The 140,321-nt window shown below is 39.7% G+C and overlaps 2 protein-coding genes and 3 long non-coding RNA genes across 12 annotated transcripts; 3 read left to right on the top strand and 2 right to left on the bottom strand.

Moving 5' to 3' along the window:
- Positions 1-52,806: 52,806 nt before the first annotated feature.
- On the bottom strand, positions 52,807-86,562 carry LOC106009668 (liver carboxylesterase 1-like). Of its 3 annotated transcripts, none has more exons than XM_087206349.1 (14): positions 86,358-86,562; positions 83,349-83,556; positions 78,079-78,202; positions 75,513-75,646; positions 72,150-72,303; positions 70,800-70,904; positions 70,351-70,455; positions 68,775-68,813; positions 64,813-64,953; positions 63,517-63,597; positions 63,112-63,259; positions 54,510-54,641; positions 53,480-53,552; positions 52,807-53,184 (listed from the first exon to the last, which is right to left on the bottom strand). In XM_087206349.1, exons 1-14 carry the CDS (start codon positions 86,410-86,412, stop codon positions 53,001-53,003), a joined length of 1,683 nt encoding a protein of 560 aa, XP_087062475.1. In that variant the 5' UTR covers positions 86,413-86,562; the 3' UTR covers positions 52,807-53,000. The 3 variants fall into 3 exon arrangements, with proteins under 3 accessions (XP_087062475.1, XP_087062477.1, XP_087062481.1); XM_087206351.1 differs by having other exon boundaries at positions 83,349-83,553; positions 86,358-86,560; XM_087206355.1 differs by lacking the exon at positions 86,358-86,562 and adding an exon at positions 84,180-84,236.
- LOC147830677 (uncharacterized) lies at positions 80,397-82,294 on the top strand. The gene is made up of 3 exons (XR_015449241.1): positions 80,397-80,801; positions 81,371-81,422; positions 81,851-82,294. It is a non-coding gene; the product is annotated as an uncharacterized LOC147830677 (long non-coding RNA).
- Positions 86,563-93,466: 6,904 nt separating the features above from the next.
- LOC110349926 (uncharacterized) lies at positions 93,467-135,132 on the top strand. 4 transcript variants are annotated; one of them, XR_015449238.1, is made up of 4 exons: positions 93,467-94,120; positions 123,987-124,038; positions 128,275-128,399; positions 134,165-135,132. It is a non-coding gene; the product is annotated as an uncharacterized LOC110349926 (long non-coding RNA). The 4 variants fall into 4 exon arrangements; XR_015449235.1 differs by lacking the exon at positions 93,467-94,120 and adding an exon at positions 122,640-123,414 and having other exon boundaries at positions 134,165-135,131; XR_015449236.1 differs by lacking the exons at positions 93,467-94,120; positions 123,987-124,038 and adding an exon at positions 126,186-127,531 and having other exon boundaries at positions 134,165-135,131.
- Positions 97,076-129,230, bottom strand: LOC101715800 (liver carboxylesterase 1). 3 transcript variants are annotated; one of them, XM_087206340.1, is made up of 14 exons: positions 128,988-129,230; positions 125,982-126,189; positions 120,676-120,814; positions 118,114-118,247; positions 114,753-114,906; positions 113,368-113,472; positions 112,919-113,023; positions 111,343-111,381; positions 107,381-107,521; positions 106,057-106,137; positions 105,653-105,800; positions 98,779-98,910; positions 97,749-97,821; positions 97,076-97,453 (listed from the first exon to the last, which is right to left on the bottom strand). In XM_087206340.1, exons 1-14 carry the CDS (start codon positions 129,040-129,042, stop codon positions 97,270-97,272), a joined length of 1,698 nt encoding a protein of 565 aa, XP_087062466.1. In that variant the 5' UTR covers positions 129,043-129,230; the 3' UTR covers positions 97,076-97,269. The 3 variants fall into 3 exon arrangements, with proteins under 3 accessions (XP_087062466.1, XP_087062462.1, XP_087062472.1); XM_087206336.1 differs by having other exon boundaries at positions 125,982-126,186; positions 128,988-129,191; XM_087206346.1 differs by lacking the exon at positions 125,982-126,189 and having other exon boundaries at positions 128,988-129,182.
- A 1,515-nt stretch (positions 135,133-136,647) lies between the features above and the next one.
- Positions 136,648-139,994, top strand: LOC147830676 (uncharacterized). The gene is made up of 2 exons (XR_015449249.1): positions 136,648-136,841; positions 139,805-139,994. It is a non-coding gene; the product is annotated as an uncharacterized LOC147830676 (long non-coding RNA).
- Positions 139,995-140,321: the final 327 nt, after the last annotated feature.

Here is a 140,321-nt window from a genome sequence, read left to right as displayed (position 1 = left end):
CCAACAGTTTTTGCTAAAACTGTTGCTGAAAATGATGGGGTAAATGTTTCCAAGCAGATAGGATATTAGTCTAGAGTGTTGTTGTCTGACCCCTGTAGAGGACTAATTTGCTTCAGGGAGAAGCCAACAAATAAGAGAGGAAATAAAGACAGGTCAATTCTCAATAAAATCTTCATGGCATCTGAATTCAGCCAAATGGATCTGAGCCATCTTCTCTTGAACTATTTAGTTATCTGAAGATTTTGTTACAACAATATTCCTTTTCCTATTCAGTTCAACTTGAAATGAGTTTTCTCAAACTGCATAAGGAAATCTGGACTCATACAAGCTTAGTAAAACTCAGTGCAACTCATACTTGTCTTTCTTATTTTTGCTTACTGAGATCACAGGAATTGGAATGTTCCACTTTAGCTAAGAAGACTGACCTGTAAGTGGGCAACAACCACTAGAAATGACTCCATTATGAGTTACAGCCCAACCAAAGCATACGTGTGTGTGTGTGTGTGTGTGTGTTGTGTGTGTGTGTGTGTGTACTAGGGGTATTGTTAACTATAGACGAATTTACACAAAAAATTAAAAATCTCAGAAGGAGGTCCTTTGGTACTCCCAAGGACCTTGGCTGTATAATCTGGTTCTTCTGCCAAATGGAGAAGAGTTAAGATAGTTGCCTCTCCAGGCTACAGGTGGTAACAGCCCTTCCCTTCCTAGGCTGATACACCATGATGGCCTGTCTCTTGCCTCCTCTTTGACTTCTCAGGCAGCCTCCTGAGTGTACTCTGAGTTGCAGCTTGGAGGGTTGGGGCAGCAGTGTTCCTTAACTGTAGTGTGTGTTCCTGTTTGACCCCACAACCCTGTCCTCCCTTGGGGCAGCTATCTGTGTACTGAGCATATGGGAAAAACAGTCTCCAAATTTGGTGCCCCCAACACTCTAGAATCCCTGGTGAGGGCTCAGGGCTAACAAGTCACCTGCTTTTTGCCTCTCAATTTCTACTGCTCTGCAAAGTCTCTGAGCTCTGTCTGAATAAGATCTTGAGACTGTAATGCTTCCTTTGGTGTGTCCTGCAGGTCTTGGTGGGCAGCCTGGTAAGTGGAGTCTCTTCCCTGCACTCTTACCCCCTGGCACACCCAGCCTGGTCCTACTGAGTAGCAGGACCTCTTGCCTAGCTCAAACGAGGGCAGCTCTTTAGCCCCGAGTGCCTGTCCCTCTTCTCTCCTGATCTCTCTACTCTGTCCATTGCAGGCACCCAACCAGCCAGGTGGAACCTGGCTCTGCACACAGGCCGGCTCTACCATGGTCAGAGGGTCATCCTTGAGTCAGCCACTCTCCTCCCTCCCCTGATGGGATCAGCTTCCCTTTCTGTTGCTTCCACTTTCTGCCTCTGCCTACCTGAGTCTGCCTGCCTGCTGCTCTATGGGGCATCATCTCAGCACCACTAAGTTTGTTAGACTTAGTTCTAAACAAGTTCTAGGAGTTAGCAAACCTTGTGACAGCAGTAGGTCATTTTCTTCTCCTTGTGTCTATGAAAAGGATGTCCTGCTGGAGGGCCTGCCTTGTCCTCAGGCTTCATGGGTCTGGACTCGGGTCCCCCATCAGAGAGAGGAATCAGTGGAACAGATCATAGTGCCTTATTCCATTGTCATCCCCCCAACCACCCCCACCACATCTGGCTCAGCTGGAAGTGGGGCTTCCTTCTCCCGGTCTATCCATCTGTCACTTGCACTCTCCCTCTCCATCCACAGATAGCCACAGGGGAAGGATGACCCTCAGCCCCCCCCCCACTATGCCCCACCTCCTTCCTGAGGGCTGTATCCAGGCATACATCCCCCACCCACTCCAGGGCACTCTAGTTAGCAGCTTTAGCCTAGGACAGAAAAGCTGCTGCAGATAGGTGCAGTCTGCCTCTTCCTCCCCAGCACCCCTCCTCCCTGTCTCTTACCTCTAGTCAGGAGGTTGCCACTGTCTGCTTCTTCTAGACTGGCTCCATCTGACCCCCTTCAGGGCACTGGGGACTAAGGATACAGGCCTTGGCCTGGTCTTTTTCCCTGGGCCTTGGGACAGGTCACGGAACTCTTTCCTCCCACCCTGAAGGGGCTTGCCCTCCATGACTGCCTTTCTGAGGGAGTGTACTAAATGTTTACTTAAGAAATACCCTGTTTACAGCTGGAGAAGTGGCCCACACTGGGTGGAGAGGTGACCCTGGACAGGGCCTAGCCTCCTTTAGGGCACTGCCAGTGGTTCCCCTAAAGGGAATAAAAACAGAAGCCTGGGGTGGGGGCAAAGGCCTTATTTCACTTCCTCTGTTCCCTGACCCCGTGGTGCTAAGACCACTGCCCACCTTCCTTCTGGCCTTGCCCCAGACATTCCCTACCTCTCATTCCCTTCCAAGATTCTCAGCTCCTTAACATATCACTTGTCTCCTATCCTAAAAACCAATGTTTGGAGCACTAAGATTATTATTTTTGTTTGGATCTTTTTCTAAGAAAAAGAAAAGAGCTGGCGCTATGGGAAATTTTTAAGCTATTGGCTGTTTACCTTTATAGAAGACAGAACTTTAAAGGATGGCCATCTGGGTTTTAGCCTCAGGGCACCTTTTGGAAACAGGTTGCTGCCCCCTAATTGCCCTTGCCTTGCTCCTTGCTGCCCCTTTCAGCCCTGCCCACCAAGCTTGATCGGCCATCCATTCTACAGACACCCCTCCTCTTAAAACCTAGAGGCACTGGTGGCTCTTGCTCCAGATGGGTCTATTTGTTATCCTCCTGAGGGTACCTGGCAGTCCCCAAACAAACAGCTACTGTGCCTCTGAGGCCTGGCAACCTCAGAACAGCTATGCCTCACTACTTGGCTCTCCAGGACCCCAGAAGCCCAGGGCTATGGCTTCTGTCCCCTCCCATGCTGAGCTATGGTGGCCTGTGGGTCAGCGCAGGTCCATCTCATATCCTGCCTCGCCTTGGCTTGAGGGCAGGGGGCTGTTGCCTAGAAATATGGTCCCAAAGAGTAACCAGTAGGAGCAACACTGGCATCCACAGCCATCACCACAATGAGTCCACTGCCATGGATTGCCTGAGGGCTGCTAAGATTACAGAGGGTATCAAAAGGAGATCCCCACACATGTTTTCCAGAGGCCAGAGGAGAAAGGTAGCTTATTTAGGGACATCTTGTGGCCCAGAGGCTTCATTCCATCAGAGCAGAGGATATTTTACTGACTTCTTAACATTCATTGGGACAGTCTTGGTTGTGAGAGAGTTTTAAGCCAGGCACAAAGTTAGTTTCAAATACTAATTAATCTATTTTTCTTTTTCTTTTTTTTTTTTTGAACAGAAGCTGGTAATCTAGGACCTATGTGTGAACAAATTTATATGAATATTTTTTGTACTTGGTTTACTTGGGTTGGTATGATACATTATATTTAAGTTCCTTGAACACTGTGGATCCTCCTAATGTGTATGAATGATGGAGGCTTTGTAAATTAAGGGATGTTTGTGTTAATAAAATTATTTAATGGGGTTGAAGAAGCCAAAAAAAAAAAAAAAACGATCGTCGCCTCTTTCCAGGAAATAATAGTAAATAACCATATCTTAATTTTTTGAACACTTCTCACCTTGTCTGAGCCTGATGAACCAAGATCATACTGTTCCAGAATTGTGGAAAGAAATGCACAGAGACACACAATTCAGGTAAAATAACAAAAGCATTTACTTGCTAGCAAGGCAGGACACCAGAAACTGATCTGGTCAGAGTCCCCCCCTGAATTCTTTGTCCATCACCTTTTATACTTTTGTCAGTCATTATCTCATCCCTAGTGGTCTTTGTTAAGTAAATAAAGTTCCAACTCCTGTTTAATGGTTAGACACAGGTGGTTTCTGTCACTGATTACAGTCCTAAACACATGGCAGTTAAGGCATATATATCACAAGCTTGTTCAAGGATTCCCACTTTGTTCTTCAGAGCTAGGACGTTATCTACAGTGGAGCTCAGATCAAAGGAGCTATATAACCTTCACTTTAAACAACAAAAGCAATGGGCTAAGGCAAGTTTTTAAAGGGATACACTACCTATTTTGTTTTCACAAATACTTTAATAGCTAATCTACTAAACTTACTTAAAAACTTTTCCCTGTCATTCTTCCCTTTGTCTACTTCAGGATAAATCTTCTATCCATAATATATTCTATATAACTTATCTGTATTTCTTAATACTAGCATTTGATAATGTTGAGCAGCACCAATATGCTGCTGTATAAATCTTGAGATCCATTGAATAACACAAGAACCAAGCATTAATACTAATATTATAACAAGAAGGGGAAACAGAAGAGGTCCTATCCAAGTTTTCGATTTTGTCCAAGTAAAATTAATCCCATAAGATGGCTCTCTTATACCAAATTCCTCATCAAGAACCTTGATCTGATCTTTCAGTTTGTCTAGTGATTCTTGTACTCACCAGATTCATTAGCATAATAACAACATTTTTGACCAAGGAATAACCAAGTCCCTCCTTTCTGGGCTGTTAGCAAATTGAGAGCATGGCTATTCTGTAGCACAACATTGGCTAAAGAATCTAACTGGGTTTCTAAAGCCTGAAGAGTATCTCAAATTTCCTCAAGATCTTTTAAAATTTCTTGTCCTAATGAAATATATTACTCCTTGTAGCCAAATGGAATCCCACAAGGCTGGCATATACATAGATACATGATTACACTGACCTTGTTTACAATTGTTACAATTACCAATGGCTCATTCAACAAGGGAGCCATTGATCCAAACTTGTGTTTTTTCTTTGTAATATAATTTCTCATTAGAATAGCCCTCACAGTCAGAAGTTACCCCAGGTCCCCCATAATGTTTCTTTGGGCAGGCATCAAAGAGCATTGTAAAAGAATAGCCCTCCAGTTTTCATTTTTCTGTTTTAAAAGTTACATATTGTTTATCAAACTTTTTATCACTAGGCTTAAACATCCACAGTTTGAAAACAAAGAAACTCAGAGCAGTAGCGATCTGGCATAGCACAATAGTTCATGCTGCCTTTCCTGGTGCTCCCATTCTTCAGCTGTGCATTAACTCACCAGCCTCTGGAGTGGTGAGAGCAGGGCTTTGAGTACATTGTCTTTCTTGGCTTTCAGCATCAGCTTTATTGTTACCAAGTGTAATGAAGTTTTTGTCTTTCTGATGTCTGGAACAATGTATTACTGTGACTTTGCTAGGTTCCCACATTGCCTCTAGCAACTGTACAATTTCCTATTTTTGATATGTTTCCCTTCTGCTGTGAGAAGACCTCACTCTTGATAAATCATGCCACGGAGCAAATGCATAATGAGAATCTGTATATATATTTATCTTTTACCCTTTGCCCATTGGAGTGCCTGTACGAGTGCCCAGAACTTAGCCCATTGTGCCAACCAGCCAAAAGGAAGGGGCCTTGGCTAGGATCACCTCATCCTTTGTGGTTACTGTATATCCAGCATGACGAACCCCATCTTCCACGAAGCTGCTCCCATCCATGAAGAGAATGTCAGCATCAGACCAGGGTGCCATTTGCAAGTCAGGGCAGCTGGAAAAGAGCTCATTGGTGACACTCAAGCAGTCATGATCAAGAGGGCCTGTCTCCATGGGCAAAAAGGTAGCAGGATTTAAAGTTTTTACAGGAATAAACCACAAGTGTGGATTCTCTCAGAGAAGGGCTTGATATTGAGTAACCCAATTATTTGAGAGCCAGTGATGCTCCCTTGTGTTCAGCAGTTCTAGGACTGCGTGTGGAACATGCACAGTCAGTTCCTGACCTAAAGTCAGCTTGTCTGTTTCTTGAATCAACAGAACTGAAGTTGCTAAGGCCCAAAGACACTGAGGCCATCCTTTTGCTACTGGATCTAAATTCTTAGACAAATATGCCACTGGTTGATTCCATGGGCCTATTTATTGGGTCAACACTCCAAGGGCCACATGGTTTTTTTCAGTCACATATAGAGTAAAAGGCCACTTTACATCTGGTATGCCTAGGGCCAGGGCAGCTGCCTAAGTCAATTTTAATTTTTTTAAAAGCTTCCTACTGTTCTACAGTCCAATGCAGATGATTCTCCTCTTGTCCCTTTAGGGCTTTGTAAAGGAGCTTAGAGATTTCTGTAAAACCCAGAATCCAAATTCTACAGAAGTCTGCTGCCCCAAAAAACCTTCTCAGCTATTTCTTTGTTTGGAGTTCAGGGATGGCACTAATAACCTTTCATTTCCTAGGCAACAGATGCCCTGTGTTATTTGAAATCCTCAATATTTAACATTCTTTACACAAATCTGGAGTTTTCTACATGATACCTTATATCCAGTTTTCTTGTAAGTGTGGCAACAACTTTTTGGTGCCTGCCCAGCACCATTCTTGAATTGAGCTGCATAACAGTAAGTCAGCCACATACTGCAATAGGACACAGCTATATTGTTCCACTGGGAAGGCAAGCAAGTCCTTGCCTAGGGCTTCCCCAAAAAGCGTGGGTGAGTTTTAAATCCCTGTGGCAATCTAGTCTAAGTAAACTGAGTATTTTTCCTATCACTAGGGTCTTCCCATTCAAATCCAAAGATGGGTTGACTGAGAGGAGTGATAAGAAGGCAAAAGAAGACATCTTTTAAATCCAAACAAGTAAACCATGATGTTTCTGGAGGTATGAGACCCAACAAAGCATAGGGGTTAGGGATCACTGGGTGCAGCGTTACTGTTCAGTCATTTACAGCCTGTAGATCTTGCACTGGCTTGTAGTCCCCATCAGGTTTTTGAACCAACAGTAAAGGGGTGTTCCAAGGTGACTTACATTCTCTTATAAGTCCAAATTTCTTTAATCTCATGATATGGGGCCTGATTCCAATTTGGGCTTGCCTGGACATAGGATATTGTTTTACAGCAATGGGGACTGAATTGTCTTTTAATTCTATAACTATGGGTGATGATTTTTAGCTAAGCCTGGGGTTGATTCCTCTGCCCATACTCCAGAAAACATAGTTTTTAACTCTTGTGGAGCCTGCCAAACATCATTCACATTGTAACATTGCCATTCATGCTCCCTCTTAGTAGTTACCATCATGATGAGATCTCTTCCTGGGTCTAAATGCAAAGATGCATTTCCTCATTGGGTGAAAGTTATTGTAGCTCCCAACTTGGGTAATAAATCTCTTCCTAGTAAGGGGATAGGACATTCTGGTATATACAAGAATTCATGTTTCACTTTATGTCCTCCAATTTCATATGTCCTTTCATAGCAGAACTGGTGCTTTTCTGAAATTCCAGTTGCACCAATCACTTAGATGTGCTTTCCACTCAGAGAGGTTACTGGAGTTGTTACTACTGAATGTTCTGTGCCACTGTCCACCATAAAGGACATATTTGGGGCCCTATCTTTACATCGACCTTGGGCTCGTGGGGGCCTAGCTGCATTGAGCCTGGTCTGTGTCAGTCACTGTCTTCCATCACAGGCAACAATGTGCCAATATCCTTTCTTTCCTTCAAAACCTGCTTTTTTTTTTCTTAAGCCTTGGGCACTTATTCTTATAATGTCCTTTCTATTTACAATACACACACTGGTCAAACTCTAAGTCTTCATGCCTAAAGTCTTTCTTCTGCTTTCCCTCTGGTTTTATTCCCTGTCTTTCTTTCTCTTTGTCTTCCTTGGGTCCCATAGCCACTGCTATGTATCTGGGCCTCCTCTTATCTTGCTCATCTTCCCTCCTTGCTCTCTCTCTCTTTCTCTGTCTCACTGACTCTGTACACATACACTTTTCTAGCTAATTGCAACAATTGCATTATATTCATGTTTTCCAAGTCTCTTGCTTCTGTATTTTCCTTCTAATTTCCAGAGCTGGCTGAGTTACAAAGGTTGGATTGATTAACTGATGGTTATCTGGAATAGCAGAGTCAAATGTTGTGTATATTCTGTAGACCTCACAAAGCCACTCGTAAAATTTCTCAGGGCTCTCATCAGGCTCCTGCTGAGTCTCTGACATTTTAATTATACTTGTAGGTCTCTTTCTCACAGCTGGTATCCCTGACAGAAGGGTCTTATGATAATTTCTTAAGCTCTCCTGGCTTACTGGGGTATTTGGATTCCAATTGGGCCACATATTTACTGGAAACTGCTGTTCATATCAAGTGTCTGGATTCTGCATATCATCCGGCATTCTAGTGGCATTAATCTTTTAAATTTTTCCTAAAACTCTGTATTTCTTTTGAGGTTAACAAAGATCTACAAAGTTTTTTTTTTACAGTAGTTCCAATTAGGACAGTGGGTAGCAAAGATGGAATCAAATAATGGAAGCATTTTGGAGGGGTCTTGGCAGAGAATAAATGAATTTTTTTCTCTGGACCTAGCCTCTTTTTGTCCTTTTTAGAGTGAAATCTCAAATATCACACCTTGGCCTGACATATTTGTGCCTTTTTCTAACAGTTTTTTCTAACTCACTATAAAGGAGGAGATCATATTGTAAACTATTGGCTCTTAAAGTCTTTGAGGTTGACCAATTTACACATATTAGTAACATACTTGGAATTTAGCCCTTTGATGACAACCAATGTAAACATATTTAAACTTTTCATAACAAGCTTGAAACCAACAAACAGGCACACATAATTTTTGATAAATCACTTTCACACATCTTTTGACATACCTTCTGGTCTTGTATATCTCTTTTATTTTTCTAACAAGACAAAAATGCAAAATTTTTTACATCAAAATTTCATCTCTTTTACTTATAGCTTTTTAATATATTTTTATCTCACTCACTATAGACCTTTTTTCACAAACTTGTCTTTAGCTGTTAAAATTTTAAAGTGTTCCTTTTTTGTTCTCAGATTGTTACACTTTAAATTTGGTTGGCTGCCAATAGAACAGTAGTGACCTTCAGTTGTCTATCAACAAAGTACAGAAAAGAGCAAGTTAACCCTGTAATTATAATTGAAAAAATTGTAAGGTACAAGAAATATTTTAAGCACACCAATTAAACATCAATTCAAACTGAAACACAGATACATTTATCAATTAGCTAAAATTTGTAACTTGGTTTCTCTTGTAAAATTTCTTATTTTCCCTGGCTTTGTTTTATGCACTTCAGAGCTTTTTTAGCTGTTTTAATCCATTACTTATTTTCTCTTTTCAATTTTTCCAACTTGAGTTTAAGCCCTATTCGATCTTCTCTGAGTTTGACCACAGCATGCACCCTCTGGTGCACTGAAGTCAAGCAGTTCTCATGCTTTTGTCCCTACCTCCACTGCACTTGTGAATTTAGCAACATAAAAGGAGGGGGAAAGTCTAAATTCTCTTGGTCCAGATTTGAAAGGACCAGTTTCTTTCCAGCATCATCCTCTTTTTGATGGAGGACCAGGATATTTTTTTTTTGCTTCCAGGGTGCACACATGAAGCCAAGGAGGCATTCTGTGGCACAATTTGAGCCATAAATCAATATAGGGAAATTGGTCTAGATATTTCCATCCAGGGGTGGTGACTGTTAGCCAGATGGACCAGACGAGACCCTCATCTAGGAATCTCTCAGTTGGCTAAGCTGGGCAAAGCGTGGGCCATTCTAACTCACAAAAGGTTCTAAGTTTTGGGGGTTTTATCTCAATACCATAATTTCCTAGTAAAACCTTTCTTAAAGTTCTTAAGTGTGCATTTCAAAACAGTAGGATGAGATATTTCTGTCCCCACAATTGGCCAATCAGAGTGTTGGTGTGTGTATGTGTACCCTTGTACAGAGACACAAAACAAACAAAGGTGGGGGATCACTCACTTGCCTGCCTGGCTGTGGGCCTCTTGACCACTTTAAGGTCCACTTAGGCTAAAGTGGGCTGTCACATAAGCTCACCATTGTGCCTTTTTAAAATGTGACCACAGAATCTTGGGACAGACCTCACACAAATTCTGTGACTCAGGGAGGACTCTTTAAGTGCAAGTGCTTCCTCCCTCTGTCTTGTTCCACAGCTTGTTCCACACACTCTCCTATCTAGAACTCTTTCTGTCACAAATTTATTCAGAAGTTATCACATTCTCTCCCAGTGACCTCCTAACTGTAACCAAAACAAATGAAAGAAGTTACCTCTCCAAATGGCAAAGCACGAGGGGTGATCAGGCCCTTGCACTATGTTTGCCCAAAGTTCACAAAGTGAACCAAAACAAATGGGAGGTGCTACCTCCAAAAATGGTAAAGTACAAGGGGTGATCAGGCCCCCACACCATATTTGCCCAAAGTTACAAAATACAAATTCACAAAGTGAACCAAAACAAATCCAAAAGTTAAAAACTAGGGGCTTTCCTGGGGTTTCTCACCAAGCAAAGGAAAGAGACAGATGAGGCGCCAACAGCAGCAGCCCTCCTTCTGTTATCTTCTGTCTCGGGTTTGGGCAATCTGCCACTGGTGAGCAGGTCTCTGTGTCCTGTTGGGGAGCCTAGGAAATTAGTCCCAGGGGCACACCATTCCCCTTGAGGAGGCAAAGAGCCACTCCCTCTGGTGGAGTTCAGGCCAATGCCCAAAAGGGCCACTTTCCTGATTCCCAGTCAAGGAACCAAATGTTCCAGAATTTCAGAAAGAAATCCACAGAGACACAGAATTCAGGTAAAATAACAAAGGCATTTACTTGCTAGCAAGGCAGGACACCAGAAACTGGTCTGGTCAGAGTCCCCCCCTGCATTCTTTGTCCCTCACCTTTTATACTTTTGTCAGTCATTATCTTATCCCTAGTGGTCTTTGTTAAGTAAATAAATTTCCAATTCCTGTTTAATGATTAGACACAGATGGTTTCTGTCACTGATTACAGTCCTAAACACATGACAGTTAAGGCGTATATATCACAAGTTTGTTCAAGGATTCCCACTTTGTTCTTCAGAGCTAAGATGTTATCTATAGTGGAGCTCAGATCAAAGGTGTTATATAACCTTCACTTTAAACAACAAAAGCAATGGGTTAAGGCAAGCTTTTAAAGAGATACACCACCTATTTTGTTTTCACAACTACTTTAATAGCTAATCTACTAAATTTACTTTAAAACTTTTCCCTATCAATACTGGACTCAATCCACAGACTTACAGGCAGAAGAAAATGATTACAGTCATCCCTAGGTGTCTAGAAGTATCCTGCTGGGTCTAAGATCCACATATGCAGACCAAGGCCTCAAGTGACTCCTTTGCTCACATTCACACCTTCCCCCACAAAGGGGATAGCTCCAATGGGTCCCAGATGCTCTTTTCTTTGTCATTTATCCTACTGAGTTTTCCTGTGATGGCAGATTACCACAACCATCCATCAATCCTCAAGGATCACTTTCTTCCAGAAGCACTCTTGCTAGCTATAACAAATATTTACCACTTCTGTGGTCCCATCATATCTAACTCGTTAACTATATGGTTGTGTTTCTCTTTTGATAGTCCCCTTATGAGCATAGACAATTTTCAATGGATGAATCTTGCTTATTAGGGGATGGATGGATAGATGGATGGAGCAAATGAGGGAGTTGATCTATACTTACACTATATGTGAGTTGGTGGATACATGGTTAAAAGAAAAATTAGCAGCTATGTTATGGATAGATTGTTACTTTTAGAAAACTGGGTGATGAAGTGTAGGTGTATGTTAGCAGGAGGATGATTCATGGATGATGGACAGATTGAAGTTAGATGAATGAGAGGTGACAGAAGGGTTGACACTGGATTGTTCAAAGGATATTAATGAATTGGATGAAAGGATATTTAAATGAATGGATGATAGATGAATGAATGTATAGATATATGACTATCCTTTAAACCTAATTGAAGCTGAGTTTTGAAAACTTAAAATACTAGGCCACTATTGTGTTGCAGTTTAGTTTCTAAATCAACCAAGATAAATTGGGTCACTTTTCTGAAAAGCTGTGTTTAATATCCCCATCTTTAAAAATAAGGAATACTAGTTATTTGTGGGAATGTGTAATATTTCATTTATTAAAATATATGTGAAAACATGAATGGCAAAATATTAAGTTAAAAGAGTTGGGAGACTATTACACCATTTTCATCACATTGCTGTTGGAACTGCCATTCTCATGGGTTGAAGACTTGTTTCCCAATGCAGCACTGCTCAGAAGTGTTCTGTTGTGGGAATGATTAGATCATGAGAGCATTGACTTCATTCAAATGGTCATAATTTGATAATATTATTGAGAGTTTTGGAAAACTGTATGATGGCCTACTTTGTGAGAGTAGGTCCTTTGGAGGCGTGCTCTTGGAGATTATAGCTTGTCCCTCCTCCCCAGGGAGCAGCTTTCCTCTGCCATGCAGTACTCCTTCTCCATAGATCCAGAAATAATGGTACCAAATGACCATGGACTTAGACCTCTGAAGCTGTCAGCCAAAATAAATCTTTCTTCCTTTAAATTCTTTTTCTAATGTATTTTATTATATGACAAAAAGATGACTACTATAGGACCTTATTTGATATTTGAAGTACTTCACAATAAAAAGGGAGACAGGGGCCCTACTGAGGTCCCAAGTCATGCGGAACATGCAGAATCAGCATGCTGCAGACAAGCAGGTCTGCAGATGCCCTAAGGAGGTCTTGAGTCACTTGGAACACACCGAATCAGTCCGTTGCAGACAGGCAGGTCTTCAGACACCCTACTGAGGTTGAGAGCTGTGCAGAACATGCCCAATCAGCCCACTGTAGACAGGCAGGTCTGGGGGTACCCTACTGAGGTCACGAGTTGCTTGGAACAGGCCAAATCAGCCCACTGCAGACAGGCAGGTCTGTGGATGTGCTACTGAGCTTGTGAGTGGTGCAGAACAAGCCAAATCACCCTGAGTCCTGGCAGCAATCCACTGGACCCCCCCCCCCGCTCCTCTGTACAGCAAACTAGTTCCACACTACAAAGATGCAGAGGACACTGGACCACCAGACCATGGTACTGGGTCCCAAAACTCCCGGCACCAGAGGTAGGGGCTTCTGAGCCATTGTCCAACACAACTGGTCCAGAGGAAGGGGCTTCCCAGCCACCATCACTCCCAATGCTCCCAGGCCAGAAGAAAGGGCTTTTGGGCCACCTTCTGTCCCTCTGCTCCCAGCCCAGAGGAAGGGGTTCCTGGCCCACCACCCCTCCTGCCACTCCCAGCCCAGAGGTAAGGGCTTCTGAACTGCCATCCCACTGCTCCTGGTCCAGAGGAAGGGGATTCCTGGCCACCATTCCCCTGCTGCTCCCAGCAGAGAGGAAAGAGCTTTTGGGCCACCATCCATACTGCTGCTCCTGGCATCTGTCCCACCTCTCCCAGCTCATAGGAGGTAATTAGTGCAGGCGCCAACAGCACCCCCTTTCCCCTGACTGGTTGAAATGAGAAAACATGTAAAGAAGTCTCAAAACCAGACTTCCAGATCACCTACAACAACCCCAGAGGGAAAGGAAATGGAACACTCTGATACTCAACCACCTGGACCCACTGAACTGGCAACAAAAGGGGATCTGGAAAAAAGGAAATCAGAAATAATTTCTCAGATAACAGGAGAAATTGTGCTCCTACTGCAAGACATGATTAATAAATCTAGAGAGGAGGTGAGGAACATAATGGAATCTCAACATGGGAAACAAATGGAATCCATAAAACAGATGCAAATAGATTTCCAGGACATGAAAAACTCCATTGAAAGTCTACACAGCAGAATGAGCCAATGTGAGGACAGAATTTCAGATATACAAGACAAGACTGGAATTAATGACCAGGAAAAGAAAAAATGCTGCAAAATTACAAGGGAACATAAGAAATCAACCCAGCAGCTGCTAGATGATGCAAAGAAGAATAACATAGGACTGATTGGAGTCAATGAAGAAACAGGAGAGAGTGCAGATGACATAAATAAACCTCTTCACAGAAATAATGGCGGAAAAATTCACAAGCAGGTGAACAGAACTTGACATATAGATAAGTGAGGCATATAGGACTCCAAATAGCCTTGATCAAAAAAAATCTACACATATGCATATAATTGTTAAGATTCCAGAAACCTAACAGAAGAACAAAGTTCTACAAGCAGTTAGAGAAAAGAAACAAATCACATACAAAGGAAAGCCCATCAGAATCACAGCAGACTTCTCAACACAAACCATCAAGGCAAGAAGAGCTTGGAGTGACATATTCCAAGCCCTAAAAGAAAACAGCCTCCAACCCAGATTGATGTACCCTGCAAAACTATCTTTCAAACTTGATGGAGAAATAAGATACTTTCATGACAAAGAGCACCTTAGGAACTTCGTGAATACCAAACCAGCACTCCAAAGAATTTTACACAATATCCTAGGAACAGACATTGAGGATCACAACCCCAGGAAGCAAGGCAGAATGAACCCATCTGGCATGGCAAGAAATTAAATGTAAAGGGGGAGAACCCAACAAAAAGAAAAAGTCATGGCAATGACAAGTCAATACGTTTCAGTTATAACCATCAATGTTAATGGTCTCAATTCACCAATCAAAAGAAATAGCCTGGCAGAATGGGTCAAGAAGCAAAATCCAACAATATGCTGCATACAAGAAACACACTTAATTCAAAAGGAAACTCATAGACTGAAAGTTAAAGGGTGGAAAACAATACTCCATGGGAGAGGAACCCGAAAAAAGGCAGGAGTAGCTATCCTCTTTGCAGATCAAGGAGATTTCAAACCAACACTGATTAAGAGAGATGAAGAAGGACACTACATCCTTGTAAAGGGGAGAATCCAAGAGGAAGAGATGACAATCATAAATACCTATGCACCAAACACTAGTGTGTCCAACTATATAAAACAAATACTAATGGATAGGAAATGTCATATATGCACTAAAACAATTGTAGTGGGGGACCTCAACACCCCACTGTCACAAATAGATAGATCAACTAGACTAAAAATGAGTAATGAAATACTAGAACTCAATCGAATTCTTGAACAAATGAACTTAACAGATGTTTACAGAGTCTTCCACCCCACAGAATCAGCATACACATTCTTCTCATCTACACATGGGTCATTCTCAAAAATAGACCACATACTCACACATAGAACATGTTTAAGTAAGTGCAAAGGAATTGAAGTTATCCCCTGTATATTGTCATACTGTGATGAAATTGGAGATCGATAGCAAAAGAAAATCAAAACCTTTCATAAACACGTGGAAATGGAATGACACACTTCTGAATAACCAATGGGTCACAGACGAAATTAAAGAAGAAATCAGACAGTTCCTTCAATTAAGTGACAATGACAGTACAACATATTGGAATCTATGGGACACAATGAAAGCAGCCTTTTGAGGGAAATTCATAGCAGTGAATATGCATATTAGGAAAACAAAATGAGCCCAATGAAACAACCTGATGCTGAACCTCAAGCTTCTAGAAGAAGAAGAGCAGGACAACCCCAGAGCACATACAAGGGAGGAAATTATAAAGATCAGATGAGAAATCAATGCAATGGAGACTAAGAGAATGATACAAAAAAATCAATGAAGCCAAGAGTTGGTTCTTCGAAAGAATCAACAAAATTGACAAACCCTTAGTCAATCTTATCAGAAAAAGGAAAGAAAAGGCTCAAATCCATGGAATGAGGAATGAAAAGGGTGAAATTACAACAGACCCAGCAGAAATCCAGAGGATCATCAATATATACTTCCAGAACATTTACGCCAATAAGATGGAAAACACAGAAGAAATGGACAGATTCCTAGATACATATGAATTACCAAAGTTGAGCAAAGAAGACCTAAAAATTCTAAATAACCCAATATCAACCAATGAAATTGAAAATGTAATTAAAAACTTATCAACTAAGAAAAGCCCGGGCCCTGATGGCTTCACTCCTGAATACTACAAGACATTCAGAAAGGAACTGCTGCCACTACTGTTTAAACTCTTCAATGAAATTGAAGGGAAGCGATACTCCCAGATTTATTCCTGGAAGCAAGCATCACCTTATCCCCAAAGCAGAGAAAGACCCAACCAAAAAGGAGAAGTATAGGCCAATCTCACTAATGAACATAGATGCAAAAATCCTTGATAAGATACTGGCAAACAGAATGCAGAAGATCATCAAGAAGATTATACACCCTGATCAAGTGGGGTTCAACCCAGGGATGCAGGGATGTTTCAACATATGCAAATCAATCAATGTAATACACTATATCAATAGAGCGAAGGACAAAAACCATATGATTATCTCCATAGATGCAGAAAAAGCATTTGACAAAATCCAACATGCATGTATGAGAAAAACCCTCCGAAAAATTGGAATAGATGGTCTCTACCTCAAACTGATAGAAGCCATCTATGAAAAACCAACAGCCAATATCATACTAAATGGTCACAAACTGAAATCCTTCACACTAAAATCAGGAACAAGACAAGGATGTCCACTATCACCACTCTTGTTCAAAATAGTTCTGGAAACATTAGCTATGGCAATTAGACAAGAGAAAGAAATAAAAGGAATAAAGATGGGAAATGAAGTCAAATTGTCATTATTTGCAGATGACATGGTTCTCTATAAATAAGAAGCCAAGAACTCCACCAAAAGTCTTCTAGACTTAATAACCAAATTCAGTCAAGTAGCTGGTTACAGGTCAACACACAAAAATCAATAGCTTTCTTCTGCACGAATGACAGAACCACTGAGAGAGAAATAGGGCAAACAATTCCTTTCACAGTAGCATCCAAAAACCTGAAATACTTAGGAATCAACCTAACAAAAGAAATCAAAAACCTCTTCTCTGAAAACTATGGCACTCTGAAAATAGAGATTGAGTATGATATCCGAAAATGGGCAGACATCCCCTGCTCCTGGGTAGGAAGGATTAATATAGTGAAAATGGCCATACTTCCAAAACTGCAATATAGATTTAATGCAATTCCAATTGAGAGCCCAGCAGCATACTTCATGGACTTTGAGAAAACAATCCAAAAATTCATTTGGAACAAGAAGAGACCCAGAATAGCAAAAGCAATTCTAGGTAACAGAGACATGGCAGGGTGTATCACAATTCCTAACATGCAACTATACTACAAAGCTACTTTGATAAAAACAGCATGGTACTGGCAAAGGTACAGTCCTTAGGACCAGTGGAACAGATTAGAAGATGTAGAGAAAAAGCCAGACACACTTGGCCATCTCATCTTTGATAAAGGAGCCAAACACCCTCACTGGAGGAAAGTTGATGGAGGTTAATGCCCCACCCAATAACAGACCACTTCCATGAATCCACACCAGCACCTGGACAAAGAGGACACAGCCACACTGGTTACAGTTAGCGGAATTGGGAAGGACCTCATAGGTTGTCTGGTTTGGTTGCCTGGACCCATCCCTGACTCAAGGAGCCCACTGCCCAAAGTTCACAGTGCCAGCAAGTTTGCAAGAACACAGCCTTTCTCCTCTCCAACTCTCCCACCTGGGTCCCCAGACATCATGCAACTCATGTCCCCTAGTACCCCCTACTTTTTCCCCAGACCCTAGTGCTACATCTTCCCAAGGCTCTTCAAACTGAGTTTGTCACCATAGGAGCAGCAAAGGTCAAGGATGTCAGTTTTTCCCCAACACTGTGTCATCCTTATGCCTGGATCATTCAGCCAGATGACATGATCATGGGCAGACCTTGTATTTCAGCTGCACTTTAATTAAATCTTTATTGGTGAATTAAACTTGTATGCAGGAATTATTCTCTCTAGACCCACACAGGCCATAGATCATGCCTTTCCCTAAAACTCAAATCTCCCCTCCCTCCTGAGCCCAGCTCATATCTGTCTTCTTCAGGAAGTCTTCAATGATTTGACTAACATTATCTGAGAGCCTCTTATGTACCAGGGACTGTGATCAGAGTTGAGGATGAGAGGGGATGCAACAGTTCATAATCATGGTTGCTTAATTTAAAGAGTCCACATTGCAAATAAGACCTGAGAGAGGATAAAATAATAAATAATGATAATAATGTAATATTGTTTGCTAATACAATAAAATAATTCATAACAATAATTATATACCGGGTACTGTTTTAAGCACTTTAAAATAACATATCTATGGGGTAAATACTAATATTTCCCACATGACATATACAAAAACTGAAGTACATCATCTGCACAAGATCCCCCAGCTAATAAGTGGTAGCAGCAGAACTTGATCACATAGCACAACCCTAGCACTCAGGTTTTGGGCTCCCACTGATTGTAGCACATGACTATAGCACAGGAAGTGGGCTGCTAGGGAAGAAGAAAGATCCTCCTGCACCTCCTACTGGTGAGTGCTGGTTTGTGCTCATATCAGGGTTTGAGATACATTTTGACAGTCATCATTGAGTACTCCGGGGTATTATTTCATTTGAGGAAAAAAAGGCTGAGATAGTTAAGAAGTTGCTTAAGGCTATATTCCAGTCAAAGGCAGATCCTTTAGTTCTAGAACTTACGTCCATAGCTGGGTCCCCTATTTCCTGGCTGCCAGAGACCCTGGATTTCTATTATTATTATTATTATTATTATTATTATTATTATTATTATTATTATTATTTTATTGGTATATTTTAGGTATACAATATAATGACATTCATCATTGGAAATTTGCACCTTTACATAATCTCTCTTGGTTCTTTTTTCCCCATTCCCTTCCCCTTCCTTCAACCCCTCCATTCCTCCCTATTTACAAAGACTTTGTTTCTATTTTTTCATTTTCTCATATTAATTCCATTCCCATCTGTCCTTTCCCATCCCCCTTCCAATTTCTTTTCCCGTTTTCCCCTTTTCTTCCTATTTCACACTATCTATTATAACTTTTAGTCCTTATTTACACTTTCAGTTTCTCACACTAGAGAAACTATTCAGTATTTACACGTGTGTCTTGTTTATTTCACTTAAGAGTATTGCCTCAGTGTCCATCCATTTAGCTATAAATGTCTCTAATTTCTCATTTTTATGGATGAGTAGTACTCCATTTTATTAAAAAAACACATTTTCTTTATCCAGTCTCCAGTTGATGGGGATTTGGGCTGCTTCCAAGTTTTAGCTATCACAACCTGTGCTGCAATGAACTTGGGTGCACATATATTATTATATTTTATTAAAATAAACCACATTTTTTTTAATCCAATCTCCAGTGGATAGGCAATTGGGCTGTTTCCAAGTTTTAGCTATTACAAATTTTGCTGCTATGAACATGGGTATACATATATCACTGTGGTATGACTCTTTTAATTCTTTGGGGAAGATACCAAGTAGGGAAATAGCTGGGCTAAAGGGAATTCCAGGCCTAGTTTTTTTAGATTTCTCCATACTGATTTCCACAGTGGTTTCACCAGTTTACACTCCCACCAGCAATGGAGCAGGGTTCCTCTTTCCCCACAGCCCCACCAACATTTCTTATTGGTTGACTTCATGATAGTAGCCATTCTTTGTGGGGTGAGGTAGAATTGCAGTGTTGTTTTAATTTGCATCTCTCGAATGACCAGTGATGTTGAATGCTTTTTCATACGTTTATTTGCTATTTCTACTTTGAGAAATGTCACTTCATTTCAGATGCCCCTTTTTGGACTGGGTTTTTAAATTTGGAAGGTCTAATTTTTTAAAGTTATTTATAGATTCAAGATAGTAGACCTTTGAGGAACAGCAGGTGAAGATTTTTCCCCACAATGTGGGTTGTCTTTTCACACTGCTGGTGGTTTCTCTTGCTGTGCAGAAGCTTTTTCATAAGAAGGGGTCCCACTTGTTGATTGTTTGTGCTAGTTCATGGACAACTGAGGTTTTGTTCATAAAATCTTTTCCTACACCAATGTCTTCAAGAGTTCTATGTAACCTCTGTTCCAACTGGTTCAGAGTTTCTGTTTTAATATTTAGATCTTTAATTCATTTTGATTTTAGTTGAGTGCATGGTGAGAGATATAGGTTTAATTCTAATCTTTGGCAAGTTGAAACCTAATTTTTCCAGCACCACTTATTAAAGAGATTATCTTTCCTCCAGTGAGGGTGTTTGGGTCCTCTATTGAAGATGAGATGGCTTAGTGTGTCTGGCATTGTTTCTGCATCTTCTAATCTGTTCCACTGGTCCTCAAGTCTGTTTCTTTGCCAGTACCATGCTGTTTTTATCACAGTAGCTTTGTAGTATAGTTGCAGGTTGGAGATTGTGATACTCCCTGCCATGTCTCTGTTACCTAGAATTGCTTTTGCTATTCTGGGTCTCTTCTTGTTCCAAATGAATTTTTGGATTGTTTTCTCAAGGTCCATGAAGTATGCTCCTGGGATTTCAATTGGGATTCCATTGAATCTATATAGCAGTTTTGGAAGTATGGCCATTTTCACTATATTGACCTTTCCTACCCAGGAGCAGGGGATGTCTTTCCATTTTTTGATGTCATAATCAATCTCTCTTTTCAGAGTGCTATAGTTTTCAGAGAGGAGGCCTTTGACTTTTTTCATTAGATTGATTCCTAGGCATTTCAGTTTTTGCATGCTGTTGTGAAAAGAATTGTTTGCCCTATTTCTGTCTCAGTGGTTCTGTCATTCGTGCAGAGGAAAGCTATTGATTTTTGTGTGTTGACTTTGCATCCAGCTACTTGACTGAATTTGGTTATTAAGTCTAGAAGACTTTTGGTGGAGTTCTTGGCTTCTTATTTATAGAGAACCATGTCATCTGCAAATAATAACAATTTGACTTCTTCATTTCCTATCTTTATTCTTTTTATTTCTTTCTCTTGTCTAATTGCCATGGCTAATGTTTCCAAAACTATATTGAACAAGAGTGGTGATAGAGGACATCCTTGTCTTGTCTTGATTTTAGCATGAAGGATTTCAGTTTTTCATGATTTAGTATGACATTGACTGTTGGTTTTTCCTAGATGGCTTTTATCAGATTGATGTAGAGACAATCTATTCCAATTTTTGTAGGGTTTTTATCATAAATGAGTGCTGGAATTTGCCAAATGCTTTTTCTGCATCTATGGAAATGATCATATTATTTTGTCCTTGGCTTTATTGATATAGTGCATTACATTGATTGATTTGCATATATTGAACCATCCCTGTATCCCTGGGATGAATCCCACTTGGTCAGGTTGGATGATCTTCTTGACGATCTTCTGCATTCTATTTGCCAGTATTTTATTAAGGATTTTTGCGTCTATGTTCATTAGTGAAATTGGCCTATAGTTATCTTTTCTGGTTGGGTCTTTCTCTGCTTTGGGAATCAAGGCAATGCTTGCTACCAGGAATGAATTTAGGAGTATTGCTTCTTTTTCAATTTCATTTAAGAGTTTAAACAGTAGTGGCAGCAGTTCCTCTCTAAATGTTTTGTAGAATTCAGCAGTGAATCCATCAGGATCTGGGATTTTCTTGGTAAGTTTTTAATTATGGTTTCAATTTCATTGATTGATATTAGATTGGTTAGAATTTTTAGGTCTTTGTTCAACTTTGGTAATTCATAATTATCTAGGAATCTGTCTATTTCTTCTGTATTTTCCATCTTATTGGTGTATAGGTCCTCCAAGTAGGTATTGGTGATCCTCTGGATTTCTCTCAGGTCTGTTTTAATTTTACCGCTTTCATTCCTAATTGCATGGATTTGGGCCTTTTGTTTCTTTTTTTTTTTTCTTTGATAAGGTTGGCTAAGGGTTTGTCAATTTTGTTTATTCTTTCAAAGAACCAAATCTTGGTTTCATTGGTTTTTTGCATCTTTCTGTTAGTCTCCATTGCATTGATTTCTCCTCTGATCTTTATAATTTCCTCCCTTGTATGAGCTTTGGGCTTGTCCTGCTTTTCTTTTTCTAGAAGCTTGAGCTTCAGCGTCAGGTTGTTTAATTGGGCTCGTTCTGTTTTCCTAATATGCCTATTCACTGGTATGAATTTCCCTTGTAAGACTGCTTTCATTGTGTCCCATAGATTGTGATATGTTGTATTGTCATTGTCATTTAATTGCAGGTACTGTCTGATTTCTTCTTTAATTTCCTCTGTGACCCATTGTTTGTTCAGAAGTTTGTTGTTGAACTGCCATGTGTTTATGAAATTTTTTGAGTTTCTTTTGCTATTGATCTCCAATTTCATTGCACTATGGTCTGATAATATACAGGTGATAACTTCAATTCCTTTGCACTTACTTAACCATGTTCCATGAGCGAAGATGTGGTCGACTTTGGAGAATAGCCCATGTGCAGCTGAAAAGAATGTGTATCCTGATTTTGTTGGGTGGTACACTCTGTAAACATCTACTAAGTTCATTTATTGATTGAGTTCTATTATTGAGTTCTATTATTTCATTGCTTATTTTTTGTCTAGTTGATCTATCTATTTGTTTCAGTGTAGTATTGAGGTCCCCCACTACTATTGTATTAGTTGATATATGACTATTCATGTACATTAGTATTTCTTTTTGTATATTTGGGCACACTAGTGTTTGGTGCATAGATATTTATGATTGTCATATCTTCCTGTTGGATTGGTCCCTTTACAAGGATGTAGTGTCCTTTGTCTCTCTTAATTAGTGTTGGTTTGAAATCCATTTGATCTGCAAAGAGGATAGCTACTCCTACTATTTTTCGGGTTCCCATCACATGGAGTTTTGTTTTCCACCCTTTAACTTTCAGTCTATGAATTTCTTTTTGAATTGTGTGTTTCTTCTATGTAGCTTATTGTTGGATTTTGCTTGTTGACCCATTCTGCCAGTCTATTTCTTTTGATTGTTAAATTGAGGCCATTAACATTGATCATTATAACTGACACGTATTAACTTATCATTGTCATGACTTTTCTGTTTGTTGGATTTTCTCCCTTTACGTTTAATTTCTTGTCATGCCTAATGAATTAATTCTGGTGTGCTTGCTGGTTTGGTATTCACGAATTTCCTAAGGTGCTCTTTGTCATGAAAGTATCTTATTTCTCCATCAATTTTTAAAGATAGTTTTACAGGGTACATCAATCCGGGTTTGAGACTTTTTCTCTTGGGCTTGGAATACATCACTCCAAGCTCTTCTTGCCTTGAGGGTTTGCATTGAAAAGTCTCCTGTGATTCTGATAGGCTTTCCTTTGTATGGGATTTGTTTCTTTTCTCTAACTGCTTGGAGAACTTGGTTCTTCTGTTGTGTTTCTGGAATCTTAACAATTATATGCCTATGTGTACTTTTTTTTTGATCAAGGCTATTTGGAGTCCTATATACCTCACTTATCTGTATGTCAAGTTCTTTTCCCCGGCTTGGGAAGTTTTCTGCCATTATTTCTGTGAACAGATTTTTTATGTCATCTGCACTCTCTCCTGTTTCTTCATTGATTTCAATCAGCCTTAAATTATTCTTCTTTGCATCATCTATCAGCCTCTGGATTAATTTCTCATGGTCCCTTACAATTTTGAAGTGATTTTTCTTTTTCTGGTCACTAATTACAATCTTATCTTCTATATTTGAAATTCTGTGGTCATATTGGCTCATTCTGCTGTGTAGACTTTCAATGGAGTTTTTCATCTCTAGGAAATCTGTTTGTATCTGTTTTATGGATTCCATTTGTTTCCTATGTTGAGATTCCATTGTGTTCCTCTGTTCCTCTATTTTTTATCTGTGTCCTCTCTAGATTTATTAATCTTGTCTTGCCCTATGGGCACAATCTCTGCTATTATCTGAGAAATTATTTCTGATTTCATTTTTACCAGATCCTCTTTCATTGCCAGTTCAGGGAGTCCAGGTGGTTGAGTATCACAGTATTCCATCTCATTTCCCTTTGGAATTGCTGTAGGTGATCTAGAAGTCTGGTTTTGATACTTGTTTACATGTCTTCATATGTTGACAGTGGTTGAGGGTGCTTTTAGTGCTTGTAAGGCTCACCTCCTCTGGGCTGGGAGTGGTTGAAAGGCAGCCTAGTAGCCCCTTCCTCTGGTCGCTGACCTCGGATTTCTGCATATCTCCAGGGCAAGGATTGAGTCAAGATAATCACTGAGTGGAGAATGAGCCCTAGAGCTGATCAGCTGATATGCCGAGAGGTTACCATGTGGCTAAGGAGCCTAACTAGCCAGATCCTTGAATGTAAGGGCTTACTGGTTATTGTTTCATATTCCACTTTTCCTAAATACTGAAGTAGTGCTGAATACAAAGTAAAAGATTGTATGAATAAGTGAAGGAAGGAAATTTTTCCCCACTTTCTTGTGCCTCATGAAGTACACCCAGAGATAACTTTCAGTCCCAAGGCCACAACCTCCTACACAATTCCTAGGACCCATCCCAGGGTGCTTTTGTGAGACTGGTTAGGGCCTGACACCTAGTCCTCTCATCCTATCTTTTCCAACATACCCTCCCCCACCCTGTGGCATGCATGTGCAGCCTGCCCTACCTCTGGTCCTTCATTTGTGCATCAGCGACTACCAAAGGCAATGGGCTACATAAGATACAATAAAAACACAGATTGCTCAGCCAAAGACAAGAAAGTGCTTCTGAAATTGTTGCAGTGTCACTCACCAAACTTTACCACAAGATAGTGAAAGTTCTCACTGCACAATGAAAGTTGTCGCAGGTAGTGTGTGTAGAAACACAATCTATCTGCTTCATTTCTTTTTTTTTTCTTAAATTCTTTTATTTGTACATTTTAGGTATACAGTACATTTACATTTATCATTGGGTGCTTGCACCTGTACATGATGTATCTTGGTTTTCATTTATTTCCCCATTACCTGTGTGCCCCTCACCCCCTCCACCCTTTCCTATTTACATGGAAGGGAAAGGGAAAATTCTGCTTCATTTCTTAGTCCATATCAAAGAGCACTGGTTTGAAGATCAGAAGACCCAAGGTCTTGTATTTCCTTCCCTGCCATGTGGCTGCCTTTCTCCCATTTGAGCCTCAGTTTTCCTGTATGTAAAGAAAGTTAAGCTGTTTAATTTTCTCAAAGATTCCTCCCAACTAAAACATTTTTTGAAAATTATATTACATCTGGACAGAGTGTCAGGTTCTTAATTTAGTAACTAAGAATGATCGTTCTTGTCCTTCTATTAGTACACAAAACTTGGAAAAATTAAAATAAACCTTCCAGATGAACAGGATTTAAAGTAATTTGGAGAACCAAGTCAGGAAAACTTGCTTTTCCTGTGATGAAAGGAAGTGCCAGGCAGCTGAATCAATCCTGCACCATGGTGTCCCTGCTCCAAGCTGCCTTCATCACCAGCCTAAATGTAACAAAAAATCCAGATGCTAGAACTCACAAGTCTTGACTAGTGGTCCCCATGCTAACTGGAAGACTGTTTTTCTTCATCAAGTCAGCAGGAGTATAAATATTCATGTACAGATAGTCTTCAGAAAATATGAGAGCAATGTTCTCCTTTCTGGTGTTCAAAAAGTCTGAAGTTATCTGCCCTACTACTAGATATTGGGAGCACCTGACAAGGAAGGAAGAACACAAATTTCAACCAGATGGGAGCTGGAAATTTCACTTAGGACCTGACTTTGCACTGGGAGGTTTAAGCCTGACAGTGGAATTGCTATCAGTGGAATGGAGTAATTATACTACATAGCAGGATGTCTCGGGGCCCTGGTAGGAACCCTGGGGTGTCTAGAGTTTTCCCAGAGTAGGCAAAGTGAGAAGGACATGATACTCCACCCTTTCAGAGCATTTATGAGTCTCTGATCCAGAGTAAGGAGGCTTCCAGTGCACTGATTGTCCCTGGGCAGTGACATATTCTGCACTCCCAGAACAGGCCCTTTTTCTTTGAATAGCTGCTGGATTACTACAGTTCCTCACCAGGTAATCTTGTTCTAATCATTGGTAGACTTTCACTACCCAGCAGAAATTTCCTAGATTTCTGACATTCAGTCTCAGCGAGCATTTTTTAAGGCAATCTTAGCAGAATTGTATTCCAGTCCTGCCTCAGACACTGATGTGCTGGGATAAATTCCTTGGATGAATTCCTTTCTGCTCTGGGCTCCAGTCTTCCAGGGCCAAGTGAGGTGAGTGCTTTCTCTATCTGTCTGGCATACCCAAAATACTAAGATTCATCAACCTGTCTCAGGGAATCACTGTCTGCTGCCCTGTCTCTAAGCTTCAGCACAGATTCAGATTAGTAACATGCACTAAGATATTCCTGTGTGCCACACTCTGATTTAAATTCTTCTTATGAACTAACTCATTTAAGCTGCAGTTAACCCCCAGGAATAAATACTATTTTTTTTAACTCTTTTACTGGCACATTTTAGGTATACAATACGTTTATGTTTATCATTGGGTGCTTGTGCCTGTACATGATGTATCTTGGTTCTTATTTTTTCCCCATTACCTGTCTGCCCTGCAGCCCCTCCACCCTTCTCTAATTACATAGAATTCATTTCCATTTTTTTCTCTCATAATATTACCTTTCCCTTCTTTCCTTTCCCTTTCCCCTCCCACCAATCCTCCATCTTTGGAACTTTTCCTATTTCAAATTAGCAATTATTCATTTTAATCATTTTCATCCTTATTTACACTTTCAGATTCTCACACTAGAGAAACAATTCAGTATTTACACATTTGTGTCCTATTTATTTCACTTAAGAGTATGGCCTCAATATGCATCCACTAAGCTATAAATGTCTCTAGTTTCTCATTCTTTATGACTGAGTAGTACTCCATTTTATAAAAAAAAAAAACCACATCTTCTTTATCGAGTTTCTAGTTAATGGGCATTTGGGCTGTTTCCAAGTTTTAGCTATTACAAACTGTGCTGCTATAAACATGGGTGCACATATATTGCTGTGGTATGATACTTTCAGTTCTTTGGGGAAGATACCCAACAGGGGAATAGCTGGGTCAAATGGGACCTCTTGTCCTAGTTCTTTGAGGTATCTCCCTACTGATTTCCACAGTGGTTTCACCAGTTGGCACTCCCACCAACAATGGAGAAGTGTTCCTTTCTCTCCACACCCTCTCCAGCATTTGTTATTGGTTGATTTCTTGATAGCAGCCATTCTTTGTGGGGTGAGGTGGAATCTCAGTGTTGTATTCATCGGGATCTCTCAAATGACCAGTGATGTTGAACAATTTTGATATATTTAATTGCTGCTTTTATTTCATGGTCTGAGAAATGCCTGTTCATTTTGGATGTCCATTTTTGAATTGTGTCTTTGAATTTGGGGAATCTGATTATTTTCAATTCTTTATTCACGACAGTAAATCTTTGTCTGAGGTAAAGGTGCTAAAATCTTTTTCCCACATTGTATGTTGTCTGTTAGCTCTGTTGGTGGTTTCTCTCACACTGCAGAAGCTTTTTAATAAGATGAGATCCCAGTTGTTGATTCTTTGTGCTAGCTCCCATGCTACTGAGGATTTGTTCATAAAGCCTTTTCCTATGCCAATGTCTTCAGGAGTTCTACCTAACTTATCTTCCAGGAAGTTTAGTGTTTCTGTCTTAATATTTAGATCTTTAATCCACATCACTCATAGTGTAGTGCATGATGATAGGTATGGATCTAGTTTTAATTTTTGGCAAGTTGAAATCCAAGTTTTCCAACACCATTTATTAAATAGGCTATTAAATATTCCTCAAATGAGAGTGGTTGGCTCCTTTTTCAAAGATGAGGTGGCTGAGTATGTCAACTTGTTTTTGCATCTTCTAATCTATTCCACTGATCCTCGGGTCTGTTTCTTTGCCAGTTGCTGTTTTTATGACAATAGCTTTGTAGCATAGTTTCAAGTTGGGGGTTGTGATAACCTCGCGCATATCTCTGTTGCCTAGAATTGCTTTTATATTCTAGGGTTCTTCTGTTTCCAAATGAATTTTTGGATTGTTTTCTCTAGTTCTGTGAAGTACATTCTTGGAATTTCAATGGCCATTGCATGAAATCTATATAACAGTTTGGAAGTATGGCCATTTTCACTATATTGGTTCTTCCCACCAAGGAGCAAGGGATATCTTTCCATTTTCTTATATCCTCCTCAAGGTTCTTTTTCAGAGAGATACAGTTTTTTTTGTTGTTGTTAAATTCTTTTATTGGAACATAGTAGGTATACAACAAAATTACATTTCTCAATGGGAATTGTACCTTTACATAATGCATCTTGGTTCTTATTTTTTCCCCATTCCTAGCCCTCACTCCACCCCCTCCACCCTTCCCTATTTACAAAGACTTGATTTCCATTTTTTCCATTTCTCAGCATTTTTCCTTTCCCTTCTTTCCTTTCCCTTGGCCCTCCCACTACCCCTACCACTTTGGACCTTTTCTTCCTATTTTGCATTATCGATTACTCATTCTAATCATTGGTACATTTTAGGTATACAATATAATGACAGACATCATTGGAAATTTGCATCTTTACATAGTCTCTCTTGCTTCTTATTTTTCACCATTGCCCAGCCCTCCCTTCAACCCCTTCAGTCCTCCCTATTTACAAAGATTTTGTTCCTATTTTTCCATTTTCTCATATTAATCCCATTCCTTTCTATCCTTTGCCCTAACCTCCCACTTCCTTCCCCTTTGCCCTTTTTCTTCTTATTTTACATTACCTATTATACATTTAGTCCTTATTTACACTTTCAATTTCTCACACCAGAGAAACTATTCAGTATTTATACATGTGTGTCCTATTTATTTCACTTAAGAGTATCACCTCAATGTGCATCCACTTAGCTATAAATGTCTCTAATTTCTCATTTTTTATGGCTGAGTAGTACTCCATTTTATAAAAAAACTACATTTTCTTTATCCAGTCTTCAGTTGATGGGCATTTGGGCTGTTTCCAAGTTTTAGCTATTACAAACTGTGCTGCTATGAACATGGGCACATGTATATCACTGTGGTATGATTCTTTTAATTCTTTGGGGAAGATCCCCAGCAGTGGAATAGTGGGGTCAAATGGGACTTCCAGTCCTAGTTCTTTGAGGTATCTCCTTACTGATTTCCACAGTGGTTGCATCAGTCTACACTCCCACCATCAGTGGAGCAGGGTTCCTCTTTCCTCACAGCCATGCCAGCATTTGTTATTGGTTGATTTCATGATAGCAGCCATTCTTTCTGGAGTGAAGTGGAATCTCAGCATTGTTTTCACTTGCATCTCTCGAATGACCAGTGATGTTGAACATTTTTTCATGTATTTATTTGCTATTTCTACTTCTTTGTTTGAGAAATGTCTGTTCATTTCAGATGCCCATTTTTGGATTGGGTCTTTAAATTTGAGAGGTCTGATCTTTTTAAGTTCTTTATAGATTTGAGATAGTAGACCTTTGTCTGAGGAAGAGCAGGTGAAGATATTTTCCCACATTGTGGGTTGTCTTTTCACACTGCTGTTTGTTTCTCTTGCTGTTCAGAAGCCTTTTAATAAGAAGAGATCCCACTTGTTGATTGTTTGTGCTAGTTCACGGCCAACTGAGGTTTTGTTCGTAAAATCTTTTCCTACATCAATGTCTTCAAGGGTTCTACCTAACCTCTGTTCCAACTGGTTCAGAGTTTCTATTTTAATATTTAGATCTTTAATCCATTTTCATTTTAGTTTAGTGCATGGTGAGAGATACAGGTCTAGTTTTAATCTTTGGCAAGTTGAAGCCCAATTTTTCCAGTACCATTTATTAAAGAGGTTATCTTTCCTCCAGTGAGGGTGTTTGGGTCCTCTATTGAAGATGAGATGGCTTCGTGTGTCTGGCATTGTTTCTTCATCTTCTAATCTGTTCCACTGGTCCTCAAGTCTGTTTCGTTGCCAGCACTATGCTTTTTTTTTTTTTTTTTATCACAGTAGCTTTGTAGTATAGTTGCAGGTTGGGGATTGTGATACTCCCTGCCATGTCTCTGTTACCTAAAATTGCTTTTGCTATTCTGGGTCTCTTCTTGTTCCAAATGAATTTTTGGATTGTTTTCTCAAGGTCCATGAAGTATGCTGCTGGGATCTCAATTGGAATTGCATTAAATCTATATAGCAGTTTTGGAAGTATGGCCATTTTCACTATATTAATCCTTCCTACCCAGGAGCAGGGGATATCTGTCCATTTTCTGATATCATCTTCAAGCTCTCTTTTCAGAGTGCCATAGTTTTCAGAGAAGAGGTCTTTGACTTCGTTCATTAGGATGATTCCTATGTATTTCAGTTTTTTGGATGCTATTGTGAAAGGAATTATTTGCCCTATTTCTCTCTCAGTGAGTCTCTCCTTGGTGTAGAGGAAAGCTATTGATTTTTGTGTGTTAACCTTGTAACCAGCTACTTGACTGAATTTGGTTATGAAGTCTAGAAGACTTTTGGTGGAGTTCTTGGGGTCTTCTATATAGAGTATCATGTCATCTGCAAATAATGACAATTTGACTTCTTCATTTCCTATCTTTATTCCTTTTATTTCTTTCTCTTGTCTAATTGCCATGGCTAATGTTTCCAGAACTATATTGAAAAAGAGTGGTGACAGTGGACATCTTTGTCTTGTTTCTAAGTTTAGTGTGAAGCATTTCAGTTTTTGACCATTTAGTATGATATTGGCTGTTGGTTTTTCATAGATGGCTACTATCAGTTTGAGGTAGAGACCATCTATTCCAATTTTTTGGAGGGTTTTTCTCATAAATGCATGTTGGATTTTGTCAAATGCTTTTTCTGCATCTATGGAGATAATCATATGGATTTTGTCCTTGGCTCTATTGATATAGTGTATTACATTGATTGATTTGTGTATATTGAGCCATGCCTGCATCCCTGCGATGAATCCCACTTGATCAGGGTGTATAATCTTCTTGATGATCTTCTGCATTCTGTTTGTCAGTATCTTATTAAGGATTTTTGCATCTATGTTCATTAGTGAGATTGGCCTATACTTCTCCTTTTCAGTTGGTTCTTTCTCTGCTTTGGGGATGAAGGTAATGCTTGCTTCCAGGAATGAATTTGGGAGTATTGCTTCCCTTCAATTTCATTGAAGAGGTTAAACAGTAGTGGCAGCAGTTCCTTTCTAAATGTCTTGTAGTATTCAGGAGTGAAGCCATCAGGGCCCGGGCTTTTCTTAGTTGATAAGTTTTTAATTACATTTTCAATTTCATTGGTTGATATTGATATTCAGAATTTTTAGGTCCTCTTCGTTCAACTTTGGTAATTCATATGTATCTAGGAATCTGTCCATTTCTTCTGTGTTGTCCATCTTATTGGTATAGGTTCTGGAAGTAGGTATTGATGATCCTCTGGATTTCTGCTGGGTCTGTTGTAATTTCACCCTTTTCATTCCTCATTCCATGGATTTGAGCCTTTCCTTTCCTTTCTCTGAAAAGGATGGCTAAAGGTTTGTCAATTTTGTTGATTCTTTCGAAGAACCAACTCTTGGCTTCATTGATTTTTTTGTATCATTCTCTTAGTCTCCATTGCATTTATTTCTCCTTTGATCTTTATAATTTCCTCCCTTTATGAGCTTTGGGATTGTCCTGCTCTTCTTTTTCTAGAAGCTTGAGGTTCAGCATCAGGTTGTTTCATTGGGCTCATTTTGTTTTCCTAATATGCGTATTCACTGCTATGAATTTCCCTCAAAAGGCTGCTTTCATTGTGTCCCATAGATTCCAATATGTTGTACTGTCATTGTCACTTAATTGAAGGAACTGTCTGATTTCTTCTTTAATTTCGTCTGTGACCCATTGGTTATTCAGAAGTGTGTCATTCCATTTCCACGTGTTTATGAAAGGTTTTGATTTTCTTTTGCTATCGATCTCCAATTTCATCACAGTATGACAATATACAGGGGATAACTTCAATTCCTTTGCACTTACTTAAACATGTTCTATGTGTGAGTATGTGGTCTATTTTTGAGAATGACCCATGTGTAGATGAGAAGAATGTGTATGCTGATTTTGTGGGGTGGAAGACTCTGTAAACGTCTGTTAAGTTCATTTGTTCAAGAATTCGATTGAGTTCTAGTATTTCATTACTTATTTTTAGTCTAGTTGATCTATCTATTTGTGACAGTGGGGTGTTGAGGTCCCCCACTACAATTGCTTTAGTGCATATATGACATTTCCTGTCCATTAGTATTTGTTTTATATAGTTGGACACACTAGTGTTTGGTGCATAGGTATTTATGATTGTCATCTCTTCCTCTTGGATTCTCCCCTTTACAAGGATGTAGTGTCCTTCTTCATCTCTCTTAATCAGTGTTGGTTTGAAATCTCCTTGATCTGCAAAGAGGATAGCTACTCCTGCCTTTTTTCGGGTTCCTCTCCCATGGAGTATTGTTTTCCACCCTTTAACTTTCAGTCTATGAGTTTCCTTTTGAATTAAGTGTGTTTCTTGTATGCAGCATATTGTTGGATTTTGCTTCTTGACCCATTCTGCCAGGCTATTTCTTTTGATTGGTGAATTGAGACCATTAACATTGATGGTTATAACTGAAACGTATTGACTTGTCATTGCCATGACTTTTTCTTTTTGTTGGGTTCTCCCCCTTTACATTTAATTTCTTGCCATGCCAGATGGGTTCATTCTGCCTTGCTTCCTGGGGTTGTGATCCTCAATGTCTGTTCCTAGGATATTGTGTAAAATTCTTTGGAGTGCTGGTTTGGTATTCACGAAGTTCCTAAGGTGCTCTTTGTCATGAAAGTATCTTATTTCTCCATCAAGTTTGAAAGATAGTTTTGCAGGGTACATCAATCTGGGTTGGAGGCTGTTTTCTTTTAGGGCTTGGAATATGTCACTCCAAGCTCTTCTTGCCTTGATGGTTTGTGTTGAGAAGTCTGCTGTGATTCTGATGGGCTTTCCTTTGTATGTGATTTGTTTCTTTTCTCTAACTGCTTGTAGAACTTTTTTCTTCTGTTGTGTCTCTGGAATCTTAACAATTATATGCCTATGTGTAGATTTTTTTTGATCAAGGCTATTTAAAGTCCTATATGCCTCACTTTCTGTATGTCAAGCTCTTTTCCCCTGCTTGGGAAGTTTTCTGCCATTATTTCTGTGAAGAGATTTTTTATGTCATCTGCACTCTCTTCTGTTTCTTCATTGAGCCCCATCAGTCTTATGTTATTCTTCTTTGCATCACCTAGCAGCTGCTGGATTGATTTCTTATGTTCCCTTAGAATTTTGAAGCAGTTTTTCTTTTCCTGGTCACTAATTGCAATCTTATCTTCTGTATCTGAAATTCTGTCCTCACATTGGCTCATTCTGCTGTGTAAACTTTCAATGGAGTTTTTCATGTCCTGGAAATCTTTTTGCATCTGTTTTATGGATTCCATTTGTTTCTTATGTTGGTATTCCATTATTTTCCTGAGCACCTCTCTAGATTTATTAATCATGTCTTTCACTAGGGACACAATTTCTCCTATTATTTGAGAAATTATTTCTGATTTCCTTTTTTCCAGATCCCCTTTTGTTTCCAGTTCAGTGGGTCCAGGTTGTTGAGTTTCAGAGTGTTCCATCTCATTTCCCTTTGGAGTTGCTGTAGGTGATCTGGAAATCTGGTTTTGAGACTTATTTACATGTTTTCTCATTTTGACTGGGCCACAGGGCTGTTATCACCTGCACGGATTGCTTCCTCTGAGCTGGGAGAGGTGGGACAGGGGCCAGGAACAGTGGTAGGGATGGTGACCCAAAAGCTCTCTCCTGTGGTCTGCGAGTAGTGGGAGGGATGCTGGCCGGGAAGCCCCTTCCTCTGCTCCAGAAGCAGTGGGATGGTGGCTCAGAAGCCCATACCTCTGGGCCAGGAGCAGCAGGACTCAGTACCTTGGTCTGGTGGTCTGGTGTCCTCTGCATCTTTGTAGTGTGGAACCAGGTGACTTCCTGTCTGCAGCAGGGTGATTCAGCGTCTGCTGCATAACTCAGGACCTCAGTAGGGCATGCACAGACCTGCCTGTCTGCAGCGGGCTGATTTGGCATGTTCTGTGTGACTCAGGACCTCAGTAGGGCATGAGCAGACCTGCCAGTCTGCAGCAGGGTGATTCAACGTGTTCTGTGTGACTCAGGACCTTGGTAGGGCATGTACAGACCTGCCTGTCTGCAGCGGGCTGATTTGGCATGTTCTGTGCAACTCAGGACCTTGGTAGGGGGTGGGCAGACCTGCCTGTCTGCAGCAGGGTGATTCGGGCATCTTCTACATGACTCAGGACCTCAGTAAGGCGTACACAGACCTGCCTCCAGTGATGTAAGTTTCAATGTAGAGTTCTTTTGCTTTCTTTGTTAGATCAATTCCTAGATATTTCATTTTTTTAGATGCCTTTGTAAAAGGAATTATTTCTCGGATTTTTCTCTCAATGAGTCTGCTATGTGCATATAAGAAGGCTATTGTTTTAGGAGTGTTGACTACACTATTTAATCTGTCAGTTAGGTCTAGAAGACTTTTGACTGAGTTTTTTGGGTGCTCTATGTAAAGTATCATATCATCATATCATCAGCAAATAATGACAGTTTCACTTCTTCCTTTCCTATCTTTATTCCTTTTATTTCTTTCTCTTTTCTAATTGCTGTGGCTAATGTTTCCAGAACTATATTGAACAGAAGTGGTAATAGTGGGCATCCTTGTCTTGTTTCTGATTTTAGTGTGATAGTTTTTAATTTCTGACCATTTAGTATGATGTTGGCTGTTGGATTTTCATAGATAGCCTTCATCAGGTTGAGATAAAGACCGTCTATTCCAATTTTTTCTGTCTGGTTTTTATCATGAATGGGGGTTGGATTTTGTCAAATGCCTTTTCTGCATCTGTTGAGATGATCATATGGTTTTTGTCCTTGACTCTGCTAATATTGTGTGTTACATTTATTGATTTATGAATGTTGAACCATCCTTACATCCCTGGGATAAATAGAACTTGGTCGATTTCATGATCTTCTTGATGACTCTCTGTACTCTGTTTGCCAGTATCTTGTTGAATATTTTTGCATCTATGTCCATTAGGGAGATTGGACTGTAGTTATCTTTTTGGGTTGGTTCATTCCCTGGTTTTGGAATCAAAGTAACACTTGCTTCCAGGAATGAATTTGGAAGACTTGCTTAATTATTAATTTCCTTGATGAGTTTAAAGAGTAATGGTGATGGTTCTTCTTTAAATGTCTTGTAGAATTCAGCAGTGAAGCCATCAGGATCTGGGCTTTGCTTTGTTGGTAAATTTTTTATTACAGTTTCAATTTCACTCATTGCTATTGGTGTGTTTAGAATTTCTACATTTTCTTTATTTAAGTTTTACAATTCGTATGTATCTAGGAATCTATCCATTTCTTCTGTGTTTTCCATCTTATTTGAGTACTGGTTCTCAAAGTAGGTGTTGATGATACTCTGGATATCTGCTGGGTCTGTTGTGACTTCACCTTTTTCATTCTTATTTGCATGGATTTGACCGTTTTCTTTCTTTTTTTTGTCATAAGTTTGGCTAAATTGTTATTGATTTTATTTATTCTTTCAAAAAACCAACTCTTTGATTCATTAATTTTCTGTATTTTTCTCTTAGTCTCCATTGCATTGATTTCTACTCAGATCTTTATAATTTCCTTTCTTGTATGAGATTTGGGTTTGTGATGCTCTTCTTTTTCTAGGAGCTTGAGGATCTGCATTAAGGTATTTAACTGAGTTCTCTCTGTTGTCCTAATATGGGCATTCATTGCCATGAATTTTCTGCTTAGAACTGCTTTCATTGTGTCTCATAGATTCCTGGATGTTGTATTGGCATTATCATTTACTTGTAGAAACTGTCTAATTTCTTCTTTAACTTTCTCTGTCACCCATTGGTTGTTCAGGAGGATGTTATTCAATTTCCTTGTGTTTGTGGGAGTTTCGCATTTTCTTATGTTGTTGACCTCCAATTTTATTGCATTATGGTCTGATAATATACAGGGGATAACTTCAATGCTTTTACATTTACTTAGACATGTCCTATGGACTAGCATGTGATCTATTTTGGAGAATGACCCCTGTGTAGCTGAAAAGAATGTGTATTCTGATTTTGTGGGTTGCAACACTGTAAAAATTTATTAAGTCCCTTTGTTCAATAGCTTCGTTCAGTTCTAGAATTTCACTGTTAATTTTTTTCCTAGATGATCTGCCTATTTGTGATAGAGGTGTGTTGAGGTCCCCCAGGACAATTGTATTAGAACTTATTTGGTTTTCCAGGTCCATTAATATTTGTTTCGTATAGCTGTGGGCATTTGTATTTGGTGTATATATGTTTAGGATTGTCATCTCTTCCTCTTTGATTGTTCCCTTCACAAGGATGTACTGGCCATCATTGTCTCTCTTAATTAGTTATGGTTTGAAATCTACTTTGTCTGCAAATAATATTGCTACCTCTGTTTTTTTTCTGGGTTCCTGTGGCATGGAGAGGTGTTTTCCATCCTTTTACTTTCAGTCTAGGAATTTCTTTTTGAGTTAGGTGTGTTTCTTGTATACATCATATTGTTGGCTTTTGCTTCTTAATCCATTCTGCCAGTCTATTTCTTTTGATTGGTGAATTGAGGCCATTTACATTGACAGTTATAATTTATATATATTGACTCATCCTTGTCATGATGTGTTGCTTTTGTTGGCTCTTTTATTTATTTTTCCCCCTTTTCCTTTAGTTTGTTTCCTTGCCTGGTAGCTTTCCTCTGTTGGGCCTCATGGAGTTGTGAGCTTCATTGTTTTTTTCTAGGATATTTTTAAGAATTGCTTGTAGTGCTCATTTGGTGTTCATGAAATTTCTCAGGTGTTCTTTGTCATAGAAGTATCTAATTTCTCCATCGATTTTGAAAGATAATTTTGCAGGATACAACAGTCTAGGTTGGAAGTTATTTTCTTTTAGGGCTTGAAATCTTTCACTCCAGGCTCTCTTTGATTTGAGGGTTTGTGTTGAGAAATCTACCGTGATTCTGATGGTCTTTCCTTTGTAGGTATTTGTTTCTTTTCTCTAACTGCCTGTCGAATTTTGTTCTCCTGTTAGGTTTCTGGGATCTTGACTATTATATGTCTAGGTTTAGTTTTTTTTTTTGAACATGGCTACTTGCAGTTCTATATACCTCACTTATCTGTATGTCCAATTCTCCACCTCTGTCTGGGAAATTTTCTATTATTACTTCTGTGAACAATTTTTTATGTCAATTGTACTTTCTCCTGTTTTTTCATGGACTCCTATCAGTCTTAAATTCTTCTTCTTCTTTGCATCATCTAGCAGCTGTTGGATTGATATGTCATGGTCCCTTACTATTTCAAGAAATCTCTGTTTTCATGTTCCTTAACCACAATCCTGTCTTCTGTATCTGATATTCCTTCTTCAGATTCTCTTAATCTGCTCTGCATGCTTTCAGTGGAGTTTTTAATCTTCTGAATATCCGTTTGAATTTGCTTCATGGATTTCATTTCTTTCTTATGTTGGGCGGTCATGGTTTCCATTTCTTTCTTATCCTGGGCATTCATGGCTTCCAGCATGTTTCTGATCTCATCTATTTTCTTATCTGTTTCTATTCTAGAGCCTCTAATCATGTCTTTCACTCTGCTCACCATTTCTGTAGTTATCTGAGAGATTATTTCTACTTTGAATTTTTCTAATGCCTCATGTATCTGTTGTGTTACTTCCTGTCCTATCAGTTCAGGGTTTCCAGGTGGTTGATTGTCAGACTTTTCCACCTCATTTCCCTCAGATTTTGCCTTTTGTGGGGTAGAAGCCTGCATTTGTGCCTTGCTTAAATGTCTTCTCATTTTTGTTTTTGGTAATGTCCTTAGTTTACTTGCTGGGTTGATACTTCAAAATCGCTTATTGTAAGTATCTTTGTTGCTTATAATTAGAATCCTTATGGAATCGCTGCTTCTCAGAGGTGTCTCCCAGATATAGCTGGTGTTTAGGTTTTGAGACTCTAATAACTCTGAGGATATTTCATTTTCATTATACCAGGAAGGAAAACTGATTAGATCAATCACAACATCTTTTCCCAAATGATACAATCAGCAAAACCATAGCATCAAACGCAGCTTAGAAAATGACAATTTGTGGTTGTTATTAATCTATCACTTTTAACTGTGTAAATTTACTCAAAACCGAGGACCAACCCAACACAGGTTTATAGTGAATAAACTCTTCAATATATCAACTTTACCCTTTGGGATGGGGACTTAGAAGGATTTGGGGAGGGAGGGACCGGTAGAAAGATCAGGAAATATTATTGATGAGGCCAGAAGACACGGGAAGATCACACAAACTCTGACAAATTTTTAAAGGCAAGAGGAAAAGGCAGAAAGAAAGAAAAAAGACATGAACAGAACCACCTAACAGGAATAGGGAGGCTAGATACTGTATTTACTTTCCTTTAAAACTAATGATAATCAAGAGAAGGAAAAAGATAAGAAAAGAAAAATAAAGGAGAAGTATGAAGTCAGTCCAGAAAGAAACAAATAGGGAGATGAAGAGCAATGTGGGACAGCAAGAGAATGATCAAGAGAAAGAGAGAGAGAGAGAGAGAGAGAGAGAGAGAGAGAGAGAGAGAGAAGATAAAAGAAATTAAAAAAGAAGAGAAAAGTAAAAATTTGAAAAGAGTAGAAAAAAGTAAAAGTTAAGAATTAAAAATAACAGAAAAATTTTTTTCTTTTCTACAAATAAAAAAAAATGAAAGGTCTCCTTCAGGGTATGTCTCTGCTGTCATAGTAGGCAATGTAGGTAGCTTTGTGCATGTACAAATCAATGAGTCTCAGCAATCCAGTAGCACACCTGTGAGATGCAGGCAGATTTCTGGCTGCTAGTCCCAAGTTGAGCTCCCTGTCCACCTGCAGGGTTGAACTCTGGAAAGTTCTATTTCATGTTCCAGTTGCCCTTACCCTGAAGATAGTGCAGGTTCTGATGGGAGGTGGTGACTCCAGGTGATGACCCCTCCAACTTACAAAGTGCAGTGGTCTGGTGTGCCTTTATTGTAGAGATTCTCTTTACTTTTCCACTGAGCTTCAGTTTTCATTGAGGAGCCTGAGAGGCCCTCTTTCTGTTGCTAACTTCTGCTTTATCTTGAGATGCTCAAGACAAGGGCCTTTATAATCCCCTGTGCCTCTGTAGTGTGGAACCATGTAGCAGAACACTCAGAAGGCCAGAGGCGGTGGGGCATGGATGACAGTGGGGGTGGGGAGTGGGACTGGGCCCTGCAGGCCCCTGCATGGCTAAGCAGAGGGCAGAATGGAGCAGGGGCTGCAAGCTGCACCTGGGTCCTCACCGTTCCTTGGGAGGAGTCCAGAACAGAGCAGGGGCTTCATGCTGCCTGGATCCTCACCTTGTGCTGGTTGGTCATGCTAAGTTGAGTGCGGGATGGAGCTGGGGCTCCAAGTAGCACCTGGATCCTCACTATGCCATCAAAAATACGTTGTTGTTTTTTAAAAAATGGAGTACTTACTACTTAGCCATAAAGAATGAGGAATTAGAGACATTTATAGCTAAATGGATGCACATTGAAATGATACTCTTCAGTGTAGTAAATAGGACACACATGTATAAATACCAAATAGTTTCACTAGTATGAGAAATTGAAAGTGTAAATAAGTATTAAAAGGTATAATACATAATGTGAAATAGGAAGAAAAGGGGCAAAGAGCAAGGGGAAGTGGAAGAGGTAGGGGAAAGAAAAGAAAGGAATGGAATTAATATGAGAAAATGAAAATATGGAAACAAAGTCTTTGTAAATAGGGAGGGAGGGAGAGAGGGCTTGAAGGGAGAGCAGGGGAAGGGGGAAAAATAAGAACCAAGAGAGATTATGTAATGGTGCAAATTTCCAATGATGAATGTCATTATATTGTTTACCTAATGTACCAATAAAATAAAATTTTTAAAAAAGTGAACTGTTGGTTGATAGATATTTAGTGATATGAAGATAGTAACAACTTTGATCACCATTACAATAATGGTTTAGGTCATAGGCATTAGCTTTGTCTCATTCACAGTCCAGCTATACTGGGGCAGTGGAACAGGATGCCAAGAGATTGAAAAATATCCTTACAAATTTATGCCTATAGAATTAGCAAGGATTTTTATCACTACACATTTTATATGAGTTCCAAGCATTGACAAGATTTTGGAAAAGCAAAGTTTTTCTTGGGTAAAGTGGGTAAATTCTATCCTAACACTAAAAAGAGAGATGTACTTTGCCTTAACTACTCAGCTTTTCTATGGTCTTCATTTTCTCTATTCTGATGCTTTGATATCCCAACCCTTACTGACCCTGGAAGACGGCTTCTCACAGAGTGAGCCAATTCCTAGACATAGAAACCATTTGCTGGTGAGAAATCCTTTCAAAGAAGAAATAACAATACTACCCTAACCACTGCCTTTACCAGGCTCTCACACTCTATACCACTAACCACCTGCCCTAATCAATCAGGGTCAGGAACCACAGGGAACAGCACTTATGGCCTAGAGCCCATGAATCATTCAAACTGACCAATCTTATTCCTGCTTACACTGCCTCTTTCTTCCCAAGGTAAACACAGTAATATGCCTCTGCTCACATTGCCCACCCCTACTATCTCATCAGGGTGCAGGAAGATCTCAGAGCAAGGGACAAAACAATAATTACATGGCATCTGCTCATCATGACAAACAGAACTATTAGAAAGTGATTTTAGGTATCCCTATGATAAATTATGTTTCAGATTTTAATTATTCTTAATGGATCTTAATAAAATTGATCACACATCTGAAAAGAATTTGGGTGTAGCTCCATCTCTCAGGCTAGTATGCTGGCTTAGTATACCCAAAGATCTGGGATTGATCTTCAAAACCACAAAAGAAATATCAAGTATAAGAAAAAAAATAAATCCTTATGGAGGCACATTCAAAAGGTATTTAATTGTTGTCATGATCTTATCTTGTTTATAATACCAAAAGTTGGAAAAAAATGAAGATTTTAATATAAGAAGAACTCAATCAAGATACCTTCCTAAACACTCATTAGGAGGGTAGAACATGAGCTCCCTTTGCAAACACAGTTAAGTCCTCTGTGTAGGAAGGCTTGACCTGAGTTTGCACAAGACTCAGCAAGAAGGAATAACATATATGTGATTCTTCATAAAGCAGGACTGCACAAAGATTTGTGCTACCCAGGATCTACTGCAGCTGCCCCACTGTGTTTTCACATTGGAAGGTGGAATGTGAGAGGAAATCTTTAGAAGGCTTTTTGGACTGATTCAGAGCTGAAACAGAGTAGTGGCCCTTCTGAGATTTCTAAATTCATTGTCTATTCTGCTCTTATTTTTCCTTCTGTGGAGGCAGACCAGAAGCATAATGAGTTTGCACTGGGTGGTTGGGTGGAAGAATTACTTAAAACAGTCTCCTTCCATCCTATCAGCCATGGGATCTTCAAACTGCTCACATCCAAAATGTATTTTTTAAGAGTGGTTCTTACTGTGTTGTCCAGGTTGGCCTTGACTTTCTGGGCTAAAGGGATTCTCCTGAATAGGCCTCATATAACTGAGAATGCAGGCATATAACAGTGGACCCAGATAAAAAATCATTTTAACAGACCTAAGCATCCACTTGAAGCCATGCAAATTCAAACCAAAAAATCAAGATTACACCTATGAAATAAGCACAGATTTTTACCATAACTATTTTAATAGCAGTGCCAAATCTGGGCAAGAATATGAGTAGTCACCTGTATTAACTATTTTCTTTATTTTGTCCACTAATGTGTTGATATCTGAATCCTTACTGATGTAAGCTTATTTTTAGAGTCTTTAAGCTACTTACCTGTGACCAGACTTTTTATATGCAAACTAACCATCCAGAGCCTACACCCACAACCACTGCCTTTGTGACTCTCTCACATGCAAGACCACTTCCTCCCTGCTGTAGTCACTGCTGGGACTGGCACCTGAGGGAACAGCATCCATGCCCTAAAATCCACTGAAATTCTTCAAACCAAGCAATTCTTTGCATGCTTACCATGACTCTTCCTTTCCACAGGAAGCACAATAAAAGTTCTTACCCATCACCTCATCACCATTTCCTTCTAAACTCAGTTGCCCCACGTGGTACCAGCCCCTAAAGTCCTGAAGTGTCCCTTCCCTTCTGAACAATAAGTAACAAACTCTTTCCAAGGACAGTCATCTCCTGGTATTGACCTGGCCACACCCAAGTAACAATAAAACCAAAATTTGTAAAACAATGATCTCTATAAATAATTCTGGGGAAGCCCAAAGACGAATACCTCAGACATTCACCTGTGTGAGGTAGGTAATAGTAAATTCTGAAATAATCAAAATGACCACAATAGTAAATTCTTAAATTACTGATTATTCCTATGATGGGATGCAACATAATTATCAAAAATGCAGAATAATGTTACTTTTAAATGTTTGTGTTTGCGAAAAACAATTTACCACCTCCTGTGAGAGAAAAGAGATCATATATTTTCTATTCTGTCCTCAAATCCTTCTAAAAAGAAAAAATACAAAGTTTGTAAATATACAACTGGCATGCATAAACAGACATAGAAGAGACAACAGCTTTTGGGAAACTGGAAGGAGGACAGAGCAATGAGAACTGTGTTTAGAGAAGAAGTGGAAGTCACTGATAAAGAAGCAGGAAGACCTCAACCAAATATGAGGGCAAAATGGAGGCAGAATATACTTCCTGTGTTGAACTGTGATATAAACCGAACAGATGGGGGTAGATATACACTTCACTTATATACATGAGGATTGTAGCGCTCCTCTTTGAGATCTACCCCAGGCTAAAGTTTCCCATAGGCACTCCACCTTTCAATTTTACACAACTAACTGGAATGACCCCTGATACTCTGGTCACCTATTTACATCTGAGCAGCATGAGGTCCTTCACAGGGATCAACATAATGTCCTTTCTGTCCAGAGATCAAGGGGTCAAAGGGAGCAGTCTCTGAGTTCAAGGATGTGGCTGAAGTAAAGAGAACCTTGATAAAGTCCATGCCTGGTCCTCTAACTAGTGGTCAGAGATGGACCAGATTATTCTGGTACTTATATTACCAACAAACCATCAATGGTCCTCTTTTCCTCGTTGAGCGACTTATTTCGGAAATGCCAAACTATAAATCATTATATAAGGCAAACTAATTGAGGAATTGTAAAGTCATGCATCAGCACCAAAGTGAAGCAATCCTTCTAAAGACACCAAGAACTAAGAACAATGCAAAGTTGATCTTACATTGCTGATGGGAGTGCAAATTGGTACAGCCATGTTGGAAATTTGGGATGTCTGCTAATGTTGACTTACAGAACTTTTATCATTAGCAAAGCCACACTTCAGTATAAATACAGGAGAAACACATGAATGTCATTATTAAAAGACAGATTCAAGCTGAGCATGGTGGTGTGCACCTATAATCCAGGAGGCTGAGGCAGGAGAATCAAAATGAGTTCTAGGCTAGCCTGCAATACATAGTGAGTTCAAGGCCAGCCTGAAATATAGTGAGACCCTGTCTCAAAACAAGACAGATTCTAGTGTATTCATGACAAAATTTTTTATAATAACCTCAAACAAGAGACTATTTGTCATAGATTGAATTATGCCATTCTCAAATTCTTATGCTGAAGAATCATCATCCAATGTGAATATTTGGGAGATAGAGCACTTACAGAGGCTAATAAGGTTGAATTGGACCTAAAGATGAGGCCCTAGTCAAGTAGAATTGATTTGACAACCTTAAAATAAGAAGAATGGGTATCAGAAAGCTCCTCCCCTATCTACACACACACACACACACACACACACACACACACACACACACAGTCATGTGAGGTGGTCAAAAAATGGCAAAGTCTGCAAACCACAGAGTCCTCACCAGGAATCAAATCTGCTGGCACTTTGGTGTGGAATCTCTAGTTGCCAACACTATGCTAAAATAAATTTATATTGCTTCAGCCATGCTGCCTGTGATAATTTGTTAGGGTCCCCTGAGCAGATTCATATGGTATCCAAAAGCTCACTTCTTCAGAATGGACAAATGATGGCTCATTTCTACCATGAATGACTTCCACACTGATCAGGAGAAAACTAAAACCCTGTACAACATAGAGGAGAATCTCACAAACATAATGTTGAAAGAAAGAAGTCAGGGGCAAGAGCTTGTGCTTCCATTAATATAAAACACAAAAGTGGAAAAACTAAAACAGCCTGACAGGAGCTGGGTTAATAGTTACCATAGTAGGTAGATGGGCAGGAGGAGGAAGTGGGCAGAGCATGCATGCTACTGATTTCAGGACCATTTCTGGGATGCTAATAATAATCTGTTCCTTGACTTGGGTGCAAAGTACATAAGCGAAGTCAGTTTGTATAAATTAATCAAGGCACAATGTTTATATTTCATATATGTCTGTGTATATACATAAACACTTTTATATGTTTGTTATATGCAATTTAAAAACTTAAATATTTGTACTAGTCATTAAAACCTTAAAATCAAATAGAGAAGACAAGATTGATACAAATAAACTTAGTATGGATCATATAAATTAGGAAAGAATATAAATTGTCAGATGTGCCAATTATTTTAATGACTCTATTATGTGTACTAATAGAAATCCAAATTAAACTTATCTGAAACATTCATCAAATAAATTGTAAGTCATACATACAATAAAATTTCGTGGGGTAAATAGAGCTTCAAGTACCTTTTTATGAAAGGACAGAGAGAGGTAAGTGATTCTCAGATAGTCAATGGTAGACAGATGTTTAGATAGTGGAATGGAAGGATAACCTAAACTTTGATCACACCATCCGTACTAAGAATATAATTGGAGTGCTTTCCGCAGAGGTCTGTGTGCCAGGAGCCTGTCCAGGGTGGTTTCATTGTGAGGTGTTGGAAAAGGATGACATGGGCCTATTGTGATGCAATTAGGTCATTGGGAGTATCATCCTTAGGAGAGAGTGGTGTAGTGCTCACAAGACCAATTTAGTTCTAGCAAAAGTGTCTATGCTAAAATGGATGAAGCCTGGCCCTTGCCAGTTCTCTGGCTGCCTGTCTCACCATCTGATCTTTTCTAAATGTGCTCTCACCACCAAAATGCCATAAAGTCCTGAGACAGGTAAGCAGAAAACACCACCATGCTCTTGAGCCTATAGAGCTGTGAGTTATGCAATTCCCCTTTCTTTATTAATTTCCCAACCTCAGACATTTTGTTATATCTCCTGGAGGAGCAATGCCCATTTTCCCTGTTACACGGCTTCTTTATGCTGGCTATTAGGCAATATACAGGGGAAAACTAATGTGGTTTGTTTCTACAGAAAATGGGCTACTATGATTCCATTCGGTTTTTTATTTCCTAAAGTTTTCACGCAGGTTGAGGTATAAAGGCCAGCACCCCAGGTCCCCAAGATATCCTACAGCAACATCATCAACATGACCCATGTGGGCATCTGGGCTGGCCCCATATCACCCTGCACATTCATGACCATGGTTCCACCACACCAATGCTGTTTCCCCACCTACCCAAACCTTCAGCCCAGTGTTGAGCTCTAACCCATAAAAGGAACACAGCAAACACTAACACTTCACCGGTGAATCCACTTATATTTCTTTTCTGACACAGTTGAATGGCAAATTCATTGTGTAGGTTTTCCTCTTCTTGTCTTTCCCTTCCCAGCAAACACATGAGGTACAATCTCAACACATGTTAGCAGAGCAAAAGAGTAGGGCCCATCCCAGCTGTGGGAAGGGAGGTTCATCTAAAGCTGAGTCATGTCAGGAGGCACCAGGCAGGTCAGCATCTGAGGTGCAAGGCCTGAGCCTGAACCCCCTCTCTCCCTATCTCTGCTGGGGGAAATGGGGTGGGAGAGAGGAGCACTGGGCTTCAGAATAGAGAAAAGGTCCAGAGTGCAAAGGGCCCTCAACAGAAGAGAAAAATCAAGGAGCCCTTGGAGGAGGGACTCTGTTATGCCTTTATCTGAAGCTATTTAGGAACTTTCCCAGCAAGTATAAAGATTGGAAAAGAAGAAAGTGCAGTGAGTGTAGCCTTTTTGAGTCATGGATAATATACTTTTTCCTTTCCAAGTGCTATAGAGAAATAAGACACTATGTATGGTATTGATTTCTTTCTCTTTTTTTTGTATTAAATTCTTTTATTGGTACATTGTAGGTATACAACACAATTACATTTCTCACTGGGAATTGTACCTTTACATAATGCATCTTGGTTCTTATTTTTTCCCCATTCCTAGCCCTCACTTCACCCCCTCCACCCTTCCCTAATTACAAAGACTTTATTTCCATTTTTTCCATTTCTCAGCATTTTTCCTTTCACTTCTTTCCTTTCCTCTGTCCCTCCCACTACGCCTACCCCTTTGGACCTTTTCTTCCTATTTTACATTATTGATTATTCATTCTAATCTTTGGTACACTTTAGGTATACAATATAATGACATTCATCATTGGAAATTTGCACCTTTACATAGTCTCTCTTGGTTCTTATTTTTTCACCCTTGCCCTGCCCTCCCTTTAACCCCTCCAGTCCTCCCTATTTACAAAAATTTTGTTCCTATTTTTCCATTTTCTCATATTAATCCCATTCCCTTCTATCCTTTCCCCTAGCCCTCACTCTTCCTTCCCCTTTGCCCCTTTTCTTCCTATTTCACATTACCTATTATACATTTACTCCTTATTTACACTTTCAGTTTCTCACAGCAGAGAAACTATTTCGTATTTATACATGTGTGTCCTATTTATTTCACTTCAGTATCGCCTCAATGTGCATCCATTTAACTATAAATGTCTCTAATTTCTCATTTTTTATGGCTAAGTAGTACTCCATTTTATTAAAAAGAAAACACACATTTTCTTCATCCAGTCTCCAGTTGATGGGCATTTGGGCTGTTTCCAACTTTTAGCTATTACAAACTGCACTGCTATGAACATGGGTGCACATATATCACTGTGGTATGGTATGATTCTTTTAATTCTTTGGGGAAGATCCCCAGCAGTGGAATAGTGGGGTCAAATGGGACTTCCAGTCCTAGTTCTTTGAGGTATCTCCATACTGATTTCCACAGTGGTTGCATCAGTCTATACTCGCACCAGCAGTGGAGCAGGGTTCCTCTTTCCCCACAGCCCCGCCAGCACTGGTTATTGGTTGATTTCATGATAGCAGCCATTCTTTCTGGAGTGAAGTGGAATCTCAGCATTGTTTTCATTTGCATCTCTCGAATGACCAGTGACGTTGCACATTTTTTCATGTATTTATTTGTTATTTCTACTTCTTTGTGTGAGAAATGTCTGTTCATTTCAGATGCCCATTTTTGGATTAGGTTTTTAAATTTGTGAGGTCTGATCTTTTTAAGTTCTTTATAGATTCGAGATAGTAGACCTTTGTCTGAGGAAGAGCAGGTGAAGATTTTTTTCCCACATTGTGGGTTGTCTCTTCACACTGCTGGTGGTTTCTCTTGCTGTGCAGAAGCTTTTTAATAAGAAGAGATCCCATTTGTTGATTGTTTGTGCTAGTTCACGGGCAACTGAGGTTTTGTTCATAAAATCTTTTCCTACACCAATGTCTTCAAGGGTTCTACCTAACCTCTGTTCCAACTGTTTCAGAGTTTCTATTTTAAGCATCACCTTGATCCCCAAAGCAGAGAAAGACCCAACTGAAAAATAGAACTATAGTCCAATCTTACTAATGAACATAGATGCAAAAATCCTTAATAAGATACTGGCAAACAGAATGCAGAAGATCATCAAGAAGATTATACACCCTGATCAAGTGGGATTCATTACAGGGATGCAGGGATGGTTCAATATATGAAAATCAATTAATGTAATACACTATATCAATAGAGACAAGGACAAAAACCATATGATTATCTCCATAGATGCAGAAAAAGCATTTGACAAAATCCAACATGCATTTATGATAAAAACCCTCCAAAAAATTGGAATAGATGGTCTCTACCTCAAACTGATAGAAGCCATCTATGAAAAGCCAACAGCCAATATCATACTAAATGGTCAAAAACTGAAATGCTTCACACTAAACTTAGAAACAAGACAAAGATGTCCACTGTTACCACTCTTTTTCAATATAGTTCTGGAAACATTAGCCATGGCAATTAGACAAGAGAAAGAAATAAAAGGAATAAAGATAGGAAACGAAGAAGTCAAATTGTCATTATTTGCAGATGACATGATACTCTATATAGAAGACCCCAAGAACTCCACCAAAAGTCTTCTAGACTTAATAGCCAAATTCAGTCAAGTAGCTGGTTACAAGGTTAACACACAAAAATCAATAGCATTCCTCTACACCAAGGAGAGACTCACTGAGAGAGAAATAGGGCAAATAATTCCTTTCACAATAGCATCCAAAAAAACTGAAATACCTAGGAATCATCCTAATGAAAGAAATCAAAGACCTCTTCTGTGAAAACTATGGCATTCTAAAAAAAGAGATTGAAGGTGGTATCAGAAAATGGACAGACATCCCCTGCTCCTGGGTAGGAAGGATTAATATAGTGAAAAAGGCCATACTTCCAAAACTGCTATATAGATTTAATGCAATTCCAATTGAGATCCCAGCAGCATACTTCATAGACCTCAAGAAAACAATCCAAAAATTCATTTGGAGCAAGAAGAGACCCAGATTAGCAAAAGCAATTCTAGGTAACGGAGACATGGCAGGGGGTATCACAATCCCAAACCTGCAACTATACTACAAAGCTACTGTGATAAAAACAACATGGTACTGGCAAAGAAACAGACTTGAGGACCAGTGGAACAGATTAGAAGATGTAGAAACAACCCCAGACACACTCAGTCATCTCATCTTCGGCAAAGGACCCAAACACCCTCACTGGAGGAAAGATAGCCTCTTTAATAAATGGTGCTAGAAAAATTGGGCTTCAACTTGCCAAAGATTAAAACTAGACCTATATCTCTCACCATGCACTAAACTAAAATGAAAATGGATTAAAGATCTAAATATTATGATATTGATTTCAAATTGAGCAATTTAGTATGCTTAATATTCTGCCACAGTTCTACAATATCTCAGCACCAACAGCCCAGGAACCTCCTGCTGGAGAGCAGCTCATGTTCCCTGTTACTGCAGCCTTCTCCTGGACATCAGGTGACACCCAGATGATTGTGTATTTGATGTATTTTGTCCCTAAAGTTCTATATTGCTGTGACTTAATGGATTGGATCCAGATTTAATGGAAGGGAATGGAGAGTAATTTTCTTTTTTAAAACAAATTAGTAGATATTAGATATTTTACAACTATACAGTGATGGAAATACTAACATGGCTGAGACATGTAATATGCATTGATTGCTGAAGAAGATGAAGTGATGTGGCTTTTAAAGAAAGTGGGTTTGAAGAACTGGACATGGTGGTCCATGCCTGTAATGTAATCTCAGCATTCTAGGAGGCTGAGGGAGGAAGATTGCAAGTGTGAATCCTTCCTGGGCTACTTAGTGAGAACCTGTCTTAGAATAAAAATAAAAAGGGCTGACAACACAGCTCAGTTGAAAGGCATGAGTTCAGTTCCCAGTATGGGAAAAGGAAGGGAAAGGGAAGGGGAAGGGGAAGGGGAGAAAGGGAAGGGAATGGAAAAAGAAGAGGGAAAAAAAGGAAAGGAGAAAGAGAAAGAGAAAGGGAGAGGAAAAAAAGAGAGAAGGAAAGAAAAATGAGAGAGAGAGAGAGAAGAGAGCCAGAGAGGGAGAGAAAGAAGAAAGGAGGGAAAAAAGAAAGGAAACAAAGAAAGAAGAAAAGGAAAGAAAGAGAGGAAGGGAGACAGAGAGAGAAATTTTCACAACATGAGAAAAATAATTCAAATGTGGCTGTCATTTGACTCATTTTTTCTTTTGTAAATTGGGTGCCATAAATAATATTGAAAAGTGAAAGTAGTAATATCCAAAGTTGCCCATCAAATTATGTTCATAAGTGTACAGCCCATTAAAGCAGAGTTTTTCTCCCGATTCCAGCAACATGGGACATATCATGCTGCTCAGACACAGTGTTTCCCAATCAAAGTTGTGCTTGAGAGGTTTGAAAACTGAAAAAAATTAGTTGTGTCGGTTTCATTCAAGATCTAAGAAAATTTTGCTTCAGTTGTACTGGAGAGTGACCTGACCATTGGGATTTTGAATAATCTCTCCAAAGAATTTTTCAATATTCATTCGTCTAATATTAATTTCCCTACCCAAAGTTTATTTTTTTAGTATCTGTGTGGTGTATCTTTTTCCATATATATTTCGCCTATTTTCTTACGTTTATAGTATCTTTTTGTTCAAAATTTGTTTTGGAAGTCAAGACTGATGATACTACCTCCTCACCAGAAAATAGAATAAGGTTTTATCCTATACATTCTTACACTCTTTGGTGTGGGGGTGAAGGGCTCTCAGCCAGGTTCCACAAGGCTTATGAGAGCAAGGAAAGACAGAAGCTAGGGTACTGATATGGTTGGAGGTGGGCCCATGATGAGATCTGTGAGGTTTGCATCTTCCCCTGGCATCAAAGGAAGAAGAAGCACTCAGGGTTTCTTCTCAGGTTCTCCAGATAAGACTCAAGAGAGGTTGGGGGCGGGAGGTGGGCTGGGCATTTAGCTCAGTGGTTTCCCCACGTGCTGCACAAGCGCAAGGACCCAAGTTCGATCCCTGGTACCAAAAAAAAAAAAAAAACAAAACAAAACCAGAGAGATCAGGGGACTACTGAGGTTAAAGGGACTGGAAGTCCCATTTGACTCCACTATTCCACTGCAGGGGATCTTCCCCAAAGAATTAAAAGAATCATACCTCAGTGATATATGTCCACCCATGTTCATAGCAGAACAGTTTGAGATAGCTAAACCTTGGAAACAGCCCAAATGTCCATGAACTGGAAACTGGATAAAGAAAATGTGGGGTTTTTTTTTATAAAATGGAGTACTACTTAGCCATAAAAAATGAGAAATTAGAGACATTTATAGTTAAATGGATACACATTGAGGCAATACTCTTAAGTGAAATAAATAGGACACGCATGTATAAATACTAGTTTCTCTGGTGTGAGAAACTGAAAGTGTAAATAAGGACTAAAATGTATAATAGGTAATGGGAAATAGGAAGAAAAGGGGCAAAGGGGAAGGAAGTGGGAGGGGGAGGTGAAAGGAAAGAAGGGAATGGAATTAATATGAGAAAATGGAAAAATAGGAACAAAATCTTTGTAAATAGGGAGGAATGGAAGGGTGGAATGGAGGGTAGGGCAAGGGTGAAAAATAAGAACCAAGAGAGATTATATAAAGGTGCAAATTTCCAATGATGAATGTCATTATATTGTATACCTAAAATGTACCAATGATTAGAATGAATAATTGATACTGCAAAATTGGAAGAAAAGGTCCAAAGGTTTAGGAGTAGTGGGAGGGGCAGGGGAAAAGAAAGAAGGGAAGGGAAAAATGATGAGAAATGGAAAAAATGAAAACAAAGTCTTTGTAAATAGGGAAGGGTGGATGGGGTGAAGGTAGGGCCAGGAATGGGGAAAAAATAAGAACCAAGATGCATTATGTAAAGGTACAAGTTCCCAATGAGAAATGTAAATGGGTTGTATACCTAAAATGTACCAATAAAAGAATTTAAGAAAAAAAATTCTTGAGTCAGTATCTCCATAATACAGTATGTTTTTGAGGCTTGTCTTTTTTTTTTTTTTTTTTTTTTTTTTGGTACCAGGGATCAAAGTTGAGACCTTGTGCTTGCAAGGCAAGCAGCAGAACCACTGAGCTAAATCCCTGGCCCCGAGGCTGGCCCTTGAAACCCAAGCTGACAGTCTCTTTTTATTGATAGGTTTAATTATTTGTATTTCATGGCAGCCCTTTTCCTTTATGTGTCACTTGTTTGTTTTTTCTTATTTACTTGCTTTGACATTGATGTTTTAAAATGATTCCATTTATCTTCCCTATTTGGTTACTGTGCAAATCTCTTAACAAATCTTTAAGGATTATCCTCAGTCTACAATACCTAACTTTGAAAGATGATGTTATACATTCAAATAATACAGTATCAATTAAGTGAGTTTTTAAAATTGTTCTGGTTTTTTTCCCCCATTTGCTTGCTTTGACATTTTATCTTCCCTGTTTGGTTACTATGCAGATGTCATTTAAAAAATCTTTAGTGATTATCCTCTGTATACAATACTTAGTTTTGAATGATCACACAATATATTCAAACATTATGATATCCTTTAAATAAAATTTTTAAATCTTGCAACACTAAACTCTAAATTATTATCTTCCACTTTTTGTGGTATTTTTTATAGTTTCTCTAAGGCTTTAACATTGCCCAAGCAGATTTCTTTTACTTGGCACCTGGTATCTCCTGCCTCTGTGCTACTACTGAGGAATACTTTTTGTAATGTTAGTCTAGTCTCAAAGAGGGAGCCCTTTCCCACAGCCTGTGAAGTGGCCTTTCTCCATGAACATGCCCTTCCCCAGGAGTTAAAGATCTTCAAGGATCCTGATCCCGAAATCTATACCAAACCGAATGGACAGAGTTTTAAATTTCTCTTTTCCTCTTCCTCAATAATTCTCCACCAGGGACCCTAGGAAGACAATTTTTACTGCTCTTTCTGTGATGATTTTAGAATTTTGTTCCTTAGTAGAAAATGGTCTGTGGCTGCACACTACAGACAAGTTTTCTCCAATCTCAACTCCTGCCTCCAATCTTCTTCCTATTCACGTGACAGATGTTCATGGAGAAGAGTCTGTGATGGGTATGAACTTCTACTTCACTCTGTGGTGCTCAAGGATTTTATGTTTTCATACTGGCCTACACTCGCCATTTATCACTTTCACTAACTTTTTAAGGAATTCGCACAAGAATGGTTACATCAAGCACCTGTAAGAGGAAGCTGAGCCAGTGTTCACATCTTGTCTCTCCTCTAATGGCTTGTCTTTCTTTAGATTTCAGAGTGGTCATTCACCAAGCCAGTGGAACAAAGGCATCTACCTCGCATGGTGCCTTTTGTCATTCTTGTCTATCTGAGGGCAATTGATTCATTTAAAGCTCAAGATACAGACACTGAGTTTTGTGTCAAAAACAACATTTATCTCCAAATTCAGGCCACAGTACAAACATTCCCTATTCCTGGACTCTGCCCACCCCCAACAAACAATTCTTCATCCTCAACAAACATATGCAGGCTTGGCCTACAAGCATCTGCTGTAAAATACACCTGTGTTAACTGTTTCAGGCTCTCAAGACTGCCTGGGACTCTCACTCAAAGCTCTATGTGCTCTTTCTGGGGTGGATGTGCCACTGCCTCCTTGGCTAGAATCTCGGCCCACATAGCCACTTCTTTGTCTTTCAGTTTCTGGGCATGTTGAGTTTTGGCACCAATCTGCAGGTATCCTTCCTTCTGGTCGTACTCTGGCCAGTAGGGCAGTCCCTCCCCATTGGGATTCCTGGAAACAGAATCAAAGAGAAATTCTTGGAAGAGCTCCATTAGCCTCCCATTTGTTTCTGCCACTTTCAACTTTCCAGTGGCTTATCTCTCCAGAGACCTATGCACCTCCAGAGACAGGGACAGGCCCATCTCCTCGAGCACCTTGAGCTTTTACAGAGAGCTCCCACTGTTACAGTGCTATGATCTCAGGGTCCGGCATTTGATTACTCCAGTTGTAAAAGATGCCCCATTCCAGCAGGTATCACAACCACAAACCACCACCAATTCCTTTGCATTTCTACCATCAGCCTCACCCAGTCCGAGCAAAGTTGGCCCAGAATTTCATCATCATCCTGCTGATGTTTTTCTCCTCTTCTGAGGCACCCTCTGTTCAGAAGAAGTAAAACACAAAGAAACCCTTTAGTACTCAAAGTGTGGTTGGTTGGGACACCAGCAGTAGCAGCACATAGGATTCTTAGAAATGCAGACTCTTGGCCTTTATTCCACACCTACAGAGTCAAAACTCTGCAGTTTAATAGGATTCTGAGCACCTTTTGCTGAGCACCTTAAGCTTGAGAATCATGTATATAGGACTCACCCATGGACCTGAAGTCCATCCATAGGCTGGCTATCTTTGTCTTTTGTGTCTACCTCTTGCCCTAATGATTACAATGGCACACACTAGGTTTTCTTCTAGTTTATAAAACTGCTGGATGTTTTATACATTTTTAATTTCCTATATATGTCTACCTTTTCATAGAGTCTGAAAAATATCAGACCTGAAATATCACTGAAGTGGGAGATGCCCAGAGGAACGTGTGGGTAAAGAATAGCCCTGAGGTGGATCACAAGTCAAATTGAAGGATTTAATAAATTTGCAAAAAAATTTCACTAAATATTCTATCATTAAATATATAAAAGTTAAATATATGCATTTTGGTTAAATGAAATGACAGACAGATGGGCACATATGACATCTGACTCAAGGTTAGTCCTATTTTTAACCATCTCCTCAGTAACAGTATGATAGACTCTAGTGAGTAGGAAATTAAGCAATAGCATTTTTGCCCTTGAGCAAAGCCCTGCAGAAGATCCAATTCATCTCTCATTATGTCACAGGGCAGGACTGTGAAGGTGACTATAGCTGGGGCATGTAAGGACATAATTTCTTTCATGCATGTTAGAGCAGGAGAAAGGCTGTTCTCTCTGCCCAACATAGTTTGGCCCTGTGATATGTAATTGGGAATCGAAGAGCAGGAAAGAAGCAGAAACTTGCTCAAGGTCATCAACTCAAGACTACTTGGTCTCCTAAATCTAAGCTCATAGCCAGCAAAGAGTCATTACCTATTAAAAATGGAAACCCAAATACTGAGTAGATCTCATCTCCATGGTCTCCTACCACCGTCTTGGGTTTCAAGGGTGATGAGAAGCTTGGGCGATACTGGAACTCATACATGTAGGTGGGGGCTCCAGCATCTAAGAAGACATGGATCGTGCATAATTTATGGTACTGTATACACATTTGACTAGACTCAAGTCTCTGGTTGGGCAGGAAATCCATGGTTATCATCATAGGACAGAAAGAGAATTCCAGGAAAGATTCTTGCTAGGCCAGGCTCACACAGATGGTTGAGCTAGAACTTGGATTTGAATCACATGTTTATTGAATGAAAGAATGAATGAATGCAATGCACCAATCAACCCACTAGATCTATTTCAGTGAGAGCCCATAGTGCTCTTTCATGTCAAAAATATCTACAATCTGGTACAGGCTTTCTTCATCCTACTTTTGAACATTTCCCAGTTTTTTTCTCATGCATTCTGAGGAAAGTGAGCCAAATCAAACAGCTTTTCAAAAAATGAGGATACTTAAATACAAATATAGGTACATAGGGAACAATCTGTCTGTTGTGTTGCAATCTGTCTGCTGCAAACTGCAAAAATTAGTATGTCATCAGACACCTGACATATCCTGCTTTTTTTTTTTGGTACCTGGGATCAAACTCAGGTCCTTGCGCTTTCGGGGCAGATGGTGGAAGCACTGAGCTAAATCCTGGGCCCCATAACCTGCTTGATTTCTTGGGCCAGTGAACATTAAGGGACTGAGTTAATAATGTGCTGGTAAAAAAAAGGAAACGCATAAGAGAAGGATGACTTTGGCTTCTATTTTTCCCCTATTTTTTGCCATGCTTTCTTACCAAAGCAAATATCTCCAAGCCCTAAAATGCTACATTTTCTGCTGACTGGATGATTAGAACCACCAATTCCTACACCTATAGGACTCTCATGGACCCTACATTTGTGGAATTCAGCATGTAGCATCAACCATATTGCCCACAGAAAAGGAAGACCAAGAGAAGAAAGGTCAAGTTCCAGTCAGACTGGTGGAGTTTTCTATTCTTCTCATGAATACAGTATGGAAATGTAAACATGGGCAGGGGATTTAGCTCAATGGTGCTCCTGTTTGCCTTGCAAGCAGAAGGTCCTGAGTTCTAGCCTCAGTACAAAAAAAAAAGTAAAAATGCAAAAAAAAAAAAAAAAATGAGCAAAAACATTTTGCTGAAACTGGTACATTTCCCAAACATTTTTGAAAGAAACTCAGAATCCAATACTAAAGAAAACAATTCTGTAAATGGGAGAAATTATTTTAGGCAGCATGCAGCCTAACATTCTTTAAAAAAAACCTTTTGCTTAAAACCAGTTAGATTTATAAATTTCCTATAGTCACAAGTCTTCAAAGGAAAGAAGGCCATAGGTTTAGGAAGTGGCAATTACAACCATAAGAAAAGCAGAAACAATGGGAAACCATGAGGTTACCAAATATTTGCATAATAGGAGATGCAGAAGAGGAAATGAGGAAAGGCCCAGAAGGCATATTTCAAGAAACTATGGCTGAAAACTTCCCTAGATGGGAATAGATGCCAAAATGTAGATCCAGAAAGCAGAGTGGGCTCCAGTAAATTTCACCAAAAAAAGAACACCAAAATTAGAGAATAATGACATTTTCAAAAATCAAAGACAAGGGAAAATTATGAGGAGAGTATCAAGAAATAAGAATCATATCACATCATATCACATGCCACATCATATCACATACAAAGGCATGCCTATAAGACTAGCAGCAGATTTCATAGCAGGAATTCTGATGCCAGAAGAGAGTTGGATAATATACTTAATGCACTAAAGGAAAAAATATCTGCCAACATAGAATACTGTAGGTGGGAAAGCTGTCTTTCAGAAACGAGGAAGAAATGACAACTTTCCCAAACAAGCAAGGGTATAGGAATTCATCCCTTCTAGACCTACCTTATAGGAATTACTAAACAGAATTCTCTAAACTGTAACAGAAAGATAGTAATTAATAATATGGAACATAGGAAAAAACTTAATTCATAAATAAATCAGAACCACATTTTGGATACTGTAAGAATAGAATGACAATATGTACAGGAATTCTATCATCAGTATAAGTTAAAAGAAAAGATCTTACAGAAATAGTTAAAATAAACCATTAACTATAGCCTAAACAAAATGTGATCATAAAATGATATACATTTTCATATCAAATATAGTTATTATATGCAATCAAATTTAAGATGTTATCAGTATAAAACAGACTGTTGTAAGTGTAAGGTGCTATATAGAAACCTTATCATAATCAAGTAAAAACATTTAGTGAAATCACACAAACAACACACACAAATGAATCGGATTTAGAAGTATAGCACTACAGAAAATCATCAAATGACAAGGGAGGACAGTAATGAGGAAGAAATAAAAAAAGTATTTACAAAACAACCAGAAAACAATTCATGAGATTAGAACATTTGTAAGTTCTTGTCTCTCAATAATTACCTTGAATATAAATCAATTAAATTCTCCAATAAAATGACACAAATTGACTGAATGAACTTTTAAGTACCAATAAAGTTAGTTTTTTAAAACATGAAATGACCTAAGTATTTATGATGCCATTCAGTATATAAGAGACACACCCCACCTTTTAAGACATACATAGACTCAAAGTGAAGGACTGAATACATTATTATACCCAAGTGGAGACCAAAGTTGAATGGAGGGAGCTACTTATAGCAGATAATGGAGGGTAACAAAAAACTGTAGGAAGAAAAACATAGACATTATATTTTGACAAGGGGGTCAAGTCAATAAGAGGCTATAACAAATTTAAATGTATTCACACTCAACATCTGAGCACCTAAAGAGATAAATTAAATGTCAAAGGATCTGAGACTAAGAGATATATTATCATACAATAATAGTAGGGACTTCAATACCCCATTTTTAACAATAGATCATCCAGATAGAATATTCATAACGAAGCAACAGACTTAAACCACAATATGGATCAAATGAACTTAACAGAAATACGTAGAATATTCAAGCCAACACAAACACAGCACAATCTTCTTGAGCACAGACAAAATATTCTCCAGAATAAGTTACATATGAGGGCACAAAACAATCCCCACCTAATTTAAGAAATTGGAAATTATACCTAGTATCTTTTGAAACTACAAAGGCATGATACTAGAAATTACAATGGGAAATTTGGGAAAATTCAGAAATTCATGAAAGTAAAGCATCATGGTCCTGAGCAACTAATGAGTCAATGAAAAAATTAATAAAGAATATTTTGAGATGAATAAAAAGGGAAGCATAGAATACCAAAATTCATGGGATACAGCAAAGCAGTTCTAAGAGGAAGGTATATGTCAATAACACATATCAATAACACCTGCATCTACAAAGAAGAAAGATGTCATACAAACAACCTAATGTTTGCTTTCAACAAGCAAAAGAACAAATCAAGTTCAAAATTACTAGCAGAAATGAAACAATAAAGATCAGAGCACAAATGATAAAGAGGTTATAAATATATACAAAAGATTAAGGCTTAAATTCTTCAAAACATACACAAAACTCACAAACCTTTAAGTACACTAACCAAGAAAAAGAAAGCAGACTCTGCCGGGGATTTAGGTCAGTGGTTTCGCCCCCTGCTGCGCAAGCACAAGGACCCAAGTTCGACCCTCAGTACCAAAAAAAAAAAAAAAAGTTGACTCAGATAATACAAAAAGTAAAAATGGACGTTACCACTGACACTAAAATACAAAAGATCATGAAATCACTAACATCACATGCACCCAAATTTGAAAACCTGGAAAAAAATGAATAAATTTCCAGTCCAATATCACCTACCAAAACTGACCTAAGAAAAATTAGTCTGAACTGATCAACACCAGGTATGGAAAAGTAATCAGTGATGAAAAGTCTCCACCAAAGAAAAGCCTAAGACCGGATGGTAGCACTGATGAATTATTGACAAAATTTTAAAAACTAATGCCAGTCCTTCTCAGTTTCTTCCAAAAAAGCAACTAATAAAGGTATCTTCCCAAAAGAATTAAAAGAATCATACCACAGCCATATATGTACACCCATGTTTATAGCGGCACAGTTTCTAATAGCTAAAGCTTGGAACCAGCCCAAGTGCCCATCAACTGGAAAATGGATAAAGAAGATGTGGGTTTTTAAATTTTATAAAATGGAGTACTACTCAGCCATAAAGAACGACAAACTAGAAGGATTTATAGCTAAATGAATGCATATTGAGGTGATATTCTTAAGTGAAAAGAATAAGACATACATGTGCAAATACCAAAAAGTGTCTCTGGTGTGAGAAACTGAAAGTGTAAATAAGGATTAAAATGAATAATTGATAATGTGAAATAGGAAGAAAAATTCCAATGGATAGAGGAAGTGGGAGGGGAAGGGGAAAGGAAAGAAGGGAAAGGAAAAATTATGAGAAAAGGAAAAAATAGAAACAAAGTCTTTGTAAATAGGGAAGGGTGGAGGGTGTGAAGGGAGGACAGGGAATGGGGAAAAAATAAGAACCAAGATACATCATGTACAGGTATAAGTACCCAATGATAAATGTAAATGTATTTTATACCTAAAATGTACCAATAAAAGAATTTTTTAAAAAAGAATACTTGAAAAGTATTTGATGAGGTTTTTCTACACTGACATTAACATAAGACAAGTATATTACAAAAAGAAAGTAACAGTTTAATATTCTTAATAAACACAGATGTAAAAATCTTCTAAAAATGCTAGCAAATTGAGTTCAAAGTGCATTAAGAGAATAATCCACTACAACCAAGTAGGGTTTATCCCTGACATGCAAAAATTGTGCTATATCATGTTATAAAATTAATGACTGAAACACGATCATCTCATTAGATGCAGAAAAAAATACCCAATATCTTTCATCAGAGAAATCTACCAAGTTCAGGATAAAAAATTTATCCCAATACAAGAAAGCCCAGATATGAGAAGTCCACTGCTCATAGTATTCTCAAATGTGAAAAAATTGAAAGCCTTTTCTGTAAAATCTGGAATACAAGGGTTCTTGCTCATACCACCTCTGGATTGAAAGTCCACACCAAAGCAATTAGGCAAGAAAAAGAAATTAAAAGTGTCCAAACAGGATATGTAGATCTGAAGCAGTCACTTTTTGCTGATGACAATATTTTTGAAGTACAAAATCCTATATACTTCACTAACATTTGTTAGAACAAATAAAACAATGAATACAAAAAAGTAAGAAGATACAAAATGAACATGCAAAAATCCATAGCATTTTTATATTTTTAACAATAAACTCTCTAAAAAGGAAATCAGCTAAACAGCCCCATTTACACTAGCTATAAAATAAAAATATCTAGGAATAAATGTAACCCAGATGGTGTAAAACCTGTACACAGAAAATTATGAAATGTTAATGAAAGAAACTAAAGAACATAATTACATGGAAAAATGTTTTATGTGCATGAACTAGAAGAATTACTATTGCTAAAATATCCATAATATCCAGAACAATCTGCCAGTTAGATGAAATCCTTCTCTGAATTTCAATGTTATCCTTCAAGAAAATATAAAACAATCCTCAAAATCATATGAAATGAAAAATCTCAAGTCACCAAGGCAATCATGAATACAAAGTATGCAACTGGAGATAGCATACTGCCTGATTTCCAAAAAATATTACACATTAGAAATTCATGGTATTGGTATAGACACACACACACACACACACACACACATACACACACTCACACAGCCCAAAGAATAGGATACAGATCCCAGAAATCAATCCAAGCATATACAACCAATTTTCCCCAAATGTGCTAAGAATTTGCACTGAAAAAGACAGTGTCTTCAAAAAGTGGTTCAGGAAAAACTGGGTTCCTATATGCATAAAGATTAAACCAACCTATTATCTGATACCATATAAAATCAAATAAAAATAAATTAAAGGTTAAAACATACCATCAGAAACGCAAAAACAACTAGAAAAAAACATAGGGGAAGACTACATGACAATGCTATGGGAAATTCATTTTTTGACTTTAACTCCAAAAGTGTAAGCAACAGAAGTAGAAAACAGACAAATGAAATTTTCTCAAATTGAAAAGTTTTGCCACAGGAAGGAAAACAACAGTATAGGAGAAAACCTTAAGATTGAGAAAAAATTTATGCAAGCCATACATGTGTATATTAAGCAAAATATATTACAAGTTCAAACATCTCAAGTGCAAGAAAACAAAACAAAATAACTCAATTAAAAAATAACCAAAGGGCCTCAATTGACATTTCTTAAAAGAATACATGCAAATGAACAACAATTGCATCATAAAATGTTCATTATTAATAGGTATTGAGAAAATGCAATAAAAATCACAATGACATATCATCTTACCCTGGTCAGAATGGCTCTTATCAAAATATTAAAAAATAAAATGTTTTGGCAAGGTTGTGGAAAAAGGGAACACTTTTGCAGTATTTGTGAATGTAAAATAATCTGGAGATTCTTAAAAAAAACTAACAAAAGAATTAGCATATGATCCAGTAATCCCACTGCTGGGTATCTCCTCAAAGTATTTGAAAGGAGTTTGTTGAAGAGCTGTCTGTACCATGTTCACTGCAGCACTATTCACAGAAGTTAAGTTATGAAATCAACCTGTGTCTGTCAACAGAAGAGTGGGTAACAACAATGCAGTATTATATACAAATAGCCATATGAAGAGAAGTTCTTTCATTTGTGACAACATGGATGAAATAGGAGAACACTATACATAAAATAAGATAGGCAGAGAAAGACAAATATCACATGTTATCACTGATGTGTGAATCCAAAGCAAAACTCATAAAACCAGAGGGAAATGTGGTGGTGATTTAGGTTGGTGTGAGGGATAGAAGGAGATGATTTTGAAAGGGCACTAAATCACTGAGAAATGTAGGTTTTTTTCTTCTTTAGTTCCATTGCACAGTGTGGTGAATATATTTAAAAACAAAGTATTTTTCAATTACATTTCTTTTTTGTTTCTTTGTTTTTGTTTTGTTTTGGGGGGTTTATTGGTACTGGTGATAGAACTCGGGTCCTCCCACTGGCAGGACAGGCGGCTGAACCACTGAGCTAAATCCCCAGCCCCTCAATTACATTTCTAAGAGAATAAATGTCAGGGATTCTCACTACTATAAATATTCAGCAATTGAGAAGATTGGTGTGTTCATCAGCCTGATATAATCATTCTAGTTGGCATCCATAAATCATACTGTAATTATTTAGTTTATATTTATAAATCATAATATCATAAAGGTGTACTATATACAGTTATAAAAATATAATTTGCCAATTAAAATTTTTTGTATTCTCACTCTTTCTTGTTCTCAAAATATCTTATTGTATTCACCAAGGTGCCAGAAATGGTTTGCAAGGAATTGAAATTACACAAAATGAAACAGTGAAAAGGGAGCATTAGGATTAGTTTTTATAATATTTATTAAGTTTAGAATTTTATAATCCTACCAGAATACTAGGGACAGAAGTATAGAATAAAGAAACATTTACTGATTTGAGAGCGTGTGAACAAGACTTAGGAGCAAAAGAGTTCTCTGAGCTTTTGTAAATGGCACCTAGAGGAAGTCAACTTCTGTCTAGGTGACCTCACCTATCATAAACTCACTGTCCATGCACACTGCAGGTCCTGTGATACATCCCATCTGGCCCTCCACTTGGCCACACTGGCTCACACCAGCACAGATACTGAAAATCACTGTATCACCCCAACCCTGCACTCTCTACTGCCCTCTCATGTTCACAGTCTTCTGCCAGGAGAAACTTTTGATCCAATAGCTGACTTCTATTCTTCTTCCATATCTAATAGTTAACCTATCTTCAATCCAGTTCTAACTCTGAAAACATCACAAGACCCATATTCCAAAACTTGACTTCTAGCCCAACATAACCCCAATAACCTGAGAGAAGGAGCCCCTGTAACAGATACTGCCGGTGCTTCCTTCATAAACATGTTTCTGGGCAGTCCAATTTTGCATCCACTGACAGCATCTGAAACTCTTTTTTTTAAGTCTTTTGTATGGCCACTTAAACCACTTGGCCCATGTTTGCTGAGGATCAAATTTCAGAAAATTAACAACTACTTAGAACATCCTTCAACCCATGACATGTGGGTATTGGTGGATAAATTTCCATCTCCTTCCTGTTCAGGCAGCACAACCCTGATATGTGTTTTTCTTATTTCTCAGAACTCTCTAGCTCTGTTTTGCACATTACACACATGCTTGGCTGGGCATCAGCTTTGGCTTCCAACGTTTTCCTGTATCATTTCCTCATCTCCCTACTGGCATTTTCTGGGATCACCTCACAAATGAACAATTTGTATTTGGACCATTTTATCATTCCACTCAGGGCACAAACAAAATACAACAGAGCCCCTCCCTGGGACATAAAGAATCTGTCTTTTAGTTCTGGCCTCCAACACTTCATCATCTGTCTTAATAGGTAGGTAGGTCAGAGAACAAACTAGTATGTCAGAGCCTCTCTCACACAATTTCTAAGACTCACCTCTGTGACTACGGGCCACAATCACAGATGGGACACAAAACGTCCTGTCTGCCAACATGTCCATAAACAGTTCTTTCTTTTTGACAGGATCATCTGTTCCTCCTAAATACTTCTCAGTGGCCAAGGGTGCCAGTTCCTCAGGAACATTCTGAAATGCATCAAGAAAGGGACAACTCCCACTTGTTGAGTAATGTGGATTTCCCCAGCCAGTCAAGAAGACTTCACTGATGGTGAAACTCTTGAGCCCTGTGCAAATCCTCCTGGGGTAGTAAAGGGGAAAGGCAGAAAAATCGGCCACACCTGATTCCACTCCATTGTCGGCCATTGAATTGATTTGTAATTTTCAGTGAGCCCCCAGCCCTTCCTTGTTGTTCTACTAATTCCCATTATTCCCTACATGCTTACAACCAAGGGATAGAACTTCCATAAGAGTGTTGTGGCCATCTTCTGGTCCAGGTTGTCTCCAGAGATTGGAATACCATTCATCTGTTAATAGAATGGTTAAGCATTTGTGAGTAATCATGAATTAACAGAAAACCAGCCAAAACAATATAGAATGAAGCTTCTATGTTGGGCCCTGATAGGCCTGGATCTTTTATGACTTTGAAAATATCAGTGAAACAAATGAACTGACATCCAGAACACACAGATCTAGATGACCAAGAAAAACAAAATTACCATTAAGATTCTTCTGAACCACAGAACTCTCATCTATTCAAATCTCTGCGCTAAGAGACAATCCAAGTCCTTCCTAGCTTCCTGCAGCTTAAGGTCATGACCCCAGACTGCTAAAGTGCCTTCTTCAGAAAGTGCAATACTGCCAGAAGCTGGTCCTATGCAGATTTTTGAACTTTTCCTTAGAGCAGTTACCTCAGAAACATTGAAATTATCCCTTCTTCTCTTTCTTTTGCAGTGTAAATCTTTCTCCCAAAACAGTTTCCTAAAAGATCTGAGAACTAAATTTTTGGAAATGTTTGAATCTTTTCTAAAGTATAGAAGCACCTAGGGAGATAACTCTTGATCTCTCTGTCAGTCCCAATGGGAGGATGAAGGTCTAACTTCTGTAGGGGCCTCACTTCAAGTTACACCTCTGCCTCCTGTCATGAAGAAAATCCTGTTTCTCCTGCTGATGAGCATGAGTGAACAATCCAGTGATCTGGCCACGTGGTTGCTCCCCTCACACCCACCGTGCCTTCCTGAGCACACTTAGCCTTCAACATCTCCAGCTTTGGAGTTAGGGATTTGAATTCATTTCGTGCTTGGTCTTTTCTCTATTGCAATCAAATTACAGAATAAAACCTGTGGCAATGTTTTATCCAGTCTATAGCTTTGTTTAGCCTTTCTTCCATTTTCATAGAGAAAAATATCTTAAACAGAGTGACTTTCTCTGAATCTTTGCAGTGAGTACTTGAGAACCCAGGTGGAGATCTATGGGAGCCATGAATGCAGGCTCAAGGTGAAAGCTGCTGCACCCCAGACAAAATCTCCTGGACTCCCCAAATCTGTCACCTTTCTAGGATTCCTTAGAATGTCCAGCGGCTCAATTGTTATCTCTGCAGAACCCTTTAACCAGGACATTTCAGGATTATTTAATGGAAAGCCAGTCAAAATTTGTAGGAAGTTTCTAAAGGCTGTAGCACCCAGGTGATGGTTGAATGTGTGGAGGGTATGCATCTGTCTAAGAGGCCTGTACATACTCACCATTGGAATGATCCAGCCAAACTCTTGTTTGTTGAATCCTACCATGTAGGGGACAGTGTTGAAGTTCTTTTCAGCCAGAATTTCTTCAGGCGCCTTGGGCAGCAGCACTCCATCAATAACAGTGGGCAGGAGAAAATAGTTCTGGGGAGAACAGTATAATGTCTGTGATTACTCTGTCTCAGGAAACATGCATGAACCTCTCTCTGCCTGTGTGAGCCACTGGCCATCATCATAATCTCCCGTGGTGTTGCCCACTGGCCATAGAAACTCAGGTTCCTAATAACAGTGCTGTTTCTGTAAGACAATAAGGGCAGAAGTTTAGGAAGCTAGTGGTGATGAGGTGATGCTGGTGGGAGAGGAGAAGGGGAATCATCACCCAAATTAAAGTATCTATTATTATGATATACATAAAGTTGATTCTAGTGCTTTATAATAGTTATGCTGTAAAATCACAGTGGATGCTGAACTAGTGAATGCTGGGTAATTGTTCCAAGGGAGATTCCAGAGTCAGGTTCCTGGCATCCTCTATCACATTATCATTGCTCATGTTTTATAGGTAGGCTCTTATCTAAAGACATTGCATAACACAAACTTCTTACAGAGAATTAATTACATATATAATTTATTTATAATAATACCTCACCTGGGAAGGGCTGAAGATTTTCAGGGCTCTGGATAATGTCACTGTAAATTTCTTTGGCTCCTGCTCACAACAATGCTATCTACTACGCTTTTTACAATCTCATCATCTCATGAATCCACAAATGTAGAGAGATAAGGAAATTTCTTCTTATTTTGGACTTACAGTATTTTTGATTCATTAACATTGAAATGAGAGGGAAGAGGCTCATATGTCAAGGGTCAATGAAGCATATGTATCTTGTGTATTTCCTCTGTGAGGCAATCAGTCCTCTGTGCTTAGGAAAAGTAGACAGCACTTCCACACTATGTTTGAGAGCTGTTTTAAACCAATAAAAAGCAATATCACAATGTCACTAATAAAAGTAATATCACAAAAATGGTGCACTTCACAGAAGACCAAAAAAAACCATTCTTGATATGAGAGATGGAACAATAAAGCATATTTTCTCCTTTGATCTCACATTGGTACATGGGCATGATGCTATTCAAGTTGCTCAGCACTCTGGCCATACTCATAAAAGATCACATAAGTCTCGCAAGTATTGATTTGGGGTCATGAATACATTTTAGCAAGGAAATGAATTCACTGTTACAGAACCCCAGATTGCTGAGAGTCAGCTGTACATATCTATTTATCAATAAACCTGAAGTTATTAAGTATATCATTCAAGATGCCTAAATGGGACTTGATTCCCTATTTGCAAGGAAGAAAAGATCAAGACATGGACAGAATCCTACTGTAATAGTCTGACAATACGGAACTGGCTCTGGGTGCAACTACTGAAGCTTGTGTACTTCAGAAAGGGCTCATCTGGGAACCAGCAAGAGGAGTAGCTCATCTGAAAGAATTTACTTACCAGGCCCATGGAAGGAGGTGTTTGTCATGCATAGTGGGATTTGAGGCTAAAGTCTATAGGCAAGTGGAAAAAAATCAAAAGACAAGGGAGCAAAGGAGTCCTTTTGCAGAGCTAAACCCAGGAATGTTAAGGAGCACTGAGTTTGGAGAAATGCCTCAGGACAGGGACAAGTAATAGTGTCAGGCGGGAGAAAATATCTTCTGCAGAATATCTGGCACATGCATAATATCATGCATAAGTTTTGAAGTCTAACTGACAGGAGGAAAGGCAATTTGTCTAGAAGCAAGATCAGCCTTTTAAGAAAATATATGATATGTTCTACCTTAGCCTTATAAGGGTAAGTCTGGTAACATTTATCATAGAGGTGTGGAGAAAAAGAAGAGGCAATAAATAGTCAAAGTGCAGAAGTCAAGCAATGAAGGTCTCGGTGAGAAATCACGCAGGGGAGAACACTGCAATCAGAAATCATGAGCACAACAATAATGGCCACTGACTACTCAGTGGACATTAGTGGCTTTCCTATGAGGCCACCTGCATGGTCTTGATCCAGTTAGAAAATTTAGGGACATCACTCACACTTCACACCCTGTTCATCAGCAAGTCCTGTCAGTTCTTCCTTCTGATACATCCAGACTCCACTCACATGTCTCCACCTCACTGCTCTAGCCCTGGTATAATCCTCCGGGATTGCTGGATTGGGCTGCAGCAGTGCATTGGCCCACTCCCACCCCATGGTCTCTCTGCACCTGCCCCGATGCTTCCCTGCTCTCTAGTGTGATCTGCAGTCAGAGTCTGTTGTAAAACCTAAGATACATCACTGCTCTGCTCAGAGGCCTCTGAGCACCATCCATCTCATGTTGAGTCACAAATCAATCCTCTCTGTGTCCTCCCCATCTCAACTTCCATGACCTGCAGAGCCTACAGCCTTTCCCCTCTCTCATTGCTTCCCCCACAAACACACTGGCTTTGTGCATCAAGGCCATTTTGCAGCTGCTGTTATTTCTGCATATGTAGCTGACCTCCCTACCCTGTAATAGCAGGCTATAAGTGGCAAGGGCTTTTTCTTCCACACAATTGGCTGTTTTTCATTTGAGGTCTGACCGTGGCCTTTAAATAGCTCAAATGGACATGTCAGGTAGCAGAGTTGGGCAAGCATAGCTCCTTTGCCACATGGCTGTCACCAAGACTTAAGTTCTAGTATGTGAAGGGGCAGGGCCCTGCTGAGTCAATTTCCATCCAAGGTCAACTTGACTCCAACTAAATTCTTTCCCTCTGAATTAACCATTTGTTCCTTTCAATAAGATATGCGAGTGTCTCACCTTTTATAGCCCTGCCTGCAACACTCTATCATCAGGTGTCCTGCCCCCCTCCTTCCCAAGCTTGTAATGAATAAACACTGAGTGTTCTAGGTGCATTTTGTCCTTGCTGCCCAAAGCAGCTTAGATCAGCCCAAGACCCAGCTTTCTTTCTAGTCTTATTTCTGTCTTCTGTTCTTGCCAGCTTGTGTCATATTGTCTCATGAGCGATTGAAGGCCCACTGAAGCATTCTTCAATAACCTTCTCTTTATGTCTAGAACTCTATCTCCAGGTTTCCCAAGAGCTGGCACCTTCCCCACTCCATCGCTGGATTCCCATATATCGACATGATATAAAACATCCCCCAAAAGTCTCATGTTCAAGTTGGAAAGGGTGGTCACTGATAACTTAGAAGGGTGTGTTCATATCCAGGATCCACTTTTTTCTTTCTGCTTCCCAGCTGCAGTGTAATGAAGAGTTCTCCTCTACCAGGCCCTTCCACCTTGGCATTTCTGTCTTGGAGCCAGTCTATCACAGACTGAACCCACTGTTACTGCAAGAAAAAAATAAGCATCTCTTCCTTTATGCTGTGGATGCCAGCTATTACATCCCAGTGAAAGGAAAGCTGATGGATATGCCTTTTCAGTCTGTCCTTGACACTGCTATTTACATTCATACCACAACCCAACTCTGTGCCCATTATCTTTCACCTCTACAGGTAGTAGAAGGTGGGTTTCCTGGCTGCTAGGAGGAGCATTGTCATCATAGGCTCCTCCCTTGCACAGATAATTAGCCCTATCCAGTCTCAGGAGGCATGCCCTTAATCAAAGATCCTCTGTCCCTTCTCTAGTTTCCTGCACCTCCTAATAATCGAATATTCTGGTCAAGCCACTTCCACAGGAACATTGCAAAGCTAGAAATGTGAATGAGAAAATGGTAGAGGAGACCACAGTAGACAAATTTGCTGACTGGGAGCACAGGACTGGGACTCAGAGGAGTTCACTTCAGTCCTGTATCTGACCTTCTGGCTGTATTACCTTGGCGAGTCGTGACCCTCTCTGGACTTCATCAATATGTCCATAAGGACGAGCTATAATTCCACAAGAGAGATTCTTTTCATTGTGAATTGGAGCTCAAAGGAGTAAACAAGAAATCAGAACTGCTTACCTCACTAGGGTCTCCAAATAAATCCACCTTCAAAAATCTCTGTGAAGACAGAGGCAAAAGTTGTGATGAGAAGGCTTCCTGAGATTAAAGCTCATTCTTGCATCTGTGCCCAGAGGTATCACATTTTCACTCCTGTTTCAACTTTGGTTGGGCCCAGACAAAAATGACACTATACAGATTCTGCTGTTCATGAGCTTGGGGTAGCAGAGAAGGATAGTGGGGCAGGGGGTAGGGGAGAAGCTCGGGGACCAGGAAGGATGGGTCAGGCCAGGGAACCCAGAATCCTACTTCTTTGTGAAGAGAGATAAGGTCAATTTACAAGTTGTTATTTAATAATACAAAAAGAAAAATGAAATTCCCAGTTCAGATCAGTAGGCTACATAGCTCACCTCCCCTGACAGCACCCTTCCCTACATTTAGCATGGAGAGATGGATGGATGGATTGCTCAATGAAAATAAGTTGGATGGATCCATGGATGACCTAATGAAAACTAGTAGATAGATGACAGATGCAACATTGCTTTTGGAATATTGAGGGGAAAAGGGTAGAAATGTGTTGGTTGATGTTATGACTTGCACCTAGATGTTTCCTAAAGTGTCATGCAGTCATGGGTGAGGCATTTTCAGAAGTGACTGAATCTAGAGTGTGTGATTGATTCATGGTGCAATGCTAGGATTAAGGGTGCTAGGGTTAAGGGTGATGATTACTAAATCAGGCCACTGATTGGTTTGGCACTGCCCTAATCCCAGTGGCCTGGATATAATATAAGAGATAGAAAGAGGCTTGTCTTGTCTCTTGTTTGTTCTGCTACTTTCTGCTCACTATGAACTGTGTCTCCTCTGCTATGCCTATATTTTATGCTTTGGAGTCAGCCAATTGCAGACTGAATTCTCTAAAAGCTGCCACTTAAATAAGCTTTCCTCTTTAACTTTGGATGTTCACTATTTTGTCTCAGAAATGAGGGAGAAGTAACTAAGACAGTAACTAAGTAACTCATTGAGATGTGAATAAACAAATGAAAATTATGGATGGGTGAAATCTTGATTGATGAAACTGTGAATTTTATTTATGGATAAAAGATGGCTAGAGGAATAAGATAATGACAGGTAGATTCAGTTAGCATAATGTAGCCAGTTATCCGAAAATGCAGAAAATGGGGCCTCTCATGGATTATAAATTCTGTAGTTTCTAAACAAATTAAGATAAACTGTGTTATATTTCTGAAATACTTATTACTTGATGTCCCCATCCCCAAAACTTTGGATGTAGTTGCTTACAGAAACATAGAGAATTCAACTTCTTGATATACATCTGTAAATGAGAACGTTAAAATATTATCATAGGAAGGGATAGAGATGTTTATGTAGTTTTTATCACATTATGATTGGATTTTTTTACATTTGGCCGAGTTTGTAATAAAAAGTAAAAAATTAAATTCCAAGTTTGGGTCAGTAGGCTGGGAGTGGTGCTGAAAGTGAGAAACTATCCCAGATAACTTAACCAGGGCAAGAGAGCAGCTGAAGAGATGAAGTCTAGGGCCAAGTACACGGGTACCACTAAAATAGAGGCACTTACCATTTTCTGTGTGGTCTCCAGGAGCTCCTCCTCTGTCTTCTGGCGCAGGCAGTGAACCATGACAGCTGAGGAAGTGGTTTTACAGCCAGCAGCAACAGCAATTTTCTACAGTGATAGCAAGTAACAATGGGCTTCCAAAGCAATGTCCCTTCCCTTCATCAGTGTACCCAAAGGGCTGTTATCCCAAACAGTGCCGAAGTGTATACCATGTCTCCCACACAGTAATGCTTATGGAGAATCACAGGAGGGCTGTATAAGATGATTCACTAGGAGATAGTCAATAAAGTATGAAATATGATTTAAATATGAGCATTGAGGTAGTCCTTCCTGCTCAGCCATTCTCACTTCAGTGATCCCGTAAGCATCTCAACTGAATCCACAGCAAGAAACATCTCTGTGGATTCCAACAGAGCAGAGAATGTACAATAGCTGTTCAGGGTGAGACCTACCTTAGCCACAGGCTTGATGTTTTTGCTGAAGAGACCAGTAGTGAGGACCACACCACTCTGAGAAATGGCCCTGTGGAAGAGGTTCTTGGCCAGGGGAGACAATAGCTGGCAGGGAAGTGGAGAGAGGAAAAGTTAATTCTCAAAGGGTGAAGGTCAGTGACTCACTTGTACTTTAAGGCTCCTTCCACCCACACCTATGCCCTGGACATTCACCTTAACACATACCAGTGAGTATATATGGCAGCTCATCACATGTCCCTTTTGTTTCCCAGGCTCCTCCTGGGTGCCATTTCCCCAAGGCAACTTTATAGAGATGGAGCCAGAGCACAGAACAAGGGATAATATTGGAAGTGTGCGGTGAGTGACCACAGTAACAAGCAAAATGTGGGAAGACAGTTTTCATTCCCAGCAACAAATTCTGGTTTAGAAATTCCATTAGTTAGAATTGTTTCTAGGAAAAATAATCATTATGTTAGAGCTAGGATTGTTGCTCACTGGTAGAGTGCTTGATTCATATATACATAGATACATGAACTATGCAAAATGCTATGTAAATACACGCCTAATGTTCCACAACGATTCTTCATGCATAGAGAGTACGTGGATGACAGTTTTCGTTTTGGGTTTAACTATTTTTTTCTTTTCCTCTACTGTAAAAAATGCAACATCTTCTTTTGGATATCAACTATGAAACCAATAACTTGTGTAAAACTACAGGAATAGGGCTGACATAGTGCTCCACACTGAGTGCCTGCACAATTTCTCCTGGTTCCCAACACACTGTCTAATGTCCATCAGTGTCCCCCAGTCCTCATTCCCCATGAGTGAGACATCTCTTGGGTCTCTGTCCTAAACCTCCTGTACCATCCTTTCACTACCTCCTTCTGCTTTCAACTTCTTTACCTCCTGACCACTTACCTTCCCCAGTCCAAATTGTCCCACACTCCCAGAGTGTTATCCTCCCTCTTGGGCATGCACAAGGTATCAGGACACCTTAAAGGAAGCCCTAGCCTGCTCTCAGGGATCAAGTCATATCCTTGATCTTGCTATGTGTAGTTTATAATCATCCATACTTCCCAAGAGAAGTAAGGTAAGCTTTAGTGTTAAAATGATTAGGAAGACCAATGAAAACTCAATTAAATAGAAAGAAGAATAATGCAGTCTGAAGGTGGAGATTATTATGGACCCAGGAAATCAAGCTGAGCCTAAGCCATCTGCAGACAAGAAGAGCCCTGAATAAACTCACCACTGAATCTAAGCCTTATAAAGAGAGGAACACATGACTGAATTGGCTATTCTCCAAGAAGTTCCATCAGCAACCATAACAAGACTAGTGGCAAGAAAACTTACAAGTACAGAGACACATTCGCCTCCTGCTGACTCTCCAAAGATTGTCACAGAATCTGGGCTCCCTCCAAAATTGGCAATGTTGTCCTGGACCCAGTGCAATGCGGCCACCTGGTCCAAGTGACCCCAGTTCCCCCTGCTGTGTTCATCCCCTGTGCTGCAAAAGTCAGAGAGGGAGAAGGGAACCAGAATTATCACAGTGATGCTCTTAGAACTGAAAAGATCTAGGGTCCCTCACTGAGACTCCCAGAGAGAAGGCTGGCCTCCGTGTGCCCTCTACAAAGGTCTTTCTATGCCTCTCATTCCTACAGCAGTGTTCTATGGAGTGCTTCACAGTCATTCTTCTAGCTACTGTAATCTAACCATCTAGTATGTATCCAAGAATGATCTAAGAGCTGGATTGCATCTTGGAACAAAACAGGCAAAAATCTCTGGCTACATTCAGCTTATACTACAGAGCACAAACAAATGTCAAGAGAATATACTGTCAACTATTGAAAGTAACTTGAAGAAACATAAAACCGGGTAAAGAAAGAAGCACATGTGGGACAGTGTGGTGATATGTGAGATTTCATGACCAGTGAAAACTTCCCTGGAACATTAGCATTTGGTAGATCTCTGAATAAAATGAGCACATGGTCTTGTATATTACTAAGGAAGGGAATTTCATTTAGGAGAAGTTGCAGGTGGACAGAACCCTGACACAAGGGAAGAAACTGTGTGTGCTAGTGTGAAATGTGCTATAGACCGTGCTGTGGACCATGGCAAGGACTTCTGTGCCATAGTAAGTAACATGAGAATCATCCTCACAGGCACAATGTCATTCAATCTATGTCTCATGTGAGCACTCTGGGTATGATGTGAAGCAACCATTCTATAAAAGTAGCAGTTTTATAAAATAAGTGGTAATAATACAGGATAGAGGCACTGACCTTTGATCAGGGTGCAAACAAGGAGTAGGTGAGGAATAGTTGAATAACATATTTTAAAGTTAGAGTCAAGAATATTTGCTGTTCAAGTGGACATAAGAAATAAGAAGTAAAATAAGAGTCTGGGATACCCATCAGGCCATTATCCTGAGGAAGAGGGAAGATAGAACTACTAGTGGCTGCATTGGGGGCCTTGATGGAAGAGAGGAAGAGGTAGTGAACATGACAGTATGTAGATGTAAAACGGGAGGCATCTTGTAGACCTCCAGGGGAAATGGGAGAAGACATCTAAAGCTGACACCTAGATTAAAAACCAGGTGAATTCTACAAACAAGGAGCTGTGAAAGTGCTCAGGAATTAGTGGAGAAGGATGGGGAGACACTGAGGACTGTGGATGGGACAGGGGTAGCAAAGCAGCTGAGGAGGAGCAGCCCGATAGATTAGAGTTTGGCAGAGCTAGAAGAAAGGACTTCAGAGTCGAAAGAGAGGCTGTCTGTGGCTGGTGCTAAGAAATCTCATGAGGCTGGGCCAGGAGCTGATGGGGTCACTACTGACCTCTATGAGAAGATCCTGGCAGCATGTTCAGTTGAAAATCTGTCTTTGCAAGTATGTGCAATCCTGCCATGAGTTTGGCTCTTCCTGCTTTCCCAGAAGATGTACAGCACCTAATTGCTCTGCTGAATTCTCACTCCCTTCATAGAAGGAGACTTATGGAGAGGGTCTTTTCCAAACTTTGCTGGACACTGGGATACAGCACAGGTGAGAAGGAAATGAGCATTTCAGAGCCAGTAATGTGAAGAATGGGGTTTGCAGGAAGAGTATGAATCTGACAGGTAGAGCAGATTTTCCAGGCAGAGGAACTTAGCCTATGCAAATGCTCAGAATCAATGGACAAGTGTGATTGGTGAATGAAAACTTCACTGGTGTCCAATAACAAAAGGACTGGTTGTATTATAAAGAACCTTAAGAAAGTGTTTTGAGAGATGGCCTGCCTATAGCTGGGACTTCACATCTTTTCTGTGGCAGCTAATGTGGTTTGGTTTGCATGTGGTCCCCCGCCCCAAGGATTCTTGTGCTGAAGCCTTGATATCTAATGTGCCAGTATTAAAAGTTGATAGTGAGAGAGAAGAGCACCCCTCCATATGGAGTTGAGCAACTATGGGTAAATTGTGTTATTAGGCATCTATGGGTTAACTGTATTTTTAGGCAGCTATCGGTTAACTAGGTAACTATGCTCTTTGTGGAATATATCTGAGTAGCTGTGACAACTTCTATAATCTGTCACCAAAGGAGTGAAGGCATAAAAATGGGTGTAAAAATGGACAACTATGGGTTGACTGTATAACTGTGCTTGCTGAGAAAGATATAGTGTAACTATGGTCACTACTGTAATGCAAACTCACTAGAGCAAGACTATCTCAGAAAGCCCTGCCAAACCTCCTGCTCCTCCCTTCATTCCCCTTTTGCTTATGTAATTATGTTTTGATTGATAGCTGTTTCCCCAGGGATGATGGTTGCTGTTTCTCCCTCCCCCTCCCATAGAAACATAAAGGTATAAAAATGGCAGTAAACTTCTGTTTGACACTTTCGAGGTGATTTGAATCCCTCCAAGCCACTAGGAATAAAGCTGATTTTGCTCCTACTCAGTGTGGTCAGTGGTCTGTCTGGAGACCCCCAAGTGGTCATGCTTCAGGAGCATAAGGGACTCAGAAAGTCCTGCCAGAACTCTTGTCCTCGCCCAAACGCATTGCTCTTCTTTATGTAAATCCTGCTTGCTATATTCCCAGGGAAACCCCAATGACAATAAGCCTCATAGATATAAAAAGAGGTATATAAAGAACAAACTTCTATTCGGGGCTCTCAAGACTGACAGTAGTCACTCTGGGCCACTTTTGCTCCTCTCTTCCCCTTAAGAGTGCTCTCTGTCCAGGATCCTAACAGTTTCCTGTCTCAGTCAAACCTGTAAAAGGCGAGGCATAGGCCACTGGGGCTGCTGCCCTTAGAAGAGTTGAATATAGATCTAATGAGATGCTAGTTAGTCCCAAAAGAATGAGTTTCTTTAAATGAGCAGGTCTGGCCCTGACTTTACCCCCTTGGTTTCTTGTCTTGTGAGCTATTCTGTTTGCTGAAGATTCCCTTTCTGATCTCCACCATGTTGTAACACAGCCATGGTGCTGTCACCATAGACTAATCAAATGAAACCCTTGAGGTTGGACTGAACCAAATAAATTTGTTCCTTTAAAGTAATTATGCAAGGGCTTCAGATTTAGCTCAGTAGTTCCGCCGCCAGCCTCACAATCCCAAGGTCCCAAGTTCTATCCCTGGTACCAAAAAAAAAATAAAATGAATTATCCAGTGTCAGTTACTTCATCATGTTAACAGAGAACACATCAACACAGAAGCTAATGTGTATATAGATAAGAGTCTAATATCTTACCTGAAGAATCCCCAGATTCCTAGACGGTACTGAATGATAACCACCACCATATTCTCATGGGCAGAGAGGACCAGCCCATTGTAGTGTGATGCTCCACTCAACAACAGACCACCTCCATGGATCCACACCAGCACCTGGGCAAAGACACATCCACACTGCTTACAGGAAGCAGAATCGGGAAGGACCTCAGTGGTTGTCTTGTTTGGTTGCCTGGTCCCACTTGTGACCCAAGGAGGCCATTGCCCAAATTTCACAGTGCCCAGTAAGTAAGTTTGCAAGACAGCCTTTATTCTCCACAACTCTACCTCCTGTGTCCCAGGACATTTCCCCACTCTGAGATGGGGTATACCTTGGTACCCCTCCTTTTGACCCAGATCTTATTTGCTACATCCTCCCAAAGCTCTTCAAACAGAACATCACCATGGGAAAAGCAAAAGCCATGAATGTCAGGTTCTCCCCAGCACTGCATCAAACTCATGCCTGGATCATTCATCCAGATGACATGATCATGGGCAGACTATGTATTTCAGCTTCACCTCAGTTTACTTTTTGGGGGGAGGGGATTAAATTGGTGTGCAAGATTGATTCTCTCAAGGTGCACACGTTCCCTGGGCAGTGAGCCTTCCTTATAGTCCTGCTCTCTGCCTCCTCTCCACCCAAATCCTCCACCCTCCTGTGCCCGCACCACATCTATTTCCTTCATGAAGTCTTCAATGATTTGACTAACATATCTGAGAGCCTACTATGTGCTAGGGATTGTGGTCAGAATTGAGGATGAGAGAGGATGCAACAGTTCATAATCATAGTTGCTGAATTTCAAGAGTTTGCACTGAAGGAAGGCCTGGGACAGCATAAAATAATAACAATATTGTAATAATTTTTCTAATAAAATATAAAATCACCAATAAAAATAACTCTATACTAGGTACTGTACTGAGCACTTTTAAATAACCTATTCCTGAGCCAAAAACTACTATTTTCCCATATTACAGATAGAAAAACTGAAGCATGTCATTTGCACAAGCTGCCATAGCCAATAAGTTCACCATGTAGTATGGCCCCAGCACTCAGGTGTTGGCCTTGCCCATTGGCTGCAACCCATGGCCACACCATAGAAAGTCACTTCTTACTTGTGTTCATCAGTGCTGGTGTATGAACAGGCCCAGACATGAGCTAAAGTTGGACAGTTGTCATTGAATATTCATAGCTGTTATTGTATTGGAAGAAACAGAGGCTGAGAGAAATTAAGAAGTTGCTCAAGGCCATATACCACTCAAAGGAGGACTCTGTAGCTCTAGAATTTGTGTCTGTCCATAGCTGCAGGGCCTCCTGCTTCCTATCTCCTGAAGCCCCTGTTTCTTTTTGACCTCTGATTCCAGAATATCTCCAAGGCAGGGACTGAGTCAAGATCATTAAGTGAAGGCTGAGTCCTAGAGCTGATTAGCAATGATAGGCTGAGAAATTACAGTGTGTCTGTGCAGCTGAGATAACAAGATCCTCAAAGGCAAGATCTGTCTGGTTACTGCTGGCATTGCTTTATGTTTCTCCTTTTCCCAATCCTCAAGAAACACTGAGTACAAAAGAGAAGACTGAGTGAATGAGGGAGTGAGTCAATGAATGAATGAATGAATGAGTGAATGAGTGATTGAGGGAAATTTTGTCCCCACTTCTTTGTGCCTTACAATGCACATACAGGTCCACCTTCCAGTCCCAAGGTCATAACTTCCTACATAATGTCTGGGACCCATGCAGGATGATTTTGGAAAACAGGATGGATTGTGACAACAGTCCTCCTGTCCTTTCTTTTCCAGCCTGTTCTTCCCCACTCCATGCTCTGCATCTGCAGCCTGCCTGAACTCTAACCCTTCATTTGTTTGTGAAATGCTGACTCACTGGAACATGAGCTAGTGCCAAAGGCAATTAGGGAGCGATGATAAAATCTCAGATTGGTGGCCAAAGACAAGAAATTGTTTGTTACTGAACCAACACCTCAGATATGGGATAGTGACTGTTCTCACTGCACAGTGAAAGTTGTCATGGGTAGTGTGTGTAGAAACCCAGCCAGTGTGCTTCCTTTCCTAGTCCATGTCAAAGAGCACTGGTTTCAAGATCAGAAGACAGTCTTCTGTTGCTTTCCCTGCCATGTGACTGACCTTCTCTGATCTGTCTCAGTTTTCCTATATGTAAAGAAACTCAGGTTGTTCAATTTTCTCAAAGTTTCCTTCCAGCTCTAACTTTTATGAAAATTAAATCTTAGATGGACTGAGGGTCAGGTTCTTAAGCAAGTAACTAAGTGTAATCATTTTTGTCCTTTTATTAGTATGACAAACTTGGAAAATCTAAGGTGTACATTCCAGATGGACATAATTCTCCCTCCAAGGCCTGAGAAAATTAAGAGAACTAGGAAAAGGAAACTTTCATTTCCTCAAATCAAGGAAAGCTCTGAATCCCTGAATCTGTCCTGGCCTATAATGTTTTTGTTCCAAGCTGCCTTTACCACCATCCGTGTAGTGGACGATCCAGACGCTAGAACTCATCAGTCTCACCAAGTGGTTCCCAAGCTTACCGGCAGCCTACTTTTCCTAGTCAAGTCAGCAGGAGTATAAATATTTAGGTACAGACAGTCTTCAGAATATATGAGAGTGTGTTCTTTGATGTTCATCGGCCATACTGCTGGATCTTGGGAGCACCTGACAGGGAAGAAAAAACACAAATTTCAACCAGAAGGAAACTCCAAGAGTCACTTGGGCACTGACATTGCACTGGGAAATTTAGTTTTATAAATGGAGATGCTATCACTGGAATGGAGGAATTACATCTAGAAGGAAACATTCTAGAGGCCCTGATGGGAACTCTGGGAATTTCTGAAGTCCCCCAGACCATGTAGAGTGAGAAGCACATAGAGCTTCTCCCCTTCAGAGCATTGAAGAGTTTCTTGTTCAGGTAAAGGAGGCTCCGCATACACTGATTGGCCCTGGTCCATGACATTTCCTGCATTCCCAGTACAGCCCCAGTCGCTGCTGAACTGCCAGGTGACTCTGGCCCTCCACCAAGTAACCATGTTCGAGTCCTTGGTTGATCTCCATCACCCAGCAGAACTTTCCTAAATATCAGACCTTCATCCTTAGCAAGCATTTTTGAAGACAATCTCAAGAGTACCGCATTTCATGCTTGTCTCAGGTCACCAGATGTGCTGGGTGACCTTAAATGAATTCCTTTCTGCTCTGGGCCCCCATCAGGCAGGGCCAAGTGAGGAAAGTGCTTTCTCTAAGGGTCTCACATACCCACTAAGCTAAGATTCATCAATCTGTCTGCTTCCCTGACAAGAATTCTCCATTATAGAACACAGATTCAAATTGGTAGCATGTATTGAGTAGTCCCTGTGTTCCAGGCTCTGAATTAAGCTCTTATGAACTACCTCATTTAAGCCTTAGATCATCCCCAGATGACTCTGTTATTGTCAGCATTTTATATATGAGAAAACTGAGGAACAAGGAGTTTAGAGAACCTGCCAAGGTCACACAGACAGGAAGATTCATGCTGTCTTGTGCTCTTATTTTCAAGTACCTTGTAAGGAACATTCTAAGATCTTGATAGAACCAGACAGGCATTGCTGCACCCACGATGGACAAGAGCCAATTGCGGATCTCAGGTGTGAGTGTGGCATAGCTGTCAAGTTGCAGAAGCAGGCCTGAGATGGTTCTGCCATGAGTCAGAAAGGAAAGGAAATGTGCAGCAGGATCCATGGAGGCTTCTCTGGGGCCCTGACAGGTAACTGTACTGTTCCTCTACCAACTGTGTGGGGTACAGGTAGTGGCACATGGCCCAGATGGCCTGCACCACTGCTCCCCACTTGAGAGAGGTGGCCTGACTTGGCCAACATGAGCCCTGCTTAGGGTACTGCTTGCCTGAGGCCTGGACCTGGGAGCCACCTCCAGCATAGGAATGTCCAGGAAACTCAAACTCTAACCCTCATCCTACCCCTAACCCTACTCCTAACACTGGATGGAGACTCCAGTGATGCAGCCTCGCCACCCTCCATGCTGGCCATGGTGTTCATTGTGCAGAATGCCCGACCATTTAATGAGGACAGAGTGGTGGCTTTTGCCCATCAACTCACAGCCTCCACTCCAGAAGCCACCCTCATGACCGTCCAGAACCTTGCACAGGATTAGCAATGTGTTTGGCCCCTTGTCTGCCAAGTTCTTCTGCCCTATGTCTCCTGGCAAAAGCACACTGAATGCTGCTAAAGCTCAGGATACAGGCAGCATCAAGGGTCTTGTTACTGTTCCTTGTCTCTCTTCTGGACTACCTGCTGCTACCCAGTAACCCCAGTATCCTTTCTCTTAATGTCTGGCTCCAACACTTACCTATAACTCACATCCTAGAGATCTCATAGTCACTCTCCATCTGCATTTAGGTCCACACTCTCAGGTGCAGCCCTGGATCTGGGAGACTCACCTCCTCCAAGACCAGCAGATGCTGGACCCCAGAGTCCCCAGAGATGGCCTCAGTGGGATCAGCTCTGAAGCCCTCAGAACTGGTGCTGCCTGCCCCGGGGTGCAGAAGAAAATGAGAACACCAGCAGAAATTAGTTCTTGAGCTCTTCTCCAGGATAAAGCCCTCTAAAAATGGTCTGGTACCAGGATGCCTGACAAATATCTATCTCAGAATTAGTTCATCATGAAAATCATACAGGACTACAACTCTTCCACCTTGTCCAGCATCACCAGGCGGCTGCACAGCTGCCAGAACACTGTCACACTGATGCAAGTGTCTCCAGACCAAGATAGAACAGCCTTAGAGAAAGTGAAGAAATCTGTACAAACAATATATAATTCTGGCCAAGACCACATATTAAATGCAGAAAAACATGCACAAGTTTTTGATAAGTTTGCAAGTAATTGTTTAAGATCTTGGCCCTGCTTTTGTCAAGTTTTCTGCTCTAACAAAGGAACTGTCCAAAAAAATCTGCTCCAGGCTCTGAGCCACAATGTGACCTTCACCTTGGAATTCTTGTTAGAAAGAGACCTAAAGGGAATCAAAGGCGATTTCAAGAAACCATTTGACTAAGTCTGGAAAGATTATGAGATAAAGTTTCCAAAAATTGAGAAGGAGAAATGAGAGCATTCGAAATAACATGGGGTGATATGCCCAGAGATAAGTGGAGCCAAGATTGCAGAAGACATGCAGAAGCAAAGGCCTCTCTATGAGCTCCATATGTATGAACATCTAATTCGTTCTGATGAAATCAAGAGCCAAAAGTGTGTGGAAGTGCTGCAGAATTTTGTAAGTACTATCACGTACTGTGCAGTTTCTTTCAAGATGGCTTGAAAACAGCTCATAAATTGAAACAATATATTGAAAAAGTGCCACTGACTTCTACAATATAAAATAGACCCAGGATGAAGGGAGCTAACTGCATTCCAAGACATAATGAAATCATCTCTTTAGCTTGATCAGAATGAAGATTTCCAGAGCTAGCAAGGAAGGTACAGTGCATATCAGCTTTGGGGCAATCAGAAATACAACAGGAAAAGAAGTGGCACCTAGTAAAGCAAAGCTATGTAATCTGGAAAGTGTAGAAGGGAAGGAAGTGGGTTATCAAGAATAAGACTTTATAACTTATTTTGTCTTCTTTAATAAATTATTTCCCCAAGGGGTTAATATGTTTTTATTCTATTCTGACTTCTAGAATTTTATAGCTTCACCTTTCACATTTATATTTTTAATTCATGCAAAATTAAATATTTTTCCTATGAAGTTACTCAAAGTTTCTAGTAGTAGTAGTAGGAGTACTAGTCTTATTATTAGTATTAGTAATAGTAGAAGTAACAGTTTTCCTCTCTCTCTCCAAGCTCAACCTTCTATCTGCAGTGAGTGTTTCATGGATTAAGTTTCTATATACAGGTGAGTTTTTTCTGTACTTTTCATAGGTGGCCCTGTCCTACCTTTTGTCAATTATTTAAATTACCCTTATTTATTATGTTATATCTAGAAGAGAGAGGTCATTCTCTTCAAGAAAATGCATGGATCATTCTCAGCTCAACCTGTTTCTCAACAAAACCTATATATCTGAAAAGTGATATTCATATTAAGTCTTACCTAAAAACCAGTGATTGTCTTCTATATTTTATAAAATACTTCTGTAATATTCTATAATATTTTATAAAAATGTTATAATTTTTCACATAGAATTTGTACATTCACTACAAAATATTTTCTCTCAAATCCTTCACATTCTTAATAATGTTGTAAATTACATATTTTTAAAATAAAATTTTAGAAATGTTGATGTACAGAAGTTCAACTTTGTATAATGATGTGGTTTGTCACAGCTTTTATAAATTTTCTGATAATGAAAGAAAAATAACAGAAGTGGAGCCAGCAGAGATGACTTTTGATTTCCATCCTGCAGAAATTTTCCCAGTTAATCAAGAGCAAGGGGCTTAATGTTCATCAAGGTAGAAATTCAAGGATCAAAAAAGCAAGAAGAGTCTAACTTCACTTGTCATTAAAAGCAAAAAATTTTTAACTGTATTTATAATTGTTATGATCCTTACATTATCGTTTTCTTAATCCAATAGTGAAATAAATAATTTCCATAAGCTGAATCATTGCAAACAATCTTTTGAGTGGAAGTTTTCAAATATCAGTGGAATATTTCTGGAGGAAATTTCACCAAAGTTTCATAAACCTTGTCTCATAAATATCATTTCTTCAAAATTATCCAAATGTATTAATGAATGCATTATAATATCAGAATATCAAAGATTACTTAATAATAGCAAGGAAGAAATAGAAGTAAATAAATTCCATGTCAATTCTGAATTTAATGATGTTATTAAATTCAGGGGTGATATTAATTGATACTATACTTATAAAAGTACAAAATAGTCATTCAATCTGTACTTATTATCTGTTATCAAGGGAGGAAGAATGCAATAAATAAAAGATAGAAAAGAAAATCTCAAATACTGAAAACAATTCTCAGTGGTTTAATTGTGAATTATTGACTTTTTCTTATCTTTGCTTATCTCTGTATTTCCTAAGAGTTCTGGATTATGTAAGGATTGCAATTGCAGTCAGGAAGTATAAACAATGAATTTTATTCTCAAGGGAAAAGGAAAGAAAGCAGCAAGAAATCTGGATCCTGGAAATTTTCAGTAACATTTTCCTGAAGATATGAATAAATCTCAACTGAAACTTTTATTTACCTGAGGTGCCCTGGGGGTAGCTGTAAGGCCAATTTGATAGATTAAGATTTTTTTCTCAGCTAAACAAGGTGACTGGAACATAGCAATCATTTCTCAACATGTGAGGGAACAGCCAGCTGGACACACCTGGGAGTGAGAACTTGCAAAGTAAACTCCAAATCACCCACACCCACAGCATTCCTTCATGAACTCCACTCTCAGGCATACAAAGGCTTAAAATAGGAGAATAGATACCATCATTACTTGTCCTCTCCTTCACTGCCCCACTACTTATTTCCAAAACTCTTAGCACATTACCATATAGTACCTAACTGATTATTAATTTGCATATTATTTAGTCTCTGTCCCCCTGCTAGGTACAAGCTCCATGATGGGAGGGGCTTTTGTGTTGTTCACTAACATTTTGTCAGAATCTGGATCTTGCCTGGAATATAACAAGTGTTAATGACTAAGAGCATCACAAAATAGTGAAACTGGGGGAATGTTTCCAAGATTCTACAATATTCTAGAGAATTCTAGAACAAAATATAAGCCAATCATTGGATGCTCTGACTCCTCCTGCATCACCCTAAGATAAACATCTCCCTTGAAGAGGCCAAACACAACCCCACTGGCTTACATAGGAGGATTGGAGGTGGTGTTCTTCATGAAGCTCCATGGCTCTGGTGGCTGTGGAGGAGCAAATCTCAGGGATCCAAGAGGGGGTTTGGCAAAAGGGACTCCCAGGAAAATGGCCACTGGCTGTGCAAATCCTTCCAGGCTCTCATACTTCCCCAGGACTTTGCCATACACAGTGTCCACCACTGGTGTTGAGGATGAGTGAGCTGCTGGACGTGAAGAAAAAAGAGGCCACATCAAAAGGGTGAGGTTAGACATTGATTCTAGGTGGATTTTGCCACTTCCTAGGCATTTGAGCTTGAATAAGTCACTTAAAACTACTAGGAATGTTTCCATTAAACCAACTAAGATCAATTTCTTCTAAGGAAAATAAAGAGGAGGAAAACTGTTCTTTCTAACTTAAAGGGATGAACAGTGGAGAAAATTAGAACAGACAATAGGCAAGCACCCAGACAAAAGCCTCTACACAAAGGAGAGCCACTGGGAATGAACACAACATTCAACCCTTGCCTTGGAAGCACATATCCATTAGGATCCTGGTGCTGCTCTGCATGATGGGTGAAAGGAAGCATAAGAAGGGGTCTCTGCTTTCAAGAAAGCCAACCTTGAGGGGAGAAGGAGCCACAGAGTAGATTTAACACAGGGAGAAAAGAGACTGTGTCCTCGTAGAGCAATCAGAAAGGCGTCTAGGCATTCGAATAAGGAGTGAGTAATTCATTGGTACAGAGGATCTGGGATTTACTGCCAAGGACTAGTGAATAACACAACACAGCATGGGAATGTATAAAAGGCAGAGGAGAGAATATGCAGAGGCTCAGAGAAGGTAACATACCGGATCTGGCTTGGAAGGAGTAAGCAGCTTATGAATACCACCAGATGGAGTCTATGAGGAATGGAAGATAATCCTGGAATGAGCAGGTGTGTCAGGGATGGCCTTGAAAGATAGGCTAAGGAATCCAATTTTATCTAGAGGACAAATGAGCAACAGGAACAGTTCTACAGGAAAGGACACAATAAACTTCTATAATCTTGCTCTGGTGTCCTGAGCAAGTCTTTCTACAGGGGAGAGAAACTTGGGACATTTTACTAAGAGCAGAGCTCTTGCTTCTTTTTGTTCTGCTTTAGTTGGTTGCTAATTATTATCATCACAGCAAGATGTACTTCCTGGGAAGTAAGTATATCAAAATGTCCATGGGTAGTGGCATTGTGGAGTTCTTTATTACTTTAGCTTCCCAATGTTTCTGCACCACACATAGATCCCTTTTAGTAATTAGGAGAAAAATGTTTTGAAGAAAAAGGAAGATGTACATGAAGAATTATGGAGTATTTGGTCCCTGCCCAGATGTGGATCTCTTAAAGAAAAGAGAAGAAAGAGCAGGTGTATGATGCTGGCTCCATATGCTACGTGGTTTTCTGGACAGACTCAGTGAGGATCCTGCTAAGAAGATGCCATAGGATGAAGCCATCATGAAACTATCAGGAAGTGGTGAAAGATGGTAGAGGTATCCATCTGAAGGTGAAGGTGTGCAGCATGGGTGTGCATGTGACCTCACTGCAGACACAGGTGAGAGAAGAGAATGAGCTGAGAATAAAGTAGAGACAGCTGCAGCTGAGACTGAGCTCACCCACCAGCATGGTAACAGGAGAAGGGCACAGTGCCTTGGCACCAAGAGAGAGGAGGAGGGGCTGAGTGGAGTGCAGAATGCTTCAAAGAGGTTAAGGAGGGTAAAGTCTAAGCACAAATTGCTAGGCATCGTCTGTATGAATGGTCACCAGGGTGACCGGCAGTAAAGAATAGTTCCATTCCAAGTTTAGGTCCTTTCTCTGCCTTTCACTCATTCCATTTCTCTTAAAGTCTTATATACCCAGAAGGAAGATAAAACACAATTGATGCTATTGATCTCAGGACACTTATACTTGAGAATTATTTGGATTCAGGACCCAGTGAGACCAGGACATGATTTTCCACATACCCTTGGGAGGGTACATGTTCGTTTGAGTCTCACTTTCTTCACCTACCAAATAGCACAAATGTATGTTGAAAGCCTTTATTATAGATCTGTATTAACCAAAAACTTAATTTCTATTCCAATGCTCTCACATGTAAGGCCTTATATAACCAATCAGAACCCCTCCCAACTTCCTCCTATAATATAGTTTCATATCTTGGGCCACCAACTAATTGCCCTAATCAGACAGTTCCAGGTACCAGAAATCAAGGGCAGCCCATTTGCCTCAAAGTTTTCTAAAGGCACTCAAACTAGCTAATCCTATACCTGCTAACCCTGCTTCACCTCTTTCCTCCAGATGAAACCTGGATAAAGACCCTGGCCTGCAGGAGCCTCCTGCTCTCATCCCTTCTGACTGACCTGGATGCTTCTCCTTATGTCACACCCCTCCACCACATTGACAGTTTCCTTCCTATGGTAGCTGTAAGTTACGAACTAACTTTACAGGGACCTGATGTGTTGGTCTGACTGTGCTTCAGATTTTCTGTGAATATACTCGATTTTAATTCAACTCCATTCTCCCTTTCCATCCAAAGTTCTTTAGAATCAACAATCCCCTTCATCCACATGAGGTAGATTCTACTGACATCCTTACTCTAAAGATGAGTGACTTAGGCACAACAAAGTTAGATATCTCACTTAAGGACGCACAACTCATGAAATTACTCTTTAAATGATATAGCCAGATCTGGAGTAAGAATGAAAATTGAGCTCTCTTAATTGTCAGATATGAGTCATGAGGTTAGTTCATTGCACTTCTGCACTGGTTGCGGGCTCTTGAAGCTCAGAGTGTTACCCCTAAGCCACCACCCACTGTGTCTCAGTGTGTCCACACCAAAATCTGTGGTATGAGTGCTACAAGTCTATCTCCAGAGTGAGTGCCCCTCAGGAATGTACTGTTGTGCCCTTTCCCTGTAGCATCTCCACCCACATCTGCTCAAAACTTGGATTCCTGAAAGTATCCCCTGTCCCTAGATGTTTTTTCTTTCCAAAATACTTACCCCGACACATACAAGTAGCAAGAGATGCCAAAAACAGACCATAGAGCCACATCATGGAAGGACAACAGCTTGGGAGCCAAGGAAGTCTCTGTGCTGGTATAAAAGGAGGGACTTGTCCTCCCCAAGAACAGAAGATGTTTCTGTGAATCTCACCCAGCCAGCCTATTTGTACAATCTAAAATAATAGAAAAGATATTCTTCTTATAAAGCTCTCCTAGGCTTTCCCTTTGGACTCTCATGCTCCACCCTTCCAGAGTTTGGTCTCTTTAATCTGAACAGTTGCCCCTACAGAGTTCAATGAAACTATTATTTGAACAGTCTGGCCTCTACACTTAGGTTACAGTTTGCCACAAACTAGTCCAACAACTTCTTATATAAGGATTTCCTCCTTGTATGACTCGTATCACAATACACTGTGAACCTCTCAAAATAGGCACTAGCAAAAAATTTTCAAAATAAAAAAATAATCACCAGCAGGAGGATGACTTAAGGTACAGTGAAACTTTGGCCTGGGGTCCACAGTACAACTTGAAAAATTTTACAGCATCTCATAGTCCCAGAGATACTGAGCTGGGAGATTAGAACACATGTTTTACCTTCCCTGGGATAGTATCTCAGATTTCTAGACTGTCAAGTTTGGAGGAAATCTCAAATTTCAACAACTCCCTTCTGCAATGCTTAAATTAGTACTGCAAAATTGCTGCCAAAGTCCAGCCTTGCATCACATCTTCAGATCTGATTACCCAGCCATCGCCCATTTATTTATTCATTTTTCAAGCATTTAAAAAATGGCATGGTGGACACACAGCTGACTTCAATACTGGTCCCTCCTCTCAAGGAGCTCTATGGGTAGTTGACAAGACAAATGTGTGTATGTGGAGGGAGAGTCAAGGACAGGCCTACTCTTTTAAAGCAACTCATTCTTTGGGGACTAACTAGAATCTCATTAGCTCTATATTAAACTCTTCCAAGGGCAGCAGCCCCAGTGATCTATGCCTTGCATTTTACAGACCTGTGAGTGGAGCCTGGATGTATTTGAAGGAAGAACTGACAGGACTTGCTGATGAACAGGGTGTGAAGTGTGAGTGATGCCCCTAAATTTTCTAACTGGAACAAGACCATGCAGATGGCCTCACAGGGAAGTCACTAATGTCCACTGCATAGACAGCGGCCATTAATGTCATGCTCATGGTTTCTGATTGCAGTGTTCTCCCATGCGTGATTTCTCACCAAAACCTTCATTGCTTGACTTTTGCACTTTTACAATTTATTGCCTCTTCTTTTTCTCCACACCTCTATGGTAAATAATCTTACCAGACTTATCCTTATAACCCTAAGGTAGGACATATCATGCATTTTCTTAAAAGCCTGATCTTGCATATAGACAGATTGCCTTTCCTCCTGTCAGTTAGATTTCAAAACATATGCAAGATATTTTGCATGTGCCAGACATTTTGCATGTGGCAGATATTATCCAAAAGATATTCTCTACCACCTGACAATATTACTTATCCCTGCCCTGAGGCATTCCTCCAAACTCAGTGCTCCTTAACATTCCTGGGTTTAGCTCTGCAAAAGGACTCCTTTGCTCCCTAGTCTTTTTTTTTTTCACTTGCCTATATATCCCACTATGCATGACAAACTCCTCCTCTCGTAGGCCTGTTATATAAATTCTTTCAGATGAGCTACTCCTCTTGCTGGTTCTCACATGAGACCTTTCTGAAGAACAACATGCTTCAGTGGCAGTGGAACTTGTAAACTTGTACTACATGAAATAAGCCAGGCACAGAAGGTGATAGGATGCACGATTCCATTCATATAAAATTTTAGAAAAGTCAAAGCAAGAGAGACAAAACATAACTGTGTGCCTGCTAGGAGATACAAACAGAGGTGCTGAGTGGCCATGGGAAATGACTGCTAATGGTACAAGGTTTCTTTTCAGAGTGGTAAAAATGTTCTGGGATTAGGTAGTGGTAATGTCTAAGATCTTTTTGAATATACTATAAACACCTGAATGTTAAGTTTTAAAAGGTAAATTTTATTATATGTAAATGACAAAATGTCATTTACAAAATAATAAATGACTTACAAAATGAAGCATTTTTAATATCCTTCTACTAGTACATTTTAGGTTTGTAATATAATAATATTCATCATTAGAAATTTGCACCTTTACATACTTTCTTTGTTTTTATTTCCCCCTTCCCCTGCCCTCCCTTCAATCCCTCCATCCCTCCCTATTTACAAAGACTTTGTTTCCTTTTTTTCATTTTCTCATGTTAATTCCATTCCCTTATTTCCTTTCCCCTACCCCTCCCACTTCCCCCTCCCCATTGTCCCTTTTCTTCCTATGTCACATTATCTATTATACCTTTTAGTTCTTATTTACACTTTCAGTTCCTCACACTAGAGAAACTATTTGATATTTGTACATGTGTGTCCTATTTATTTCACTTAAGAGTATCATCTCAATGTGCTTCCATTTAGCTATAAACGTCTCTAGTTTCTCATTCTTTATGGCTGAGTAGTACTCCATTTTATGGAAAAACCACATCTTCTTTATCCAGTTTCCAGTTGATGGGCACTTGAGCTGTTTCCAAGTTTTAGCTATTACAAACTGTGCTGCTATAAACATGGGTGCATATATATCGCTGGGGTATGATTCTTTTAATTCTTTGGGGAAGATACCCAGCAAGGGAATAGCTGGGTCAAAAGGGACTTCTAGCCCTAGTTGTTTGAGGTATCTCCATACTGATTTCCACTGGTAGCACCAGTCTGCACTCCCACCAACAATGAAGAAGGGTTGCTTTCTTTCCACACCGCCGCCAGCATTTGTTATTGGTTGATTACTTGATAGCAGCCATTCTTTCTTGGGTGAGATGGAATCTCAGTGTTTTCATCTGCATCTCTCGAATGACCAGTGATGTTGAACATTTTTTCATGTGCTTATTTGCTGCTTTTACTTCTTTGTCTGAGAAATGTCTGTTCATTTCAGATGCCCATTTTTGAATTGGGTCTTTGAATTTCGGGGGTCTGATCTATTTCAATTCTTTATATATTCTAGAAAGTAGAACTTTGTCAGAGGTACAACTCTTAAAAATTTTTTCCCACACTGTAGGTTTTCTTTTAGCTCTGTTGGTGCTTTCTCTTGCAGTGCAGAAGCTTTTTAATAAGATGAGATCCTAGATGTTGATCCTCTGTGCTAGTTCCCATGCTACTGAGGTTTTGTTCATAAAGTCTTTTCCTATGCCAATGTCTTCAAGTTTTCTACCTAAATTATCTTCCAGCAACTTTAGTGTTTTTGTCTTAATATTTAGATTTTTAATCCACTTTGATCTTAGTTTAGTGCATGGTGATAGATACAGGTCCAGTTTTAATCTTTAGCAGTTTGATTTCTAGTTTTTCAAACACCAGTTATTAAATAGACTATTTTTTCCTCCAATGAGGGCAGTTGGCTCTTTTGTCAAAGATAAGGTGGCTGAGTATGTCTGGAGTTGTTTCTGCATCTTCTAATCTATTCCATTGATCCTCGGGTCTGTTTCTTTGCCAGTACTATGCTGTTTTTATCACAGTAGCTTTGTAGTATAGTTTCAAGTTGGGGATTGTGATACCCTCAACCATGTCTCTGTTGCCTAGAATTGCTTTTGCTATTCTAGGTCTCTTCTACTTCCAAATCAATTTTTGGATTGTTTTCTCTAGTTCTGTGAAGTATATTTTTGGAATTTCAATGGGCATTGCATTAAATCTATATAATAGTTTTGGAAGTATGACCATTTTCACTATATTGGTTCTTCCTACCCAGGAGCAAGGGATGTCTTTCCATTTTCTTATATCCTCCTCAATCTCCTTTTTCAAAGTCCTGTAATTTTCAGTGTAGAGGTCTTTTGCTTCCTAGCTTGTAAAAGGAATTATTTCCCCAGTTTCTCTCTCAATGAGTCTGCTATTTGTGTATAAGAAAGCTATTGTTTTTTGAGTGTTGACCTTATATCCAGCTACTCTACTGAATCTGTCAATTAGGTCTAGGAGACTTTTGACTGAGTTTTTGGGGGTCTTCTATGTAAAGTATCATATCATCAGCAAATAAGGACACTTAAAATTTTTCCTTTCCTATCTTTATTCCTTTTTTTTCTTTCTCTTTTCTAATTGTTGTGGCCAATGTTTCCAGAACAATATTGAACAGGAGTCGTGATAGTGGGCATCCTTCTTAGCCAAAATATTATCTTGACAGATCAAGGAATGGACACCAAGTCATGAAAATTCAGAGCAGAAGCCCCAATTGTTCCTATCAAACCAACACCCATTATAATATGATTACTTCAATAGCAGTGTCAAATATTGACAAGTGTATGGGAAAACATGCTTGTTTTGGATATCCTAAAACCTGAAATGTATCCTCTTGCTGAGCAGAGAGATTGTCTTTGCTCTAGCTAGTTGTATTATCTCTCTTATTTAATTTCTCTACTAATCCTTTGACATCTGAACCCTTGATGACCTAAGTTTATTCCCAGAGACCACCAGTCACTTAGCTGTGGCCAGATCTTCTATAGGCGGAATAACCCATCCAGAGTCTCCATCCGCAACCACTGTCTTTACTGCTTTCACACACGATGAACCACTAACCCCCTATCCTAATCACTCCAGTGCCTGTGCCAGCTCACCCTGTCTCTTCCTCACATGGATGCCACATAACAGTTCTTGTCTCTATCACTAGACCATAACTTGATGACTGAACTGAGTGTTTCTGCATGTGACTCCTTCCACATACCCTTCTGACCAATAAGTAACAAACTCTTTCCAAGGACAGTCATCTCCTGGTATTGACCTGGCCACACCCAAGTAACAATAAAACCAAAATTTGTAAAACAATGATCTCTATAAATAATTGTGGGGAAGCCCAAAGATGAATACATTAGACATTCATCTGTGTGAGGTAGGTAATAGTAAATTCTGAAATAATCAAAATGACCACAATAGTAAATTCTTAAATTACTGATTATTCCTATGATGGGATGCAACATAATTATCAAAAGTGCCGAATAATGTTACTTTTAAATGTTTGTCTTTGAGAAAAACAATTTACCACTTCCTGTGAGAGAAAAGAGATCATATATTTTCTATTCTGTCCTCAAATCCTTCTAAAAAGAAAAAATACAAAGTTTGTAAATATACAACTGACATGCATAAACAGACATAGAGGAGATAACGGCTTTTGGAAAACTGGAAGGAGGACAGAGCATTGAGAACTGTGTTTAGAGAAGAAGTGAAAGTCATTGATAAAGAAGCAAGAAGACCTCAACCAATTATGAGTGCAAAATGGAGGCAGAATATACTTCCTGTGTTGACCTGTGATATAAACCGAACAGATGCGGGTAGATATACACTTCACTTATATACATGAGGATTGTAGCGCTCCTCTTTGAGATCTACCCCAGGCTAAAGTTTCCCATAGGCACTCCGCCTTTCAATTTTACACAACTAACTGGAATGACCCCTGATACTCTGGTCACCTATTTACATCTGAGCAGCATGAGGTCCTTCACAGGGATCAACATAATGTCATTTCTGTCCAGAGATCAAGGGGTCAAAGGGAGCAGTTTCTGAGGTCAAGGATGTGGCTGAAGTAGAGAGAACCTTGATAAAGTCCATGCCTGGTCCTCTAACTAGTGGTCACAGAGATGGACCAAATTATTCTGGTACTTATATTACCAACAAACCATCAATGGTCCTCTTTTCCTCACTGAGTGACTTATTTGGGAAAATGCCATACTATAAATCATTATATAAGGCAAACTAATTGAGGAATTGTAAAGTCATGCATCAGCACCAAAGTGAAGCAATCCTTCTAAAGACACCAAGAACTAAGAACAATGCAAAGTTGATCTTACGTTGCTGATGGGAGTGCAAATTGGTACAGCCATGTTGGAAATTTGGGATGTCTGCTAACGTTGACTTACAGAACTTTTATCATTAGCAAAGCCACACTTCAGTATAAATACAGGAGAAACACATGAATGTCATTATTAAAAGACAGATTCAAGCTGAGCATGGTGGTGTGCACCTATAATCCAGGAGGCTGAGGTAGGAGAATCAAAATGAGCTCCAGGCTAGCCTGCAATACATAGTGAGTTCAAGGCCAGCCTGAAATATAGTGAGATCCTGTCTCAAAAAAGGACAGACTCTAGTGTATTCATGACAAAATTTTTTATAATAACCTCAAACAAGAGACTATTTGTCATAGATTGAATTATGCCATTCTCAAATTCTTATGCTGAAGAATCATCATCGAATGTGAATATTTGGGAAATAGAGCACTTACAGAGGCTAATAAGGTTGAATTAGACCTAAAGATGAGGCCCTAGTCAAGTAGAATTGATTTGACAACCTTAAAATAAGAAGAATGGGTATCAGAAAGCTCCTCCCCTATCTACACACACACACACACACACACACACACACACACACAGAGCCATGTGAGGTGGTCAAAAAAAATGGTAAAGTCTGCAATCCACAGAGTCCTCACCAGGAATCAAACATGCTGGCACTTTGGTGTGGAATCTCTAGTCGCCAACACTATGCTAAAATAAATTTATATTGTTTCAGCCATGCTCCCTGTGGTAATTTGTTAGGGTCCTCTGAGCAGATTCCTATGGTATCCAAAAGCTCACTTCTTCAGAATGGACAAATGGTGGCTCATTTCTACCATGAATGACTTCCACACTGATCAGGAGAAAACTAAAACCATGCACAACATAGAGGAGAATCTCACAAACATAATGTTGAAAGAAAGAAGTCAGGGGCAAGAGCTTGTGCTTCCATTAATATAAAACACAAAAGTGGAGAAACTAAAAGAGCCTGCCAAGAGCTGGGTTAATAGTTACCATAGTAGGCAGATGGGTAAGAGGAGGAAGTGAGCAGAGCACGAGTGGTACTGATTTTAGGACCATTTCTGGGATGCTAATAATAATCTGTTCCTTGACTTGGGTGCAAAGTACATAAGCGAAGTCAGTTTGTATAAATTAATCAAGGTTCAATGTTTATATTTCATATATGTCTGTGTATATACATAAACACTTTTATATGTTTGTTATATGTAATTTAAGAACTTAAATATTTGTACTAGTCATTAAAACCTTAAAATCAAATAGAGGAGACAAGATTGATACAAATAAACTTAGTATGGATCATATAAATTAGGAAAGAATATAAACTGTCAGATGTGCCAATTATTTTAATGACTCTATTATGTGTACTAACAGAAATCCAAATTAAACTTATCTGAAACATTCATCAAGTAAATTGCAAGTCATACATACAATAAAATTTCATGGGGTAAATAGAGCTTCAAGTACCATTTTATGAAAGGACAGAGAGAGGTAAGTGATTCTCAGATAGTCAATGGTAGACAGATGTTTAGATAGTGGAATGGATGGATAACCTAAACTTTGATCACACCATCCGTACTATGAATATAGTTGAAGTACTCTCTGCAGAGGTCTGTGTGCTGGGAGCCTGTCCAGGGTGGTTTCATTGTGAGGTGTTGGAAAAGGATGACATGAGCCTATTGTGATGCAATTAGGTCATTGGGAGTAGCATCCTTAGGAGAGAGAGGTGTAGTACTCACAAGACCAGGTTAGTTGTAGCAAAAGTGTCTATGCTAAAATGGATGAAGCCTGGCCCTTGCCAGTTCTCTGGCTGCCTGTCTCACCATCTGATTTTTTCTAAATGTGCTCTCACCACCAAAATGCCATAAAGTCCTGAGACAGGTAAGCAGAAAACACCACCATGCTCTTGAACCTATAGAGCTGTGAGTTATGCAATTCTCTTTTCTTTATTAAGTTCCCAACCCCAGACATTTTGTTATATCTCCTGGAGGAGAAATGCCCATTTTCCCTGTTACACGGCTTCTTTATGCTGGCTATTAGGCAATATACAGGGGAAAACTAATGTGGTTTGTTTCTACAGAAAATGGGCTACTATGATTCCATTCGGTTTTTTATTTCCTAAAGTTTTCACGCAGGTCGAGGTATAAAGGCCAGCACCCCAGGTCCCCAAGATATCCTACAGCAACATCATCAACATGACCCATGTGGGTATCTGGGCTGGCCCCATATCACCCTGCACATTCATGGCCATGGTTCCACCACACCAATGCTGTTTCCCCACCTACCCAAACCTTCAGCCCAGTGTTGAGCTCTAACCCATAAAAGGAACACAGCAAACACTAACACTTCACCGGTGAATCCACTTATATTTCTTTTCTGACACAGTTGAATGGCAAATTCATTGTGTAGGTTTTCCTCTTCTTATCTTTCCCTTCCCAGCAAACACATGAGGTACAATCTCAACACATGTTAGCAGAGCGAAAGAGTAGGGCCCATCCCAGCTGTGGGAAGGGAGGTTCATCTAAAGCTGAGTCATGTGAGGCAGCACCAGGCAGGTCAGCATCTGAGGTGCAAGGCCTGAGCCTGAACCCCCTCTCTCCCTATCTCTGCTGGGGGAAATGGGGTGGGAGAGAGGAGCACTGGGCTTCAGAATAGAGAAAAGGTCCAGGGTGCAAAGGGCCCTCAACAGAAGAGAAAAATCAAGGAGCCCTTGGAGGAGGGACTCCGTTATGCCTTTATCTGAAGCTATTTAGGAACTTTCCCAGCAAGTATAAAGATTGGAAAAGAAGAAAGTGCAGTGAGTTTAGCCTTTTTGGGTCACTGAAAGTGTAAATAAGGACTAAAATGTATAATAGGTAATGTGAAATAGGAAGAAAAGGGGCAAAGGGGAAGGAAGTGGGAGGGGGAGGGGAAAGCAAAGAAGGGAATGGAATTAATATGAGAAAATGGAAAAATAGGAACAAAATCTTTGTAAATAGGGAGGAATGGAAGGGTTGAAGGGAGGGCAGGGCAAGGGTGAAAAATAAGAACCAAGAGAGATTATATAAAGGTGCAAATTTCCAAAGATGAATTTCATTATATTGTATACCTAAAATGTACCAAGGATTAGAATGAATAATTGATAATGCAACATAGGAAGAAAAGGTCCAAAGGTTTAGGGGTAGTGGGAGGGGCAGGGGAAAAGAAAGAAGGGAAAGGAAAAATGATGAGAAATGGAAAAAATGAAAATAAAGTCTTTGTAAATAGGGAAGGGTGGATGGGGTGAAGGTAGGGCTAGGAATGGGGAAAATATAAGAACCAAGATGCATCATGTAAAGGTACAAGTTCCCAATGAGAAATGTAAATGGGTTGTATACCTAAAATGTACCAATAAAAGAATTTAAGAAAAAAAAATTCTTGAGTCAGTATCTCCATAACTCCATAATACAGTATGTTTTTGAGGCTTGTCTTTTTTTTTTTTTTTTTTTTTTTTTTTTGGTACCAGGGATCAAAGTTGAGACCTTGTGCTTGCAAGGCAAGCAGCAGAACCACTGAGCTAAATCCCTGGCCCCGAGGCTGGCCCTTGAAACCAAGCTGACAGTCTCTTTTTATTGATAGGTTTAATTATTTGTATTTCATGGCAGCCCTTTTCCTTTATGTGTCACTTGTTTGTTTTTTCTTATTTACTTGCTTTGACATTGATGTTTTAAAATGATTTCATTTTATCTTCCCTATTTGGTTACTGTGCAGATCTCTTAACAAATCTTTAGTGATTATCCTCAATCTACAATACCTAACTTTGAATGATGATGTTATACATTCAAATAATACAGTATCAATTAAGTGAGTTTTTAAAATTGTTCTGGTTTTTTTCCCCCATTTGCTTGCTTTGACATTTTATCTTCCCTATTTGGTTACTATGCAGATGTCATTTAAAAAATCTTTAGTGATTATCCTCTGTATACAATACTTAGTTTTGAATGATCACATAATATATTCAAACATTATGATATCCTTTAAATAAAATTTTAAAACCTTGCAACACTAAACTCTAAAATATTATCTTCCACTTTTTGTGGTATTTTTTATAGTTTCTCTAAGGCTTTAACATTGCCCAAGCAGATTTCTTTTACTTGGCACCTGGTATCTCCTGCCTCTGTGCTACTACTGAGGAATACTTTTTGTAATGTTAGTCTAGTCTCAAAGAGGGAGCCCTTTCCCACAGCCTGTGAAGTGGCCTTTCTCCATGAACATGCCCTTCCCCAGGAGTTAAAGATCTTCAAGGATCTTGATCCCGAAATCTATACCAAACCGAATGGACAGAGTTTTAAATTTCTCTTTTCCTCTTCCTCAATAATTCTCCACCAGGGACCCTAGGAAGACAATTTTTACTGCTCTTTCTGTGATGATTTTAGAATTTTGTTCCTTAGTAGAAAATGGTCTGTGGCTGCACACTACAGACAAGTTTTCTCCAATCTCAACTCCTGCCTCCAATCTTCTTCCTATTCACGTGACAGATGTTCATGGAGAAGAGTCTGTGATGGGTATGAACTTCTACTTCACTCTGTGGTGCTCAAGGATTTTATGTTTTCATACTGGCCTACACTCGCCATTTATCACTTTTACTAACTTTTTAAGGAATCCCCACAAGAATGGTTACATCAAGCACCTGTAAGAAGAAGCTGAGCCAGTGTTCACATCTTGTCTCTCCTCTAATGGCTTGTCTTTCTTTAGATTTCAGAGTGGTCATTCACCAAGCCAGTGGAACAAAGGCATCTACCTCCCATGGTGCCGTTTGTCATTCTGGTCTATCTGAGGGCAATTGATTCATTTAAAGCTCAAGATACAGACACTGAGTTTTGTGTCAAAAACAACATTTATCTCCAAATTCAGGCCACAGTACAAACATTCCCTATTCCTGGACTCTGCCCACCCCCAACAAACAATTCTTCATCCTCAACAAACATATGCAGGCTTGGCCTACAAGCATCTGCTGTAAAATACACCTGTGTTAACTGTTTCAGGCTCCCAAGACTGCCTGGGACTCTCACTCAAAGCTCTATGTGCTTTTTCTGGGGTGGATGTGCCACTGCCTCCTTGGCTAGAATCTCGGCCCACATAGCCACTTCTTTGTCTTTCAGTTTCTGGGCATGTTGGGTGTTGGCACCAATCTGCAGGTATCCTTCCTTCTGGTCGTACTCTGGCCAGTAGGGCAGTCCCTCCCCATTGGGATTCCTGGAAACAGAATCAAAGAGAAATTCTTGGAAGAGCTCCATTAGCCTCCCATTTGTTTCTGCCACTTTCAACTTTCCAGTGGCTTATCTCTCCAGAGACCTATGCACCTCCAGAGACAGGGACAGGCCCATCTCCTCGAGCACCTTGAGCTTTTACAGAGAGCTCCCACTGTTACAGTGCTATGATCTCAGGGTCCGGCATTTGATTACTCCAGTTGTAAAAGATGCCCCATTCCAGCAGGTATCACAACCACAAACCACCACCAATTCCTTTGCATTTCTACCATCAGCCTCACCCAGTCCGAGCAAAGTTGGCCCAGAATTTCATCATCATCCTGCTGATGTTTTTCTCCTCTTCTGAGGCACCCTCTGTTCAGAAGAAGTAAAACACAAAGAAACCCTTTAGTACTCAAAGTGTGGTTGGTTGGGACACCAGCAGTAGCAGCACATAGGATTCTTAGAAATGCAGACTCTTGGCCTTTATTCCACACCTACAGAGTCAAAACTCTGCAGTTTAATAGGATTCTGAGCACCTTTTGCTGAGCACCTTAAGCTTGAGAATCATGTATATAGGACTCACCCATGGACCTGAAGTCCATCCATAGGCTGGCTATCTTTGTCTTTTGTGTCTACCTCTTGCCCTAATGATTACAATGGCACACACTAGGTTTTCTTCTAGTTTATAAAACTGCTGGATGTTTTATACATTTTTAATTTCCTATATATGTCTACCTTTTCATAGAGTCTGAAAAATATCAGACCTGAAATATCACTGAAGTGGGAGATGCCCAGAGGAACGTGTGGGTAAGGAATAGCCCTGAGGTGGATCACAAGTCAAATTGAAGGATTTAATAAATTTGCAAAAAAATTTCACTAAATATTCTATCATTAAATATATAAAAGTTAAATATATGCATTTTGGTTAAATGAAATGACAGACAGATGGGCACATATGACATCTGACTCAAGGTTAGTCCTATTTTTAACCATCTCCTCAGTAACAGTATGATAGACTCTAGTGAGTAGGAAATTAAGCAATAGCATTTTTGCCCTTGAGCAAAGCCCTGCAGAAGATCCAATTCATCTCTCATTATGTCACAGGGCAGGACTGTGAAGGTGACTATAGCTGGGGCATGTAAGGACATAATTTCTTTCATGCATGTTAGAGCAGGAGAAAGGTTGTTCTCTCTGCCCAACATAGTTTGGCCCTGTGATACGTAATTGGGAATTGAAGAGCAGGAAAGAAGCAGAAACTTGCTCAAGGTCATCAACTCAAGACTACTTGGTCTCCTAACTCTAAGCTCATAGCCAGCAAAGAGTCATTACCTATTAAAAATGGAAACCCAAATACTGAGTAGATCTCATCTCCATGGTCTCCTACCACCGTCTTGGGTTTCAAGGGTGATGAGAAGCTTGGGTGATACTGGAACTCATACATGTAGGTGGGGGCTCCAGCATCTAAGAAGACATGGATCATGCATGATTTATGGTACTGTATACACATTTGACTAGACTCAAGTCTCTGGTTGGGCAGGAAATCCATGGTTATCATCATAGGACAGAAAGAGAATTCCAGGAAAGATTCTTGCTAGGCCAGGCTCACACAGATGGTTGAGCTAGAACTTGGATTTGAATCACATGTTTATTGAATGGAAGAATGGATGAATGCAATGCACAATCAACCCACTAGATCTATTTCAGCGAGAGCCCATAGTGCTCTTTCATGTCAAAAATATCTACAATCTGATACAGGATTTCTTCATCCTACTTTTGAACATTTCCTAGTTTTTTTCTCATGCATTCTGAGGCAAGTGAACCAAATCAAACAGCTTTTCAAAAAATGAGGATACTTAAATACAAATATAGGGGCATAGGGAACAATCTGTCTGTTGTGTTGCAATCTGTCTGCTGCAAACTGCAAAAATTAGTATGTCATCAGACACCTGACATATCCTGCTTTTTTTTTTGGTACCTGGGATCAAACTCAGGTCCTTGAGCTTTCGGGGCAGATGGTGGAAGCACTGAGCTAAATCCCCGGCCCCATAGCCTGCTTGATTTCTTGGGCCAGGGAACATTAAGGGACTGAGTTAATAATGTGGTGGTAATAAAAGGAAAAGCATTAGAGAAGGATGACTTTGGCTTCTATTTTTCCCCTATTTTTTGCCATGCTTTCTTACCAAAGCAAATATCTCCAAGCCCTAAGATGCTACATTTTCTGCTGACTGGATGATTAGAACCACCAATTCCTACACCTATAGGACTCTCATGGACCCTACATTTGTGGAATTCAGCATGTAGTATCAACCATATTGCCCACAGAAAAGGAAGACCAAGAGAAGAAAGGTCAAGTTCCAGTCAGACTGGTGGAGTTTTCTATTCTTCTCATGAATACAGTATGAAAATGTAAACATGGGCTGGGAATTTAGCTCAGTGGTGCTCCTGTCTGCCTTGTAAGCAGAAGGTCCTGAGTTCTAGCCTCAGTACAAAAAAAAGTAAAAATGAAAAAAAAAATAAGCAAAAACAATTTGCTGAAACTTGTACCTTTCCCAAACATTTTTGAAAGAAACTCAGAATCCAATACTAAAGAAAACAATTCTGTGAATGGGAGAAATTATTTTAGGCAGCATGCAGCCTAACATCCTTTAAAAAAAACTTTTCCTTAAACCCAGTTAGATTTATAAATTTCCTATAGTCACAAGTCTTCAAAGGAAAGAAGGCCATAGGTTTAGGAAGTGGCAATTACAACCATAAGAAAAGCAGAAACAATGGGAAACCATGAAGTTACCAAATATTTGCATAATAGGAGATGCAGAAGAGGAAATGAGGAAAGGCCCAGAAGGCATATTTCAAGAAACTATGGCTGAAAACTTCCCTAGATGGGAATAGATGCCAAAATGTAGATCCAGAAAGCAGAGTGGGCTCCAGTAAATTTCACCAAAAAAAGAACACCAAAATTAGAGAATAATGAAATTTTCAAAAATCAAAGACAAGGGAAAATTATGAGGAGAGTATCAAGAAATAAGAATCATATCACATCATATCACATGCCACATCATATCACATACAAAGGCATGCCTATAAGACTAGCAGCAGATTTCATAGTAGGAATTCTGATGCCAGAAGAGAGTTGGATAATATAGTTAATGCACTAAAGGAAAAAATATCTGCCAACATAGAATACTGTAGGTGGGAAAGCTGTCTTTCAGAAACGAGGAAGAAATGACAACTTTCCCAATCAAGCAAGGGTATAGGAATTCATCCCTTCTAGACCTACCTTATAGGAATTACTAAACAGAATTCTCTAAACTGTAACAGAAAGATAGTAATTAGTAATATGGAACATATGAAAGGAAAAAACTTAATTCATAAATAAATCAGAACCACATTTTGGATACTGTAAGAATAGAATGACAATATGTACAGGAATTCTATCGTCAGTATAAGTTAAAAGAAAAGATCTTACAGAAATAGTCAAAATAAACCATCAACTATAGCCTACACAAAATGTGATCATAAAATGATATACATTTTCATATCAAATACATAGTTATTATATGCAATCATATTTAAGATGTTATCAGTATAAAACAGACTGTTGTAAGTGTAAGGTCAATGCAAAAATTAATAAGGAAATTGAAAAATATTTTGAGATGAATAAAAAGGGAAGCATAGAATACCAAAATTCATGGGATACAGCGAAGCAGTTCTAAGAGGAAGGTATATATCAATAACACATATCAATAACACCTACATCTACAAAGAAGAAAGATGTCATACAAACAACCTAATGTTTGCTTTCAATTAGCAAAAGAACAAATCAAGTTCAAAATTACTAGCAGAAATGAAACAGTAAAGATCGGAGCACAAATGATTAAGAGGTTATAAATATATACAAAAGATTAAGACTTAATTTCTTCAAAACATGCACAAAACTCACAAACCTTTAGCTACAGTAACCAAGAAAAAAAAAAAAAAGCAGACTCTGCCAGGGATTTAGCTCAGTGGTTTCCTCCACTGCTGCGCAAGCGCAAGGAGCCAAGTTCGACCCTCAGTACCAAAAAAAAAAAAAAAAAAAAGCTGACTCAGATAATATAAAAAGTAAAAATGGACATTACCGCTGATACTGAAATACAAAAGATCATGAAATCACTAACATCACATGCACACAAATTTGAAAACCTGGAAAAAATGAATAAATTTCCAGTCCAATATCACCTTCCAAAACTGACCTAAGAAAAATTAGTCTGAACTGATCAATAAGAAGTATGGAAAAGTAATCAGTGATGAAAAATCTCCACCAAAGAAAAGCCTAAGACCAGATGGTAGCACTGATGAATTATTGACAAAATTTTAAAAACTAATGCCAGTCCTTCTCAGTTTCTTCCAAAAAAGCAACTAATAAAGGTATCTTCCCAAAAGAATTAAAAGAATCATACCACAGCCATATATGTGCACCCATGTTTATAGCGGCACAGTTTCTAATAGCTAAAGCTTGGAACCAGCCCAAGTGCCCATCAACTGGAAAATGGATAAAGAAGATTTTTTTTTTATTTTATAAAATTTAGTACTACTCAGCCATAAAGAAAGACAAACTAGAAGCATTTATAGCTAAATGGATGCATATTGAGGTGATACACTTAAGTGACATAAATAAGACATATATGTGCAAGTACCAAAAAGTTTCTCTGGTGTGAGAAACTGAAAGTGTAAATAAGGATTAAAATGAATAATTGATAATGTGAAATAGGAAGAAAAATTCCAATGGATAGAGGAAGTGGGAGGGGAAGGGGAAAGGAAAGAAGGGAAAGGAAAAATTATGAGAAAAGGAAAAAATAGAAACAAAGTCTTTGTAAATAGGGAAGGGTGGAGGGTGTGAAGGGAGGACAGGGAATGGGGAAAAAATAAGAACCAAGATACATCATGTACAGGTACAAGTACCCAATGATAAATGTAAATGTGTTTTATACCTAAAATGTACCAATAAAAGAATTTTTTAAAAAAGAATACTTGAAAAGTATTTGATGAGGTTTTTGCTACACTGACATTAACATAAGACAAGTATATTATAAAAAGAAAGTTACAGTTTAATATTTTTAATAAACACAGATGTAAAAATCTTCTAAAATTGCTAGCAAATTGAGTTCAAAATGCATTAAGAGAATAATCCACTACAACCAAGTAGGGTTTAACCCTGGCATGCAAAAATTGTGGTACATCATGTTATAAAATGAATGACTGAAACACGATCATCTCATTAGATGCAGAAAAAAAAATAAAACCCAACATTTTTCATGAGACAAATCTACCAAGATCAGGATAAAAAATGTATCTCAACACAAGAAAGCCCAGATATGAGAAGTCCACTGCTCATAGTATTCTCAAATGTGAAAAAATTGAAAGCCTTTTCTGTAAAATCTGGAATACAAGGGTTCTTGCTCTTACCACCTCTGGATTGAAAGTCCACACCAAAGCAATTAGGCAAGAAAAAGAAATTAAAAGTGTCCAAACAGGATATGTAGATCTGAAGCAGTCACTTTTTGCTGATGACAATATTTTTGAAGTACAAAATCCTATATACTTCACTAACATGTTAGAACAAATAAAAAATGAATACAAAAATGTAAGAAGATACAAAATGAACATGCAAAAATCCATAACATTTTTATATTTTAACAATAAACTCTCTAAAAAGGAAATCAGCTAAACAGTCCCATTTACACTAGCTACAAAATAAAAATATCTAGGAATAAATGTAACCCAGATGGTGTAAAACCTGTACACAGAAAATTATGAAATGTTAATGAAAGAAACTAAAGAACATAATTAGATGGAAAAATGTTCTATGCACATGAACTAGAAGAATTACTATTGCTAAAATATCTATAATATCCAGAACAATCTGTCAGTTAGATGAAATCCTTCTCTGAACTTCAATGTTATCCTTCAAGAAAATATAAAACAATCCTCAAAATCATATGAAATGAAAAATCTCAAGTCACCAAGGCAATCATGAACACAAAGTATGGAAGTGGAGATAGCATACTGCCTGATTTCCAAAAAATATTACACATTAGAACTTCATGGTATTGGTATAGACACACACAAACACACACAGACACACACACACACACACACACACACACACACACACACACACACTCACACAGCCCAAAGAATAGGATACAGATCCCAGAAATCAATCCAAGCATATACAACCAATTTTCCCCAAATGTGCTAAGAATATGCACTGAAAAAGACAGTGTCTTCAAAAAGTGGTTCAGGAAAAACTGGGTTCCTATATGCGTAAAGATTGAACTGAACTATTATCTGATACCATATAAAATCAAATAAAAATAAATTAAAGGTTAAAACATACCATCAGAAACTCAAAAACAGCTAGAAAAAAACATAGGGGAAGACTACATGACAATGCTATTGGAAACTCATTTTTTGACTTTAACTCCAAAAGTGTAAGCAACAGAAGTAGAAAACAGACAAATGAAATTTTCTCAAACTAAAAATTTTGTCACAGGAAGGAAAACAATAGTATAGGAGAAAACCTTAAGATTGAGAAAAAATTTATGCAAGCCATACATGTGTTTATTAAGCAAAATGTATGAGAAGTTCAAACATCTCAAGTGCAAGAAAACAAAACAAAATAACTCAATTAAAAAATAAACAATGGGCCTAAATTGACATTTCTTAAAAGAATACATGCAAATGAACAACAATTGCATCATAAAATGTTCATTATTAATAGGTATTGAGAAAATGCAATAAAAATCACAATGACATATCATCTTACCCTGGTCAGAATGGCTCTTATCAAAAAATTAAAAAATAAAATGTTTTGGCAAGGTTGTGGAAAAAGGAACACTTTTGCAGTATTTGTGAATGTAAAATAATCTGGAGATTCTTAAAAAAACCTAACAAAAGAATTAGCATATGATCCAGTAATCCCACTGCTGGGTATCTCCCCAAAGTATTTGAAAGGAGTTTGTTGAAGAGCTGTCTGTACCATGTTCACTGCAGCACTATTCACAGAAGTTAAGTTATGAAATCAACCTGTGTCTGTCAACAGAAGAGTGGGTAACAACAATGCAGTATTATATACAAATAGCCATATGAAGAGAAGTTCTTTCATTTGTGACAACATGGATGAAATAGGAGAACACTATACATAAAATAAGACAGGCAGAGAAAGACAAATATCACATGTTATCACTGATGTGTGAATCCAAAACAAAACTCATAAAACCAGAGGGAAATGTGGTGGTGATTTAGGTTGATGTGAGGGATAGAAGGAGATGATTTTGAAAGGGCACTAAATCACTGAGAAATGTAGGTTTTTTTCTTCTTTAGTTCCATTGCACAGTGTGGTGAATATATTTAAAAACAAAGTATTTTTCAATTACATTTCTTTTTTGTTTCTTGTTTTGTTTTGTTTTGGGGGTTTTTTTTGGTATAGGGGACAGAACTCGGGTTCTCCCACTTGCGGGACAGGTGGCGGAACCACTGAGCTAAATCCCCAGCCCCTCAATTACATTTTTAAGAGAATAAATGTTAGGGCTTCTCACTATCATAAATATTGAGCAATTGGAAGATTGGTGTGTTTATCAGCTTGATATAATCATTCTAGTTGGCATCCATAAATCATACTGTAATTGTAATTATTTAGTTTATATTTATAAATCATAATATCATAAAGGTGTACTATATACAGTTATAAAAATATAATTTGCCAACTAAAATTTTTTGTATTCTCACTCTTTCTTGTTCTCAAAATATCTTATTGTATTCACCAAGGTGCCAGAAATGGTTTGCAAGGAATTGAAATTACACAAAATGAAACAGTGAATAAGTGTTTTTCTTATTTCTCAGAACTCTCCAGCTCTGTTTTGCACATTACACACATGCTTGGCTGGGCATCAGCTTTGGCTTCCAACGTTTTCCTGTATCATTTCCTCATCTCCCTACTGGCATTTTCTGGGATCACCTCACAAATGAACAATTTGTATTTGGACCATTTTATCATTCCACTCAGGGCACAAACAAAATACAACAGAGCCCCTCCCTGGGACATAAAGAATCTGTCTTTTAGTTCTGGCCTCCAACACTTCATCATCTGTCTTAATAGGTAGGTAGGTCAGAGAACAAACTAGTATGTCAGAGCCTCTCTCACACAATTTCTAAGACTCACCTCTGTGACTACGGGCCACAATCACAGATGGGACACAAAACATCCTATCTGCCAACATGTCCATAAACAGTTCTTTCTTTTTGACAGGATCATCTGTTCCTCCTAAATACTTCTCAGTGGCCAAGGGTGCCAGTTCCTCAGGAACATTCTGAAATGCATCAAGAAAGGGACAACTCCCACTTGTTGAGTAATGTAGATGCCCCAGCCAGTCAAGAAGGCTTCATTGATGGTGAAACTCTTGAGCCCTGTGCAAATCCTCCTGGGGTAGTAAAGGGGAAAGGCAGAAAAATCGGCCACACCTGATTCCACTCCTCTGTCTGCCATTGAATTGATTTGTAATTTTCAGCGAGCCCCCAGCCCTTCCTTGTTGTTCTACTAATTCCCATTATTCCCTACATGCTTACAACCAAGGGATAGAGCTTCCATAAGAGTGTTGTGGCCATCTTCTGGTCCAGGTTGTCTCCAAAGATTGGAATACCACTCATCTGTTAATAGAATGGTTAAGCATTTGTGAGTAATCATGAATTAACAGAAAACCAGCCATACCAATATAGAATAAAGCTTCTATGTTGGGCCCTGATAGGCCTGGATCTTTCATGACTTTGAAAATATCAGTGAAATAAATGAACTGACATCCAGAACACACAGATCTAGATGACCAAGAAAAACAAAATTACCATTATGACTTTGGGTAATGATTAATATTCTTCTGAACCGAGCACTGCAGAACTCTCATCTGTTCAAATCTCTGCGCTAAGAGACATAATCCAAGTCCTTCCTAGCTTCCTGCAGCTTAAGGTCATGACCCCAGACTGCTAAAGTGCCTTCTTCAGAAAGTGCAATACTGCCAGAAGCTGGTCCTATGCAGATTTTTGAACTTTTCCTTAGAGCAGTTACCTCAGAAAGATTGACATTATCCCTTCTTCTCTTCCTTTTACAGTGTAAATCTTTCTCCCAAAACAGTTTCCCAAAAAATCTGAGAACTAAATTTTTGGAAATGTTTGAAGCTTTTCTGAAGTATAGTAACACCGGAGGAAATAAATCTTGATCTCTCTGTCAGTCCCAATGGGAGGATGAAGGTCTAACTTCTGTAGGGGCCTCACTTCAAGTTACACCTCTGCCTCCTGTCATGAAGAAAATCCTGTTTCTCCTGCTGATGAGCATGAGTGAACAATCCAGTGATCTGGCCACGTGGTTGCTCCCCTCACACCCACCGTGCCTTCCTGAGCACACTTAGCCTTCAACATCTCCAGCTTTGGAGTTAGGGATTTGAATTCATTTCGTGCTTGGTCTTTTCTCTATTGCAATCAAATTACAGAATAAAACCTGTGGCAATGTTTTATCCAGTCTATAGCTTTGTTTAGCCTTTCTTCCATTTTCATAGAGAAAAATATCTTAAACAGAGTGACTTTCTCTGAATCTTTGCAGTGAGTACTTGAGAACCCAGGTGGAGATCTATGGGAGCCATGAATGCAGGCTCAAGGTGAAAGCTGCTGCACCCCAGACAAAATCTCCTGGACTCCCCAAATCTGTCACCTTTCTAGGATTCCTTAGAATGTCCAGCGGCTCAATTGTTATCTCTGCAGAACCCTTTAACCAGGACATTTCAGGATTATTTAATGGAAAGCCAGTCAAAATTTGTAGGAAGTTTCTAAAGGCTGTAGCACCCAGGTGATGGTTGAATGTGTGGAGGGTATGCATCTGTCTAAGAGGCCTGTACATACTCACCATTGGAATGATCCAGCCAAACTCTTGTTTGTTGAATCCTACCATGTAGGGGACAGTGTTGAAGTTCTTTTCAGCCAGAATTTCTTCAGGCGCCTTGGGCAGCAGCACTCCATCAATAACAGTGGGCAGGAGAAAATAGTTCTGGGGAGAACAGTATAATGTCTGTGATTACTCTGTCTCAGGAAACATGCATGAACCTCTCTCTGCCTGTGTGAGCCACTGGCCATCATCATAATCTCCCGTGGTGTTGCCCACTGGCCATAGAAACTCAGGTTCCTAATAACAGTGCTGTTTCTGTAAGACAATAAGGGCAGAAGTTTAGGAAGCTAGTGGTGATGAGGTGATGCTGGTGGGAGAGGAGAAGGGGAATCATCACCCAAATTAAAGTATCTATTATTATGATATACATAAAGTTGATTCTAGTGCTTTATAATAGTTATGCTGTAAAATCACAGTGGATGCTGAACTAGTGAATGCTGGGTAATTGTTCCAAGGGAGATTCCAGAGTCAGGTTCCTGGCATCCTCTATCACATTATCATTGCTCATGTTTTATAGGTAGGCTCTTATCTAAAGACATTGCATAACACAAACTTCTTACAGAGAATTAATTACATATATAATTTATTTATAATAATACCTCACCTGGGAAGGGCTGAAGATTTTCAGGGCTCTGGATAATGTCACTGTAAATTTCTTTGGCTCCTGCTCACAACAATGCTATCTACTACGCTTTTTACAATCTCATCATCTCATGAATCCACAAATGTAGAGAGATAAGGAAATTTCTTCTTATTTTGGACTTACAGTATTTTTGATTCATTAACATTGAAATGAGAGGGAAGAGGCTCATATGTCAAGGGTCAATGAAGCATATATATCTTGTGTATTTCCTCTGTGAGGCAATCAGTCCTCTGTGCTTAGGAAAAGTAGACAGCACTTCCACACTATGTTTGAGAGCTGTTTTAAACCAATAAAAAGCAATATCACAATGTCACTAATAAAAGTAATATCACAAAAATGGTGCACTTCACAGAAGACCAAAAAAAACCATTCTTGATATGAGAGATGGAACAATAAAGCATATTTTCTCCTTTGATCTCACATTGGTACATGGGCATGATGCTATTCAAGTTGCTCAGCACTCTGGCCATACTCATAAAAGATCACATAAGTCTCGCAAGTATTGATTTGGGGTCATGAATACATTTTAGCAAGGAAATGAATTCACTGTTACAGAACCCCAGATTGCTGAGAGTCAGCTGTACATATCTATTTATCAATAAACCTGAAGTTATTAAGTATATCATTCAAGATGCCTAAATGGGACTTGATTCCCTATTTGCAAGGAAGAAAAGATCAAGACATGGACAGAATCCTACTGTAATAGTCTGACAATACGGAACTGGCTCTGGGTGCAACTACTGAAGCTTGTGTACTTCAGAAAGGGCTCATCTGGGAACCAGCAAGAGGAGTAGCTCATCTGAAAGAATTTACTTACCAGGCCCATGGAAGGAGGTGTTTGTCATGCATAGTGGGATTTGAGGCTAAAGTCTATAGGCAAGTGGAAAAAAATCAAAAGACAAGGGAGCAAAGGAGTCCTTTTGCAGAGCTAAACCCAGGAATGTTAAGGAGCACTGAGTTTGGAGAAATGCCTCAGGACAGGGACAAGTAATAGTGTCAGGCGGGAGAAAATATCTTCTGCAGAATATCTGGCACATGCATAATATCATGCATAAGTTTTGAAGTCTAACTGACAGGAGGAAAGGCAATTTGTCTAGAAGCAAGATCAGCCTTTTAAGAAAATATATGATATGTTCTACCTTAGCCTTATAAGGGTAAGTCTGGTAACATTTATCATAGAGGTGTGGAGAAAAAGAAGAGGCAATAAATAGTCAAAATGCAGAAGTCAAGCAATGAAGGTCTCGGTGAGAAATCACGCAGGGGAGAACACTGCAATCAGAAATCATGAGCACAACAATAATGGCCACTGACTACTCAGTGGACATTAGTGGCTTTCCTATGAGGCCACCTGCATGGTCTTGATCCAGTTAGAAAATTTAGGGACATCACTCACACTTCACACCCTGTTCATCAGCAAGTCCTGTCAGTTCTTCCTTCTGATACATCCAGACTCCACTCACATGTCTCCACCTCACTGCTCTAGCCCTGGTATAATCCTCCGGGATTGCTGGATTGGGCTGCAGCAGTGCATTGGCCCACTCCCACCCCATGGTCTCTCTGCACCTGCCCCGATGCTTCCCTGCTCTCTAGTGTGATCTGCAGTCAGAGTCTGTTGTAAAACCTAAGATACATCACTGCTCTGCTCAGAGGCCTCTGAGCACCATCCATCTCATGTTGAGTCACAAATCAATCCTCTCTGTGTCCTCCCCATCTCAACTTCCATGACCTGCAGAGCCTACAGCCTTTCCCCTCTCTCATTGCTTCCCCCACAAACACACTGGCTTTGTGCATCAAGGCCATTTTGCAGCTGCTGTTATTTCTGCATATGTAGCTGACCTCCCTACCCTGTAATAGCAGGCTATAAGTGGCAAGGGCTTTTTCTTCCACACAATTGGCTGTTTTTCATTTGAGGTCTGACCGTGGCCTTTAAATAGCTCAAATGGACATGTCAGGTAGCAGAGTTGGGCAAGCATAGCTCCTTTGCCACATGGCTGTCACCAAGACTTAAGTTCTAGTATGTGAAGGGGCAGGGCCCTGCTGAGTCAATTTCCATCCAAGGTCAACTTGACTCCAACTAAATTCTTTCCCTCTGAATTAACCATTTGTTCCTTTCAATAAGATATGCGAGTGTCTCACCTTTTATAGCCCTGCCTGCAACACTCTATCATCAGGTGTCCTGCCCCCCTCCTTCCCAAGCTTGTAATGAATAAACACTGAGTGTTCTAGGTGCATTTTGTCCTTGCTGCCCAAAGCAGCTTAGATCAGCCCAAGACCCAGCTTTCTTTCTAGTCTTATTTCTGTCTTCTGTTCTTGCCAGCTTGTGTCATATTGTCTCATGAGCGATTGAAGGCCCACTGAAGCATTCTTCAATAACCTTCTCTTTATGTCTAGAACTCTATCTCCAGGTTTCCCAAGAGCTGGCACCTTCCCCACTCCATCGCTGGATTCCCATATATCGACATGATATAAAACATCCCCCAAAAGTCTCATGTTCAAGTTGGAAAGGGTGGTCACTGATAACTTAGAAGGGTGTGTTCATATCCAGGATCCACTTTTTTCTTTCTGCTTCCCAGCTGCAGTGTAATGAAGAGTTCTCCTCTACCAGGCCCTTCCACCTTGGCATTTCTGTCTTGGAGCCAGTCTATCACAGACTGAACCCACTGTTACTGCAAGAAAAAAATAAGCATCTCTTCCTTTATGCTGTGGATGCCAGCTATTACATCCCAGTGAAAGGAAAGCTGATGGATATGCCTTTTCAGTCTGTCCTTGACACTGCTATTTACATTCATACCACAACCCAACTCTGTGCCCATTATCTTTCACCTCTACAGGTAGTAGAAGGTGGGTTTCCTGGCTGCTAGGAGGAGCATTGTCATCATAGGCTCCTCCCTTGCACAGATAATTAGCCCTATCCAGTCTCAGGAGGCATGCCCTTAATCAAAGATCCTCTGTCCCTTCTCTAGTTTCCTGCACCTCCTAATAATCGAATATTCTGGTCAAGCCACTTCCACAGGAACATTGCAAAGCTAGAAATGTGAATGAGAAAATGGTAGAGGAGACCACAGTAGACAAATTTGCTGACTGGGAGCACAGGACTGGGACTCAGAGGAGTTCACTTCAGTCCTGTATCTGACCTTCTGGCTGTATTACCTTGGCGAGTCGTGACCCTCTCTGGACTTCATCAATATGTCCATAAGGACGAGCTATAATTCCACAAGAGAGATTCTTTTCATTGTGAATTGGAGCTCAAAGGAGTAAACAAGAAATCAGAACTGCTTACCTCACTAGGGTCTCCAAATAAATCCACCTTCAAAAATCTCTGTGAAGACAGAGGCAAAAGTTGTGATGAGAAGGCTTCCTGAGATTAAAGCTCATTCTTGCATCTGTGCCCAGAGGTATCACATTTTCACTCCTGTTTCAACTTTGGTTGGGCCCAGACAAAAATGACACTATACAGATTCTGCTGTTCATGAGCTTGGGGTAGCAGAGAAGGATAGTGGGGCAGGGGGTAGGGGAGAAGCTCGGGGACCAGGAAGGATGGGTCAGGCCAGGGAACCCAGAATCCTACTTCTTTGTGAAGAGAGATAAGGTCAATTTACAAGTTGTTATTTAATAATACAAAAAGAAAAATGAAATTCCCAGTTCAGATCAGTAGGCTACATAGCTCACCTCCCCTGACAGCACCCTTCCCTACATTTAGCATGGAGAGATGGATGGATGGATTGCTCAATGAAAATAAGTTGGATGGATCCATGGATGACCTAATGAAAACTAGTAGATAGATGACAGATGCAACATTGCTTTTGGAATATTGAGGGGAAAAGGGTAGAAATGTGTTGGTTGATGTTATGACTTGCACCTAGATGTTTCCTAAAGTGTCATGCAGTCATGGGTGAGGCATTTTCAGAAGTGACTGAATCTAGAGTGTGTGATTGATTCATGGTGCAATGCTAGGATTAAGGGTGCTAGGGTTAAGGGTGATGATTACTAAATCAGGCCACTGATTGGTTTGGCACTGCCCTAATCCCAGTGGCCTGGATATAATATAAGAGATAGAAAGAGGCTTGTCTTGTCTCTTGTTTGTTCTGCTACTTTCTGCTCACTATGAACTGTGTCTCCTCTGCTATGCCTATATTTTATGCTTTGGAGTCAGCCAATTGCAGACTGAATTCTCTAAAAGCTGCCACTTAAATAAGCTTTCCTCTTTAACTTTGGATGTTCACTATTTTGTCTCAGAAATGAGGGAGAAGTAACTAAGACAGTAACTAAGTAACTCATTGAGATGTGAATAAACAAATGAAAATTATGGATGGGTGAAATCTTGATTGATGAAACTGTGAATTTTATTTATGGATAAAAGATGGCTAGAGGAATAAGATAATGACAGGTAGATTCAGTTAGCATAATGTAGCCAGTTATCCGAAAATGCAGAAAATGGGGCCTCTCATGGATTATAAATTCTGTAGTTTCTAAACAAATTAAGATAAACTGTGTTATATTTCTGAAATACTTATTACTTGATGTCCCCATCCCCAAAACTTTGGATGTAGTTGCTTACAGAAACATAGAGAATTCAACTTCTTGATATACATCTGTAAATGAGAACGTTAAAGTATTATCATAGGAAGGGATAGAGATGTTTATGTAGTTTTTATCACATTATGATTGGATTTTTTTACATTTGGCCGAGTTTGTAATAAAAAGTAAAAAATTAAATTCCAAGTTTGGGTCAGTAGGCTGGGAGTGGTGCTGAAAGTGAGAAACTATCCCAGATAACTTAACCAGGGCAAGAGAGCAGCTGAAGAGATGAAGTCTAGGGCCAAGTACACGGGTACCACTAAAATAGAGGCACTTACCATTTTCTGTGTGGTCTCCAGGAGCTCCTCCTCTGTCTTCTGGCGCAGGCAGTGAACCATGACAGCTGAGGAAGTGGTTTTACAGCCAGCAGCAACAGCAATTTTCTACAGTGATAGCAAGTAACAATGGGCTTCCAAAGCAATGTCCCTTCCCTTCATCAGTGTACCCAAAGGGCTGTTATCCCAAACAGTGCCGAAGTGTATACCATGTCTCCCACACAGTAATGCTTATGGAGAATCACAGGAGGGCTGTATAAGATGATTCACTAGGAGATAGTCAATAAAGTATGAAATATGATTTAAATATGAGCATTGAGGTAGTCCTTCCTGCTCAGCCATTCTCACTTCAGTGATCCCGTAAGCATCTCAACTGAATCCACAGCAAGAAACATCTCTGTGGATTCCAACAGAGCAGAGAATGTACAATAGCTGTTCAGGGTGAGACCTACCTTAGCCACAGGCTTGATGTTTTTGCTGAAGAGACCAGTAGTGAGGACCACACCACTCTGAGAAATGGCCCTGTGGAAGAGGTTCTTGGCCAGGGGAGACAATAGCTGGCAGGGAAGTGGAGAGAGGAAAAGTTAATTCTCAAAGGGTGAAGGTCAGTGACTCACTTGTACTTTAAGGCTCCTTCCACCCACACCTATGCCCTGGACATTCACCTTAACACATACCAGTGAGTATATATGGCAGCTCATCACATGTCCCTTTTGTTTCCCAGGCTCCTCCTGGGTGCCATTTCCCCAAGGCAACTTTATAGAGATGGAGCCAGAGCACAGAACAAGGGATAATATTGGAAGTGTGCGGTGAGTGACCACAGTAACAAGCAAAATGTGGGAAGACAGTTTTCATTCCCAGCAACAAATTCTGGTTTAGAAATTCCATTAGTTAGAATTGTTTCTAGGAAAAATAATCATTATGTTAGAGCTAGGATTGTTGCTCACTGGTAGAGTGCTTGATTCATATATACATAGATACATGAACTATGCAAAATGCTATGTAAATACACGCCTAATGTTCCACAACGATTCTTCATGCATAGAGAGTACGTGGATGACAGTTTTCGTTTTGGGTTTAACTATTTTTTTCTTTTTCTCTACTGTAAAAAAAAGTGCCACATCTTCTTTTGGATATCAACTATAAAACCAATAACTTGTGTAAAACTACAGGAATAGGGCTGACATAGTGCTCCACACTGAGTGCCTGCACAATTTCTCCTGGTTCCCAACACACTGTCTAATGTCCATCAGTGTCCCCCAGTCCTCATTCCCCATGAGTGAGACATCTCTTGGGTCTCTGTCCTAAACCTCCTGTACCATCCTTTCACTACCTCCTTCTGCTTTCAACTTCTTTACCTCCTGACCACTTACCTCCCACAGTCCATCTTGTCCCACACTCCCAGAGTGTTATCCTCCCTCTTAGGCATGCACAAGGCATCAGGACACCTTAGAGGAAGCCCTAGCCTGCTCTCGGGGATGAAGTCATATCCTTGATCTTGCTATGTATAGTTTATAATCAACCATACTTCTCAAGAGAAGTAAGGTAAGCTTTAGTGTTAAAATGATTAGGAAGACCAATGAAAACTCAATTAAATAGAAAGAAGAATAATGCAGTCTGAAGGTGGAGATTATTATGGACCCAGGAAATTAAGCTGAGCCTAAGCCATCTGCAGACAAGAAGAGGTGGGCCTTGGTTCTTCACAACCTGATCTGAGCCCTGAGTAAACTCTCCACTGAATCTAAGCCTTATAAAGAGAGGAACACATGACTGAATTGGCTATTCTCCAAGAAGTTCCATCAGCAACCATAACAAGACTAGTGGCAAGAAAACTTACAAGTACAGAGACACATTCGCCTCCTGCCGACTCTCCAAAGATTGTCACAGAATCTGGGTTCCCTCCAAAATTGGCAATGTTGTCCTGGACCCAGTGCAATGCAGCCACCTGGTCCAAGTGACCCCAGTTCCCCCTGCTGTGTTCATCCCCTGTGCTGCAAAAGTCAGAGAGGGAGAAGGGAATCAGAATTATCACAGTGATGCTCTTAGAACTGAAAAGATCTAGGGTCCCTCACTGAGACTCCCAGAGAGAAGGCTGGCCTCTGTGTGCCCTCTACAAAGGTCTTTCTCTGCCTCTCATTCCTACAGCAGTGTTCTATGGAGTGCTTCACAGTCATTCTTCTAGCTACTGTAATCTAACCATCTAGTATGTATCCAAGAATGATCTAAGAGCTGGATTGCATCTTGAAACAAAACAGGCAAAAATCTCTGGCTACATTCAGCTTATACTACAGAGCACAAACAAATGTCAAGAGAATATACTGTCAACTATTGAAAGTAACTTGAAGAAACATAAAACTGGGTAAAGAAAGAAGCACATGTGGGACAGTGTGGTGATATGTGAGATTTCATGACCAGTGAAAACTTCCCTGGAACATTAGCATTTGGTAGATCTCTGAATAAAATGAGCACATGGTCTTGTATATTACTAAGGGAAGGGAATTTCATTTAGGAGAAGTTGCAGGTGGACAGAACCCTGACACAAGAGAAGAAACTGTGTGTGCTAGTGTGAAATGTGCTATAGACCGTGCTGTGGGCCATGGCAAGGACTTCTGTGCCATAGTAAGTAACATGAGAAATATCCTCACAGGCACAATGTCATTCAACCTATGTCTCATGTGAGCACTCTGGGTATGATGTGAAGCAACCATTCTATAAAAGTAGCAATTTTATAAAATAAGTGTTTATAATACAGGGTAGAGGCACTGACCTTTGATCAGGGTGCAAACAAGGAGTAGGTGAGGAATAGCTGAATAACATATTTTAAAGTTAGAGTCAAGAAGATTTGCTGATCAAGTGGATGTAAGGAATAAGAAGTAAAATAAGAGTCTGGGATACCCATCAGGCCTTTATCCTGAGGAAGAGGGAAGATAGAACTACTAGTGGTTACACTGGGGCTCTTGAGGGAAGAGAGGAAGAGGTAGTGAACACGACAGTATGTAGATGTAAAATGGGAGGCATCTTGTAGACCTCCAGGGGAAATGGGAGAAGACTTCTAAAGTTGGCACCTAGATTAAAAACCAGGTGAATTCTGCAAACAAGGAGCTGTGAAAGTGCTCAGGAATTAGTGGAGAAGGATGGGGAGACACTGAGGACTGTGGATGGGACAGGAGTAGCAAAGCAGCTGAGGAGGAGCAGCCCGATAGATTAGAGTTTGGCAGAGCTAGAAGAAAGGACTTCAGAGTCGAAAGAGAGGTTGTCTGTGGCTGGTGCTAAGAAATCTCATGAGGCTGGGCCAGGAGCTGATGGGGTCACTACTGACCTCTATGAGAAGAGCCTGGCAGCATGTTCAGTTGAAAATCTGTCTTTGCAAGTATGTGCAATCCTGCCATGAGTTTGGCTCTTCCTGCTTTCCCAGAAGATATACAGCACCTAATTGCTCTGCTGAATTCTCACTCCCTTCATAGAAGGAGACTTATGGAGAGGGTCTTTTCCAAACTTTGCTGGGCACTGGGATACAGCACAGGTGAGAAGGAAATGAGCATTTCAGAGCCAGTAATGTGAAGAATGGGGTTTGCAGGAAGAGTATGAATCTGACAGGTAGAGCAGATTTTCCAGGCAGAGGAACTTCGCCTATGCAAATGCTCAGAATCAATGGACAAGTGTGATTGGTGAATGAAAACTTCACTGGTGTCCAATAACAAAAGGACTGGTTGTATTATAAAGAACCTTAAGAAAGAGTTCTTTGAGAGATGGCATGCCTACAGCTGGGACCTCACATCTTTTCTGTGGCAGCTAATGTGGTTTGGTTTTCATGTGGCCCCCACCAGGGATTCTTGTGCTGAAGCCTTGATACCTAATGTGTCAGTATTAAAAGTTGATAGTGAGAGAGAAAAGCACCCCTCCATATGGAGTTGAGCAACTATGGGTAAATTATGTTATTAGGCATCTATGGGTTAACTGTATTTTTAGGCAGCTATGGATTAACTAGGTAACTATGCTCTTTGTGGAATATATCTGAGTAGCTGTGACAACTTCTATAATCTGTCACCAAAGGAGTGAAGGCATAAAAATGGGTGTAAAAATGGACAACTATGGGTTGACTGTGTAACTATGCTTGCTGAGAAAGATATAGTGTAATTATGGTCACTACTGTAATGCAAACTCACTAGAGCAAGACTATCTCAGAAAGCCCTGCTAAACTTCCTGCTCCCCCCTTCATTCCCCTTTTGCTTATATAATTATGTTTCGATTGATAGCTGTTTCCCCAGGGATTATGGCTCCTGTTTCTCCCTCCCCCTCCCATAGAAACATAAAGGTATAAAAATGGCAGTAAACTTCTGTTTGACACTTTCGAGGTGATTTGAATCCCTCCAAGCCACTAGGAATAAAGCTGATTTTGCTCCTACTCAGCGTGGTCAGTGGTCTGTCTGGAGACCCCCAAGTGGTCATGCTTCAGGAGCATAAGGGACTCAGAAAGTCCTGCCAGAACTCTTGTCCTCGCCCAAACGCATTGCTCTTCTTTATGTAAATCCTGCTTGCTATATTCCCAGGGAAACCCCAATGACAAAAAGCCTCATAGATATAAAAAGAGGTATATAAAGAACAAAGTTCTATTTGGGGCTCTCAAGACTGACAGTAGTCACTCTGGGCCACTTTTGCTCCTCTCTTCCCCTTAAGAGTGCTCTCTGTCCAGGATCCTCACAGTTTCCTGTTTCAGTCAAACCTGTAAAAGGTGAGGCATAGGCCACTGGGGCTGCTGCCCTTAGAAGAGTTGAATATAGAGCTAATGAGATGCTAGTTAGTCCCAAAAGAATGAGTTTCTTTAAATGAGCAGGTTTGGCCCTGACTCTACCCCTTGGTTTCTTGTCTTGTGAGCTATTCTGTTTGCTGAAGATTCCCTTTCTGATCTCCACCATGTTGTAACACAGCCATGGTGCTGTCACCATAGACTAATCAAATGAAACCCTTGAGGTTGGACTGAACCAAATAAATTTGTTCCTTTAAAGTAATTATGCAAGGCTGGAGATTTAGCTCAGTAGTTCCGTGGCCAGCCTCACAGGCCCAAGGTCCCAAGTTCTATCCCTGGTACCAAAAAAAAAAAATAAAATGAATTATCCAGTGTCAGTTACTTCATCATGTTAACAGAGAACACATCAACACAGAAGCTAATATGTATAGATAAGAGTCTAACATCTTACCTGAAGAATCCCCAGATTCCTAGACGGTACTGAATGTTAACCACCACCATATTTTCATGGGCAGAGAGGGTCAGCCCATTGTAGATTGATGCTCCACCCCCGATCAGACCACCTCCATGGATCCACACCAGCACCTGGGCAAAGACACATCCACACTGCTTACAGGAAGCAGAATTGGGAAGGACCTCAGTGGTTGTCTTGTTTGGTTGCCTGGTCCCACTTGTGACTCAAGGAGGCCATCGCCCAAATTTCACAGTGCCCAGTAAGTAAGTTTGCAAGACAGCCTTTATTCTCCACAACTCTACCTCCTGTGTACCAGTACACTTCCCCACTCTGAGATGGGGTATACCTTGGTACCCCTCCTTTTGACCCAGATCTTATTTGCTACATCCTCCCAAAGCTCTTCAAACAGAACATCACCATGGGAAAAGCAAAAGCCATGAATGTCAGGTTCTCCCCAACACTGCATCAAACTCATGCCTGGATCATTCATCCAGATGACATGATCATGGGCAGACTATGTATTTCAGCTTCACCTCAGTTTACTTTTTGGGGGGAGGGGATTAAATTGGTGTGCAAGATTGATTCTCTCAAGGTGCACACGTTCCCTGGGCAGTGAGCCTTCCTTATAGTCCTGCTCTCTGCCTCCTCTCCACCCAAATCCGCCACCCTCCTGTGCCCGCACCACATCTATTTCCTTCATGAAGTCTTCAATGATTTGACTAACATATCTGAGAGCCTACTATGTGCTAGGGATTGTGGTCAGAATTGAGGATGAGAGAGGATGCAACAGTTCATAATCATAGTTGCTGAATTTCAAGAGTTTGCACTGAAGGAAGGCCTGGGACAGCATAAAATAATAACAATATTGTAATAATTTTTCTAATAAAATATAAAATCACCAATAAAAATAACTCTATACTAGGTACTGTACTGAGCACTTTTAAATAACCTATTCCTGAGCCAAAAACTACTATTTTCCCATATTACAGATAGAAAAACTGAAGCATGTCATTTGCACAAGCTGCCATAGCCAATAAGTTCACCATGTAGTATGGCCCCAGCACTCAGGTGTTGGCCTTGCCCATTGGCTGCAACCCATGGCCACACCATAGAAAGTCACTTCTTACTTGTGTTCATCAGTGCTGGTGTATGAACAGGCCCAGACATGAGCTAAAGTTGGACAGTTGTCATTGAATATTCATAGCTGTTATTGTATTGGAAGAAACAGAGGCTGAGAGAAATTAAGAAGTTGCTCAAGGCCATATGCCAGTCAAAGGAGGACTCTAGCTCTACAATTTGTGTCTGTCCATAGCTGCAGGGCCTCCTGCTTCCTATCTCCTGAAGCCCCTGTTTCTTTTTGACCTCTGATTCCAGAATATCTCCAAGGCAGGGACTGAGTCAAGATCATTAAGTGAAGGCTGAGTCCTAGAGCTGATTAGCAATGATAGGCTGAGAAATTACAGTGTGTCTGTGCAGCTGAGATGCAAGATCCTCGAAGGCAAGATCTGTCTGGTTATGGCTGGCATTGTTTTATGTTTCTCCTTTTCCCAATCCTCAAGAAACACTGAGTACAAAAGAGAAGACTGAGTGAATGAGGGAGTGAGTCAATGAATCAATGAATGAATGAGTGAATGAGTGATTGAGGGAAATTTTGTCCCACTTCTTTGTGCCTTACAATGCCCATACAGGACCAACTTCCTGTCCCCAGGTCGCACCTTCCTACACAATTTCTGGGACCCGTGCAGGATGATTTTGGAAAACAGGATGGGTTGTGACAACAGTCCTCCTGTCCTTTCTTTTCCAGCCTGTTCTTCCCCACTCCATGCTCTGCATCTGCAGCCTGCCTGAACTCTAACCCTTCATTTGTTTGTGAAATGCTGACTCACTGGAACATGAGCTAGTGCCAAAGGCAATTAGGGAGCGATGATAAAATCTCAGATTGGTGGCCAAAGACAAGAAATTGTTTGTTACTGAACCAACACCTCAGACATGGGATAGTGACTGTTCTCACTGCACAGTGAAAGTTGTCATGGGTAGTGTGTGTAGAAACCCAGCCAGTGTGCTTCCTTTCCTAGTCCATGTCAAAGAGCACTGGTTTCAAGATCAGAAGACAGTCTTCTGTTGCTTTCCCTGTCATGTGACTGACCTTCTCTGATCTGTCTCAGTTTTCCTATATGTAAAGAAACTCAGGTTGTTCAATTTTCTCAAAGTTTCCCTCCAGCTCTAACTTTTTTGAAAATTAAATCTTAGATGGACAGAGGGAGAGGTTCTGAAGCTAGTAACTAAGTGTAATCATTTTTGTCCTTTTATTAGTATGACAAACTTGGAAAATCTAAGGTGTACATTCCAGATGAACATAATTCTCCCTCCAAGGCCTGAGAAAATTAAGAGAACTAGGAAAAGGAAACTTTCATTTCCTCAAATCAAAGAAAGCTCTGAATCCCTGAATCTGTCCTGGCCTATAATGTTTTTGTTCCAAGCTGCCTTTACCACCATCCATGTAGTGGATGATCTAGATGCTAGAACTCATCAGTCTCACCAAGTGGTTCCCAAGCTTACCGGCAGCCTAGTTTTCCTAGTCAAGTCAGCAGGAGTATAAATATTTAGGTACAGACAGTCTTCAGAATATATGAGAGTGTGTTCTTTGATTTTCGCGAAGTCTGACTCCATCTGCCCTACTGCTGGATCTTGGGAGCACCTGACAGGGAAGAAAAAACACAAATTTCAACCAGAAGGAAACTCCAAGGGTCACTTGGGCCCTGACGTTCCACTGGGAAGTTTAGTTTTATAAATGGAGATGCTATCACTGGAATGGAAGAATTACATCTAGAAGGAAACATTCTAGAGGCCCTGATGGGAACTCTGGGAATTTCTGAAGTCCCCCAGACCATGTAGAGTGAGAAGCACATAGAGCTTCTCCCCTTCAGAGCATTGAAGAGTTTCTTGTTCAGGTAAAGGAGGCTCCACATACACTGATTGGCCCTGGTCCATGACATTTCCTGCATTCCCAGTACAGCCCCAGTCGCTGCTGAACTGCCAGGTGACTCTGGCCCTCCACCAAGTAACCATGTTCGAGTCCTTGGTTGATCTCCATCACCCAGCAGAACTTTCCTAAATATCAGACCTTCATCCTTAGCAAGCATTTTTGAAGACAATCTCAAGAGTACCGCATTTCATGCTTGTCTCAGGTCACCAGATGTGCTGGGTGACCTTAAATGAATTCCTTTCTGCTCTGGGCCCCCATCAGGCAGGGCCAAGTGAGGAAAGTGCTTTCTCTAAGGGTCTCACATACCCACTAAGCTAAGATTCATCCATCTATCTGCTTCCCTGACAAGAATTCTCCATTATAGAACACAGATTCAAATTGGTAACATGTACTGAGTAGTCCCTGTGTTCCAGGCTCTGAATTAAGCTCTTATGAACTACCTCATTTAAGCCTTAGATCATCGCCAGATGAACTCTGTTATTGTCAGCATTTTATATATGAGGAAACTGAGGAACAAAGAGTTTAGAGAACCTGCCAAGGTCACACAGACAGGAAGATTCATGCTGTCTTGTGCTCTTATTTTCAAGTACCTTGTAAGGAACATTCTAAGATCTTGATAGAACCAGACAGGCATTGCTGCACTCACGATGGACAAGAGCCAATTGCGGATCTCAGGTGTGAGTGTGGCATAGCTGTCAAGTTGCAGAAACAGGCCTGAGATGGTTCTGCCATGAGTCAGAAAGGAAAGGAAACGTGCAGCAGGATCCATGGAGGCTTCTCTGGGGCCCTGACAGGTAACCGTACTGTTCCTCTACCAACTGTGTGGGGTACAGGTAGTGGCACATGGCCCAGATGGCCTGCACCACTGCTCCCCACTTGAGAGAGGTGGCCTGACTTGGCCAACATGAGCCCTGCTTAGGGTACTGCTTGCCTGAGGCCTGGACCTGGGAGCCACCTCCAGCATAGGAATGTCCAGGAAACTCAAACTCTAACCCTCATCCTACCCCTAACCCTACTCCTAACACTGGATGGAGACTCCAGTGATGCAGCCTCGCCACCCTCCATGCTGGCCATGGTGTTCATTGTGCAGAATGCCCGACCATTTAATGAGGACAGAGTGGTGGCTTTTGCCCATCAACTCACAGCCTCCACTCCAGAAGCCACCCTCATGACCGTCCAGAACCTTGCACAGGATTAGCAATGTGTTTGGCCCCTTGTCTGCCAAGTTCTTCTGCCCTATGTCTCCTGGCAAAAGCACACTGAATGCTGCTAAAGCTCAGGATACAGGCAGCATCAAGGGTCTTGTTACTGTTCCTTGTCTCTTTTCTGGACTACATGCTGCTACCCAGTAACCCCAGTATCCTTTCTCTTAATGTCTGGCTCCAACACTTACCTATAACTCACATCCAAGAGATCTCATAGTCACTCTCCATCTGCATTTAGGTCCACACTCTCAGGTGCAGCCCTGGATCTGGGAGACTCACCTCCTCCAAGACCAGCAGATGCTGGACCCCAGAGTCCCCAGAGATGGCCTCAGTGGGATCAGCTCTGAAGCCCTCAGAACTAGTGCTGCCTGCCCCGGGGTGCAGAAGAAAATGAGAACACCAGCAGAAATTAGTTCTTGAGCTCTTCTCCAGGATAAAGCCCTCTAAAAATGGTCTGGTACCAGGATGCCTGACAAATATCTATCTCAGAATTAGTTCATCATGAAAATCATACAGGACTACAACTCTTCCACCTTGTCCAGCATCACCAGGCGGCTGCACAGCTGCCAGAACACTGTCACACTGATGCAAATGTCTCCAGACCAAGATAGAACAGCCTTAGAGAAAGTGAAGAAATCTGTACAAACAATATATAATTCTGGCCAAGACCACATACTAAATGCAGAAAACCATTCACAAGTTTTTGATAAGTTTGCAAGTAATTGTTTAAGATCTTGGCCCTGCTTTTGTCAAGTTTTCTGCTCTAACAAAGGAACTGTCCAAAAAAATCTGCTCCAGGCTCTGAGCCACAATGTGACCTTCACCTTGGAATTCTTGTTAGAAAGAGACCTAAAGGGAATCAAAGGCGATTTCAAGAAACCATTTGACTAAGTCTGGAAAGATTATGAGATAAAGTTTCCAAAAATTGAGAAGGAGAAATGAGAGCATTCGAAATAACATGGGGTGATATGCCCAGAGATAAGTGGAGCCAAGATTGCAGAAGACATGCAGAAGCAAAGGCCTCTCTATGAGCTCCATATGTATGAACATCTAATTCGTTCTGATGAAATCAAGAGCCAAAAGTGTGTGGAAGTGCTGCAGAATTTTGTAAGTACTATCACGTACTGTGCAGTTTCTTTCAAGATGGCTTGAAAACAGCTCATAAATTGAAACAATATATTGAAAAAGTGCCACTGACTTCTACAATATAAAATAGACCCAGGATGAAGGGAGCTAACTGCATTCCAAGACATAATGAAATCATCTCTTTAACTTGATCAGAATGAAGATTTCCAGAGCTGGCAAGGAAGGTACAGTGCATATCAGCTTTGGGGCAATCAGAAATACAACAGGAAAAGAAGTGGCACCTAGTAAAGCAAAGCTATGTAATCTGGAAAGTGTAGAAGGGAAGGAAGTGGGTCATCAAGAATAGGACTCTATAACTTATTTTGCCTTCTTTAATAAATATTTCCCCCAAGGGGTTAATACGTTTTTATTCTATTCTGACTTCTAGAATTTTATAGCTTCACCTTTCACATTTATATTTTTAATTCATGCAAAATTAAATATTTTTCCTATAAAGTTACTCAAAGTTTCTAGTAGTAGTAGTAGTAGTAGTAGTAGTCTTAGTAGTAGTAGTAGTAATAGTAGAAGTAACAGTTTTCCTCTCTCTCTCCAAGCTCATCCTTCTATCTGCAGTGAGTGTTTCATGAATTAAGTTTCTACATACAGGTGAGTTATTTCTGTACTTTTTATAGGTGGCCCTGTTCTACCTTTTGTCAATTATTTAAATTACCCTTATTTATTATGTTATATCTAGAAGAGAGAGATCATTCTCTTCAAGAAAATGCATGGATCATTCGCAGCTCAACCTGTTTCTCAACAAAACCTATATATCTGAAAAGTGATACTCATATTAATTTTACCTAAAAACTAGTGGTTGTCTTCTATATTTTATAAAATACTTCTATAATAGTCTATAATATTTTATAAAAATGTTATAATTTTCCACATAGAATTTGTACATTCACTACAAAATATTTATTCTCAAATCCTTCACATTTTTAATAATGTTGTAAATTACATATTTTTAAAATAAAATTTTAAAAATGTTGATGTGTAGAAGTTCAACTTTGTGTAATGATGTGGTTTGTCACAGCTTTTATAAATTTTCTGATAATGAAAGAAAAATAACAGAAGTGGAGCCAGCAGAGATGACTTTTGATTTCCATCCTGTAGAAATGTTCCCAGTTAATCAAGAGTAAGGGGCTTAATGTTCATCAAGGTAGAAATTCAAGGGTCAAAAAAGCAAGAAGAGTCTAACTTCATTGTCATTAAAAGCAAAAAATTTTAAAATGTATTTATAATTGTTATGATCCTTACACTATCGTTTTCTTTATCCAATAGTGAAATAAATAATTTCTATAAGCTGAATCATTGCAAACAATCTTTTGGGTGGAAGTTTTCAAATATCAGTGGAATATTTCTGGAGGAAATTACACCAAAGTTTCATACACCTTGTCTCATAAATATCATTTCTTCAAAATTATCCAAATGTATTAATGAATGCATTATAATATCAGAATATCAAAGATTACTTAATAATAGCAAGGAAGAAATAGAAGTAAATAAATTCCATGTCAATTCTGGATTTAATGATGTTATTAAATTCAGGGGTGATGTTAATGGATACTATACTTATAAAAGTACAAAATAGTCATTCAATCTGTACGTATTATCTGTTATCAAGGGAGGAAGAATGCAATAAATAAAAGATAGAAAAGAAGATCTCAAATACTGAAAACAATTCTCAGTGGTTTAATTGTGAATTATTGACTTTTTCTTATCTTTGCTTATCTCTGTATTTCCTAAGAGTTCTGGATTATGTAAGGATTGCAATTGCAGTCAGGAAGTATAAACAATGAATTTTATTCTCAAAGGAAAAGGAAAGCAAACAGCAAGAAATCTGGATCCTGGAAATTTTCAGTAACATTTTCCTGAAGATATGAATAAATCTGAACTGAAACTTTTATTTATCTGAGGTGCCCTGGGGGTAGCTGTAAGGCCAATTTGATAGATTAAGATTTTTTGATAGGTTAAGATTTTTTTTCTCAGCTAAACAAGGTGACTGGAACATAGCAATCATTGCTGAACATGTGAGGGAACAGCCAGCTGGACACACTTGGGAGTGAGAACTTGCAAAGTAAACTCCAAATCACCCACACCCACAGCATTCCTTCATGCACTCCACTCTCAGTCATACAAAGGCTTAAGATAGGAGAATAGATACCATCATTACTTGTCCTCTCCTTCACTGCCCCATTACTTATTTCCAAAACTCTTAGCACATTCTCATATAGCACCTAATTGATTATTAATTTGCATATTATTTAGTCTTTCTCCCCCTGCTAGGTACAAGCTCCATGATGGGAGGGGCTTTTGTGTTGTTCACTAACATTTTGCCGGAATCTGGATCTTGCCTGGAATATAACAAGTGTTAATGACTAAGAGCATCACAAAATAGTGAAACTGGGGAAATGTTTCCAAGATTCTACATTATTCTAGAGAATTCTAGAACAAAATACAAGCCAATCATTGGATGCTCTGACTCCTCCTGCATCACCCTAAGACAAACATCTCCCTTGAAGAGGCCAAACACAACCCCACTGGCTTACATAGGAGGACTGGAGGTGGTGTTCTTCACGAAGCTCCATGGCTCTGGTGGCTGTGGAGGAGCAAACCTCAGGGATCCAAGAGGGGGTTTGGCAAAAGGGACTCCCAGGAAAATGGCCACTGGCTGTGCAAATCCTTCCAGGCTCTCATACTTCCCCAGGACTTTGCCATACACAGTGTCCACCACAGGTGGTGAGGATGGGTGAGCTGCTGGACATGATAAGAAAAGAGGGCACATCAAAAGGGTGAGGTTAGACATTGATTCTAGGTGGATTTTGCCACTTCCTAGGCATTTGAGCTTGAATAAGTCACTTAAAACTACTAGGAATGTTTCCATTAAACCAACTAAGATCAATTTCTTCTAAGGAAAATGAAGAGGAGGAAAACTGTTCTTTCTAACTCAAAGAGATGAACAGTGGAGAAAATTAGAACAGACAATAGGCAAGCACCCAGACAAAAGCCTCTACACAAAGGAGAGCCACTGGGAATGAACACAACATTCAGCCCTTGCCTTGGAAGCACATATCCATTAGGATCCTGGTGCTGATCTGCATGATGGGTGAAAGGATGCATAAGAAGGGGTCTCTGCTTTCAAGAAAGCCAACCTTGTGGGGAGAAGGAGCCACAGACAGAGGAGACTTAACACAGGGAGAAAAAGACTGTGTCCTCGTAGAGCAATCAGAAAGGTGTCTAGGCATTGGAATAAAGAGTGAGTAATTCATTGGTACAGAGGAGCTGGGATTTACTGCCAAGGACTAGTGAATAACACAACACAGCATGGGAATGTATAAAAGGCAGAGGAGAGAATATGCAGAGGCTCAGAGAAGGTAACATACAGGACCTGGCTTGGAAGGAGTAAGCAGCTTATGAATACCACCAGATGGAGTCTATGAGGAATGGAAGATAATCCTGGAATGAGCAGGTGTGTCAGGGATGGCCTTGAAAGATAGGCTAAGGAATCCAATTTTATCTAGAGGACAAATGAGCAACAGGAACAGTTCTACAGTAAAGGACACAATAAACTTCTATAATCATCCTCTGGTGTCCTGAGCAAGTCTTTCTACGGGGAGAGAAACTTGGGACATCTTGCTAAGAGCAAAGCTCTTGCTTCTTTTTGTTCTGCTTTAGTTTATTGCTAATTATTATCAATCACAGCAAGATGTACTTCCTGGGAAGTAAATATATCGAGATGTCCATGGGTAGTGGCATTGTGGAGTTCTTTATTACTTTAGCTTCCCAATGTTTCTGCACCACACATAGATCCCTTTTAGTAATTAGGAGAAAAATGTTTTGAAGAAAAAGGAAGATGTACATGAAGAATTGTGGAGTACTTGGTCCCTGCCCAGATGTGGATGCCTTAAAGAAAAAGAGAAGAAAGAGCAGGTGTATGATGCTGGCTCCATAAACAGACTCAGTGAGAATCCTGTTAAGAAGATGCCATAGGATGAAGCTATCATGAGACTTTAAGGAAGTGGTGAAAGGTGGTAGAGGTATCCATCTGAAGGTGAAGGTGTGCAGCATGGGTGTGCATGTGACCTCACTGCAGACACAGGTGAGAGAAGAGAATGAGCTGAGAATAAAGTAGAGACAGCTGCAGCTGAGACTGAGCTCACCCACCAGCATGGTGGCAGGAGAAGGGCACAGTGCCTTGGCACCAAGAGAGAGGAGGAGGGGCTGAGTGGAGTGCAGAATGCTTCAAAGAGGTTAAGGAGGGTAAAGTCTAAGCACAAATTGCTAGGCATGGTCTGTAAGAATGGTCACCAGGGTGACCGGCAGTAAAGAACAGTTCCATTCCAAGTTTAGGTCCTTTCTCTGCCTTTCACTCATTCCATTTCTCTTAAAGTCTTATATAGCCAGAAGGAAGATAAAATACAATTGATGCTATTGATCTCAGGACACTTACACTTGAGAATTATTTGGATTCAGGACCCAGTGAGACCAGGACATGATTTTCCACATACCCTTGGGAGGATACATGTTCCTGTGAGTCTCAATTTCTCCACCTACCAAATGGTACAAATGTATGTTGAAAGCCCTCATTATAGATCTGTATTAACCAAAAACTTAATTTCTATTCCAATGCTCTCACCTGTAAGGCCTTATACAACCAATCAGAACCCCTCCCAACTTCCTCCTGTAATATAGTTTCATATCTTGGGCCACCAACTAATTGCCCTAATCAGACAGTTCCAGGTACCAGAAATCAAGGGCAGCCCATTTACCTCAAAGTTTTCTAAAGGCACTCAAACTAGCTAATCCTATACCTGCTAACCCTGCTTCACCTCTTTCTTCCAGATGAAACCTGGATAAAGACCCTGGCCTGCAGGAGCCTCCTGCTCTCATCCCTTCTGACTGACCTGGATGCTTCTCCTTATGTCACACCCCTCCACCACATTGACAATTTCCTTCCTATGGTAGCTGTAAGTTACGAACTAACTTTGCAGGGACTTGATGTGTTGGTCTGACTATACTTCAGATTTTCTGTGAATATACTCGATTTTAATTCAACTCCATTCTCCCTTTCCATCCAAAGTCCTTTAGAAGCAACAATCCCTTTCATCCACACTATAGAACACTGAGGTAGATTCTACTGACATCCTTACTCTAAAGATGAGTGACTTAGGCACAACAAAGTTAGATATCTCACTTAAGGACGCACAACTCATGAAATTACTCTTTAAATGATATAGCCAGATTCGGAGTAAAAATGAAAATTGAGCTCTCTTAATTCTCAGATATGAGTCATGAGGTTAGTTCATTGCACTTCTGCACTGGCTGTGAGCTCTGGAAGCTCAGAGTGCTACCCCTAAGCCACCACCCACTGTGTCTCAGTGTGTCCACACCAAAATCTGTGATATGAGTGCTACAAGTCTATCTCCAGAGTGAGTGCCCCTCAGGAATGTACTGTCCTGCCCTTTCTCTGTGGCATCTCCACCCACATCTGCTCAAAACTTGGATTCCTGAAAGTATCCCCTGTCTCTAGATGTTTTTCTTTCCAAAATACTCACCCTGAGACAAACAAGTAGCAAGAGATGCCAAAAACAGACCATAGAGCCACATCATGGAAGGACAACAGCTTGGGAGCCAAGGAAGTCTCTGTGCTGGTATAAAAGGAGGGACTTGTCCTCCCCAAGAACAGAAGATGTTTCTGTGAATCTCACCCAGCCAGCCTATTTGTACAATCTAAAATAATAGAAAAGTTATTCTTCTTATAAAGCTCTCCTAGGCTTTCCCTTTGGACTCTCATGCTCCACCCTTCCAGAGTTTGTTCTCTTTAATCTGAACAGTTGCCCCTACAGAGTTCAATGAAACCTTTATTTGAACAGTCTGGACTCTACACTTAGGTTACAGTTTGCCACAAACTAGTCCAACAACTTCTTATATAAGGATTTTCTCCTTGTATGACTCATATCACAATAAACTGTGAGCCTCTCAAAATAGGCACTAGCAAAAAATTTTCAAAATAAAAAAATAATCACCAGCAGGAGGATGACTTAAGGTACAGTGAAACTTTGGCCTGGGGTCCACAGTACAACTTGAAAAATTTTACAGCATCTCATAGTCCCAGAGATACTGAGCTGGGAGATTAGAACACATGTTTTACCTTCCCTGGGATAGTATCTCAGATTTCTAGACTGTCAAGTTTGGAGGAAATCTTAAATTTCATCAAGTCCCTTCTGCAATGCTTAAATTAGTACTGCAAAATTTCTGCCAATGTCCAGCCTTGCATCACATCTTCAGATCTGATTACCCAGCCATCGCCCATTTATTTATTCATTTTTCAAGCATTTAAAAAAATGGCATGGTGGACACACAGCTGACTTCAATACTGGTCCCTCCTCTCAAGGAGCTCTATGGGTAGTTGACAAGACAAATGTGTGTATGTGGAGGGAGAGTCAAGGACAGGCCTACTCTTTTAAAGCAACTCATTCTTTGGGGACTAACTAGAATCTCATTAGCTTTATATTAAACTCTTCCAAGGGCAGCAGCCCCAGTATGCCTTGCCTTTTACAGACCTGTGAGTGGAGCCTGGATGTATTTGAAGGAAGAACTGACAGGACTTGCTGATGAACAGGGTGTGAAGTGTGAGTGATGTCCCTAAATTTTCTAACTGGAACAAGACCATGCAGATGGCCTCACAGGGAAGTCACTAATATCCACTGCATAGACAGTGGCCATTATTGTCATGCTCACGGTTTCTGATTGCAGTGTTCTCCCATGAGTGATTTCTCACCAAGACCTTCATTGCTTGACTTCTGCACTTTTACTATTTATTGCCTCTTCTTTTTCTCCACACCTCTATGGTAAATAATCTTACCAGACTTATCCTTATAACCCTAAGGTAGAACATATCATGCATTTTCTTAAAAGCCTGATCTTTGCATATAGAGAGATTCACTTTCCTCCTGTCAGTTAGATTTTAAAACATATGCAAGATATTTTGCATGTGCAGACATTTTGCATGTGGCAGATATTATTCAAAAGATATTCTCTACCACCTGACAATATTACTTATCCCTGCCCTGAGGCATTCCTCCAAACTCAGTGCTCCTTAACATTCCTGGGTTTAGCTCTGCAACAGGACTCCTTTGCTCCCTTTTCTTTTTTCTTTTTTTCACTTGCCTATATATCCCACTATGCATGACAAACACCTCCTCCCATAGGCCTGCTATATAAATTCTTTCAGATGAGCTACTCCTCTTGCTGGTTCTCACATGAGACCTTTCTGAAGAACAACATGCTTCAGTGTAAGTGAAACTTGTAAACTTGTACTACATGAAATAAGCCAGGCACAGAAGGTGATAGGATGCATGATTCCATTCATATAAAATTTTAGAAAAGTCAAAGCAAGAGAGACAAAACATAACTGTGTGCCTGCTAGGAGATACAAACAGAGGTGCTGAGTGGCCATGGGAAATGACTGCTAATGCTATGAGGTTTCTTTTCAGAGTGGTAAAAATGTTCTGGGATTAGGTAGTGGTAATGTCTAAGATCTTTTTGAATATACTATAAACACCTGAATGTTAAGTTTTAAAAGGTAAATTTTATTATATGTAAATGACAAAATGTCATTTACAAAATAATAAATGACTTACAAAATGAAGCATTTTTAATATCCTTTTATTGGTACATTTTAGGTGTGTAATATAATAATATTCATCATTAGAAATTTGCACCTTTACATACTCTCTTTGTTCTTATTTTCCCCCTTCCCCTGCCCTCCCTTCAATCCCTCCATCCCTCCCTATTTACAAAGACTTTGTTTCCTTTTTTTCATTTTCTCATGTTAATTCCATTCCCTTATTTCCTTTCCCCTACCCCTCCCACTTCCCCCTCCCCATTGTCCCTTTTCTTCCTATGTCACATTATCTATTATACCTTTTAGTCCTTATTTACACTTTCAGTTCCTCACACTAGAGAAACTATTTGATATTTGTACATGTGTGTCCTATTTATTTTACTTAAGAGTATCTTCTCAATGTGCATCCATTTAGCTATAAACGTCTCTAGTTTCTCATTCTTTATGGCTGAGTAGTACTCCATTTTATGGAAAAACCACATCTTCTTTATCCAGTTTCCAGTTGATGGGCACTTGGGCTGTTTCCAAGTTTTAGCTATTACAAACTACGCCGCTATAAACATGGGTGCACATATATCGCTGGGGTGTGATTCTTTTAATTCTTTGGGGAAGATACCCAGCAAGGGAATAGCTGGGTCAAAAGGGACCTCTAGCCCTAGTTGTTTGAGGTATCTCCATACTGATTTCCACTGGTAGCACCAGTCTGAACTACCACCAACAATGAAGAAGGGTTGCTTTCTTTCCACACCGCCGCCAGCATTTGTTATTGGTTGATTACTTGATAGCAGCCATTCTTTCTTGGGTGAGATGGAATCTCAGTGTTTTCATCTGCATCTCTCGAATGACCAGTGATGCTGAACATTTCTTCATGTGCTTATTTGCTGCTTTCACTTCTTTGTCTGAGAAATGTCTGTTCATTTCAGATGCCCATTTTTGAATTGGGTCTTTGAATTTCGGGGGTCTGATCTATTTCAATTCTTTATATATTCTAGAAAGTAGAACTTTGTCAGAGGTACAACTCTTAAAATTTTTTCCCACACTGTAGGTTTTCTTTTAGCTCTGCTGGTGCTTTCTCTTGCAGTGCAGAAGCTTTTTAATAAGATGAGATCCTAGATGTTGATTCTCTGTGCTAGTTTCCATGCTACTGAGGTTTTGTTCATAAAGTCTTTTCCTATGCCAACGTCTTCAAGAGTTCTACCTAAATTATCTTCCAGCAACTTTAGTGTTTCTGTTTTAATATTTAGATCGTTAATCCACTTTGATCTTAGTTTAGTGCATGGTGATAGATACAGGTCCAGTTTTCATCTTTAGCAGGTTGATTTCTAGTTTTTCAAACACCAGTTATTAAATAGGCTATTTTTTTCCTCCAGTGAGGGCAGTTGGCTCTTTTGTCAAAGATAAGGTGGCTGAGTATGTCTGGAGTTGTTTCTGCATCTTCTAATCTATTCCACTGATCCTTGGGTCTGTTTCTGTGCCAGTACTATGCTGTTTTTATCACGGTAGCTTTGTAGTATAATTTCAAGTTGGGGATTGTGATACCCTCAACCATGTCTCTGTTGCCTAGAATTGCTTTTGCTATTCTAGGTCTCTTCTACTTCCAAATCAAATTTTGGATTGTTTTCTCTAGTTCTGTGGAACATATTTTTGGAATTTCAATGGGCATTGCATTAAATCTATATAATAGTTTTGGAAGTATGGCCATTTTCACTATATTGGTTCTTCCTACCCAGGAGCAAGGGATGTCTTTCCATTTTCTTATATCCTCCTCAATCTCCTTTTTCAAAGTCCTGTAATTTTCAGTGTAGAGGTCTTTCGCTTCCTTTGTTAGATTGATTCCTAGATTGTAAAAGGAATTATTTCCCCAGTTTCTCTCTCAATGAGTCTGCTATTTGTGTATAAGAAAGCTATTGTTTTTTGAGTGTTGACCTTATATCCAGCTACTCTACTGAATCTGTCAATTAGGTCTAGGAGACTTTTGACTGAGTTTTTTTGGGTCTTCTATGTAAATTATATCATCAGCAAATAAGGACACTTTAGATTTTTCCTTTCCTATCTTTATTCCTTTTTTTTCTTTCTCTTTTCTAATTGTTGTGGCCAATGTTTCCAGAACAATATTGAAGAGGAGTCGTGATAGTGGGCATCCTTCTTAGCCAAAATATTATCTTGACAGATCAAGAAATGGACACCAAGTCATGAAAATTCAGAGCAGAAGCCCCAATTGTTCCTATCAAACCAACACCCATTATAATATGATTACTTCAATAGCAGTTTCAAACATTGACAAGTGTATGAGAAAACATGTTTGTTTTGGATATCCTAAAACTTGAAATGTATCCTCTTGCTGAACAGAGAGATTGTCTTTGCTCTAGCTAGTTGTATTATCTCTCTTATTTAATTTCTCTACTATTCCTTTGACATCTGAACCCTTGATGACCTAAGTTTATTCCCAGAGACCACCAGTCACTTAGCTGTGGCCAGATCTTCTATAGGCGGAATAACCCATCCAGAGTCTGCATCCACAACCACTGTCTTTATTGCTTTCACACATGATGAACCACTAACCCCCTATCCTAATCACTCCAGTGCCTGTGCCAGCTCACCCTGTCTCTTCCTCACATGGGTGCCACAAAACAGTTCTTGTCTCTATCACTAGACCACAACTTGATGACTGAACTGAGTGTTTCTGCATGTGACTCCTTTTCCATAGGCCCTGAAGTGTTCCTTGTCTTGGGCAACAGTGAGTAACAAACTCTCTTACAAGAGCAATCAGCTCCTGGTCTATTGGCCTGGCTCTGCCTGAAGAATAATAAAACCAAAGTTTACAAAACACAGTTTTCTAAGAATAATTCTGGGAAATCCCAAAAAAGAATGTATCAGATATTCACCTCAGTGAAGTTTATAATAGTAAAAATCTGAAATATCAGAATGACCAAAAATAGTAAAAATGCAAACTATTAAATCTTCTTACTATAGGATGCACTATCGATATCAAAAATGTAGTAAGTATTGGTTATAAATTTTTGTTTTTGAGAAAAGCAATTTATCATTTTCTGTTAAAGAAAGGAGATCATAAAACTTTTTTCCTTTCTGCTAATTCTTCTAAAGTGACAGAAAAATAAAGTTAAATATTCAAACAGATGCAGAGAAGACAACAGCACTTGGGAAACTGGAAGGAAGACAGAGCAATGAGAACTGTTTTTAGAACAGAGGATGTGGAAGTCAACGAGAAGGAAGAAAACCTCAAGCAAATATGAGGACAAAATGAAGACACAACATAATTCCTGCACTGAACAGTAATATAGACCTAAAAGATGGGGGCTAGTTACATACCTCACCTAGACCTATGAAGAATGCAGTCCTGCCCTTTGAGATCCATCCCAGGCAAAATTTTCCCAAGGCTCTCTGCCTTTCAACCTTACATAACTAACTGGAATGACCCCTGATACTCTGGTCACCTATTTACATCTGAACATCATGAGGTCCTTCACAGGGATCGATACAACGTGATTTCTGACCAAAGATAAAAGGGTAAAAGGGAGCAATTTGTAAGGTCAATGATGTGGATGCAGTAAAGAGGACCTTAATGGAGTCCATTCTTGGTCACCTAACTTGTGTTCACAGAAATAGATCAGGCTATTCTGGCTCTTATATTACCAACAAACCATCAATGATCCTCTTGTCCTCACTGAGAGACTTATTTGGGGAAAATGACTGTCTATAAATCATTGCACAACCCAAAGTCATCAAGGAATCATAAAGTCATGAATAAGCATCAAAGTGAAGCAATTTTTCTGAAAACACTATGTATTACAAACAATGCAACGCGATTCTTTCTCTGATGATGGTAGTACAAGTTGGTACAACTATATTGGAAAAAATTTTGGAGTATCTGCTAATGTTAACATATAGAAGCTTTATTAAAGAGTCCATCTTTCCACCAGTGATGGTGTTTGGCTCCTTTGTCAAAGATGAGCTGGCTGAGTGTGTCTGGAGTTGATTCTGCATCTCTTAATTTGTTCCACTGGTCTTTTGCTCTGTTTCTTTGCCAGTACTGTGCTGTTTTTATCACAGATGTTTTGTAGTAGAGTGTCAGTGCATGGCAATTTCTAAGCCAAAATGCAATTCACATTACAGGCTTCATAGAGATGTGCTACACAAACAATCAGCGCAGAAAGGCAGACTGAAATGAAGAGTGTTTCATATCACTCCTTAGTGGAATTGATTGCTGTACTGCAAGAGTGCTAGTGGCTTTCCCTGAAAATTCAATGCACTTTATGTCGTTCCCTCCCATTGAATTGTATGGAAGAGCTAGTGCCAGGAGCATGTTCATAAGAAAAGTCCAGTTCAAACTGCCGAACCTTTCTGAATAGTGTGTTTGGCTTCTAACCTCAAGTTCATCTTAGGACAATGTTACCAGTTCTCCAGGCCCTTTCTTTGCAGCAGAACTGCATGGCATTTTCTAGGCCGAAGTGTGATTCACAGTACAGGCCTCCTAGTGATGTTCTGCACAAATTGGCAGTGCAGAGAGGCAGATTTTGAAATGACTAGTGTTCCATATCACATCCAGAGGGGAATTGATTGCCAAATTGAAGTAATGCTAGCTACTTTCCCGTAGAAGTAACTGTACTTTTTGTCATCCCCTTCCATTGACCTGTATGGGAGAGATGTTGCCAGGAGAATATTAGAATGGAAACTGCACTTAAACTTCAGAACTTTTCTGAATAGTGTGTTTGGCTTCTAAACTCAATTTCTACTTAGAACTAAGTTTCCAGTTCCCCAGGCCCTTTCTCTGCAACAGAACTTCATGGCACTATCTAAACCGAAGTGTGATTCACAGTGCAGGTCAAATAGAGATGTGCTGCACAAATAAGCACTGCAGAGAGGTACACATTGAAATAACTAGTGTTTAACATCATTTCCAGAGTGGAATTCAATGCCATGGTACAGGAATTCTAGGTGCTTTCCTGAGAAGCAACTCCACTTTATGTAATCTCCTTCCATTATCTTGCATTGGAGAGCTAATACCAAGAGAATATTTTAATGAAAACTGCTCTCCAAACACGAGAACCATTCTGAGATATTTGTTTGACTTAAAACGTCAAGTTCTTATGAGGACAAAATTTACAGCTCTCTAGGCCCTTTCTTTGCAGCAGGACTGAATGGCAATTTCTAGGCTCAAGTGTGATTCACAGTACAGGCCTCTTAGAGATGTGTTGCACCAATTGGCAGTGCAAAGAGGCAGATTTTGAAATAACTAGTGTTTCATAACATTTCTAGAGTAGAACTTGTTGCCATACTACAAAGTGCTAGTTGCTATCCTGAGAAGTGTGTGCACTTTATGTTATTGACTTCCCCTGTCTTGTATGGGAGTGCTGGTGCCAGGAGAATGTTTGAATGAATATTGGTTTTCAAACTGCAGAACCATTCTGAAAAGTGTTTTTGGCTTCTAACCTCAAGTTCTTCTTAGGACAAAGTTGACGCCACTCCAGGCCCTTTCTTGGCAGCACAAGTGCACGGCATTTTCTAAACCAAAGTGCCATGCAGAGTACAGGCTTCATAGAGATATGCTACACATATCGGCAGTCCAGAGAGGCACACTGTGAAATGACTAGTGCTTCAAATAACTTCCTTAGTGGAGGTGATTGCCATACTGCAAGAGTGCTAGCTGCTTTCCCTGAAGAGTAAGTGCAGTTTATGTCATCCACTTCCTTTGCCTTGTATGGGAGAGCTGATATCAGAACAATGTTTGAAAGAAAAGTGCATTTCAACCTGAAGAATCACTGTGAGTAGTGTGTTTGGCTTCTAATGTCAAGTTCTTCTTAGGACAAATTTGACAACTCTCCAGGCCTTTTATTTGCAGTAGAACTGCATGGAAATTTTTAAAAATATATACCCATTTATTGGTACATTTTAGGTATTCAATATACTAACATTCATCATTGGAAATTTGTACTTTTATATACTCTCTCGATTCTTATTGTTTTCCTCTTCCCTGCCCTCCCTTCAACCCCTCCATCCTTACAAAGATTTTTTTTCCTTTTTTTCGTTTTCTCATATTAATTCCATTACCTTCTTTCCTTTCCACAACGCTTCCCATTATCCACTTTTCTTCCTATTTCACATTATCTATTGTACTATTTAGTCCTTATTTACACTTTTGGTTTCTCACTGTAGACAAACTCTTCAGTATTGACACATGTGCATCTTATGTATTTCTTTTAAGTGTATAGCCTCAATGTGCATCTATTTAGGAATAAATTTGTCTAATTTCTCATTTTTTAGGCCTCAGTTGTAGTCCATTTGATAAAAAAAAAAAAAAAAAAAAAAAACCACACATTTTCTTTACCCAGTCTCAAGTTAATGGGCATTTGGGCTGTTTCCAAGTCTTAGCTATTACAAAGTGTGCTGCTATGAATATGAGTGCACATATATCACTGTGGTATGATTTTTTAATCCTATGTGGAAATACATAGCAGGTGAAGAGCTAAGTCAAATGGGAAATCTAGTCCTACTACATTGAGGTGCTTCTGTACTGATTTCCACAGTGGTTTCACCACTCTATACTTGCACCAGCAGTGGAGCAGTACTCCTCTTTCCCTACAGCACTGCCAGCATTTGTTATTGGTTGATTTCTTGATAGCAGCCATTCTTTCTGAGGTGAGGTGGGATCTCAGCATTGTATTCAATTGGAACTCTCGAATGACCAGTGATCATGAACATTTTTTCATATGTTTATTGGCTATTTCTAGTTCTTTGTGCGAGGCATGTCTGTTCATTTCAGATGTCATTTTTGGATTCAGCCTTTCAATTTGGGAGGTCTGATTTTTTGAAATTCTTTAGAGATTCACAATAGAAGTCCTTTGTCTGTCAGACTGCTGCTGAACATTTTTTCCCACATTGTGTGTTCTCTTTTCACACTGCTAGGGGTTTCACTTGTTGGACAGAAGCTTTTTAGTAAGAAGAGATCCCACTTGTTGGCTGTTTCTGCTATGTCATGGGTAACTCTTGTTTTGTTCATAGATTCTTTTCCTTAACCACTGTCTTCAAGAGTTTTACCTAATCTCTGTTCCAGCTGGTTCAGGATTTCTGTTGTACTATTTAGATCTTTAATCCATTTTGATTTTAGTTTAGTGCATGGTGAGAGATATAGGTCTAGTTTTATTCTTTGGCAACTTGAAACCCAACTTGGCCAGGACCATTTATTAAAGAATCTATATTTCCACCAGTGAGGGTGTTTGGCTTCTTTGTCAAAGATGAGGTGGCTGACTGTATCTGGAGTTATTTATGTATCTTGTAATTTGTTCCACTGGTTTTCTGGTTTGTTTCTTTGCCTGTACCATACTGGTTTATCACAGATGCTTTGTAGTATAATGTCAATGGATGGAAATTTCTAAACAAAAGTGCAACTCACAGTGCAGGTTTCATAGAGATGCACTACAAAACATTCAGTGCAGAGAGGCAGACTGTGAAATGGGTAATGTTTCATGTCACTTCCTTAGTGGAGGTGATTGCCATACTGCATGTGTACTAGCTGCTTTCCATGAGGAGTAAGTGCAGTTTATGTCATCCACTTCCTTTGCCTTGTATGGGAGAGCTGATACCAGGAGACAGTTTGAAAAAAAGGTGCAGTGCAACCTGCAGAATCAATTGTGAGTAGTGTATTTGGCTTCTAATGTCAAGTTCTTCTTAGGACAATTTGACAACTCTCCAGGCCCTTTCTTTGCAGCAGAACTGCATGGCAATTTTCTTCAAATGTATATCCATTTTGTTACAGTTTAGATATACAATATAATAATATTCATCGTTGGAAATTTGCACGTTTATAAATTCTCTTGGGTCTTATTATTTCCCTCTTCCCTTCCCCTCCCTTCAACCCCTCCATCCTTAATTATTTACAAAGATTTTGTTTCCTTTTTTTCATTTTCTCATATTAATTCCATTACCTTCTTTCCTTCCCACAACACTTCCCCTTTGTCCCTTTCCTTCCTATTTCACATTATCTATTGTACTTGTTAGTCCTTATTTACACTTTCAGTTTCTCACTCTAGAGAAACTATGCAGTGTTTACACATGTGTGTCTTATTTATTGCACTTAAGCGGATAGCCTCAATGTGCATCTATTTAGCAATAAATGTGTCTAATTTCTCAAAAAAAATATAGAAGCTTTATAACCAGCAAAGCCATATTTATGTACAAATATAGGAGAAGTGCATGTATGTATGCAGTCATTAAAAGACAGGTTCTATACAGGAATGGTAGTGCACACCTGTAATTCTAATGCCAAAGATGCTGAGGTAGGAGGACCCCTAGAAGTTCAAGGCCAGCCTGGGCTATTTTGAGAGATTCTGTCTCAAAAAAAAGACAAGTTCTAGAGTATTCATGGCAATATTGTTTGTAACAACCCTCAAACTGAGTCTATTTATAATAGATTGAATTATGCCACTCTTTAAATTTCTATGTTGAAGCTTGAACACCCAATGTGAGTGTATTCAGAAATAGGACATTTATGGAGAATCCTAGTCAAGTCACATTTATTTGATGTCCTGAAAAGAAGAATAGATGTAAAAACACTCCTCTCCTCTCTCCACACACAAAAATGCACACACATAAAAGCCATATTATGGGCCAACAAATGAAAAGTCCAGCACACACAAGGGAGTCCTCACCAGGAATCAAATCAGCTGGAACTTTGGTATGGAATCCCTAGATGCCAGCCCTATGCTAACTGAATTTGTATCCTTTTAGCCATGCTGCCTGTGCTAATCTGTTATGGTCATCTGAAGAGATTCACACGGCATCCAAAGGCTCACCTGCTGTGGAATGGACAAATGATGGCTCGTGTCCACAGAAAGGACTTTACACACTGACCAGGAGCTGACTATTACCATGTAAAACATAGAAGGGGATCTCATAAATATGATGTTAATAGAAAGAATCAGGAGCAAGAGTATGTTCTTCATTTAATATAAAACATAAAAGTGGAAAGCCTAATACATTCTTCCAAGAGCCAGATTAATACATACCATTGTGGGCAATTAAGTAGGGAGGGGGCAGTGTCCAGGGCATGGTACTGATCTCAGGACAATTTCTGGGATGCTGATAATACTCTGTTTTCTACCTGGGTGCAAATTGCAAAAATTCATCAAGACAATATACATATGTATGTATTTCATATAAATCCAACTACATATACCCACACTTTCCTATATGAGCATTGTATGCAATTTAAAACTTAATATTTGCACCAGACATTAGAAATTCT

The sequence above is a fragment of the Heterocephalus glaber genome, unplaced genomic scaffold, assembly GCF_053883595.1.
Source record: "Heterocephalus glaber isolate CG9 unplaced genomic scaffold, H.glaber_assembly_v1.0 deba00000071, whole genome shotgun sequence".
Taxonomy (NCBI): domain Eukaryota; kingdom Metazoa; phylum Chordata; class Mammalia; order Rodentia; family Bathyergidae; genus Heterocephalus; species Heterocephalus glaber.
This window is presented reverse-complemented; position numbering and strand designations above follow the sequence as displayed.

Coding starts and splice junctions, on each gene's coding strand:
- LOC106009668 (XM_087206349.1), bottom strand. CDS start 86,412: ATGATGTGGCTCTATGGTCTGTTTTTGGCATCTCTTGCTACTTGTATG. Junction 70,905..72,149: donor GCGAATGTGTCTCTGTACTT/GTAAGTTTTCTT, acceptor CTTCCCTGCCAG/CTATTGTCTCCCCTGGCCAA. Junction 53,185..53,479: donor GCCAACTTTGCTCGGACTGG/GTGAGGCTGATG, acceptor TTCTGTTTCCAG/GAATCCCAATGGGGAGGGAC.
- LOC101715800 (XM_087206340.1), bottom strand. CDS start 129,042: ATGATGTGGCTCTATGGTCTGTTTTTGGCATCTCTTGCTACTTGTTTG. Junction 107,522..111,342: donor TATTTGGAGACCCTAGTGAG/GTAAGCAGTTCT, acceptor TGTTCTCCCCAG/AACTATTTTCTCCTGCCCAC. Junction 106,138..107,380: donor TTGGCTGGATCATTCCAATG/GTGAGTATGTAC, acceptor TTCTATTAACAG/ATGAGTGGTATTCCAATCTT.